This window comes from Pipistrellus hanaki (assembly GCF_964339955.1).
Source record: "Pipistrellus hanaki genome assembly, chromosome: 5".
NCBI lineage: Eukaryota > Metazoa > Chordata > Mammalia > Chiroptera > Vespertilionidae > Pipistrellus > Pipistrellus hanaki.
This window is the reverse complement of record NC_140507.1, coordinates 4045786-4185868: the sequence shown is the minus strand read 5'-3', so window position 1 is coordinate 4185868 and position 140083 is coordinate 4045786. Positions and strand designations below refer to the sequence as shown.

At 56.9% G+C, this 140083-nt stretch overlaps 2 protein-coding genes and 1 long non-coding RNA gene across 3 annotated transcripts; all 3 read left to right on the top strand.

Annotated features, from left to right (window-relative positions):
• The first annotated feature begins 3916 nt into the window (after positions 1 to 3916).
• On the top strand, positions 3917 to 11037 carry LOC311623408. Its single transcript, XR_014795142.1, has 5 exons — positions 3917 to 3947; positions 6217 to 6285; positions 7969 to 8083; positions 9439 to 9504; positions 10837 to 11037. It is a non-coding gene; the product is annotated as an uncharacterized lncRNA (long non-coding RNA).
• A 12716-nt stretch (positions 11038 to 23753) lies between these two features.
• On the top strand, positions 23754 to 98007 carry ERGIC1 (endoplasmic reticulum-golgi intermediate compartment 1). Its single transcript, XM_084886208.1, has 10 exons — positions 23754 to 23866; positions 58064 to 58125; positions 60495 to 60567; positions 70437 to 70531; positions 74266 to 74390; positions 76968 to 77072; positions 77601 to 77661; positions 82147 to 82247; positions 84951 to 85073; positions 96276 to 98007. Exons 1-10 carry the CDS (start codon positions 23847 to 23849, stop codon positions 96381 to 96383), a joined length of 873 nt encoding a protein of 290 aa, XP_084742334.1. The 5' UTR covers positions 23754 to 23846; the 3' UTR covers positions 96384 to 98007.
• An 11166-nt stretch (positions 98008 to 109173) lies between these two features.
• On the top strand, positions 109174 to 133710 carry ATP6V0E1 (ATPase H+ transporting V0 subunit e1). Its single transcript, XM_084886240.1, has 4 exons — positions 109174 to 109398; positions 114205 to 114252; positions 124632 to 124753; positions 133261 to 133710. The coding sequence occupies exons 1-3, from the start codon at positions 109295 to 109297 to the stop codon at positions 124723 to 124725; spliced, it is 246 nt and encodes an 81-aa protein (XP_084742366.1). The 5' UTR covers positions 109174 to 109294; the 3' UTR covers positions 124726 to 124753; positions 133261 to 133710.
• The last annotated feature ends 6373 nt before the right edge of the window (positions 133711 to 140083 follow it).

Below are 140083 nucleotides of genomic sequence, written 5' to 3'. Positions count from 1 at the left end.
ACTGTCACTTCATGGCCCAGAGGGCTGTCTTCTTTCCTTTTCCTTTTTAAAAAATGTTTTTATTGATTTCAGAGAGGAAGAAGGAGGGAGAAAAGGATAGAAACATCCATGATGAGAGAGAAGCATGGGTCAGCTGCCTCCTGCACGCCCCACACTGGGGATCGAGCCCACAACCCAGGCCTGTGCCCTGACCGGGAATCAACCTTGACTTCCTGGTTCATAGGTCGAGGCTCCACCACTGAGCCACACCGGCCGGGTTCCAAGGCCCCACTCTCGCCTGCTCTCAGGTGATAGGAGCTGGTCTCCCAGGAGTGGAGGAAGGTGGGCACCCACCTCCAGCCTCAGTCTGGGAGCGCAGGCCTGGCCCACACCCATCAGGGCTGTGCTGAGTCTGGAAGACTTTGTTAGTTCAACCTGGGAAAAAGTGACCAGGGGTCTGGCCTGGCAGCATTGCTCCTGAGCTACAGGAAAGATTTTTATTTTATTTTAATTTCCTATAGACATTTTCAGCTAGGAAATCTGCCCCCTGGGATCTTCCAGGACTTCATCCGATATGCACTGAGTGCTTTTGCCACCAAGCTCCGGATGTTGTAAGAATGCAGAGTTGTGTAAAGCTCTGAGCAGCGAGCAGAAGGAAGGACAGGAAGTGCTGCAGCCGCGGCTCAGCGGCTCTGGGACGGCGGCTCTTCCGTGCGCACGTCGATTGCGTACCGTGGAGAGGGAACAAGCACATCGTGGACCTTAGGGCCGGGGGTGGGGGAGGGGGGAATGGACGTCAGCACCTGCACCACAGCCGAGCCAGGCCGCCCCGTGTAAAAAGCTACCTTTCAAGACGCTCCCTGTGTCCGTATTCACATCACTGATGGTCTAAAATGTCTTTTATAACTTCTCTTAACCAGCAAATAAAACATTCAACTTTTGTGCATTAAAAAAAAAAAAAAAAGACGCCCACTCTGGAGTTCAGCCAGACCGGCTTAGCACCCCAGCTCCTTCTCGGACTTCGTGGGATCCTGAGCGAGAGGGGCCGGCGCCCGGAGGCTCGGTGTCAGTGTCTGTGAAGCGGACACAGTAACAGTAATAGCTGCTTTCCCCCTGGGTCATCCTGAGCGTTCCTGGACACACGGTGAGTGGGCGCACGGCATTCCTATCGCTATGTTGATGCTGATGGCCACAGAGCAACTCCAGATGCGTGGAGGGGGCGAGGGGGTGAGGGGAGACTCCTTCCTGGAGGGGGCGGTGTGAGGAGGGTCATTTTCAGAAGGTGGTTCCTGGGGCTGAGTCTCAAAGGAGGAGCTGGATTTTCATATATATGTATATAGACACATACAAGGAAGTGGCCCGGAGTGAATCGGCTCCGGAGTAGAAAAAGGAATGATTCAGAAGGCCATTAAAATAAAGCGAAGACTCTACACCAAATGACTGGCTTCCTTAAACACAGGCTGTGGCACGGCCGCGCTCAGAACGCATTCGTCAGGGAGGGAGGGGCTGCTGGGAAATCTCCCCGGGTCAGCAGTATTGAGAAGTTGCGGGTTCCTGGAGCCCTCGCTGGGAGTTACACAACCCCGCGGGGTCATGCTGGGTCCGGGGACTCGGCGGGAGGCGTTCGGGACGGGATCGATGCTGGAGAAAAAGAGACGGCTGGAGAGGCAGGGTGGTCCCAGAGGAAGCGGCTGCATGTGTTGGAGGGGCCTGAGGTGAGGCCACAGGCCGGCGAGCCTCTGTCCACCGCGGGGAAGGACGACAGGAGGCAGCGGGGAGGCAGGGACGGTGCACGCCCAGGGGCCGGGGCTGATCGGAAGGGCAGACAGACCTTCTCCCCACTGCCCCCCCAGCCCCCCTCACGTTTCCCCGCACGCCCACACCGCCGGGACCCCCGCCTTCTCCATCGGATGGATGGAGGGAGCAGGTGGGGCTCAGATCCCTCCTCCGCCATTTGCTTGCTGTGTGACCTCAGGCAAGACGCTTCACCTCTCTGAGCCTTCACGTTTTATTTTTTTATTTTTGGTCCCTAAAAAGGGGGTCATGATATTTACCGCATTGGATTATGGTCGGGAGTTAATGACACAGACGCCTGGCACACACAGTGCTCAGGAAAGGCTGGTTCCAGCACCTTCTCCCATCCTGTCCCTTCTTCCGACTTCTCTCTTCCCTGCTCTTCTGAGGGCTTCTTGCTGGGGGGCGGGGGGGGGTGACCGTGGATTCTTCAGGCCATGAAAGCAAACCCCTCCTGTCTGTGCGTCAGGTCAGGGACCCACGGGTATCACAGAGCTCACGTGTGTAACCGTCTATAACACGATGCGCATTGCCCTTGGAATAAAGACCGATATCGCATAAAGCCGAAGGGGTGAGGGGCGAGTGAGAGGCCAAGTGCCGCCGGGCCAAGGAGTCGAGAGGGAGAGCCTGGCGTTGACAGTGGTCCTACTGTGTGCTGGGCACGGAGGCTGACGTGCAGGCTAAGGAGGTCAGAATGGCACCGCCTGGGCCTCGGATGGGCCGCAGCTCAGGGGCAGACAAATACACGAACCCCAAGTGACAGCTGCGGGGCCGCAGAAGGCGCGGTCTCATTGTCTCAGGCACGATGGGGAAGCTTCCGGGAGGGAGAGACCGAGGAGCTGGGTGCCGAAGGGGCGTGCTCACCCAGGGGGCACTCTATGTTCTGTTTATTTTAATTTTAACAGAGTTCATTGGGGTGTCATTGGTTAATAAAATTATAGAGGGCTCAGGTATACAATTCTACAAGACGTCGCCTGTCTATTTTATCGTGTGTTCACCACCCCCAAGCCAACCAGGAAGGACATTTTATTTTTATTTTTTTAATATATATTTTATTTATTTATTTATTTATTTATTTATTTATTTATTTATTTACTGAGAGGAAGGGAGAGGGATAAAGTACATGCCCTTGACCGGAATCGAACCCGGGACCCTTCAGTCCACAGGCCGACGCTCTATTCACTGAGCCACACCGGTCAGGGCCAAGAAGGGCATTTTGAACTGAGGAACAGCCTGTGCATATACGCAGCCACGTCTACGGACAGAGGGTGGGGGACTTTGGGGGTTCCTTCTTCCAAGGGAGAGAAATAAAATGTTTTCATTTGGCCCAGGAGCTGGAACGGAGGGAGGGCTCCGTAAAAGGGCTTTATTACCGTCAGAGGGCCGGTGAACCTGACCCCCCAGCCACGAGCTGATCCTGCTCAGACTCCCCACAGAGAGCCGGATCGCCCCCCAGGATGGAGGCAGGCTCAGGGTCGGAGGTGGAGAGACGGGACCTCAGACCAGCAGAGGCTGTGGCAGGGCAGCCCGGGGCCCGTTTCCTACGCTAGGGGCCCGGGAAGTGTCCCCCTCCTGGAGCTGCACATTCCGTTCCCGTCCCCACCTGCCCCACACAGAACCCCAGCGTCTGGTCCGGGCTCTGCTGACAGGAAGGGGGCCGTGCGGGGCCCCACGTCATCTGCTGCTCCCGCTGAGCCAGGCGCCGGGGATTCCGCGGCCTCGGAGCGCGTTTAGAGAAGTGCCCCGTCATCTTCCCCGCGGCCTCTGCCCGGCGGGGCTGCGTGGGGCGGGCGGCGGGGCAGATTGCGGCACCGCGTGGGAACCGGGCGCCGGGCCCCCGGCCTGTGGGCAGGTTATGTAATGGGCGCGCTCATGCCCTCAGCGTGGGTGCCAACCATGTGCCAGGCGCTGCCCCAGGCCCTGGGGGTACTGCGGGGACAGACACAGCGGACCCTCTGGGCAGCCAAGCCCCCCATGATGTCCTCTGCGTGTACTGAGGGCGCTGAGGCCTGCACCCCTCACTCGCCAGCAAGATCTCCCTCCTCCTCCTCCCTCGCTCACGGCTCCTCATTTTTATCCTGTTTTCCAGCCCACGTTCTCCCACTCTGAGAGCCGGCCTGGAGGCCCCCGCCCCAGATCCACCGTCACTGCCTCCCCAGAGGGGGTGAGCTGAGGTGAGGTGCGAACCGTGGCACGGAGCCCGCTCTGGGCCGGTCCCGGTGACTTCACGGGGCGGGAATGAGGGGCCTGGCCGTTCTGATAGCAGCGGCCCCGCCCGCCCGCCCGCCCGGCCACTCTCCCCGAGCAGCTTTCGGATGCTTTCAGAGCCTCGTAAGCTCCCCTTTCCCACCATTCCTGAATCATCGTTACTCGGGGCTCAGGCATGCAGTGCTCATCGGTTTCTTCATTCTTTCGTGAATGGAGGATTTGTTTCACGACGGATCAGCCAAGAGCAGCCTTGGCCGAGTCCATGCTGCGGATGAGTCTCCAACACCCTCCCCCCCACCCCACACACACACCCCGGGATCGCCCTTCTGCCATCCACTCACTCTGCGCCCGAGAGGGAGCCCTGCGGGTGGGGGTGGGGGTGGGGCCGGGCAGGGGCCCGGGCAGCAGAGGCAGCAGCAGGCCTCTGGGTGGGGTGGCAGAGGGAGGCTGCTGCAGTGCACCTGTGCAGAGGCGACTGGGTGCTGGCGGCCCCTTCCCGCACCAGCCGCCACTCATGGACGTGAGACCTCCTCCACCTTCAGGAACATGCCTCCTGCCCGGCTGGTGAGCTCAGCTATTGAGCTTCAGCCTAGGAACCCAGAGGCTGCCGGTTCAGTTCCCGCTCAGGGCCCATTGCGGGCTCAGGCCCCTGTGGACTGAGGAGGTCAAAACTCAATCCTGCCATGTGTGTGTGTGTGTGTGTGTGTGTGTACGCATACACACACACTCACACACATATACACACATACACCACATGCTCACACATATGTACACATTTACACACACACATTTACACACACACACACGCATACACACTCACTCATACACACTCATACGCACACACATACACTTACACACACATATGTATCAAGCCACGGCAGAATTGCCAACATCCTTCTCCTAACTCGTGTGCTGGAACATTGCACTCCAGCCGGCCAGGAGGGTGTCTATGGGCCCCGGGTCACTGGCCACAGCTGGGGGAACCAGTGACGGCGGAGTGAGCCCGCACAGGCCGGGCGGGGGCACCAGGCGGACCTGGGACACGTCGTCTGAGCTGAGAGTCCGGGAGCAGCCCCTTAGCTGCTGAGCTTCGGTCCTTCTCTCTGTCAAACAGGCGGTAACAACCACCTTCCAGGGCTGTTGGCATGACCGAAAGGCCAGGCAGGCGCGAGGCACAGAGTTCTAAGGGCAGTTGCTATGACTGTCTGTAAAATGCTGATCGATGCCAGGAACATAGACGATCCTCCTGGGGTGGTTTCTGCAACTGTTTCCTGGTCCCACTCACTTCCTCCCTCACCCCTCTGCCATCTTCAGCCCGGACCTCCCCGCCCTCCCCGTCCCTCCCATCAGCCACCTCACTGGTTACCCTGGCCGGAGGCTCCCCACCCCCCCTCTCCCGCCCCCCCACACACACTCACACTCACACACACACACACACACACACTCTCACACTCACACACACACACTCACACACACTCTCACACTTACACACACACTCACACACTCACACACACACACTCTCACACTCACACACACACACTCTCACACACACACACTCTCACACTCACACACACACTCACACACTCACACACACACACACACACACACTCTCACACTCACACACACACTCACACACTCACACACACTCACACACACACACACTCTCACACTCACACACACACACTCACACACTCACACACACACACACACACACTCTCACACTCACACACACACTCACACACTCACACACACTCACACACACACACACACTCTCACACTCACACACACACACTCACACACTCACACACACACACTCACACACACACTCTCACACTCACACAGACACACACATATTCACACACTCTCAGGCATGCACACACTCACACAAACACATGCAAGTACACACACATACACACACACTCTAGCACATACACACGCTCACACACATACACAAGCACGCGCACACATGCATGTGTGCACACTCACATACACACTCACACACATACACATACATACGCACACACGTTCACACACAATACACACATGCACACATGCGCACATATACACGCTCACATACATGCACTTACACAGACATACACACTCACACACATACACACACAGTTCAGCCTGAGATGTAAAGGGCAGGGGACACACTTTCTCTTTCATCTTTATCTCAGCCTGTTCTTTGACCTTCGCCCTCTCCCTGACCTTCGCCCTCTCCCTGCTCTATGTCAGGCCCGTTATCACCTGTGCAGGAGGAGCTGGTTTGCATGGTGCACAGATTAAGCTGAGACTTTGGCCCTGGTGAGAAGCGGGGGTGGGAGGGGAGTGCGGGTGCGGGGGGCGGAGTGGTACCGGGGACATAAACTGCCCAGGAGCCAGAGCTTGGGTTCAGACCCTGTGTCTGTACTTCCCCGCTGTGGCTCCTGAGGAGCCATTGCCTGGGCTCAGCCTGGGGGAGAATGGTTTTTGCCCAGCAATTCTGTCCCGTCAGACACAGAACGGGAGTTTGGTCAGCGATGGCGATCGGGCGGCAAAGCAGACCCATGAGCTTGGGCTTCGTCCTGAGGGCAGGGGGGCCATGGAAGGCTCCAGGCACGGGGTGGCACTGCCAGGTGGGGAAGGTACAAAGCGGGAGGCTCGCTCAGGTGACAAGATGGGGAGAGGCTAGAGGCAGAGGAGCAGGGAGCAGCCATGAGGCCTGAGCTGAGGCAGCGGCTGGAGGACCGGGATGAGAACAGGCGCCCTCGGGGAGGAGCTGTCCTCCCTCTCCTCTCCGTCAGCTGCGGGGTCTGAGGGCCCCTGCCCGACACGGACAGCCTGGGCCAGCCCTCAGTGGGGAGCGGGGGGATGGGAACAGGATCAGTGTGAGAGGACGGAAGGTGACATGGAAATCCCGATCCTGACCCCTGTCCTTCCCCCAATCTTCCAAACACCCATTTCAACTAGAGTCACTAATACCCAACACAATGGAAAGAAAGTAAAAGCTTGTGTTAGCGGGGAAAAGAAAAGCTATTTTTCATGGTGTTCTTACCATGTCCGGCTTCGTGCCAGCACCTTGTCCTGGCCGGGTAGCTCAGCAGGCTAGACACCTCGGTTGCGAGTTTGATTCCCGGTCAGGGTACATGCAAGAATCAGCCAATAGATGCATCAATACGTGAACAGCAAATCGAAGTTTCTCTCTCTCTCTCTCTCTCTCTCTCTCTCTCTCTCTCTCTCACACACACACACACACACTCCCTACCTTTCTTAAAGCCATTGTGTTTTTTTTTCTTACTAAGAAAAAATATCTTTAAAAATAAATAAAAGAAGCACCTTGTAATTCTTAAGTGCATTATGTAGCCATAAAAAAGGAGGAAATGCTGTCATTTATGACACATGGATGGATTTTGAGGGTCTGATGCCAAGTAAAGTGAGTCAGACAGAGAAAAGCAAATGCTCATGATCTCACTGACATGCGGAATCTGAAAAGTACCGAACTCAGAGAAACAGAGAGGGGAACAGTGATTGACAGGGTTTGGGGTGGGGGTGGGGGAAATGGGATGAGGTTGGTCAAAAAGCACTAATTTCAGACAAAGCAGAATAAGTTGGGAGGATCTAATGCACAGCATAAAGACTGTATTTACAATATTGTATTCTGTACCTGAAATTTGCTAAGAGAATAGGTTTTCAATGTCCTCACCCCCCCCTCCCCCGCCACACACACACACAGTAACTCTGTGAGATAATGACTGTTCTAACTGACCTTCTTGTGTTGATTAGTTCACGATATGTACCCATATTAAATCATCGTGCGGTACACGTTAAACAATGGCATTTGTCAATTACATTTCAACAAGCCTGGTGGAAAACTCTAAGCAGAAATAGAGAATATCTTTATGATCTCAGAGAGAGACAGAGTTCTTAAGCAAAAATACAGAACGTACAACCGCAAAGAAAAAGATGGACGCATTTGATTAAATTCAAATCATTTCTGTTCGTCAGCAGAGTTGAAATGACACGCATCAAACCGGAGAAGCTACTGGCAATGTGTAATCAGGAAATGAGGAAATGATTAGAATCCAGAAGAAATAGAGAAATCCCACAAATTCATACAATAGAGGTAAGCAATCTAACTGGAAAATGGGCAAGAGACTTAGGGGCAGGTATTTTACATAAAAGGAGACAAATATGAGCAAGAAGCCTGTGACAAGATGCTTAATCTTGAAATTACTCATAAAAACGCCAAATGAAACCACAGTGAAATATCATCCCACACCCACCACACTGGTGAGAATTACAAGACTGGTAATAGTAAGTGTTACGAGGTGGAGCAACTAGAAGGACCCTCTACTCTGGATGATGACGATGTCCGTTGGTAATATTAAGACTGGAAATTAACACACACACACATAGCCTTTGACCCAGAAATTCCATTCTTAATTATATAACTAGAAAAACGCTTGCACATCAGCACCAGGATATAGGAACTAGAAAGGTCACAGCTGCTTTGTTTGTGAAAAATCTTGATGACTCCAGGATCCAATGACTTCACTTCCGGGTATATGACCCCAAAGAACTGGAAGTGGGGAGCCTAACGGACATTTACACACCCACGTTCACGGCAGCATTATGCACAAGAGCCAAACGGTATGAACAACCCGAGTGCTCAACGGCAGATGCGTGGATGATGTTAGGGAAGGAAAATGGCCGTCTCTTCTTCAAGGCCCTCCTGGCCGGCCTCATAATCCAAACGACATGAGACGGATTAGCAGGAGGAAAACAAATGGGGCTTTAATAACCCGGGAAGGGGTTCAGCTCAGGCCCCCCCAACAGGTGCCACTGTGGCGTGTGGATTACATTGAGCTGAAGGCAATTGAGTCCCAAGAATTAATTACTTACTTACTTTCTTTCTTTCTTTTTTAAAAAAATATATTTTATTGATTTTTTACAGAGAAGAAGGGAAAGAGATAGAAACATTGATGAGAGAGAAACATTGATCAGCTGCCTCCTGCACACCTCCTACTGGGGATGTGCCTGCAACCAAGGTACATGCCCTTGACTGGAATCAAACCTGGGACCTTTTTTGTCTGTAGGCCAATGCTCCATTCACTGAGCAAAACCAGTTAGGGCCTCACAAGAATTTCCTACCTCTCCCTGGAAGGATTTAAATTAAGGGCCTGGCTCATAATATGCGTTATCACCAGAGATGACATTTATAACCTCGCTCTAGGGCAGGGCACTTCTGTCCACAGAACCTCTGCTCCTCTCAGCCTCCTGCACCGGCCTCCTCCCCTCGGACACCCCGAGGTGCCTGGCCTCATCTTTAGCTCAGAATGCCACGTGCACCCATGTTCCTGTCGGTCTCTGAACCTCTCCCGTAGGAGGAGGGGGGCCTCTGGCTCACTCATGTATGTGGGGTTCCATCCACACATATGTAATTAAATTGGGTTATTTTCTCTTGTCTGTCTCCTGCAGATTTCATTATTAGGCCGCAGACAGAACCTAGAAGGGTAGAGGGGAGGTTTTCCTCCCCCACATACGGTATGTATGCCCCCTGTGTACATGGGGGAGAGGGACCCGGGAACCCTGAGTCACTGGCCAAAATGGGAGAGGCCGTCCCCTTAAATATCACCTGCAGCTACAGACCGAGATGTTGGGGCGGGGAGCCAGCTATGGGAGGTGACCGGTGAGAGCGCAGCACACAGAGGAGGGCTGCTCTGCAGACTTGGGTTCCTGCCATCGTAACCCACCTCTCCATGGAGGCCGCCCCTCTTCGCGGGACAGTGAGGGGAACCCCCTCCCAGACGGAGGTTTCCCTGGCAAAGTGAGTGCCTTTTACAAAGGGAAGCGGCTCCCTGTTTTCAGAGCTTCCCCGCGTCTCCCACTTCTTAAAATCGCCCAGCCTGAAACAGTCAAGGTCTCCAAGAGGCCTATTCTGGGGTAGCACACTCTGCCCCCTTCAATGGACCAAGTGTGGTAGATATACACCATGGACTATCATTCCGTCTTAAAAGGGAAGGAGGTTTTGCACATGCTACAACATGGATGGACACTGAGGACATTACGCTAAGTGAAATAAGCCAGTCACAAAAAAGGTAGATTCTGGCTCTGGCTGGTGAGCTCAGCTGGTTAGAGGCACCATCCCGATACACCAAGGTTGCCAGTTCAATCCCCAGCCAGGGCGCATACAAAGAGCAACCAATGAATGCTTGAATAATTAGAACAACAAATCTCTATCTCTCTCTCTCTCTCTCTCTCTCTCTCTCTCTCTCTCTCATCAATAAATAAATAAATAAATAAATAAATAAATATAAAAGATAGATACTGTATGATTCCACTTACATGAAGTACCTATGGTAGTCAAATTCACAGAGACAAAGATTAGAGAGGTGGCTGTCGGGGCTGGGGGAGGAGAGAGTGGGGGGTTTGTTTAATTGGTGCAGAGTTTCCGTTTGGGAAGCTGAAAAGAAGTTCTGAAATGACGGTGGTGATGGTTGCCCACCAATGGTAAACGAACTGTATACTTAAAAATGCTTAAAATGCTAACTTTTATGTTTACATATATATTTTTAAAAAATATATGTTTTTACTGATTTCAGAGATGAAGGGAGTGAGAGACAGAGAGAGGGAGGGAGGGACAGATCAATGATGAGAGAGAATCATTGATTGGCTGTCTCTTGCATGCCCCACACTGGGGATCAAACCTGCAACCCAGGCATATGTCCTGACCGGGAATCGAACCATGACCTTCTGGTTCATAGATTGACGCTCAACCGCTGAGCCATGCCATGGCTGGGCATGTTTACATATATTGATATTTTATCACAATAAAAACATATCCTTAATAATTGTATTTAATAAAATGTTCTAAAGATGAAGAAGATCCTGGAAGCCATCCACACGCCTGCCCATCAGGAGAAGAACGGCCAGAGGCAGGGCAGAGAGTGTGCCCACACGATGGACCGCTGTGGAGCAGAGGGAACCAGCGGCCTGTCCCTGCTCAGGCCAACACAGACAACCTCACAGGCCTAGCAAGGGAAAGGGTCACGTGGCAAAATAAAGCTCTCCAATTCTATGAAGGTCACGCACAGTGTTTGGGGGATATATAGTAAAACTATTAAGAAACAAAGGGAATGACTCACACAAAACTCAAGGTCATGGCTACCTTGGGTGGTTGGGCAGGAAGGACAATGGGAGCTTCTAAGGTACTGGTGATGGTCTATTTTTTTAAGCGAGGTGATGGGTACATGGGTACATGGGTATTCCCACCATAATTCTTTAGATTATACATATGTGTCATATACACTTTTTGGTATATATGTCATGCAATTAAAAACAAAACAAAACACCTCTACGTAGAAAAAACGCTGGAAGCACTCTAAATGAGAGTGTCTCAGGAGGAGGGTTTTTTTATTTTCTATTTTTCTGTTTGTTTTTTTTTAAACAGATCCTTTTGTACTTTTATAGCAAACAAAGTATTGCATTATATTAAGAGGGGGGAAATTTTAGAGTAAAGTATTACATTATATAAGAGGGGGAATTTTCTTATAGTAAAGTATTACATTATATTAAGAGGGGGGGAAATGAAGAGAGATTTCCCTGAAATTTGTTCAGAAAAAGGAAGTGAGAGGAAAGGGTGAAAGCGCAGGGCACCCCCTCGTTCCAGGAAGAACAGAGATGACCCTGGGACTCTGAGCGGCTCCTGAAGAGAGAACCGGTCTTCACGGCGTCCCCGAGCGGGCGCAGTTCCTCCCAGAGCGAGCTCGGCCCTCTCCTCAGGAAACCCCTGCCAGGGCCAGAGTGGGCGGCGGGTTTGATTCTCTTTTGAGACGAGGGCTGTAGCCATGGCGATGAAGCCCGGGGCTCCACCAGCCCTCGGGCGGAATGGAGTCCAGCGGAAGACGGTGGCTCGCATCTCTTTCACTAGCTGCCAGGCCCAGCGGAGAGAGAAGGGAAAGAGGAGCGTCATGAGAGAACTGGTGGAGCCAGGAGCCGGTGAGAGTAATCAGGACCCACTGGTCACCCTGCATTCGGATGGTACAGATGCCATTTGGATGTGTTAGTGCAGGGATGTTGGGTCTCTCTTCCCAGGACCGTCACGCTGTCTGTCCAGGGCCTCTCCCGCCATCACGGCAATGCCCGCTCCCGGTGGGCGCAGTGGTTCACTCTCCGGAAGACGTATTTGTTGTGTTCACAACCATGGAAGCCGCCCACCGGTGTGTGCAGGTGTGTTTGGGGCCTGGAGTCACAGGGGAAGGAGACAGCAGCCTCGCCTCCAGGAGCTCACCCTCAAAAGAAGGAGGCAGACATAATGGCAAAGAAAACGGGATGAGAGACTGGATGGTGTGGCTCAGTGGTTGAGCCTCAATCCAGGGACCAAGACGTCACGGTTCCATTCCAGTCAGGGCACATTCGGGTGGGGGGCATGCAGGAGGCGGCCAATTGATGATGTTTCTCTCTCATTGAGTTTCTCTCTCTCTAAAAATCAATAAAAACTTACTTTATTTTTTATTTTTAAATATATTTTATTGATTTTTTTTACAGAGAGGAAAGGAGAGGGATAGCGAGCTAGAAACATCGATGAGAGAGAAACATTGTTCATCTGCCTCCTGCACTCTCCCTACTGGGGATGTGCCTGCAGCCAAGGTACATGCCCTTGACTGGAATCAAACCTGGGACCCTTCAGTCCGCAGGCTGACGCTCTATCCACTGAGCCAAACCGGTTACGGCAATAGAAACTTATTTTTTTTTAAAGCAAAAATAAAATGGGACGAGAAATGCCTTGGTAAGGATACAAGTACAAGGCATCGTGGGCCAGTGGAGAGACATCTAACCCAGCCTGTGGGTGACGGGAAGGACAACCAAGAGGGGGTGGCTCATGTGTCAAGTCCTAAAGGATGATTTGCCGTTACCAAGGCAACGAGTAAGGATGAGGAGCTGTCCTCCAGGCAGGAAGGAGGCGTGGGCAGGAAGGAAGACACGGAGGAGGAAAACGGTGGCACGAAGGCAGCCATAAGTAGCTTTTTCTTCGGAAGGGTGCTACTGTGATGATTGATGACAAGAAATGTTTATATCCGGTTGTCCTCCCACTTCTGGCACAGAGCTCCTAAAACCCTTGGAATTTTCTCAGCGACGAAAGCCATGTCTTTAACGACACCTGAGTTTATGAGAAGGAGGTGACTTTTGGAAGCGGGATGGTTGCCAGGGGAACCAATCAGGCGATGAGAGAGTTGGAAGTTAGTCCCGCCCTCACCTCCAGGCGGTGGAGAGGAGCTGGAGATTGCTGTCAATCAATCACCACTGGCCAATGACTGGGTCAATCAGGCCTACGTAATGAGGTCTCCCTAAAATTCCCCAAGGGCTGGGTTTGGGGAGCTTCCTGTTGATGAACCCGAGGAGAGGTGAGGAAAGCCGCTGCCCACACCTGTGAGCTGTCCTTCACCTGGTTCTTCGCCCTTTACCACAAGCTGGTAACCATAAAGTACATGTCTCTCCGAGCTCGGAGCTCGGTGAGCTGCTCTAGCAAACTGGTTCAACCCTCGGAGACGGTCCCGGGAATTTCCCATTTAGAGCTGGTCGCTCAGAAGCGCAAGTGACAACCTGGGTTTGAGAATGTGGAGGGTGGGGTGGGGGGTGAGGCTCTCGTAGTACTGAGCCCCTAACCTGTGGATCTGATGCTCTCTCCAGGTAGTAAGTGTCAGAACTGAGTTAATTGCTTGGAAAACACACACTGGATGGAGCTTTGTCCACGATGCAGGGCCTGGCCAGAGGAGGCTGGAGAAGTGACAAGGAGCCCTGTCTGAAAGACCTTTATATAACTAGAGGCCCAGTGCATGAAATTCAGCCCAGCCTGCACCCTCTCCAATCTGGGACCCCTTGAAGGATATCCGAATGCCTGTTTAGGCCTGATCCCAGTACTCACAATCCAGGACTGTTGGCTTCCAACGGCTTGCCTGCCTGCCTTCCTGATTTCCCCTAACCACTTCTGCCTGCCAGCCTGATCACCCCCTAACCACTCCCCTGCCAGCCTGATTGATGCCTAGCTGCTCCCCTGACAGTCTGTTTGCCCCTAACTGCCCTCCCTTGCAGGCCTGGTCCCTCCCAAAGGCCTTCCCCTGCTGGCCTGATTGGTCTTCTGGCGGACCCTCCACTCTCTGGGAAGTGCCCACTCTCCTCCTCCCTCCCGGCCTGCGGGCGCCTGGCAAGAAAGATGGAGGGATGCCTGCCTCCCTTGCTCTCCCTGCCTTCCCCAGGAGAGGCTGGCTCCCCTGCCCGGCCCACCAGATGCTGGTTCTCACGAGAGAACCTTCAGCCGTGGCCGCCTGTGCTGGACGTGTGGGGGCAGGAGAGTTCCGTCTCCATTGTGGACCCGGTCCCAGTCTGAATGTCTTTTTAATGCTACATTTTATTTTATTTATTTTTATTTTTTAAAATATTTTTATTGATTTCAGAGAGGAAGAGAGAGGGAGAGAGACAGAAACTTCAACGATGAGAGAGAATCATTGATGGGCTGCCTCCCGCACGCCCCCCACTGGGGATCAAGCCTGCAACCCCAGGCATGTGCCCTTGGCCGGAATCGATCCCGGGACCCCTCAGTCCGCAGGCCGATGCTCTATCCACTGAGCCAAACCGGCCAGGACTAATGTTACATTTTAAGTTAAATAATTACTATGGCTTTCATGAAAAAGTTAGTTCATGGAAACAAGAAACTATGTTTCCCAGGAGCTAATCCTGTTTTAATGACTGACTTAGGCCGGGTGAGAGCTCTTGCTGAACGGGTGACCTGGGGGAGGGGCGGGGCAGAGAGAGCGCTGGTCTGGTGGTGACTAAACACAAGACTGGGCGGCCGCTCTGGAGGGGAGGACACCGCTGATGTCTGTCCATATCACCGAAAAGCTTCCTGGATTCTCAGTCACACAGGAAGCCGGGTCGAGGGGCTGCTGAAAATGCAGTTGTTTTGTCACGAAGGAAAACAAAAACAAAAACAGGGTGGAATGAACTCACAGAGCGAGGGTGGGCTGTGCTGACAGACTCACTCTACCAACATGACCCTCGGGCCAGAGGGCGTGGGATGTGAGGTCCGGCTGGAACTGGATCCAAAGCAGGGGGGGTCTCCCATAGGACCACGGAATGAACGCCTGGCCCTTCAACTACCCCGTGAACTGCAGACAGAAAACTGAGGCTGCCGTGTGGGGAGGGCACATCCCCAAGGCGACACAGACAGAATTCGACTGAGCATGGCTTAGGATCCCAAGCCCTGACCCCAGAGCTCTCTCTCTGATACTCTTGACCTCACTTCTTGGGCATTTCTTGGGGTTACAGTGAGCCAGGATTTCATTGGCCTTTCTCCACCTGCAGGCACCTAGGGCCACATGGATTTACCAGAGTTACCTAGAACATATTGTTAGTAGGCTTGTCTATACTTACTAGAGGCTTGATGCACTACGATTCCTGCAAGAATGGGCCTTCCTTCCCTGGCTGCGGCACTGCCTTTGCTCTGGCCAGAACCACCTTTTTGCTTCAGCCTGGAGCTACCTTTCTACCTTCCCATGCTGCCCAGAGGCCCGAAGCAGCTGGATTGGTGTAGAACGCCTGTGTCATTGCCATGGCAATGATGTAAGCATCTCACCCCACCCCTGGCCGCTGGGCACTTGTGTATGCAAATTAACCCACCATCTTTGTTGGGTTAATTTGCATACTCACTACTGATTGGCTGGTGGGCATCATGAAGGTATAGTCGACTTGCATCTTACTCTTTTATTAATGTAGATCATTATTTAGGGGGTGCTAAGTACTTGATGGGAAGGGAGTTGCTGTCTTGTTCACTGGTGTATCATCAACTTGCGAATGAATGAATGAATGAGTGAGTGAATGGCCTCTCATTCCTGCCGATGACCAATTTCCAGAGGAAGAGATTGTGGCTCAGGGAAGTGAAGGGACTTACTTTGGTGACACGGGAGTCACACCCAGTGCCACCCAGGTCTCCCTTTTCTGTTTCCTCCTAGGAGTCAAGGTGGGTGTGACACCCAGCCTGTCCCAGCTGATTCTGAGGAAGCCCAGCACAGTCATCACAGGAGGACAGGCCCACCTGCCCCTGGGTGTCAGTGCTGTCACCCCTCGGCGACACCCAGGCACCGTGACACAGGCTCAGGCCGGAGCCCCAGGAAGGCCTGCCCCCGCGCCCAGGTCCAGCCCGGGAGCAGGAGGGGAGGGAGCCAGGTCCAGCCCGGGAGCAGGAGGGGAGGGAGCCAGGTCCAGCCCAGGAGGAGGAGGGGAGGGAGCCAGGTCCAGCCCGGGAGCAGGAGGGGAGGGAGCCAGGTCCAGCCCGGGAGCAGGAGGGGAGGGAGCCAGGTCCAGCCGGGAGGAGGAGGGGAGGGAGCCAGGTCCAGCCCGGGAGCCCGAGGGGAGGGAGCCAGGTCCAGCCCGGGAGCAGGAGGGGAGGGAGCCAGGTCCAGCCGGGAGGAGGAGGGGAGGGAGCCAGGTCCAGCCCGGGAGCAGGAGGGGAGGGAGCCAGGTCCAGCCGGGAGCCGGAGGGGAGGGAGCCAGGTCCAGCCCGGGAGGAGGAGGGGAGGGAGCCAGGTCCAGCCCGGGAGCAGGAGGGGAGGGAGCCAGGTCCAGCCGGGAGCAGGAGGGGAGGGAGCCAGGTCCAGCCCGGGAGGAGGAGGGGAGGGAGCCAGGTCCAGCCCGGGAGGAGGAGGGGAGGGAGCCAGGTCCAGCCCGGGAGCCGGAGGGGAGGGAGCCAGGTCCAGCCGGGAGCAGGAGGGGAGGGAGCCAGGTCCAGCCTGGGAGCAGGAGGGGAGGGAGCCAGGTCCAGCCCGGGAGCAGGAGGGGAAGGAGCCAGGTCCAGCCCGGGAGCAGGAGGGGAGGGAGCCAGGTCCAGCTGGGAGCCGGAGGGGAGGGAGCCAGGTCCAGCCGGGAGCAGGAGGGGAGGGAGCCAGGTCCAGCCCGGGAGCCGGAGGGGAGGGAGCCAGGTCCAGCCCGGGAGCAGGAGGGGAGGGAGCCAGGTCCAGCCCGGGAGCCGGAGGGGAGGGAGCCAGGTCCAGCCCGGGAGCCGGAGGGGAGGGAGCCAGGTCCAGCCCGGGAGCAGGAGGGGAGGGAGCCAGGTCCAGCCCGGGAGCCGGAGGGGAGGGAGCCAGGTCCAGCCCGGGAGCAGGAGGGGAGGGAGCCAGGTCCAGCCCGGGAGCCGGAGAGGAGGGAGCCAGGTCCAGCCGGGAGCAGGAGGGGAGGGAGGAGCCGGTGGGGAAGGGGCTGCTGCAGGGCCCGCTCAGGAGGAACCGGGTGCAGGCCCTGCCCTGCCCCAAGCCGCACCACAGACACGGGAGGGACGGTCCGGGGAACTCCGGGTCGGAGAGAAGGTGAGCGGGAGGCACTGAGTCACCCAGCCTGGGACGCTGGCTGCTGGAGGCCGCAGCCCACACTGTCTGGGTGAGAGACCGCACCCTCAGGAGCTTCACGGCTCTCAGGAGGCGTGGCTAAGCGGCCAGACCCTCCGCAGGTGCGCCAGCGGAGACATGGCCGCCTCTCCGTGGGGGCCACATGCTGCTGCTTTGGCGTTAACCTGCCCTGGCGTTCCCCCGGACTGGGAGGGGCGGACAGACTGCCATTTAATTGAGCCGATACTATGTGCCCCATTCCACGCTGAGCTCTGGAGGTACATCAAGTCACTTCGTATGACATAGCATTAGAATCCCAGCTTAGCGGTAAGCGAACAAGGCACAGAGTGGCTCAGTAGCTTGGCCAGGGTCACACTTCCGGGAGAACGGAGGAGCCAGGATGGAAACGCATCTCCACGTGTTCACCGACCTGGCAGCTCTCCGAACCCCGTCCCTCTGAGTTTTTATGGGTTTGAAGTTTGGGGTAGTTGATAACTGAGGCACCCGCCTAACGTTTCTTACATACCGTTATATTGGCTGGGCTGCAAAAATACTTGTTGTGGGCCATATGCGGCCCGCTAGCTGCGAGTTTGACATGCTTGCTCCAGGGGCTGCTGTTCAGCCTGGGCCTGGCCAATCAGCTGGTCCCATTTCCTGGAGGCTACCATTCAGGGCTGTGACCCAAGCCAGGCCCCTGAGGGCCATCCCAGGAGCCTTTGCTGGAGGTATCAGGAAACAGTTGTCTTTAGCAGCTTGCAGCTATAGGCAGACATTTTGAGCCTGCCTGAAGAGGCAGCCAGAAGGAAGAGGAGCCTCTGATGGGGAGAGAGATCCCACACACGGCTGTGGGCTGCCTGGTTCAACTGTGCCTGCAGTCCGAGTCTACCTCCGGGCTTCTCTCTTCTTCTGCCTGAGACAGTGTGTGCCGATTTGAGATGCTTTCTGCCACCTTCAACTGAGAGAGTTCAGACTGAGTTACCCCATGGGTAGAAAGACTGAGTTACCCCATGGGTAGAATTAGGGACCGTCCCCTCCCCCCACGGCCTACAGGTGCACAAGGAATTGGGGCCCTGCCCCTGTTTTTCAATGGCATCACACTTCTGCTCACCACCTTTTTGCTTCTTGCAAACAGAATTGTCATGTTTATTTCTATATCCAGAGGACCTGTCATAAAGAGGTATTCGGTGAATAACTGAATAAATGAAGGAATGAATGAATGAATGTATGTCTTCTGGCTGGTCATGAGACTATATATATATATATATATATATATATATATGTATGTATATTGATTTCAGAGAGGAAGGGAGAGGCAGAGAGAGATAGAAACATCAATGATGAGAGAGAATCATTACCCCCTATTGGGGATCGAACCCACAATCCAGGCATGTGCCCTTGGCCAGAATCAAACCCAGGACCCTTCAGTCCGCAGGCCGACGCTCTACCCACTGAGCCACACCGGCTCGGGCTGGTCATGAGACTTCATTAGAACAAGAAAAGAGACTTGTTTGGTCAGAGGCCCAGCTTTTACGAGGCTCAAGTTACCCTCAAGACCTCTCTGAACGAACAAAGAATTATTATTTCTTAATCTCTCTCTTTATCCAGACCACAGTGCAAGCAGCCACACCCATGGAACACAAACCCGTTTCGCATTACAGAAAAACAAATCTGACCCGGCCATTCCCCTGCTGAAGAACTTCCCGTGACGCGTTTGCAGGAGGGGGTGAAGGGGCGTGAGCATATGGACCCAGGGAACCTTCTACCCGAAAGAACATCCCATTGTTCACTGACTTGACTGTTTACTGGTTGATTCGGCGACATTTCCTTAGCACCTACTACGCGCTGGGCACTCCACCTCATCTTCTCAGCAAGCTTGGAGGACCACGTGTTTGTTTCTGCCAGGCTGCGGTCACCTCGAGGCGGGACTGGGCCTGACGGGGCCGTTTCTAAGCTCATTCACAGTTGTCTGTGTGAAGAGCCTCTGGCAAGCCGGCCACATGGGCCTCTCGGGAAGGAGGGCCGCTGGCTTGCCCAGGACCACTGATCTGAGCGATAGAAAGAGTGTCCGAGACAGAAGCCACGTCTTGTCACACATCGTCTTAGCAGTGACATGCCATCACTTCCGCCGTCTTCTGTTTGTTAGAAGTGAGTCAACACGCCCAGCCTACACTCCGAGGCAGGGGATTGCAGAGGGTGTGGATGCCAAGAGGCAGACTCATTGGGGCGGCGATGTTGGAGGTGACCTGCAACAGGTGTCTTGTCCTTCCTCTCATCCTCAGACACCAGCTAGCTCAGCAGTGTGTCCCGGCCGCCCAGCTGGTTCTCCACTTCACCAGCCCGGCTGGGAGACAGGCTGTATAGACTAGCTCCCGCCCTGAAACTGAGCACCACAATTCAGCGGCTTCAGATCGACGTGCGTTATCTCTCATCGTTTATGAGCCTTGGGAACTCAGAGGCAGCTCAGCTGGGGCCCTTCTGTAAGGGTGCTTGAGGTTGGTTTTTTTTTTTTTAATATATGTTCAGAGAGGAAGGGAGAGGGAGAGAGAGAAACATCCATGATGAGAGAGAATCATGGATCGGCTGCCTCCTGCACGTACCACACGGGGAATAATCAAGCTTGCAACCCAGGCATGCCCTGACCGGGAATCCAACAGTAACCTTCTGGTTCATAGGTCGACGCTCGACCACTGAGCCACACTGGCCGGGCGCTGGAGTTCACGATGCAGAAGGAGGCTTCTTCCAGAGCAAGCGAGTCGGCAGGTGTGAGCAGAAGCCTCAATGCCCTCTGCGAGCGGCCCTCGGGGGTCCGGCACTGTCCGTTCTACAATGACCCGTCGGCTCCCCGGGCCAGCCCTCGTCACTGTGGGACATGAGAACCTCAGGAAGATGAGAACCGCACGGGGACATGAGAACCGCAGGAAGATGAGAACCGCATGGGGACATGAGAACTCAGGAAGCTGGCCAACACAGGGAGCCGCCGCTGTGATGCAGCCCCTCCCCAGCCAAAGAGATCCAGAACTTTCCATGTACTCCTTCGCTCTGTCTCCCACCGTCTTTGGGAGGAGGGGCCGTTGGGACTGGCTGAGTGCAGTCCCTACCGAGATCCTCAGGATGTGCCCCCCTCCCCGCCCTCTGCTCTACGGGAAGGCCTGCCTCCCTGGGTGCCTCCAGTCAGCCTCCCTCACCCAGCCTCACACCCCTCCACAGGCAGCCTCTCCTTGGGTGCAGGAGACGGCTGGACAGACAGACACCCATCCACCCTGCAGAGCTTCCAGCCGAGATGGAGGGGGAGGCATTAGCCAATGGCAACAGCCTACCCACACACGGGGACAAGTTCTCCCGAGGAGAACTGGAGGGTGCCAGGCGAGCATATAATGGCGCCGCGGACCTATACGGCTCACAGTATTTGAGCCGCGGCTGGGCAGGCGCTCTGGCACCTGGTTCAAGTGTAAGAGCCTCAAGCCACAGAGGAACAGTAGCTGGCCGAAACCGGTTTGGCTCAGTGGATAGAGCGTCGACTAGCGGACTGAAGGGTTCCAGGTTCCATTCCGGTCAGGGGCACGTGCCTTGGCTGCGGGCACATCCCCAGTGGAGGGGGTGCAGGAGGCAGCTGATCGATGTTTCTCTCTCATCAGTGTTTCTAACTCTCTATCCTTCTCTCTTCCTCTCTGTGAAAAATCAATTTTATATATATATATATATATATATATATATATATATATATATATAATAACAGTAGCTGAAGCAGGATGGGTGTTTACCTCTCTCTTGCTGAGAGTCTGGGTAGGTGTTGGAGGACAGGAACTGTGCCACTCCGTGGCAGGGACCCAGTCTCTTCTATCTTATAGCTGCTCTGCTCGCTGTGGCCTTCACCACAGGGTCCAGGATGGTGGCATCCGTATTTTGGGCGTCTGGATGGAGAAAGGGACACAGAGAGTGATATACACAACTACCCCAGAGGCTGCCACAAGCCACTTCCCCTGGCCTATCAATGGCCAGAACTTGGTCACATGGCCACCCTTAGCTGCAAGGGAAGCTGGGAAATGAAACTTTCATTTTGAGCATTCATTTCCCCGGCCAAAAATTGGGAGCTCCATCATCACCCCAAAATAGCAACTACAGTCAACCGTAGCTTTCATTTTGCATTCTGCCAGGCACGGACCCAAGCCCTCGACACTAACACATATCCTCCTCACAACAGCTCTATGGCAACGGTACTAGCATTGCTCCCATTTTCCAGATGAGAAGACTGAGGGAAAGAGGTAAAATGCGTTAGTGGACACGCTGGACCGTGCACCCACGTCATTTGGCTCCAGTCTGGGCTCTGCTCACGCGATGAAGAAAGGGAGAGTGGCTGGTGGGAGGCAGGGCGTCCTCTGTCCATACGGCTGAGTGGAAGAAGGAAGGAATGCGCTCCAGGTAAAAGGACCAGGAAATGCAAAAGCTCCCCCTGCACCCCACCCCCAGGAGCCAGGCCGGTCAGCACAATGCCTCTCAGACTTCAATGTGCCAAGGGATCTCTGGGAGGGAACGTGAAATGCACACTCGATCCCATAGGCCTGAGCTGGGGCCAGGAACCCGCCCCAGGATGCCCCAGCAGCTGGCACGGGGGCCACATTTTGAGGAGGGAGACTGTGGTCAAAGGCCCACCCCGCATGGCTCCCTCCTGCGCAGCCCCAACCGACAGTCCTGCTCCAGGCCCTTCACCCTTCCGGCGGCCCTCGGTGTCCCGTTCAGTCTGAGATTTCCTTCTCTCTCCCAAGAATACCAGCCCTCTGAATGAATGAATGAATGAATGAATGAGTGAAGGAATGAATGAGAATGCCAGAGGTCAGAAGGTAGGCCAAGTGTATGCTCCAGAGGGGAGAGTTTGGTTTTCGCCCCACCCTACCCCAGCCCCTCCGCACCCCACCCCTACCCCAGCCACTCCACACCCATCCCCTGCACCAGCTCCTCTGCACTCACCCCCTGCTGACACTGCATGCGGAACCCTCCCAGGGGAAGAAGTACCACCATTTCCCTCTATTTATAGACAAAGAAACCGCCCGCAGGCCCTGCTTTTAGACCTGAGCCTCCACCTCCCTCCCCCCTGGGATTTTCAAGTTCCCTGTCACCTTGTCCTTGGCCCTTGGCGGTGGGGCCAACAATAGAAACGGGGGGGGGGGGGGGGGGAGGTAGGGGGGGCGGGTAGGGGGGGTTCAGAATGAGTTTCCTCCACACGGGTCTTGTGTCACCTCAACCATCACCTACTCCAGTCCGGGGAGATGCTGACTACCTGTGGGTTTCACAGAAGGAAATGAGGCTCAGAGAGGCCTTCTGGGCCCAGGTACAGACCAGGCCGCCGTCTGCCTCCCAGGCAGCCGGCACGTCCGGAGTGCAGCTGGAGTGAACGCGGAGCCGCCACTGGGCCGGCTCAGCGGCTGCAGGCCCCAGCCCCTCCTCGGTGCCCGCACCGAACGAAGCCCGTCGCCACCCAACGTTCTCATTGAATCCCCAGGAGAAGGCCCTCCGGTGGGAGCCCACCTCCCCCGGGCAGACTGCGGGAAGGAAGGGGTGAGGCTCAGCGAGCCAAGTGCCTGCCCAAGAGAGGCACAGTGGGGAGCTGCCTCTTTGTAAAAGGTGCCCTTTGCACACCCGGGCCGCCCGGCCGCCCTGCTCAGAGCTGGACGCTGTGGGCGGCCAAACCTGGGCCAGGCCGTGGAGCCGCACGCAGGGAGTCTGTCTGACAAACCCAAAGGCAGGAGCTCAGCTACAGCGGAAGGCAGGGGAGGGGGGGTGCTGTAAGAGGTCAACCCAAGGACTTGTGTGCATGCATATAAGCATAACCAATGGATACAGACTGGGGGGTGGAGGGAGGGCATGTCCTGGGGGTAGGGGCGGCCGGGGGGAGGTCAATGCGGGGGGGTGGGGTGGGGGGAAGGAGACATATGTACTACTATTTGTAAATGTTTCAAACAATAAAAAAAAAAAGTATAGCAGAAACTGGTTTGGCTCAGTGGATAGAGTGTCCACCTGCAGACTGAAAGGTCCCGGGTTCGATTCCGCTCAAGGGCATGTACCTTGGTTGCGGGCACATCCCCAGTAGGAGGTGTGCAGGAGGCAGCTGATCGATGACTCTCTCTCATGGTTGTTTCTGACTCTCTGTCCCTCTCCCTTCTTCTCTGTAAAAAATAAATAAAATATATATTTTAAAAAATATAAAAAATAAAGAAGCTCAGAGAGGCAGCCAGGAGCCGCACAGGGAAAGGGAGCGGGGAGGAAAGCACCGTGGGGGGGGGGGTTTGCAAAGGAAGAAGGCCTCTTTGGGGGCTCCCTCCCCTTCCCAGAGCCTTCACCCCAAAAGGCCCGCCTCCCCCCCTCCCCTTCCCGGCCCGCGGCGTCCAATGGGCCGCGCGGAGCGTCACTTCCCGCGGCGGCGGCGGGGGGCGGGGCGGCGGCGGCGGCGGCAGCGGGAGGGACCCACGCGGCGCCGGGCCCGCTGGCCTCAGCTCCCACCGCGGCGGCGGCACGATGCCCTTTGACTTCAGGAGGTGAGTGCGGGAGGCCCCGGCCCCGGGAGCCCCCTCTGGGGCGCAGGGCGCGCCCCGATCCCTCCTCCTGGAGCCCCGTGCATGCCTCCGCAGGCCCTCGGACCCGGGGCCGGGCCGCCCGCCGCACACAAAGCCCGCCCGGGCCCCGGAGGGCCCCCGCGTGCAGCCCCCCCGCCTCTGTGGGCAACGCCACCCACCGCGGGCCGCCCCCTCCTGTCCTCCCCGGAGCCCGCGCCCCGGCTGCCCGCTGCCTGGCCTGTGCTCACTCTGCACAAATATGCATCCTCCTCCCCCATCTGGGACGCAGATCTGCCCCCCGCCCCCCTCCCGTGGGGAGCACGCAGCCTGCCCCTTCCTCCCTCCCTCCCAGAGCCTCCTGCGTGGACCCCACCCCGGCGGGCAGGTGCGTCCTGGCACCTTGAAGGAGCCCCCAGGAACCCTCAGGGTCTGCAGCGTATCCCGCCAGCCGGGCAGCTGGGGGGTGTAGGTTACCCCAGGCTCAGGCTGTCCCTGCTGGGCCCAGCAGGAGACCTGACCCCCAGCCAGCCCTGGCCCCGGGCGCTGGGTCCGGGGGCGCCATGTCGAGGGGCAGAGGCCCCGGCGCCTGGGGCAGTGCTGTGCAGAGGCCCCGCGCCTGTGGCCTTGGCTTCCTCCCGTCCTCACAATGGACCCTTTGTGGGTCCGGCGCCGCATGGTCCACGCTGTGCAGGGCTCGGCCTCCGGAAAGCCTGCCTGGGAAGGGGTCTCTGCCAGACGTCCCGGTGGGCCCCGGAGCCCCGGGGGAGGCCCAGGCCCGGGGCAGCCACACCGTGGGTGTCAGGCCGGGAGCACAAAGGGCTGGTGTGTGCCGAGCCGAGCTGAGCTAGAGGCCTGGCTCTGCCGGCTCCGCCGAGCACCTGGGCGCGTTCTGGAGGTCGGGGAGCAGGCTCGGGGTGCAGACCTCCCCCGGCGGCTCCGCTGGATGGCCCGGGCAAGTGTCAGCATCTGTCACCACCTGCGGTTTGGGGCCGAGCACACAGTCCCGCCTGTGAGGGCCGAGGCCTGAGAAGCTCTTACTCAGAGCCTGTACGGTTTCCAGCCCACAAGTGGGGGTTGAGCCCATTTTCTGTCCACAAAAGAGGGGTTCCGTTGCCCACCTCCCCAGGAGGGAGCCCTCCCTCCCGGACAGCCCCATCCCTCCCTCCAGGTGTGAACGAGGCCAGGGCTAAGAGACAGCCCTCTCTGGAAGACAGACCCTGGCGGTGACCCCATGGCCGGTGGCACCGTGGGGGCTCGGCCTGGAGAGGTGGTTGGCCCTGGACCTCTCGCACTGGCTGACGTGGTACCCAGCCTGTCCTGGGCACCGATGCCATCTTGCAAGCATCTGCCAGCCGCCTGGCCTTCCCTGCAGCCCCGAGGCTGGCACTAGGGTCTCAGACAAAGGCTGGCGGACACAGGGCCGTTGGAACAAGGAAAACCTCGCTGATGGAACCAGGGTCACCCTCGTGCTGACACTGAACCGGGCTGTGAGATCTGGAATTGGCACGTGGGTTCCTGGCACCACGGAGCCCCCCCTTACCCAGGCTGATCCTTCCTGCCTCTCCTCCGTCCCCCTGTGACTCCGAGATGTTTGACCTTGGCAGAATCACTGCGATAGATCATCGAATCCCTTCTCGCTGTGCCTACTCGCCCATCCGCAGATGGGAAAGTTGCGGTTCCAGGGCTGAGGGTCTTGCTCTGCCCCTCAGGGTGCCAGACTGAGAGGTGGGGTCCCAGGCCGCACACGGCTCCCGACCTGGCTGGCCCTTGAGGTGCACTGTTCGGGGCCAAGGGCAGGGGTCCCAGCTGAATGCAGAGCTGCAGTTGATTCCTTGAGGCCGTGGGCTCACCACCCAACGGGGAAAGTGGACTCCACACTTGACATTCCCGCCTCACAGGTCTGTGCGCAACCGCTGAGCTGTCTGGGCCCAGGAACCCGCAGGTTTTAAGGTCCGTTACCTCCAGGGCTCGGTTCTGAAGGTCCCAGCATCCCAGACACTTCCTCCTCTTCGTGTTGATTCATCCCCTGTGTACCGTGCTCAGCCCTCTGCCCCAGGCCCGCGTGCGGGGCCTGGAGACACCTGGCCCTGCCTCTCCGCACGGGAGGGGAGAGGGGAGGTGGGCGTGGGACATTCACCCGGGAGTGGGGGTGTGTATGGGGCGGGCATTGCTGTCCAGGCGCTTGACACCTGTTCCTTTGTCATCTGCGAGAGGGACTTGTAATCTCACTCTGAATCCGAGAGAGGAGAGACCATTTGCCCAGGGCGAGCTGGCGGGGCTGGGATGTGAACTCGGACGGTTAGCCCCGAAGCCTTAGTTCTGGGAGAGGAGGGAGGGTGTGAGGGTCCCTGTCACATCTTTTAAGAGCCGTGGGGAGGGGAGAGGGGCTCCCTCTGATGGGATCTCACCCCCACATCGCGGCTTCCTGCTCCGTGTGACCAGGCGGAGTCACCCCCCTCTACCTCTGCTCCCTGTCTCATCTGTGGGGTCGTGTGCGACTTCCCTCCCGCGGCTCCATCCGGGCAGTGGGGCCGGGAGCCGTGGGGAGGATGGAATGAGATGGTGCATGTTCAGCGTTTCTGCCCCGAGGAAGCTTCCAGTGCACTGTGGCCGCTGTTCTCATTATTTGTGTTAGCAAAGCACCTGTTTCCGAACGCCATACAATCCACTTGGTTATTGTGCTCACTCTCTCCCTCCCTCCCAGTAAAACGTGAGCTTCCTGGAGCAGAGATTTGTATCTGTTCTATTTATTGGCGGTTCCTAGAGCCGTGCCGAGGCCACGCTGGCTCTCGTAAATGTCTCACCAGGAAGCCACAGGCATGGAGCCGGTCGGTAGCCAGCTCCCCCTCCACCGGGCGGGTTTTCAGCTCCGGGCGATTTTCCCTTCTCTCCTCGAATTTGGTTGAAATGGTTGGGGTGGGGGAGGGGGCGGGTGCAGAGGGAGGCTCCGGGGCCTGCAGAGATTACTTGTGTTTGCTTTGCTCTGTTGCGTTGTTTCCGTCATCGCTGACCTGCTGCCGCCGGCGTGGACCTGGGCTGGTGACCCAGATCCGGGGCGTTGGCCCCGACCGGACCCAGTTCCTGCTGGCGGGGCGGGTGCACCTGCTGCCTCCCCCTCGGCCGGGGCGGGCGATGGGGCGGTTCCTGAGCGCTGCTCCCGGGGAGGCATGTGCCCTGTTGGCGAGTCGAGCGGTGACCTCCTGGCTCACAGGTCGGTGCTTAACCACTGAGCAACACTGGCCGGGCATCCTTTCTCCCCCCCCCCCCCCCGCTAACCTCATGGGGTCTGACACCTCATTCTGAAATGGCCTTGAAGGACCCCACTGCAGTCCCACGCCAGCATGGGGCACGTCACTCCGGACGGTCCAGGCTTCCCTGCTTCGGCCACTGGGACCTCAGAGCGGAGAGCGTGTGTGTCCCTGCTCACCTGGACACAGAGTGAGATGGAGACGCCCCTCCCCGGGCAGTGTGAGGCCTGGCCGTGGGGCCATCCTATCCTGAGACGGGGCTTTGGCCAGCAGTGCCTGTCCCCACCTGGTAACCCTCTCAGACTTCATTTCGGAGTGGCGGTAGCAGTTTTCCTCGGGCACTGATTGGCCAGGCAGGCAGGCAGGCAGAGAGGAGGGCATCGGGGGTCAGGCCTCCCCGCCGTCCGCATCCCTGAACCTCGACTCGGGCTGTACGGGAGCCCCCGGAGGGGCTGTCAAAGCCCCCCAAACTCCGGCTGCACCTCAGACCCCGCGGTCAGGGCCCGAGGGAGGGCCCAGGCGTCCGTTTTCATAAGCTCGTCGTTGGAGTCAGTGCACAGCCGAGTCTGAGAAGACGGTCCTGGACCCAGAGAACAGAGCAAGCCGGGCCTTGGAGTCTGGGCCCAGCTGGCACTCCGCGGCGGCTGCTGGGAGCCAGTTCCTATTCTGAGGCTCTTCTCACCAGCCAAGTGGTCAGTGAGGCGTCTTATCTCGCCACCGAGACCCTCGTCTTGGAAGTGTGGTCCCCAGACCAGCAGCTGCCGTGTGGCCGAGCTTCTGAGAAGGGCAGTCGCCGGACCCCTCCCCACCCCCGAGCCTGCACCCCGTCCGTGCTTCTCCGTAGCGTGCCCCCCCCCCCCCCCCCGAGAGAGCCACGGCGTGTGCTGACGTGCCCCAGCCTCTGAGAAGGCCTGCGCGGAAGGACCCGGAGTCACTGGTCCAGCCCCGTCTTGCCAGCCGTACCGTCTCAGTCACCCGGTGGTTCACAGGCGCCGGGTGCCATTTCTCAGCCCTAATTGATCCTTTCGGGAAGCGGTGATTAGCCTAATTGTCTGTTGTCCACGTCCCACATTCAGGTCTGTGGGTTTAATTACAATGGCTGCACATGCAGAAGAGGTGCAGGACGGGACGGAACCTCCAACACGACTGTGTATTCGATTTAAAAAAAAATCCCGACCTCAGGGGGAGTCAGGAAGGACTCGGGGCTGTACCGCCGACAGTGAGGGCATACGCAGGGTGCTTTCCGAACGCCGGGCCTGCCGGGCGAACATCCCTCTCGCGGTTTTAAGCGCAGGGAAATAGCGCCTCGGAGGAGCTGGGTCACCCCTCGGGCACATCATAGGGCCCTGGGGACCTGCGTCCACTGACAGGGTCCTTCACCCCCTCGGACCTGGCGAGAGGCGCAACGTCCGTTGGAAACGGACTGACTGTTCTCTTAGACCCCACTGGAGACGAGAGGCCTGGCTGTCAGTACGCTTCAGTCTGTCAGGTCCCTGACACGCGGGGGACTGTGGTGTGACCCCCTGCAGGAGGGTAGCTGTCTCTCCCGTGCTGACCTGGGGCTTCCGTCTCGGGGGGAAGGAGGCTCGATGACATCATTCTTTCGCTCGGTGGTCGGCAAACGCATTCGTCAGCAGAGCCAAATGTCAACAGCAGGACGATTGACATTTCTTTTGAGAGCCGAAAACCGGCTTCTGCGCATGGGCCACGAAGTTTCAATCGTGCACGCCCGCACTGTTTTGTGGAGTTTTGTGGAAGAGCCACGCTCAAGGGGCCAAAGAGTCATATGTGGCTCACGAAACGCGGTTTGCCAACCACTGGGCTAGCCTGACAGTCCCCCTGCTCCGGACGTGCTGAGCACTGGCAGGCTTGTCATTGGGCTTAAAAGCCACCCTGCCAGGTCCGAGAGGTAGATGTGATTATTAGGAAACTTATTTTTTAAAATCGCCCTACAGTAGATGTGACCTTTTTTGGGGATGGACTCATCTGTGAAATTTAAGACATTATATCATGTAACCATTCCCCTGAGCTAGATACAGGACAGTTTCAGCAGCCCAAGAAACATGATAGTCACACTATTTTATTTTTAAAAAGTATGTTATTTGTATTGATTTCAGAGAGGAAGGGAGAGGGAGAGAGAGAGAAACATCAATGATGAGAGAGAATCATTGATTGGCTGCCTCCTGCCTCCCCCACCCTGAGGACCCAGCCCACAACCGGCCTACCTGGCTTGACCGGGAATCGAACCTCAACCTCCTGGTTCATAGGTGGATGCCCAACCACTGAGCTGTGCCAGCTGGGCTGCTGTCACACTGTTGCTTCAGTTTTAAAAAAAATCATAGTAAGAACGTGAAGGTCAGCCTCTGTGCCAGCGTGCGCGTGCACAGCGGTGTGGCTCACCGGGGCAGGGCTGGCGAGCAGGTCTCTACGCCGACATGTCCTGTGTAACCGGAACCTCTCAGCCGTCTGCGCAACCTCCCTCTTCCCCCGCCCGACACCCTCCCTTCTACCGTGTTTCCCCGAAAATAAGACATCCTCCGAAAATAAGACCTAGCGTATGGAAAGATAAGACATCCCCTGAAAATAAGACCTAGTGCAACTTTGGGAGAAAAAATTAATATAAGACACTGTCTTATTTTCGGGGACACAGAGTAATTTCTGTCTCTAAGCTTGACTGTCTCGGAGGTGTCCTGTCAGTGCCGTCGTGAATGTCGGTCCCTCCGTCACCTAGCGTGACGCCGCCAGGTTGACCCATGTTGTATGTGGAGGGTTTCCTTTGTCTGCAGGCCGCGTGGGACCCCCTGTGTGTGCATGTCCCAGCTTCTTTATCCGGCACTCGCGGCTCGGCGGGCCCACGCTGTTGTGGATGATGCTGCAGTGAGCGCGGGCTGCCTCGCCTCTCCGTCCTCAGGGTCCTGATGTCAGTCCTTCGGGATAAAAGCCCGGCCAGGGGGCTCCGGGGTCAGAGGGCAGTTCTGTTTTCAGTTCGCGAGGGGCCTGCAGGCTGGTCTGCATTCCCACCCGCAGCGCACGGGGCTCCCTTCCCTCCCGCCCTCGCCAGCACCTGTCTTCCTGTTCAGGGTGACCGCAGCTGTCCTGGCAGGTGCGAGGGGCCAGCTCGCTGTGGTTTTGTTTGCGTTTCCCTGGTGGTTGGTGACGTGGAGCGTCTTTTCACATCCATGTTGGTCATGTGTGTGTCTTCTCTGGAGAAATGCCTGTTCAAATCCCTTGCCCAGTTTTTCTTTTGCTTTTTTAAATATATTTATTATTATTATTATTATTATTATTATTATTATTATTATTATTTACAGAGAGTAAGGGAGAGGGATAGAGTTTGAAACATCGATGAGAGAGAAACAGCTGCCTCCTGCACACCCCGCACTGGGGATGTGCCCACAACCAAGGTCCATGCCCTTGATCGGAATTGAACCCGGGACCCTTGATTCCACAGGCTGACGCTCTAGCCACTGAGCCAAACTGGTCAGGGCCCTTTGCCCAGTTTTCCATTGTTGTTCTTCATTTTTGTGGGTTTTTTGTTGTTGTTTTGTCTGTCTGTTTTTGCGCGATTCAGTTGAAGGAGCTTCCTATAGATTTTGGATGGCAGCCCCGCTTCAGATACACGGGTTCCCTAAAGAACAGTTTCTCACTCTGTCCATTGTTTCCTTTATTAATTCCGCTAAAGGAGGGAGCCACGGCTGGGGAGTGACTGGCGCAGGGCCGGCCGTGGGGAGGTCAGGCCTGGGCTGGACCGCGGGGACTCCTGAGCCGGCCCTTCAGCAGGTACGGTCCTGCCTGCTGATGCCTGCCTTGCGGGTGCCTCGCCATTGCTGATTGTGATGGTCCCCCCAGGCCTCCCCTCCCTGCCGCCAGCCGCTGGCATACAGAATTCACCAAAACGTCCCCTGAGAGCTGTGTGGGCCATGTGACCTGGGGGCTGTGGGTCCGAGCGTACATTCCTCGCGTGGGAACGTGTCTCCAGGTCTCCGGGGAGCGTGCTCCGTGGTGGGCTGACCCTGGCCGCGCCGAACGGACCCTCCCGCTGTGCTTGGTCAGCCAGTCTGTCTGTGTTCGGATCCGTCCCTTGTTTACCTGCCATGGGACCTGGACGGGACCCTGCCTCTGTGCGCCTCCGTTTCCCTCATCTGCACATGGGGTGCTCCTCCTCCCCTCGCCTGGCTCCTGCGAGGGCGCAGGCGCCGACAGGTGTGCCTAGAAAATGGGCTTGTGTTTGGCTCCGTGGACAGAGCATCGGCCTGTGGACCGAAGGGTCCTGGGTTCGATTCAGTCAAGGGCACGTCCCTCGGTTGCAGGCTCCTCCCTGGATGGGGCACCTGCAGGAGACAACCCATGGATGTGTTTCTCTCACATCCATGTTTCCCTCTGCCTTTCCCCTCTCTCTCCCACGCTCTGAAAAGGTCAATGGAAAAATATCCTCGGGTGAGGATGAACAAAAAAATAAAAATATTTAAAAAAGGAAAAGAAAACGGGGTGTGCTTGCCGCCTCCTGGCCTTGCCCGCAGCATGTGCCTGAGCGCCTCCCTGGGGGCCTCAGCGGAGCCTCGGGCACGTGGGCACGCTGAGGCCAGGGCCTCTGGGCTGTGCAGGCCCGATGGCAGGCTCACGTGTGGACCCCCGGAGGTTAGACCTGGAGTCAGGCCCCCTCTCTGAGGGGCACCTGCCTGGTGACTCCGGACAGCAGCCCAGATGCCCCAGGGAGGGGCGGCGGCGGGCAGGGAGGGGCGGCGGCGGGCAGGGAGGGGCAGGGAGGGGCTGCTGCGGCCCAGCTCTGTGGCCGGTTGCCCGCCCTGCAGAGTCCCCAGCGTTTCAGGAAAAGGGACTGATTGGCAGCCGCTTCCGGTTTTGTTTCTGTCGAACATCACGTTGGGCCAAGCCAGACCCTGCCGAGGGCTGACCGTGACCTGCGGCGGGCGGTGTGCGGCCGGCGTGCCCCAGAGGCTGGCTGGTGCACAGGTCGGGGCGGCCCTGTGGACGCTTGGGACGGGGCTGTGGCCATGGACTTGGAGCCGGGGGCAGAGGAGTGAGGGGCTCTTGGGGGGCAGCGGCAGCCTGGGGCTCCCCTCCTCCCGATGGTGCTGGGGTGGCACCGCCAGCTCTGCCCCTGGCCCTGACGTGCCTCTTCGGGCAGAGCCCACGCGGAGTGACCCCCGCGCTCCAGGCCCTCTTACACCATCAGCCCCCGGGCGTCTCCTCCAGGGGCTTCCCGGGGCCTGCCCACCCCCAGTGCCCACCTGCCCAGTGCCAGGCTGAGGTCCTCTGGGTCCCCTCCGTCCATCCTCGCATCAGGGAGGACCCCGGCATTATCCCCATTAGCGTGACGAGAGCGCAGGGCACAGGGAGGGGACGGGACGCGGCCACGGTCACCCAAACCGCGGTGACATCATCGAGGTCCAGGCGCTCGCCAGTGATGCCAGAGGCTTTCTCGCTCACCCCATGTTCGTGCCCCGGAGCCTTATCGCCCTGGTTTTCCTGGGCCCCTCCGCAGACACCAGCTGCCACCCGCGGAGCTGCGTTTGTAGTCTGCTGGCCGTATCCTGTGCCGTGTGCGTCTCTGTGGGCAGCGCTTCCTGCCAGGTGCCCGCCGGGGGGCGGGCAGCGGGGAGCAGCTCTTCCTGTGGGGGGCGGGCGGGGCCTCCGTCCTGCCCATCTCTGCCCGGCTCCGGAGCCCCCGTCAGCAGGCCGGGCGCTGGCAGCACTCCCGGGGTCCTCCGTTCCTGGAACATATTTACTGCGGGCCTACTGTGTGCCAGGCATGTTCTAGAAGCTGGGGATGTAACATTGAGCCAACAGGCAGCTCCTGCCCCCAGCCTCGTGGAACTTCTGTTTTAGTTGCAGTATTTTGCCTCTCTTTCACTCTCTCTCTTTCCCTCTCTCTCTCTCTCTCTCCCTCTCTCTCTCTCTCTCTCCCTCTCTCTCTCTCTCTCTCTCTCTCTCTCTCACTCTCTCTCCTCTCTCCCCCGCTTGTGCAGTTTTAATTTTGGGAAAACTTAGATTTGCAGAAAAGTTGTAAAGATAGTCCCGATACCACACCCTGTTTCCCCCGGGATTCACAGCATACGCCCCCGTATCTGCCCCAACTGAGAAACGGATGCTGGTACATTATTATTATTAATATTTTAAAATATATTTTATTGATTTTTCACAGAGAGGAAGGGAGAGGGATAGAGAGTTAGAAACATCAACGAGAGAGAAACATCGATCAACTGCCTCCCGTACACTCCCTACCGGGGATGTGCCCGCAACAAAGGTACATGCCCCTGACCGGAATCGAACCTGGGACCCTTCAGTCCGCAGGCCGACGCTCTGTCCACTGCGCCAACCGGTTATGGCATATTGTTGTTGTTGTTATTATTATTATTATTATTATTATTATTAACTGGACTCCGGCTTGATTTGGAGTTCACCCGTTTCAGACCAGATCCAGCCCAGCAGCCCCACTGTGCTCGTTGGCCGCGTCTCCCCGGCTCCTCGGGTCCGGTCGGGTCTGGTTGGGTCCGGTCGGGTCGGGTCAGGAGAGTCTGGCTCCTCCCGGCCTCGGCATCTCGGGGAGCACTGCCCAGGGATCCTGCAGAATGTGCCCGGGTCTGGGTCTGTCCGGTGTTTCCTGACAGTCAGGCTGGGTTGTGGGTGGAGTGCCCTTCTCGGCGCATCCCGACGCCCACGTGACCTCCTTGGTGGCCTTGACCGTCAGCACCGGCTCAGGCAGCCTGGCCAGGCGGCCCCTGTTTCGGTGCTCTCTGCCCACCGGTGCGCTGGCCGCCTCCGGAGAAGGCACCGCGGGCTCGTAGGCCCTGCCCGGCGTCACTGACTTCGCTGCGTTCTGCTCCGCGTTTCACTGCTGAGCAGGTGAGGTCTGACTCCTCCCGCCCCCTTCCCCCATTGCACCCCGGGCTGGGAAAGCAGCGCAGCCCCTCCTGGGAGGAGGCTGGCAGGGCCGCGGCGTTTCCCCCGGCGCGGGTGAGCGTTTTAACGGGTGTTCGCGAGACCTGTCCCAGCGTCTCTGAGCCCCTTAGGGGGACAGGGCGGGGGGACTGTCCGTGGATCCAGGAGGTGCCTGTTGGCTCTGGGTGAGCCAGCATCTCCCCACCTTCTCCTGGAGCGAAAACTCTCCTGCTCTGGCCAGCCACAAGTACCTCCTCCTCCGAGAAGCCCTCCCTGCTCTGTCTGAGGGGCGATGCTCCCCCAGCTGTACCACGCTTTCCTGGCGCCCTCCGACCATGCTGCTTCTCCTGGCTCTGTGCATGCACCCCCGTGCCCCCTTCCCGTCTCACTCCCTGGGCTCCAGGCAGGCCACGAGGTCACAACCCAGCCAGGGCCTGGCACACAGCCGGGGCGCGGCAATCCCCGGGTGGGGAGCTCAGCGGAGGCTGCATGGCCCTGAGGCAGAGCGAGGGCTGTGAGGGTGTCCAGGGCCTGGCTTCCAGCGTCAGTCACTCTTCCCGGCTGCGGTGCCGGTTGCCTCAATGAAAGTCCAGCCGCACAGCACACAGAGCCTGGCTCCCAGGCCTGTTGTGAGGACGCACTGAGCTCCTCACTCAGAGCCCTGAGGGCTGTGCCTGGCGGCCGGCAGGCGCTTTGGAATGATTGGTTACAGATAAAGCCCCAGAAAGCACAGGAGGTTTCCGATTGGCCGGAAATGGGCCTCGATATGCCTCCCTAAATTAGCCTACGTCAGCGAATCCCCATCACCCTGAAAACCTCAGGGTTTAAGGCAACAGAAGTTCACGTCTGGCTCACGTACAGGTCCAACAGGGCAGGGATGCTCTGTCTGTCACCTGTACCCAGGGGCCAGGTTCTGTTTGTCTTGTGGCTCCAAGGGTGTGGGCATGGGCTGGCAGAGGGTAGGGGGAATGGAGGGGAGAAGGGAGACAGAGGGGTGGGTGCAGGGTTAGAATGTGGCGCCAGCGTGTCTGTCGTTGAGCTGGGGCCTGGCCTCACCCTGTGCCAGGAGTGGGCAGGACACGGGGTCCAGGAGGAAGGGAAAAGGTGGGCTCGATGCGTGGGTCCCATTCTCTGAATCCATGTTCAGCCTCCCGGGACCGTCTTCAGACTTTCGGGGCACGTTCCCAAACAGAGCGCGCCGTTTACCTAGTCCCTTTTCTTTGAATGATTCCGTTTTTCGAAGTTAGCATTTTTGCTTAGAAAACATCACTTTACATACCATCTTTGAAGATGAAAGAGTAGTGCCACCTGCTGCAAACAGACACAGGTCATGGCGAGGCCGCTCAGTGGCCGCTGGCTGGTGCCCGCTGGCTCCGCCGGGCCTGTTCCTGGAGGGACACCGGCCAGTGGAGAGCCGAGCGGCGAGGACCGGGCCGCACAGACACTGCCCCCAGCCTCTCTCTCGGACGTCCTCGGAGTTCTCCGGTGAGAACCCAGCAGGGACGGCCTCCTCGCGTGACGTCTGATGTCATTTAACCACCGGGTGCCCGTCCTGCCCTGAAATCCCCCACATCCTCCCAGCGGGCGGCGTGGGCGCCCGTGTGCCCTGGGCAATGCTGGCTCAGGGAGCGCCCAGCACGCAGGGTGGGCACAGACAGAGCCAGATCCTGTGCAGCCGGGGAAGGGGGTGAAAGGCGCCCTCTCCCCTCGGCGCCCTCGTCCCTGCCGTTTGTGCCGTGACCGGCGAGGGAGGGACGGAGGGTGTCTGTCACTTGCCCGGAGGGGAGAGCAAGGCCCAGAGGAGGGCATGCTCTGCCCCCTCACCCCAAGGCGGGTGCACCGCAGACCTGGGCGTTCTTCCCGCGGCCCTGGCTGCTGCCCGGTCTGGCAGGCTTCTCGCCAGAGGTGCGGCCACACTGGACGCCATCCTGTGTCTTCACGCCGCCCCTCCCCTCTCTCTGACCCCGTTCCCATCACCTGCCGGCACCCAGGATCGCCAGCCTCCCGGGTCTGCTCCCAGGACGACAGGAAGTCAGAGGGCGGGCCTGGGCGTGCTTGGGAACTTGCTGCCTATTTGCTGGCCCCCGTGGGTGCCACGAGCCTGTGTGGTGACGGCATCCGTGGGACTGCGTGGCGCGCGCCGTCGGAGGGAGGGCTCCCCAGGTGTCGGGCTTGTCTTCCTGGCATTGTTTCGTGCTTCTGACTCTGGGTGGAGGCCACCGGTGATCTGTTCTCCTCTCCCGCACGTCCCTGCCCCGATGTCCCACCCACCCACCCCAGGGTGCACCCGCACCGAGCCCCACCCACTGAGAACACGCAGGAGGCCTCGGCTCTGAAGGTATTGCCGTTCCTGCTGTGGGGACAGAGAGGCCGAGGCTCAGGGAAACGGGAGTTTGTGTGTGTGTTCATTCACTCATTCATTCATTTAAAGATTTATTGGGGAGGTTTTCAGGGAAACGAGGAAGGAAGAGGCAGGAAGGGAGGGGGCCAGTCAAGTCGGAATCAGATCTGGAGTCTGTGGGTGTGGGGCTCCTGCCCCCCCCTTCCAGCTCCAAAAAAAACAGTTTGGAAACCCAGGTGAGATGAGGCTCCCCTCGTGATCGGCGGGAGGTGCAGCTCCACCAGATTGGGGCTTAGGCTTCTCCTGAGGGTGAGGAGAGGAGGTGTGTCTTCAGCAGGGGGAGTGGGACATGTCCCCGGGGCGGTCCTCGGACCCTGACCGCGGGAGCCTGTCCTACGGGAGTGGCCAGGTCCCCCCATCCCCGCCGGCTCCACTCGCTGGGAGCGGCCCGTAGGCCCCGGAATCGGAGGAAGAGGATGGGGAGAAGACACCTGACGTCGCACCCCCAGCCCAGCCTGGGGTTCACGCCTGATTGTTCTCATTTAGAGGAAACAGAGGCCCAGAGAGGTGGAGGGCCTGGCCCAGCGTCACACAGCTGGCAGAGGAACAGAGCCCAGGCCTTAGGCTCGGCTCCAATGGGTTGCCCTTCCCTGGCATTCCGGGCGTGCCCCTTTCTCCGCTTTAGCCGAGCAGGTGTCGTTTCTAGAACCAGCAGGTTTATTTCCTTCTTACCTGGGCCCGGGGCTGCCCCACCCCCTCCCGCAGCCCGTCCTGGGGCCGAGGTGGGCCTGGGGATCCCCGAGGACGTGTCCTCAGTGAACGGGAGGATCAGGCGGGTGGGGGAGTGGAGCAGGGGCACCCCATGTGACCAGGTGTGACTCTGGGCCCAGCACACAGATCTCCAGGCACTCAGTGAGCTGCACGGACGTGTCCTGTGGAGCTTGAGTCAGGAAGCGCTGGGAGGACACCTGTGTGGGGGTGCCGGCTGTCTGCCGATGAGCAGACCGGGGCTCCGGGGGTCCCGCAGCTGGAGGGGCGGCAGGAACGCAGCCCCGCACCTGAGCCCCGCACTCCTTCCTGGCTCTCTGCAGGGCCCACTGGCGGCCTGGTGAGCGCCAGGTCCTCAGAGCCCTCCGGGCACTGACAGGCGCGGTTTGGGCCCTCTGTCCCGGAGGCGGGAACCGGCCTGCCCCGGGCTCCGCGCTCGGTGCTTCCGGAAGGAGGGACGTGGAAGCCGCAGGTGCCGGCCGCCGGTGCTGATGGTGGGTGTCAGGCTCAGGGCTGCCCCATGTAGGGCCACCCTCAGCTCTCACCCGCCACGGGACGGGCTCGCTGCCTGTTCGTAGAGGGAGAGCGAGGGGGGCGTTCCTCTAGCGCCGGCGGGTTAGGGTTCGGGCCGGTGAGAATCAGCCCGTGTGGAGCCGGGAGGGCCTCGAGGCGGACGAAGCTGGCCCCTTCCTCTCGGAGCAGGGGACCCGCCGCTCCCCGAGCTGAGCCCACCCCCCCTCCCAGCCCGGTGGCAGCCGACCTCTCCCGGCCCGTTTCGGCTGGCTGAGTGGGAAACTGGGTCAGCTGGAAGCCTGGTGGTTTGTCAGCGCTGAGTTCACCCTGAGTCAAGGAGGTATGAGAAGGTTCACCCACCGCCCCCTCCCCGCCCCGCCCCGGATCAGTCCCTCGGAGTGGGGCCACCGGCGCGTCACCCACCCGGACCTCCGCCTGCCTCACCCTCCCCCTCCCCCTCCCCCTCCCCCTCCCCGAGGGCGACGAGTCAGCCGCCCGGCTCCCCGTTTCGGGGCTGCCGTCCTGGGGCCGGGCCCGCGGCCTGGCCCCCGGGGGCCGGCGTTCCGCCCGGGCTGTGTGTGCCGGCAGCCGGCTTCCCCCCTCTGAAGGGGGGGCCTCCGTCAGCGCCTGGCTCCTCGGCCCGTCCAGGGTCACGGCCCTCCACGGCCCTGGCCTCCTGGGCGCAGCCTCGGACAGGCTTGGTCCAAAGCGGAGACTGGACTCTGGCAGCATGGGCATTGAGTTCTGCCCAGTCACAGATGTGATCGTCGGGTCCTCACGCTCAAACACGTTTTCCTTTTAAATACGTTTTCATTGATTTGAGAGAGAGGGAGAGGGGGAGAGGGACAGATGGAGACACGGAGGGGAGAGACGTCGGTCAGCGGCCTCCTGCACGCCCCGCACTGGGGAGTGAACCAGGAACTCTCGGTTCAACCACGGAGCCCCATTAGCTAAACACATTTTTTATTTAAAAAAAATATATTTTATTGATTTCTACAGAGAGGAAGGGAGAGGGATAGAGAGCTAGAATCATTGATGAGAGAGAATCATGGATCATCCGCCTCCTGCACACCCCCCACAAGGGATGTGCCTGAAACCAAGGTACATGCCCTTGACCGGAATCGAACCCGGGACCCTTGAGTCTTCAGGCCAACACTCTATCCACTGAGCCAAACTGGTTTTGGCTAATCACATTTTTTTAAAAAAATATATGTATTTTATTTCAGAGAGGAAGGGAGAGGGAGAGAAACATCCACGATGAGAGAGAACCGTTGACTGGCTGCCTCCTGCCCGCCCCCCCTGGGACCCAAAGGGTTAGGGTTAGGGTTAGGGTTAGGGTGAGCTCATAGGTTGACGCTCACCACTGAGCCACGCCGGCCGGGCAGGCGGCCTCTCTTGGGAAGGAGCCCCGGCCTTTGGGAGACAGAGGGATCAGGGTGAGAGCGAGGTGGGGTCCCCCAGGCTGCCCTGCCCGGCTGTCCGGTCCCTCAGCTGCCCTGGGCCAGGACAGTGCCGCACACTGGGAAGCTGTCGGGAGCGCCAGCAGAGGGTCCCGGGTGCGAGCGGCAGCGCTGCTCCCACAGGCCTCTGCTTCGCTGGCACCTTGTCCGCGCCGTGAGCGGGGTGGTGAGGTGCCTTCTGCCCAGGGGGCAGTATGGATCCAGTGAGGTGGTGCGGGTCAGCGGTCAGCGTGGCACTGCCAGGGGAAGTGGCGGCTCCAGGGGTCCGTGACGGCCGCTGAGTTTTCACTGGTATTTCTGTGTTGGACCCCTGATGCGGACTCCCCCGTGGGACCGTGGCCCGGCAGGTGACAGGTGACAGCTGCCACTTTGCATCTACCTGAGCACGCTGGTGGTGCCAGCCTCGGGGAGAGAGGGCACGCAGGGGGAGGGCCTCCAGGGAGCCACACCTGTTTGCCCAGGGAGCGCCGGTGTACTGACGCGTGTGCAGGTGTGCGTGTGCACAGGTGTGGAACGGCGTGTGCACAGGTGTGGACAGGCGTGTGCACAGGTGTGGACAGGCATGTGGACAGGTGTGGACAGGCATGTGCACAGGTGTGGAACGGCGTGTGGACAGGCGTGTGCACCAGTGTGGAACGGCGTGTGCACAGGCGTGGACAGGCATGTGCACAGGTGTGGAACGGCGTGTGCACAGGCGTGGACAGGCGTGTGCACAGGTGTGGAACAGCGTGTTTGTGCCGCTGCCGAGGGCCCACGGGTGGCTGTCGGTGCCCCAGCGGGTGCCACGCCGCGGGGCCCCCTCGTGCGGGGAGGTGGGGTGTGGAGCCGGTGTCCGCCCCACACCAGCCGGGCTGGTTTGCCGTGTGTGGCTCTCGCCCGGAAAGGCGTGGCACAGGAGGTGCCACGTGGAGGAATGTGCCCTGCACCCCGCCCCCGGGCTCCTGGGCTGCTCCCGCTCTGCCCCCGCCTCCCGCTGTTTCTAGAACACACACCCAGCCCGCCCTCGCTCGATCTTTGTGAGAAGCTCGCGTGGGCTGGATGGGGGAGCAGGGAGCATGGGAGCCGAGCGGGGGTGCCTGTGTGCGGCACATACCGGCTCCTTCTCCAGCCGGGCCGGGAGAGGCTCAGAGCTCGCACTCAGCGAGACCACAATCCTGTGCTTCCACAGAAGCGCGTCCGGCACCAGGACTGTGGCTGGGAGCTTGGGGGCGGGGCGGAGAGGCCCTGTCTGGATGGCAGCGATCATGTGGCCGCGATTATCGTCCAGGACAGCAGCCCTACTGTGCGCCCCGCAGATCCAAGTTCATAACCTGGGGTGGGAGGGGCGCCCTGTTTTCCAAAGAAAGAGCAGCACTGGGCGCCGGGGAGCCTCCTGCCTGCCAGGCGTTTGGGGCCAAAGTCCGGCCTCCCTGCCCTGAGGGAGCACCTGCAGGTCAGCACGTCCCTCCCTGCTGCAAGGCCCGGGGACGGGTCACCTCAGGCCGGCTGCCCGGAGCCCACGGGGCCTGGGGCCGCGGAAGCAGCTCCGAGGACGTGACTTCGGAGGCTGTGACGCCATCTTCCTGCACTTAGTCCGGCTCCTCACCCGGCTTCCCGGGAACCCACCCCCTCGGGCCTGGGGGCCGGGTGGCCTTCCCGGGAGGTCAGCTCCCGGCACGTCTCCATGTCCCCACCCCTCCCCCAGTCCATCCTCAGGCCTCGGTCCGGCAGGGCCGTTCCTGTGAATACCAGCTCCCTGACATATGCATTTTTCCTCTATGATCTTTCCTGTTTTGATGAAACACTGCGCTTGGCTGTGAAGGTTCCCAAGAGGGGCCCGCGGCCCTGGCCCCGCCAGCCAGCCGGTCCTTCGTGAACTCTGCTCCCAGGCCCAGCCCCACCCCCTGCCGAACCCCAGGGCCACAGCCTCCTGCTCCCCTGAATGGGGCTTGCTGTCCCCCACCCTCACCCCCACCCCAGCTCCCAGGGGTCCCAGCTCACCTCCTTATCGCTTCCCCCAGCTGGCTGGGAAAGGCTGCATTCCAGCCCGCCCCCCTCCTTTCTGTTTCCTTCCCGGCTGGGGACGGGAGGGTTTGCTCAAGTTCATGGGCGCGCCTGCCTGGGTCTGAGCCCACCGCGTGGCCCCTGTGACGGGGAAAGGTCAGGGATTAAGTACGATAGCCCGTCCATTTGCTCTTTTGTTCATTCATTCATTCATTCATTCATTCAGCAAATGCCCGGAGCACCTGCTATGTGCCGGGCGTTGCTCTAGGCACCGGGTGTGCGGCAGAACCGAGGCAGAGCAGCCGGGCTGAGCGCAGGCCGGGGTCCGGCAGGGAGAGGGCCCCGGTGGGCGCTGTGGCGGGTCTTGTGAGCGATCTCCTCGGAGGAAGCTCCTCAGGGCATTGCCGCGCAAGCTCCTGCGAGCACACAAACATCTTCCCCCGCCAGGCCCGCTCCGCGGGGCTTGGAGTCCTGCCTGAGGCCGGGCCGGTGCCGCGGAAGGGGAGGCCTGGCTGGGGCGGACGCGGGCTGGGTCAGCCTCGGCCTGAGCCCGGCTGCCACTGCCACGGCGGGGTCACTCTGGGTGATCGGGGCCGCCCTCCTGGACGCTCCGCGCAGAGGACAATGCAGAGCCCTTGCCCCAGCCAGCAGAGCCCTGCGGGTCTGTCCGTCCTCCCATCCGGCTGACCTCATCCCGGGCCCTCTCCCTCCTCTCTCCCTCCCTCCCAGGGCTCTGGCCACTCAGCCACGCTGCGCCCCCCGCAGGCCGGCCTCACTGGAACCATTGCTGGGCGCTGGCTGTTCCCTCCGTTGGCATGCCCTTCCCTGCCTGCAGCCCCAGCGTCCCCATCACTCTTAGCACTCTCGGCTCTCGGCATGCTTAGAGCAGTCACACCTCCGCTTTGTCGGTGAAGGCGTGTATTATCTGTCCCTCCGTGAGAACCTCCATCCCTCCATCCGTGGGCCTCGCCCTTCCCCAGCTCCGTCCCTGGCGCCTGGCACGGGCGGGCACGGCCCGCTGGGCACTGGATGTCCTGGGCAGACGAGGAAAGGTGTGGTGAGGTCATGTATCGGAGGAGCCGCAGCCGGAGGCGGTGCAGGGCCCCGGGCCGGGTCCGAGGCCAGAGCAGGATGTGGGTGTTAGGGGCTGGGGACACCCTGGTGCAGCTGTGGTCCCCAGGTCATGTTGCACCCAGGTTAATGTCTTCGTTTCCAGAACCTTCTGTGACTCTGTCAGATGGCACCCTAGGAAGCTGGGCGAAGGGGGTTGGGGGGCTTCTGTCTCTTTCCTCTCCCGTCAGACTCAGGACCCCGCTGAGGCGGGGGCGGGAGAGGGAGGGGACAGATAGCGGGCAGAGAGGAGGCGGCGAGGGGAGACTGGGCTGTGACATGGAGGCCGCCCAGGGGAGCGTGTGTCTGTAGGAAGGCTGCTGAGGGTGAGGAGACACCTCTGGGTTATAAACCCCGTTTCTGCGAAGAATTGTGAGCACCTGGTTGGCCCGCTGGCCCGAGGCGGCTCTTCCCAAGGAGACGTGGTCCTCGCCCCCTGAGCCTGCCCCTGGGGGTGTCCTTCTGGGACCCCCGATGCCGGGCTGCGCAGAGCTGCCTGGAGCCCCCGGCCCGGCGGCCTGGGCAGCGTTTACAAATGTCAACACTCTCCTCCCCGCTCTCATACGCCCCCTGCCACGCTCACACTCTGCCATATTCACCTCTGCCCACACTGTCTCAAACTTCCTGTTTCATTTACATGGGCCCGCTTTTGCCGAAACCGGTTTGGCTCAGTGGTAGAGCATCGGTCTGCGGACTGAAGGGTCCTGGGTTTGATTCCGGTCAAGGGCATGTACCTTGGTTGCAGGCATATCCCCGGTAGGGGGTGTGCAGGAGGCAGCTGGTCGATGTTTCTCTGCCATCGATGTTTCTAGCTCACTATCCCTCTCCTTTCCTCTCTGTAAAAAAAAAAAAAATCAATAAAATATATTTTAAAATAAAAATAATAAATAAATAAATAAATAAATAAATAAAGGGCCCGCTTTTAGAAACTTGAGTAGATGAGTTTGAAAACGGTGGCCATGTTGCCTCATCCGTCCCTAGAACTGGAAAGCCAGTGTCACCTGCCAGGAATTCCCGGTATCCGTGAACTTCGGAGCCGGAGCATGCTCTCTAGCTCGGGGCTGAGCCCGGAGCCTGCTCTTCCCTTTACTCAAAAGTGAGATCGGCCGGCGATAAACCGCCTGCCAGCACCTCAGGCCACTCGGTCCCGAGCTCGTTCTCGAGAATCCTGGAGGTGGGGCAGCGGATCTCCCTCCCTGCCTGCCCTCTGCCGTTTGTTCCACCTAAACCCGTGGTCGGCAAACCGCGGCTCGAGGGCCACAGGGGGCTCTTTGGCCCCTTGAGTGTGGCTCTTCCACAAAACACCACGGCCTGGGCCAGTCCATGTTGAAGAAGTGGCGTTAGAAGACGTTTACGTTTAAAAAACGTGGCTCTGCAAAGAGATGTCAGTCGCTGTCCTGTTGATGTTTGGCTCTGCTGACTAATGAGTTTGCCCACCACTGCCTACATCCTTGTGCCCAAGGCCACTGCAGAGCCCCCGGCCCTCCCGGGGGACAGGAGGCGAGGGCTGTATGCTTTCTCAATGGACCCTTACTTGGAGTGAGTGTGTGTGTGTGTGTGTGTGTGTGTGTATGTATTACTGAGCCCAGATTTTTTTTAAAAAAAGTTTTTTTGTAATGTTCCAAGGCTTTCTGGAATTCAGAACCTCAGCTCTGAGCTATTGAGGTCAAGAGAGTTGGAACGGAATCCAGAAGGAAAGGCCAGGCGGGCGAGGCAGGAAGAGAGCTGAGCGGGGGTGGAGGCCGGGGAGCGGGGGTGAGGGCCGGGGCTGGAGGGGGGGTGATCAGAGGAGATGATCCCGGATGAGAGGACTGTGTGAAGCAGCTGGAACCCGGGGTCCCTGAGGCCCCTGAAGCATCTTGGCTTACAGGGAGCTCAGGGTGCCCCTCATTCTGACCCAGGTTCCTGGCTCCGCTGGTGCCACCTCTGCCCAGCCAGCCTCAGAGGGATGTGGGGAGGACACATGTGTGGCCCCTGGACCTTGCTCCCTGCAGCCTCGTAGTAACAGCCGGATGGTGAGGGCTCACCCCCGGGGCCCCGCGCTGTGCTAAACCCACGGTCGGCAAACCGCGGCTCGCAAGCCACAGTTGGCTCTTTGGCCCCTTGAGTGTGGCTCTCCCACAAAACACCACGGCCTGGGCCAGTCTGTGTTGAAGAAGTGGCGTTAGAAGAAGTTTACGTTTAAAAAATGTGGCTCTCCGAAGAAATGTCCATCGTTGTCCTGTTGATATTTGGCTCTGATGGCTCATGAGTTTGCCGACCACTGGGCTACACAAACACTTTCCCTGTAGTCACACCTGGACCCCGCAGAGCAGCCCGGCCGGGACGCTGCGGCGTGGGCCAGCGAAGTGAATCCCCTGAGGCCACACACAGCTAGCCAGTGAGGAGCCGGGACTCACACCCAGAAGGCCAGCTCCGGGCCTGGGACCCACACCCTCGCCAGCCTCCGTTGTGACAGAGGGCAGGCGCCGTGCCTTTGCTTCCTGTCGCCCCTTTCCTGCGATGACCACACGTGTGTAGCCGTGTCCTTGATTCCAGCTTCAGACAGGCAGGGGCTGCCTTGGTCTGGCTTACACTGTGTCTCGGGGGCCCAGTCCAGCGTCCAGAACAGAGGAGGTGCTGGTTATGTCGGTGGGATCTGTGCGTAGTGAATGAATGAATGAATGAATGAATGAGTGGGCAACAATGCGGAGGCAGAGCCGTGGGAAGCGGTCAGGGAGTGGCGTCTCTGCAGGCCCTACGCTTGGCTCAGGGGATGGGGAATCTGAGAGCCAAGGATAGGAGGCCCGGCTTCCATGCTCCCTGGCAGTGACCTTGAACTTCCTCCTCCGGAAACCGGGGACCAGGATAGTCCCTCCCTCCCGGGGTCACTGCACAGTGAGCATGTGACACTACCAGACCTTTCGGGGTTCAGGTGGGCCTCCCGGAGGGTGGACCCCGAAGACCAAGGTTGTTGTCCTGGAGAGCGCGGGCGTCAGGGCGAGGCCCAGCAGGTCCACGGACGGCCTTGCTGGTGGCCTCCCCGAGTGCCCTGACATTTCCTATGTCCCTGCCGCTCACCTTGGAGGCCCCGGGAACAGTGCTGACTGGCCTTGGCCGCTGCCTCCGCCTCCCAGCCCCGCTGTCATTTGACACCAGGACCACGGCGGGCCAGGCCTGGCCGGCTGCAGAGGTGTCACAGTCCCCGTCCTCTGCCGTGTCCTGGCCGTGTCCTGGCCGGCAGGACGGCCCTCGCCTGTCCCCGCACTCACTCTGCTTGGAAGCCACCCTCCTTGCTGGCGCAGCCACAGGCCGCCCCCCTCCCCCCACACACCCCGCTGGCCCCTGCATCCTCCACGTAGAAGGGCTGGTGGCGGAGTCCCACCACCAGCCAGTGATCGCATTTGTTTCTCAGAATCACGCCAGGAGGGACATGTCATTCCGCCCACCCCCATTTTACAGATGAGTAAACTGAGGCTCCAGGGAGGTCTAGCCAGGTGCCTCCGCATGGTCAGGATCTGAAGCCCAGCCCGTGTGAGCCCAGGGCCTGGCGTGTCTCCGCTTCCCTCCGTGCTGCTTTGCGGAGAGAAGGCAGAGCCATCCGTGTAACGGCAGCCGCCGACCCGGTGACAGACGGTGACTGCAGCCCCGTCTGCCGCCCGCCGGCTCCGTGCGGAGAGCTGTAACCAACGCCTTCCATGTGCTTCGCGTGTAACCCTCCCTCCCCGGAGGCCAGCGGTCCTTTCATCCCCGCTTCACACGTGAGAGACACGGAGGCTCGGGGGAGAGCCCGGCCCCAGGAGGCAGCGAGGCGGGGGAGGCAGAGCCTGCGGTCCACACGGGGGCGGCGGCGGGGCGCCAGGCGCTGTGGGCCAGCCGGAGGCTGGAATGTTCTCGGTGCTCACAGGCAGTGATGGCCCCAGGCCCTGGGCAGACCCGGGGGAAATTCACATGCATCTCACCGAGCGAAGGAAGCGGTCTGAGAGGGCCCCATCCCACGTGGTGTCTGTGCACGGCATTCTGGGAAAGGCAGAACCGTGGCGACAGCGAGGGGGCTCGGTGAGGGCTGGCAGGCGCGGGGGCCGCGCACAGGGATGTGGAGGGGGTGGAACGGCTCCGTGTGGTTCTGTGAGGGCGGGCGCCTGTCACTGCACCTCTGCCCGAACCCCGAGAACGTGCAGCTCCCGGCGTGAGCCCAAGGCCAGCTGTGGGCTCCGGTGACAGCGATGCCACTCTGGGGTCACCCGCGGGAGCAGATGGCCCGTCTGGTGGGGGAGGCTCGGCCTGTGGGGAAGATCTGTGTACCTTCCACTTCATTTTGCTGTGACTCTAAACGGCGCCCATCAAAAACCTGTTTTTAAAAAAGCCAGGCAGGTACACAGTGTACGGGGCGCCTGGGCCCCCACCGGCCTGACCCCCTGGGCCGTGCTGCTCCCACAACCCCAGCAATGTGAAGGGGCGTCATCTGCAGACTAGGGGGCTTCCCGGCGGGGTTTCTGGGGCCCCTCTTGTCCGGCTGGCAGGCGCGGTTTGACGTCCCATCCGTCCAGGACTGGGCTCGGTGGGGGCGTCGGGGGCGGCAGTGGCTGCAGTGAGGTGGCCAGGGGAGGCCGAGGGGGTGGGTGGCCGGCACACCCACCGGGGGCTCTGCCAGGGGGAGGAGCAGGAAGGAGGCGGAGAGGGAGGCGATAACCACATTCTTTGGTGCCCCCCCCCCCCCTCGGGACAGCGTGTGCTCAGGCCGGCCCGGCCGCTGCCAGAGCATTGCACCACCAGGCCCCGCTGGAATCTATGTGCTTTGGAAAATTACATTTTGCTCGGGAGCCAAGAAAAACTGAAGACTCTGCAGCCGGCGCGCTGAGGCCCAGAGCCAGGCGTGACTCACGGAGTGGGAGGGAGGAGGGAGGAGGGAGGAGGGAGGAGGGCGGGCCCAGGCTCCATCGGGTGCCAGGCCCCTCGGCCAATGCCAGGCCCTCTCCGGGGCAGGGGTGCGCCCTGGACAGCACCCCCAGAGGGCCCCCCGGGGCTCAGACCCCTTGATGCTATTCCTGAGGGGCTGTGGGTAAAAGGCACTGCCCTGTAGACCCGTGTCTCGGTGACCTGCATGCCTGGCTCCGGGCTGGCTCTCAGCTCCCAGAGCCCCATGTCAGGGCACCTGGGTGCCACGGGGAGGGCCCAGCTGGCCCTCGGATAGCTTTCTCTCTCGATGCTAGGAAATCTGGTGCGGCTTCCTGGACCTCAGTTTTTCTGCCGAAAAAATGGGCCCGGACTGAAGCAGCCTTGAGAACGCCCGGGAAGCCCCCCTCTTCCCGCCCCCGTTCCCATTGCTGCTCCGTCCCCACGCGCACACACACTGAGCCCGGGGTCAGCCTTCCGGGCGGGATCTGGGCCCCAGAAGTGTTTTCTTTGATTTGCATATGGTTTTATTTAAACAAAAACTAGCTGCTATCATTTTTAAGGCGGTGATTTCCCAGAAGACCCCAGGCTTCTGGTTTTCACGGATCCGGCCACCTGAGGGCTCCTTGTCCCAGCCGTGGTCATCGGGGGGGCTTTCACCCCCATTAGGTGGGCTCCGGACCCTCCAGATTGCCACAGGCTGCCCCTGGCCCAGGGCCGTCATTTCCGGCCTCGCCCGGTGTCTCCCATTGGGTGAGAGCGCAGGTGGTCAGGGCCCGGGCGCCCTCGGTTATTCGGGATGCCCGGTGCTTTCTGGAATCTTTGAGTGATGACTCCCTGGTGAATTGGCTTTATATTTTCATCTTTCCGTGTGCGCGTTTCTTCTTCTTTTTTTAAAATATATATTTTTATTGATTTCAGAGAGGAAGGGAGAGGAAGAGATAGGAATATCAGTGATGAGTGGCGGCGGGAATGTGCCTGCAACCAAGGTACATGCCCTTGACCGGAATCGAACCTGGGACCCTTCCGTCCACAGGCCGACGCTCTAACCACTGAGCTGAATCGGCCAGGGCCCTCACTTTCTGAAGCGCACACACAGCTGGCCCCAGCGCAGCCTGGCAGCTCCCTGCTCGGCCCGGAGGGAGCACACCGCCGCCCTGCCACGTGCCGACCGCGTGACCTTGAGCGCGGGAGCCGTGACCCTGAGCAGGGGCGGTCACTGTGCCCCCGACACCGCCCGCCCTCTGCCCAGCCTCGCTGCTGCTTGTCTTTCTAGACTCGGCGTCTCAGCCTGGGCCTCAGGGTCCCGTCTCCCGCAGGCTCCTCGCCCCGGTGTCTCTTCCTGCAGAAACGAGGGTGATCATGGTGTCTGTGCCGGGTGGCCGAGGGGATGGTGACACCGCAGGGGCAGAGCTGGCTCAGTAACTGTCCCCTTCCCCTCCTCACCGGGCCCTCCCCAGCTTCCCTCCATCGCACTGGCCTTGCCCTGCCCGCTCCCACACCCAGGCCCCGCCTTGGCCCCCACCCCGGCCCTCGCCAAGACTCCGCCTTCACTCTGCAGGGCGGCGAGACTGTTGTCCAGAGGGTGGTCTCACTGCCGAGTGGACTTGAACCCCGTGGGCAGTGGTGGGTGGAGGCCAAGGGATCTGTGCGCGCCCCCAAAAGGCAGCTCCTTCCCCAGCTGTAGGGGCATGCCTACCACCCCACCCCCACCCCCCGCTCTCCTCCTGGACTTAAAACGCCCACCCCCGTAGCTCCTGCCTTTCAGGTCTGTCCAAGGCCGTGCCCTGGCGGGGAGCCACGGGCATGAGGAGCCAGTCCCCGAATAGCTCCTGCCGCTCAGCATTTAAATGACGTCTGTATTTTTATCCGGTGATGGGTCCCTGCTGACCCCCCCACTCCCTCCCCGCCCGCCATCATCTGCCCCTCTAAGAATACATTTCCATTTATAGCGTCCGCGCGGATGTTGTGTCCGCTGCGGGGCCGCGGCCGTGGCCCGGGGCCAGCGATTTGGAAACACGGTGGGGCCCTCGCCGTCCTGCAGCCGTGCTCCCCGCGGCCGTGACGAGAAGCCTGATGCCCCGCCAAGCCCGGCACCACGGACAGCTTTCCATTCTCAGGACGGAGGGCTCGTCATTGGTGTGGAGGTGGCTGCGGGGGAGGGGGCGCTGTCCAGCTGCCCTCTGCCAGGGCCTGGGGGGCACCCACCGCAGGGGGGACCCTCCCTCCTCTCGCTCACCGGGTGCCCACGCGGCCGCACCAGGCCCTACGCGGGCACAGGAGGGCAGCTGGGAGCAGGGACAGTCAAGGCCCCCAGGGCCCAGCGTGGAGCTGGGGGGCGGCTGCAGAGGGTCAGCATGGAGGTTGGCCTCCAGGTGAGGCTGACCAGTGTTCCAACGCTGATTCTGCCTCTCGCCGGCTGTGAGCTCGGGCACGTGGTCCAGCCTCTCCGAGTCCGGTTTCCTCCTTTGTAGCCGGCACCTGATGGCCGGCAGGGCGGAGGCAGAGGGGGCAGTCCAGGGTGGAGGTGGTGCTTGGCCCAGCGGGTAGGAGCCCAGGGGATGCCAGTCCCCTCCCTGCCCCTCTGTGAACTCAGGCAGGCACTCGTTGAACGTGTGGGGAAATCCGTTATTTGAAGTTGGAAGGAAACGCAGGGCCTCTGCCTTAGCGGTTCCGGCAGCTGCAGCAGCATCTCCTCGGCCGTGCTTTCCTGCCTTCCCACCCCCACTCCGGTCCGGCTTACTCTGCATTGGGCCCTGGGGCCTGCGAACCGCACCGGTTTCCGCCTGGACTCTGACGGGCTCTCTGAGGAGGTGGCATCGGAACGTAGACCCCAGGGAGGGGAGGCAGCCGGCACACAGATACCCGGGGAAATAGCGTTCCAGGCAGACCGGCGAGGGCAGGGGCCACGGTGGGAGCAGGGGGCGGGAGGCACTGGGGTGGAGGGCTGGAGGTCAGTGGATGTGCGGTGTTCAGCAATGGCTCTCAATTACATCCCCCCCAACAGTTCACCGAGGACCAACTGACATAACATGAACTGCACGCCCGTAAGGTGTCCGCTTGGAGAAACCTGACAGGCGTGTGCACCCCTGAGACCGCCATCGCAGCCAATGAGAGCGACCGTGTCCTCTCCCTCACCTCCCGGGCTTTCCTCCTGCCCCTCCCTCCCTCCCTCCGTCTCCAGGCAACCGGGGGGCTGCTGTCGCTCTAGTTAGTTTGTGCTTTGAGGATGTTCTAGAGGTGGAATCATACCGAAGATGCCCACGTTTGTCTCCCCTTCAGCATTCCTATTTTGAGAATCGCCCACAATGTGGCTCCTGCCAGCACCCACTGCTTTGGGTGGCTGAGCAGCGGTCCATCGTGGGGCTGCGCTGTCATCGGCCGTCCCTTCGCCCGTGGGTGGACATTTGGGTTCTTTCCATGAATATTCACGTGTGTGTGTGTGTGTGTGTGTGTGCGCGCACGCATTTATTTATTTTAATCTTCATCTGGATACTTTTCTTTCTTTTTTTTTTTTTAAGTATTTTTATTGGTTTTAAAGAGGAAGGGAGAGGGAGAGAAAGATAGAAACATCAATGATGAGAAAGAATCGTTGATCTGCTGCCTCCTGCAAGCCCCCTACTGGGGATCAAGCCCATAACCCAGGCATGTGCCCTTGAGTGGAATCGAACCTGGGACCCTTCAGTCCGCAGGCCGATGCTCTATCCACCGAGCTAAAGCAGCTAGGGCTGATGATACTTTTCCGTTGATTTTTAGAGAGAGGGGATAAGAGAGGGAAGGACAGAGAGAAACATCCATGTGAGAGAAACACACCGATTGGGTGCCTCCTGCAGGAGCTCCCACCAGGGCCCAGACTGGGGAGGACCCTGCAACTGGGGAGGTATCTGCCCCTGAAGGGAATTGAACCCGGGACCCTTCCGTGTGCAGGCTGATGCTCTGTCCGCTGAGCCACACCGGCTAGGGCCGCGTGCAGTTCTCCGGGGCGGAGTGGCGGATTGTACCCTGGGCACAGGGTTCACTCCCTCCCCCTAGTGGTCAGGCAGCTTTCCTCTCCCGCCAGCGATGTCCGAGCGCGCCCGCGGCTCCTCCCCCACCAGCACTGGGTGCGCCCACTCTGTGCGGCCAGCCGTTCTGCTGAGTCCGGAGCAGGGATGCCCACCCCCTCCCTCCCCTGGCACACACACTAATTACTGCACTGCCGCAGCACACCGGAAAACACGTGTTCTTGTCCATCCGACAAAACAGTAGGCATCTTTTCGATCCATGCACGCCGCACGGCTGTTGTTGTTCTGGCTGTGGTCGTTTGTTTGACAGTCTAGGGAAAGGAGGCCGGTGCCCGCCTAAAGAGTCAGGTATGGCAAGTTTTAAACGTTATTGAGGCACGCCAGGCCTGGCACACCGTTTGGGAATCGCTGGCGCAGAGTGGTACCTCCTTGCGGTTTTAATTGGCATTTCCCCGATGACCCTGATGTTATTAGCACCACGTCATGGGGTTATTTGCCATCGATAAATCTTCAGTGAAATGTAAGGTGACCAGACGTCCCGCTTTTCAACAATTTGTCCCGCGTCCTGCGGCGTTTTACAAAAGTCCCGAATTTTGGGAAAGGTTGGGGGAGGACCTGTCCCCCATCCCGGGCGGGCCAGTGCGCAGAGGTTAGACAGGGGCGCCCTGGAGCAGGAGCCTGAACCCTAATCCTGCATCTCGGGGAGGGAAAGGCGAGGATGGTGGCTGTTGTCACTAACGTGGCTCCCCCAGAGCTCCCTCATCCAGGCTGGAGACGAGACACGTTTGTGCCCTTCCTTCTAACGGGGAGGAGAAGGGTGAGCTCATGTCAGCTGTTTGAACGTCAAGGCCAGGGTGCGGAATGGCGTGAGAGCGATTCTAGGGCTCACGAGAACCGGTGCCTTGTCCTAGCAGGTTTGGCTCAGTGCATAGAGCGTTGCCTCACAGGCTGAAGGGTCCCAGGTTTGATTCCAGCCAAGGGCACATGCCTGGGTTTCGGGCTTGATCCCCAGTAGGGATGTGCTAGAGGCAGCCGATGAATGATTCTCTCTCATCATTGATGTTTCGCCCTCTCTCTCTCCCTCTCCTTTCCTCTCTGAAATCAATAAGAAATATTAAAAAAAAAGAAACGGTGCCCACAGGGCTCAGCTCCGGGGCGTTCAATGACTTCTGTGGGCACTCTGGCATGCACACATGCACACACGTGTACACACACATGCACACCAGTGGTTCTCAGGAAGGTGGAGGAAGCGAAGGAGTGAACCAACAAGCACGCTTTTCACCTAACCCCCCTGGCACAGGGCTTCGAGGGCCGACCCGGCCCACGTGCCAACGAAAACCCTCGCTGGCTATTTTTGGGCCGAATGACCCACCCCTTCCAGTGACTTGCTCCTGAATGGCGTCTCATGTCACGAAGGCCTGGAAACGGTGACATCACACGCGGCCTGGCCGCCGCCCACACACGGCGAGCCACAGAGGGGGCCGGGAGTGGTGTGCGGAGTGGAGGGAGCGGGCCGCAGCAGGAGTTAAAATAGCAGAGCTGAGGCGTTCTGCTATGAAAAGCGATGACAGAGGCCGTTAGTCAGACGTTCCCGCTCCCGTAGTGGGTCCCTCTGCCTGTTTGCTTAGGGAGGCCCGGCTGCCTCCTCGCCCTGCAGGGGCCTGCGGTCCGGGGCGCAGGCCTCTGAAGTCTGCCTGTGTGCTCTCTGCCTCCCGGGGCGGATGTGCGTTTTATCCTAAAGAACAACAGCGTTAGAGGCGCTGGTTCAGCATCTTGTAAAGATAAATACCGTGTTTCCCCGAAAATAAGACATCCTCCGAAAATAAGACCTAGCGCAACTTCTGGAGAAAAAATTAATATAAGACACTGTCTTATTTTCGGGGAAACAGGGTAGATGTAATTTTAATCGGTTCCAGAGAGGAAGGGAGAGAACGATAGAAGCATCAGTGATGAGAAAGAATGATTGATTGGCTGTCTCCCGCACGCTCCCTGCTGGGGGGGCCAAGGTTTGATCAGGAATCGAACTGGGACCCCCTGGTCCGTAGGTTGATGTGCTCAAGCACCAAGCCACACGTGGCTGGGCTCAGCACCCTTTTTAAAAAAATGTATTTTATTGATTTTTTTACAGAGAGGAAGGGAGAGGGATAGAGAGTTAGAAACATCGATGAGAGAGAAACATCGACCAGCTGCCTCCTGCACACCCGTACCAGGGATGTACCCACAACCAATGTACATACCCCTGACCGGAATCGAACCCGGGACCTTTCAGTCCGTAGGCCGCCGCTCTGTCCACTGAGCCACACCGGTTTCGGCTGGGCTCAACACCCTTTAGATTAAACCAGCCACCCCTGGACCCGCTGGACCCCCGGAGCGCGTCACAAATGCAGATCAACTTCGCTCCCCCTGCTGGGACCTTGGCCGGGTTCTTCCCAGTGGGTTCTGCCCGCTCAGCACCGAGCCAAAGGGAGAGAAGCGGACGGCTTCCTCCCGGCTCTCAGCTCCCTGGGGGCAGTGAAGGCCGGAGCCCCGGCTTAGGCAGGAGCACAGGCTCCGCGGGCCACGCGCTTCCCGCACAGAAAGGTCTGCACTGCAGGCGAAAGGGCCTCCCGCCATAGTGGGACACTTCACGCCCCTCATCCTTTGTGGTGGGAGCTGTCCTGTGTGCTGAGGGGCGGTTCTGAGCACCCCTGCCCTCCTGCTGGGTACCAGTAGCTCCCCCCAGCGTGACCCCCAAAACGTCTCCGGACGTTGCCACGCGTTGCCTTGGGGACAACCTCGTGCCGGCGTGTGGCCTTGGGAGCGTGAGAGAGGCCCCGTGTGTCCGTCCCTAGCTTTTTGCTGGCTGGTTTTCGTTTTATTTTATTTTTTATTATTATTATTTTTTTTTATATTTTATTGATTTTTTTACAGAGAGGAAGAGAGAGGGATAGAGAGTTAGAAACATCGATGAGAGAGAATCATTGATCAGCTGCCTCTTGCATACCCCCCACTGGGGATGTGCCCACAACCAAGGTACATGCCCTTGACCAGAATCGAACCCGGGACCTTTCAGTCCGCAGACCGACGCTCTATCCACTGAGCCAAACCGGTTTTGGCTGATTTTCATTTGAAATACTCTGAGTTGAATTACACCTTGACCTGGACAGTCACTCACCCCCCTCCTTGGGGCTCCGGCTTTCTCATCTGGAAAATGAATGGGTGTGGCCACCGTGGCCTCAGCCTTCTAGGCCTGGCGGCGGAGGGCGTGGAAGGCGGGAGGCCCCTGTGACACTTTACAGCTGAGCCACCAGCCCCTCTGGGCCTAACCTGTGAAATGGGTTAACGGCCCCTCACTGGTAGATTGGCCGAGATCATTGGATGAGAAGGAGCTGGTCAGGGGCCTAGCGCAGTGGTTGGCAAACTGCGGCTCGAGAGCCACGTGCGGCTCTTTGGCCCCTTGAGGGTGGCTCTCCCACAAAACACCACGTGCGGGCGCACACGTACAAGCGATTGAAACTTCGTGGCCCATGCGCAGAATTCGGTTTTCGGCTCTCGAAAGAAATGCCAGTCGTTGTCCTGTCGATGTTTGGCTCTGCTGGCTAATGAGTTTGCCGACCGCTGGCCCTGTGTGAGCCGGGCACACCCTAGCTGTGCAGTCAGCACCCTTTCCCCTCCCCCACTCTCCCTGCCCTTTCTTCCACATTCTCTGACCGCGAGTGGCCACCGCTCTCTCATCGCTGCCTCACCGCCGTGAGGGGCTGACTAATGCGGGCCAGAGGGACGGCCGCTCACTTCCCCGTTGGTCACATGCCTGGGTTCTCACCGTCTCCCCTGTGGCCCGTTTTCTCAGTGGCCTTTACTGCTGACTCACTTGGCTTGTGGTCAGCTCTGAACCCAGGGTCTTTTTCAGCTCTCCCTCTGCCCCGCCCCCTCTCCCCAGCGCGGATGTTGTAGCGTGGGAAGGGGAGCGTTAATTCGAGAGCATTCTGTCCAGGTGGCCCACGCCACTGGTAGACGGGCAGCTTCACGGGGGCAGGGGCCGTGGCCACCTGGCCCTCTTTGGTTTTCCCACGCCAGCGGGTACTCCGTGAAGATCTGTTGAGTGAACTCATGTATTTTGAACTGGCTGCTGCCTGCCCGGGGGCTCCCACTTGCTCCGAGGCAGCATCTGTGGAAAAGCAAGTACACGAAGCCTGAAGGCTTCAGTTTACCAGCAGGTGAGCTCTCAGCGGATCCCCACAGGCTCAGGGGAGTGGAAGGACCGTGGTCTCTGGGCTTGGGCTTGGGTTTGAATCCTGCCTTTGCTAGCCGTGGGCTTGGGGACTTGGAGCAAGTTGCTGCCAGGGTTACTGTGAACATTCAAGTCAAATACAGTGAATTTGTGAAAGAGCCTGGTGCCAGAGCCGCCCCCCTCGCTCTGTCCGGAGCACACCCCTTTGCTCTTGCCTCCGGGAGTTTGGTCCAAGGCTAACCTCCTCTCCTTGACCTTTGTTCACCCAGCCTCCCTCCCCTCCCACTTCCAACAAAGACATACCCTACCGGACACCAAGGACACTCCGCAGACATTTGCCAAGCCAGCCGAAATCGGTTTGGCTCAGTGGATAGAGCGTCGGCCTGCGGACTGAAGGGTCCCGGGTTCGACTCCGGTCAAGGGCATGTACCTTGGTTGTGGGCACATCCCCAGTGGGTGTGTGCAGGAGGCAGCTGGTCAGTGTTTCTCTCTCATCGATGTTTCTAGCTCTCTATAAAAAAAAATAATAAAATATATTTAAAAAACAAAAACAAAACGTTTGCCAAGCCAGCTCTTCAGGTTCAGATGCCTCTAGTTTCTAATTCAGATCCCACCCGACGCCCCTTTCCCCATTCGGGACACGGCCCCCGTGACTGGGCCGTCCCGTCCCTTCCGCCTCCTCCCGTCTCGGAGGGCGCCTTTGTCTCCGCTTGCCTTCGTGGCCTCGCTGTGTGGACACGTGCTGGCCCGGCTTTGCCACCTGCCCCTCCGTGGGGATGTGCTGGTGTTTCCCCACGGTTCTCGCGAGGTGGTGCGCTGGGAGCAAGCTCTCCGCCGGCGTGATGGTGTGGGGGCTGTGACGTGTCCCCTGCTGGTGACGCCCGGTCACGTGGCGGCTGTGATGTCTGCCAAGGCTCTCCGCCGCCGAGTTCCCCTTTCTCCTCTGGTAGCTCAGGAGGATTCGTGGGGGGGGACTTGGGAGGGGCGTCCATGTCCCTGTCGTCCGTGCCCCGCTCCTCCTCAGACTTCTGATGGACTCATTGCTTGGTATCCATGTAGGATTGTTCCCCCATTTCACAGATGGCGGGACTGAGGCACAGGGAGGTTAAGTCAGGGACGTGGCCCGTGTCACCCAGCAGCCAAGTCACGTTGGCACCCCGGCAGGCAGACTCTGCAGCGCCTGCTCTTACCTCTCACGTGCCTCTCACGGGAAAGGGGCGGACCTTGTCAGAGTAAGGGAGGTGGGCAGGTGTGGGTGGCTGAGTCACAGGGTCCCCACCCCTCCCACACACTCCCAGCCCCGGTTTCTGGTGCCCCCAGGGGCCCTGGCACCGGCTGAGCAGGGAGGGAGGAAAGTGGAGCCTTTTAACTTGGCGGCCGGCAGGAACTGTTTCTCCTTCGAGGTCTTAGGACGCCGGGTTCACGTGCTGTTCGAGCGAGCACGCAGGAGGCGAGGATCAGATCTTACGCAAGGCTTGTAAGCCATGGCGGATGCTCGGTGTCAGATCTGCCAGGCACGGGTGTCCCTCCCCTGGCGGGTGTGGTCATAGGAGCCCCATTGTTACAGACGAGGAAGCGGAGGCTCAGAGAGAGGAAGTTACTTGGCTGAAGTCACACAGCGAGGAAGAAGACCAGCCGGGATTTGAACCCGGGGCAGGCTGACGCAGGGCCTTCTGTCTTCCACAGCTGGCCAGATCTAAACCCAAGACGCCTGTCTGAGGCCCAAACCCCAGACCCTTCCGCCCACAACCCCTGTCCACGCTGATGGGATCCCCGAGAAAGAAACCCAGGAAACAGCCAACGCCGAGCTGAGGCCAGGCCGGGTCCCGGGCAGGGTTTATGTTTATGTCGGGCTGAAGAAGAATTCCTAAGGTCCTAGCCGGTGTGGCTCAGTGGATAGAGCATTGACCCTGAGTCTGATCAAGGGCATGTACCTCTGTTGCAGGCTCGATCCCTGGCCCTGGTTGGGGCGTATGTGGGAGGCAACCAATCGATGTGTCTCTCTCACATTGATGTCTCTCTGTCTCTCTTTGTCCCCTGCCCTTCCATGCTCTCTAAAAATCAGAGGAAAAATACCCTCGGGTGAGGAGTAACAACGAAGAAGCATCTATAAGGAGCGGGCACAGGGCCATGGAAGCCGGGGGTGGGAACTGGAGGGTGAGGGGGAGAGGTGACGCCATAGCATCCTGCTCCCTAACGGCGGAGAAGCCCTCGGGCTCAGCTCACTCCTGTTGCGTGCCTACTCTGCGCCAGGCCCCTGCCCTCAGGAGGCGACATTCTGATGGGGAAACACAGCCGGCCCGGCCAGCGTGGCTCGGTGGCTGAGCGTTAACCCCTGTCACCTGGAAGGTCCTGGTTCGATTCCCGGTCACGGCACATGCCCGGGTGGCCGGCTCAACCCCCAGTCTGGGGTCCTGCAGGAGGCAGCCAGTCAGTGATTCTCTCCCATCATGGATGTTTCTATCTCTCTCCCTCTCTCTTCCTCTCTGAAATCAATTAAAATATATATATATATATATATATATTTTAAAAAGAAACATAGCCAAATGTGGGTCGAGGTCCTCTCAGCAGGCGTCCTGAGGAAGTGAGACGGGTAAGGGCAGTGTGGGGGCCCGGGCCCATCCAAGGGGTGTCCCGCAGGCTCTGGGGGAGCTGTCCTGGGAGGGCCGAGGTTAGCCGAGCTATGGGGCACGCCAGCCACACCACGGCCCCTGCCGCCCCAGCCAGCCCTCCGTGCCCGTCTCACCGTCCCCTTTGCTCTCCGCAGGTTTGACATCTACAGGAAGGTGCCCAAGGACCTCACGCAGCCGACGTACACCGGGGCCATCAGTGAGTACACTTCCCCTCCCCCTCCCTCTCCCCCTCCCCCATCCCACTCTGTGCCCACGCCCCGCGCAGAACCGCTGGGCCAGAGCTACGCAGAGGTGAGGTGGGAAGCAGTGACGGGCGTCTCGCCAGTCCCTTCCTGTTGTTCCTCGTCTCAGCTCTGTCCTCAGCCTCGCCCCGGAGGGAGGCGGCCTCGGCTCCCGGGGAGGGACACCAGAAATCACTCCTAGTCACTGCCCCAGGCAGCTGATCCATGATTCTCTCTCTTCCTCTCTGAAATCAATAAAAATACATTTCAAAAAGTGAGAGAGAGAGAGCCAAAACCGGTTTGGCTCAGTGGATAGAGCGTCGGCCTGCAGACTGAAAGGTCCCAGGTGTGATTCCGGTCAAGGGCATGTACCTTGGTTGCGGGCACATCCCCAGTAGGGGGTGTGCAGGAGGCAGCTGGTCGATGATTCTCTCTCATCAATGTTTCTAACTATCCCTCCACCTTCCTCTCTGTAAAAAAATCAATTAAAAAAAAAAAATATATATATATATATGTTTTATTTATTTATTTTTTTAAATGAGAGAGGCACGGCTGAGGGTGGCCATGACAGTGGGGAGGGTGCTAAGTCCTCGGTGCACAGATGACACCCTCCGCTGGTCACCTTCCTCCTGGAGCCCGCAGCCTGTGCGGGTATGTGACCGCTGGAGCCGGGACGTGTGTGCCTGGTCCCCGCGGAGGGGATGCTCGGGGCCGTGAGAGGAGAGGGGGTCAGTGCCTTCTCTCTGCTCAGCTGCTTTACCGACCCGGGCCAGCAACGCCCTCCCTGCCCCCAGCGGACAGCTCCACCCTCTTCTCCGGCTCTCCCGGGTCAGTAGGGTTACCAGCGGCGTGGATCCTTCTAGAATGTTTTGAAAGCACAGCGAGGCGTGGCTATGCACAGGTCTGGGTTTTCAGCACAGGCAGGTGCACACCATGCACACCATCTCCCCGCCTTTCCCCCACTGCTTTGCCCCGGACGCCTCCATCCCAGCACACAGTAGGCCGCCACGCTCCTCCCTCCAGCCGTGTCCTCCTGAGCGAGCTGGGCGGCCCGCCGTGTGTGTGACCGGCCTGCGGCGGGCGGACATGGCTGGTGCCGGGACATTGCTGTCATGGCCGCCCTCGGCCATGCCTCTCCGTGTCCTGGCACGGTCACTTCCGTAAAGTAACTTTCCCAGAAGGGGAACGCCGGGGTCAGAGGGCGCAGGATTTAGAAGGCGCGGCCACATGGCCCCCGAGATGCGGTCTCTCTGCCGCCCTTGTCACCGCGCGCAGGGTGGCCAGCCCTCAGCGGCCGCTCCGTGAACAGATATTTATGAACGGGCCCTGGGGCCAGGCCGGGCCATGCCAAGACCGGGGCCACGCCGGTGAATGGGCTCGGGCTTCGTCCTGGAGGTGCGCAGGCCGAGCGGGCTGCCGACGCAGAGACATCTCCCGCCATCGTGATCCACGCTGTGAATCACGGGGAGACCGGCCGGGTGTGGGGGCCTCGGGGGTCGGGCCCGAGTCGCCTCCTCCCTCCCCTTCAGCAGCCGTGGGGCCTTGGACGGTTCTGGTCCAGTGTCCCCCCGCTGGCCGGCATTCTCCTGGGACCACATTCCTCCCGTCCAGTCCCTGAGTCAGGCTCCGAAGAAGCTCGAGCGTCTTGCCCAAACATGGATTGAAAAGCCCTCGTCCAGCCTTCGCGCTTTCCACTCACTCACTCATTCATTCATTCATTCATTCATTCAACAGAGACGTGTTTTGTTATCGCCTCAGAGGCAGGCCCCGTGCTGGACCCCGTGGCCGCCTGTGCTTCCGCCTGGCCTCCGCGGGAGAAAGCTGGGCCTGCCCCTCGGAGGGGCTGCCGTGAGGGGGTCGGTCCACCCCGGAGGGGCAGCTCCGTACCAGAGCCGTAGACTTGGCATCTGCCGTATCGGTCCACCTTTTGGGGAGCGGGGCTGCTTCCTATGGAGATTAAGAGCAGGAAGGGGCCCCTGGCTGGCGTGGCTTCGTGGCTGAGCATCGACCTGGGGACCAGGAGGTCAGGGTTCGATTCCCGGTCAGGGCACAGGCCCGGGTTGCCGTCTCGATCTCCAGTGTGGGGCGTGTAGGAGGCAGCTGATCGGTGATGCTCTCTCATCATTGATGTTTCCCTCTCTCCCCCCCTCTTCCTCTCTAAAAGAAAAAATATTTTTATGTAAAAAAAAAAAAGAGTAGGAAGGGGCTGAGGGTTTGCAGGGGGGTCTCTCCCGCTCCCTCTGAGCAGCTCTTTGGAGCAGGGGAAGGAGGGGCGGGGGGAGGGGTGCGGCCTCCGACCTGTGTGCCCTCCGCCCTCACGGTGCGTCTCTGTGGTTTCTTGCAGTCTCCGTCTGCTGCTGCCTCTTCATCCTCTTCCTCTTCCTCTCGGAGCTCACCGGATTCATAACCACAGAAGTGTAAGTTACCCCCTGGAGGAGGCTCAGAGGGCGGGGCTCTGACCCGAGAGAAACCTCGGGGCCTCCCAGACCTCTCCCAGCCCGGACACGGCCGCTCCTCTGTCTTCTGGGGAGTCGAAGTGTGAGCAGAAGGCAACGCTGCTGCGTTCCAGCAGGAAAGGGAATCCCGGCCCGTCCTGGGGGGCCTCCCGGGTCCCCCGGTGGACAGAGCTCTGTGGCCCTTCTTTCTGTCCCTCTGGTTGGCCGGGGGGCTTCTTCTCCTCTGACCCATCTGGGGCCATTCGATGCCAGTGCTGGGAGGGGTCAGAGAAAGGGTGCCGCTTCCCTCGGGGTGTGTGTGTGTGTGTGTGGCTGCTGCTGACCTCGGAGCCGGCCCCTCCGCGGGCCCCCGCCCCGCCCCCGGGCCCCCCGCCCCGCGCCCGGGCCCCCCGCCCCGCGCCCGGGCCTCCCGCCCGGCTCCCAGGCCCCCTACCCCGCCCCCAGCCCCCTACCCCGCCCCCGGGCCCCAGCCCCCGGGCCCGGGCCCCAGCCCCCGGGCCCCCGCCCCGCTCCCGGGCCCCAGCCCCGCCCCCGGGGCCCCCTGCCCCGCTCCCAGGCCCAGGCCCACACTCGCGGAGGCGTCGGCGCGGGTTTCCCGGCAGCGGCTGACGCACCGCGGGTCCGGCCCCGGTTCCCGGGAACGGCTCGGGCCACGTGCAGCACAGATGCCGAAGGAAGGGCTTAGTCACGGCCTCGGCCTCCGGGACGCCCCTCGGAGCGGGAATGCGCCCCGGGATCTTCCTGGCCTGGCCAGGGCCTCGAGGCGTCCAGGCCTCTGTTTCCGCGTTTACAGCCTAGAAAGACAGCGTGGGGCTTAGGCCCTGGCCACTCCTCCTCCGTCCAGCGCTGGAACTTTCTTTGTTGCTCATGGATGTCTCGGTTTCCTCTGCCTCCCGCTCCGCCACCGTGGGGAGCTGGACACAGCTGCTCGGGCCCCGAAGGGCCTTGTCGCTGTTTGAGCCTGAGCTCCTCTCAGCCGCACGCAGCCCCCGGGCGGGGAGACTGAGGCTCAGGCAGGCGGGGCTGGCCCACAGGCCCGCTGGCCTCGCCTCCCCTTGTTTCTGGGTGTAGCTTCCTGCCCTCCACGCCCCTCCCCCATCCCCCTCGTCCTTTCTGTAGCCCGGGGTCCTCACTGAGCGCTGGAAAAGGCACAGGACAAAGCCAGGCGGGCGTGGCTCCGTGGTTGAGCCTGGACCCATGAGCCGGGAGGCCACAGTTAGATTCCCGGTCAGGGCACCTGCCTGAGTTGCCGCTCCGTCCCCAGTTAGGAAGGCGTGCAGGAGGCAGCCGATCAGCAATTCTCTCACCGCCGATGTTTCTCTCGCACCAAACACACACAGCGCCCGTGAAGCCCCGTATGTGGAGCTTTGACTGTATTTCCCTGAAAGGACGGGAGCCCAGCTGCATCTGAGTGTGACGTGAGCAGTGAAGACTGTTGGGTGCAGGTGCCCCCGGAATGCACTTTGCTGTGTGTCTCCGGCATTCACGCCCAGCTGGCCCGGCTGTGTGTTCCGGGGCCCCGTGTCCCCCGGGGCCCCTCGTCCGGTGGAGACCAGCCCCCAAGGGCGTCTCCTCCCGGGTTCTGAGCTGCACAGACCCCGATCTCCGTGCACCTCCTCCTTCCGTTCCCCCGGGTGACATCACGCGCTGTCAGGCGCTCGGCACCTGGCACACCAGTGCCCCGTGAAGGCATTTCCTTTTCCCTCCCTTCCGTTCAGAACCGCCCCCTCGCCTCCCTCGCCTCCGGCTGACATCTGAGGGCGGCTCACGAGGTGGCTGCGGGGAGGGAGGCGGGGGTCCCGGCAGGTGAGCGCTGACGTCAGAGCTCGCGTCCGGAGCAGGCGGGCCGGGCTGCTGGGGGAAGGCGGCTCCAGCAAGCCCGGACGGCTCTGTGTACCCAGGGCGGGCTCTCTCTCCTTCCCAGAGCGCACTGTTCCCACCGCCCTGCCCCCTCCCCCCGACCTGCTCTGACTTCCTCTTCCTGGCTCCTGGGGGCACCCCGGATGCACCGGTCCCACCAGGTCCTGGAGAGGAATCCAAACCAGAGGCCATTCATCGAGTGTGCGCCCGCGTCCGGCCCTGGGTCCAAGCCCGTCTCCACGCGCCGTGTGAGCGGCCGGAAGGGGAGGGAGGGGAGTGGGGACAAGCAGAGAGGCCTCTGGGCCCAAAGCTCCACTCAGGACGGTGCCGGGACGCTAAGGCCCCTCGCTCCCTGCTGCCGGGTAACCGAGCACAGAGGTGCCCTCAGGGAGTCTGAGGGGTGCGGGCCGAGGAGCCACAGGGAAGAGGTTCTCCCGTGGGGTCTCCCCTCCCTCGGAGGCTCCCTGGCCCCGGGGCGTCCTGCCGATCCGGGAGAACGGAGGGTCTCAGGGCTTCTCCCTTTCGGAGCGGCCGGCCCGCCCTGGCAGCTGTGTGCCCACCGTGGGTCAGCCCCCTCCCTCGCCGCCCCCCCCCTCCCCCCGAAATGAGGTCACGGCGGGCTGGACCACACCGCTCCGAGCCGGGCCTGTGGTTATCCGTGACATCAGGCGCTATTCTGGCCCGGCCGGGGGAGAGCAGAGGCCTGTGTGTGTGGGTGGGAGGGTGGACTCCGGCCCGGCCCCTGGACGGGCGTTGGTTATGCTGGGAAAGGGCCCCCCGGGGTGCTCGGAGGCCCACTTTCCAGGGCAGCAGGCATCCCCCGCCCCAGCCCCTCTGCCTCGGAGAATGTGGCCACGGAACATTCCAGCCTTTGACGGCCCGGGCTCTGGCTGCTCTTAGTTATTAACCTGACGAGGATTTATAAATAAGAGACTAGCAGCTGGACCTCTCCGTTGACAATTTGTAGCATCATACGACGCCTCGTCATTTCCAGCTCTGAACGTATATCGTAGGCCAGTGGTCGGCAAACTCATTCGTCAACAGAGCGGCAAACCGCGGCTCTCGAGCCGCATGTGCCTCTCGAGCCACAGTTTGCCGACCACTGTCGTCGGCGACGCGCTGCCAGCCACCCAGGTCAGTGATTTACGATGATCAGCTGCTCATTCCGTCTCACAAAATCCCTTGAGGTGGGCACTGCTGTTCGCGCCAGCCCCACTTTCCCGCTGGGGAAACCGAGGCACCGGGAGGCTGAAACTCAGTGAGTTAGGGCGTGGTGGACTTGCCTGTCTCCCACCCTTCCCCGCCCCGAGCATGTGGCCCCCCGGGCGCCTGCAGCCGCTGCTTCTCGGTGGGAACAGTGGGCTGGGACATGGGTGCTCCCTCCAGGTGCGGGGGCCGAGCACTGGAGCTCCAGGAGGCCACGCCACCCGTGGGACGTGGCAGGTTCCCGTGACCGTGTCCCCGCAGCTCCCCGGGCGGGCCCCGCGCGAGGAGGCCCGCAGCTCAGCGGGAGGAGGAGCTGACTTCTCGGAGCCCGGAGACCCGCCTGGGAGCCGGGCCGGTGGAGAGCCACAGGGAGGGAGGCTGCGGGCCTCTCAGCACAGCGCAGGGTCAGGTTCATGCCTCTAAGCTCACCCCAGGGCCGGGGCCAGGGGAGGAGGCTGGCGATGACGGGGCAGAGGGGCCGAGGGGCCCAGCACAGCGGCCGTGGAGAAGGCGTGGGGCAGGACTGGGTGTCTGCCATGGGCTGGTTTTGGGGGCCTCACAGCACCGGGGATGGTCAGGGCATCAAACTTCGCGTGCTCGCTTGCGTAACCTGCGTGTGTGTGTGTGTGTGTGTGTGTGTGTGTCCCTCCCCCCGCCCCCCCCCAGCCCGTGCTCGGGGCCTCACTGCCCGGTAAGTTTCCATTAAACCCACTTGGAAGCGCGGCGGTCAGGGACTTGGGGCAGGAATCCGAACTATTCAAGTGCTGCTTTCAAAGCAAATAAAATTGTTTTCCGTGGATGTCATCGGGCTCACGCCTCAGCCGAGAATCTCAAGGCCCCTCCGTTTCACTCCGCCTACGCTCCCCCCCGCCCCCCCACACACACACCCCTCGCCAGCGCCTCTCTCCTCTCCCTACATGGCCAGGGCTCACCCCCGTCGCCCCCCACGCCGTCCGTCGCAGACTCCCTGACGCGGTCCGGTGTCCCCCACATGGAATGTGCCCCCCGCGCCCCCCGCGTCCCCTCCGCCGCCGGGCGCCTGCCCCGGGCGTCCCGTCGGCGAACCCCGGCTCTGAGTGCTGGCGGCTCAGCCCTGGTCTCGCCTCGTGGGGGAGTCGGCCGCTGCGCGCGTGGGGAGCGGTGGGGGCCGGCAGAGGGGGGCTGTGGGGCACAAAGGGAGTGGAATCCCTGAGCAGCTCCACACCCTGTGGCTATTGGGGCCATGGGTGGGGGTGAGCACCTGACGGTTATCAGGGAGATGGTGACACCTTTCGCCTCCTTTTTCACTGGTTGCTGTCCCACCCGGTGTCATTCAATGGAAAGGACATGGCCCTGGGCTCCCTGGGCTCTGGGTTCAGATCCCGCCTCTCCCTCTTCCCGACCGGGTGACCTTGGCCAAGCTGTCTGGGTTCATCCTGTGGAAAGAAAGAAGTAACCCCTTTCGAACCCGGGCTGGTCCTGCGGGTGACATGAGGCCCGGCCTGGGGAAGCGTGGCACCATGGAGAGCCCAGGATGGGGCCGTCGCCTCTGTTCGTTATAAGAGAGGCCGGCATTGACCGGGCCTGGAACGTACCAGGGCAGTGCTCGGTGCCCTACACCCATGAGCACACTTCTTTATGTATTTGTTACTTTAAATATTTTTTTTACCCATTTCGGAGAGGAAGGGGAAGGGGGAGAGAGAGAGAGAAACACCCATGATGTGAGAGAATCATGGATTGGCTGCCTAACTGCACGCCCCCCTCTGGGGATCAAGCTGGAAACTTGGGCACGTGCCCTTGACCGGGAATCAAACCATGACCTTCTGGTTCATTGTTCGGCACTCAACCACTGAGCCACGCCAGCCGGGCCACGCGTGAGCACATTTAATCCCCACCACAGGGCCCTGGGTGCTATACCTGTTGTTACCAACTCAGTCGACGTTGGTATTATAACAGCAGTGAACGCAGTGGACACTCAGGGAGCACGTGCTGTTTACTGAGGTCGTCCACGTCTGTGGCTGCCCCCGTGGTACATCTGGGGAAACCGAGGCTGGTGGAGGCAGAGCCCGGGGCCAAGGTCAGTCAGCCAGGAGGTGGCAGAGGCAGGATTTGACCCCAAGAGCCTGGACTCCCACCATGATGCCCTCCACCGGAGCGAAGTGAGTGACAGACCCCCTTCCCCGGGCAGCCTGCCGCCGTATGGCCAGTCCTCACCCAGGCTGGAACTAGCCGGAATCCATGGCCCATTTTTGTCTGTCTCACCTGCATCCACGTCACCATCTCCCCGACCAGACAGCACATTTCCATGAGCTGGGAGGTTCCCTTTCCCCCCTTGCACACCTCCCCCACCACCACCACCACTATTCTGACTTCTTTTACCATCGATTAATTCTGCCTGTCTTTATGGGTTTTGTTTTTTTAAAAATATTTTTTATTGATTTATTTATTTTTTTTTTTACAAAGAGGAAGGGAGAGGGATAGAGAGTTAGAAACATCGATGAGAGAGAATCATCAATCAGCTGTCTCTTGCACCCCCCCCTCCCCCCCCCACTGGGGATGTGCCCGCAACCAAGGTACATGCCCTTGACCGGAATCGAACCTGGGACCTTTGAGTCCACAGGCTGATGCTCTATCCACTGAGCCAACCCGGTTTCAGTTTTATGTGTTTATATATATACACACACACACACACACATACACACACACACACACACACACACACACACATATATATATATATATATATATATATATATGTTTTTATTGATTTCAGAGAGGAAGAGGGAGGGAGAGAGTTAGAAACATCCATGATGAGAGAGAAGCACTCACCGGCTGCCCCCTGCACACCCCACACTGGGGATTGAACCACAACCAGGGCCTGTGACCTCCTGGTTCCCAGGTCAATGCTCTGCCACGCCGGCCGGGCTGACGAGGCCTGTGTTCACACTTCACAGAAGGTTCTACCTGTTTTACCGGCTCAGAGAGGTGGAGCGGCTTGTCCCCGGCCCCCCAGCCTCTCAGGGGCAGAGCCGGGGCTGAGCCCACATCCGCCTGTCGCTGCCCGGGGTCTTCTCATCGCCCCCCAGGGACAGGAAGAACCGGGCCCACCAGAGTCCCCAGACGTCGGTGAATCCATAAAAAGTTCATTTTCGCCCCAAACGGGCTTTAAAGTCACCTGTGAAAACCAGTTTGGCCCGGGCAGCGAGGGGAGCCTGCCAGGCAGGCCCGGGGTGACACCGCTGCTGGGCGGCGGGCAGCCAGCAGCCGGGGCGATGCCGGGACCCGCTCGGAGGCGGCCGCACTGACCTCACCGGCCGCACAGGTGGCTGCCGTCCACCCCACAGCCCAGGCCCTCCGGGAGCACCGGGAGCAGCCAGCGGCAGCCTCCCTAACCAGACTGGCCGAGCTCGGCAGGGAGTGGTCTCCCAGCCTCCCCAGCCCCCCAGCCCTCAGCCCCTGGGCTGGGAGCGCCTCCCGCAGGGGCCTCGGGGTGTGCTCACCTGGCGCCACACCCGGCTCACCTGGCCCTGGGAGCTGAGGTCACCTCCGAGGATTGCCAACGGGTGACATCATCCCACAATGCCTCAGTGCTGCGGGCCCGCCTCCCAGGTGGGAGAGGTGAGCAGCTTCAAGGAAGAGCCTCCCTGTGCTGGGAAGGGAGGCTGGGCTCTCCCTCGGTGACCCGGTGACCGTTCTGTGAATCACCCCAAAGTCTCATTAGCCAACAACCCTCCTGAGCTGCGGCGTGGGGCTGGGGTGCCCCGAGACGCCCATCCTCCAGCATCACCCCCTGTGATCCTGTCTGCTCCCATCCCCCACTCCACCCCCACCCCCACCCCACCCCCTGCACATTGGTCCTTCCTGTTTTTGGATGCGGGCCAGCCAGGCCTTTGTCTCCCCAGAGGACCCCCCCGTTTTTCCGGTGACCGTGGATGCTGAGGACCAGCCCCCCCCCCCGTTTCCCCGGTGACCGTGGATGCTGAGGAGCAGGGCCCCCCCGTTTCCCCGGTGACCGTGGATGCTGAGGACCAGGGTCCCCCCGTTTCCCTGGTGACCGTGGATGCTGAGGACCAGGAGGAGGAGGCCAAAGGCAGCCGGGAGCTCGGGCAGAAGGCAGACCTGGCCGGGTGGGGTTGCAGCTTGGCCATTTCCTGCTGTGTGGCCTCGGGATGGGACCTGCCCTCTCCGAGCCTCGGTTTCCTGCCTGCAGAAGGGGGATCCGGACGTCCCGCAGGGGCAGGCGGGACCCCGTGAATGCCCACAGACGCGCCTGGGCCGTTCCGGCTCGATGGGCTGGAGGCCCAGCTGTCGGAAGGCTGAGCTGGGCAGGCCTCGCTCCCATTTCTGGGAACACTCTGGCCCCGGGTGTGTGTGCTGTGAGGGAGCCCCCGTTCTTATTGACTGCGTGCCCACCATTTCACACTCAGGGCTGGGCACGGGCAGGATCTTCGTAAAAACAGACGCCCTGGCCCTGGCCTGACTGACTCTTTCCCCAAGAAGCGGCCACCGACGAGGCTCTCGGAGGAGGGGCTGGTTAGAGCTGCCGTCCTTCACGTACGGCCAGGGCCCAGGGGCCGCCTGGCGCTGCCCGTAGCTGCTCACGAGGCCTGTAGATCCAGCTCCCTCCTGTGGAGGGCGCTCTCCGGGAACCAGGCATCCGGCACGGCTCCCCAGGGCTGCCTCCCAAGGCCGGGGTGTGAAGGAAGGGAGAGAGTTAGAGACATCCGTGATGAGAGAGAAGCACTCACCAGCTGCCTCGTGTACGCCCCACACTGGGGACTGAACCACAACCAGGGCCTGTGCCCTGACCGGGAATCGAACCGTGACCTCCTGGTTCCCAGGTCAATGCTCTGCCACGCCGGCCGGGCTGACGAGGCCTGTGTTCACACTTCACAGAAGGTTCTACCCGTTTTACCGGCTCAGAGGTGGAGCGACTTGTCCCTGGTCGTTTTGCAGGTTCGCTGGCCTCGAGCTCAGCAGCCACACAGAACCCGGTGCCTCCCTCCCACCGCCGCTTCTCTTCCTGGGAATGGTTCCGGGCGATGCCACGCCCTGTCCACCAGCGAGCCGCCCACTCTGGCCCCCCTCCCCTCTCCCCTTCCCCTTCTCCATCCCCTCTCCCCGGCCGCAGCCCCCGCCGCCCGGACTCAGAGGCATGGCGGCCCCCGGTCAGCCTTCCTACGGCAGCAGAGGGAGGCCATCACTCGAGCCTGACCCTGGTGCTGGGCTCGGGTTCAAGTGCGAAGCCTCCGCGTGGCCTCGGAGCCCGCCAGACCTGCCCCCGCCCATCCTCTGGCCCCCTGCTTCCCTCTGCTCCACATGCAGCCAGCGACCTCCATGGGTCCCCAAGGAGCCGTGCCCCCCCCCCAGGCCTCTGCCCGCTGTCCCTGGAGACCCCTCCCTCCTCGTCAGGACAGCCCTCCCCCCCAGACCTCCGCAGTGCCTCCTCCGGGCAGTCTCCCAGCCCCTGTCCCGAGGGCAGCCATGCCGCTGGCCCTCTGGGGGTTCGGGGGGGGGGGAGGGGCGGCGCATGTCTTTCCGTCAAGGCAGTCACCTGGTTGGCTGCTTACCCAGGAGGCAGGGGTGTCCGAGCCCGTGAGGGCCGAGGCCACGGGCCTGGGTCCTCTCTCTCCAGGGCCGGACAGGCCGGGGCTCGGACTACAGGTTGAATGGATATGTGTTGCTCACGGATCCCAGTGTGGCTATTATTTCTGACAACAAGGTGTCACGTCTCCCCTATACCGCCCCCCCCCCCCCAAGAGTGTGTCACCCCCCACTCTGAAGCTGGTGACTGTTACCTCGTGCGGCAAAGGGACCTTACAGTGTGATTACTCGTATGTTGAGGGTTTGAGATGGGAGGTGACCCTGGGTTGTGCATGGGGGCCGGGTGAAACCACGGAGGGCTTCTCGGAGGAAGGGGGCGGTGAGAGGGGCGGAAGAGCCACCGGCTGGCTGGGAAGAGAGGAAGGGGCTGCGCGCCGAGCGGCCTCCGGACGCCGAGAAAGGCAGGGAAGTGCCTTCTTCCCTGCAGAGCGTGTCTGGACTTACGACCTCGGGGAGCGTCGTCACCTTCTCGGTCACTGACTCTCTGGCAGTGGCTGCAGCAGCCACGAGACACGCCACAGCGCTCCCGCGTCCGCAGACCTGGTCCCCCCCGGGGTTTGTGACCGTCGGGGTGGGAGGGGCGCTCAAGAGAAGGGGAAGGGCCCGGCCAGTGTGGCTCAGTGGTTAAGCATCAGCCTACGAACCAGGCAGTCACGGTTTGATTCCTGGTCAGGGCACATGCCCGAGTTTTGGGCTCGATCCCCAACAAGGGGCATGCAGGAGGCTGCTGATCTCTCTCCATCTCCCTTCCTCTATGAAATCCATAAAAATATATCAATAATAATAATAATAAAGACAGAGGGGGCAGGAAGGTGTCGTGTGCCTGGGGGTGCAGGCTTTGGTCCCTGGGAAGGCCTGGGGTTCTCAGTGGTGTGTTCACACCGCTCCATTCACACCCCATGTAACAGCCGTGTTCACAGAGGTGACAGCCGCTGAGCTCCCACAGGGAGAGGCAGGGCCGGGACTGGAGCTTGAATCCGACTCCACTTGCTCTTGCCTCCAGGTGCTAGGCCAGCCTTTGGAGGGAGCCTGCCATGGGACGGTGACCCCGCTGGCCTGTACCTGAGCGGGCGCAGGCCCCCCGCCCCGGAGGGAGTGCAGGCTCCGGAGCCGGAGTCCCCCCTCCTGGCGGTCCCGGTGGCCCTGCCCCCCCTCAACCAGGCTCTGCGCTGTCTCCTCAGGGTGAACGAGCTGTACGTCGATGACCCGGACAAGGACAGCGGGGGCAAGATCGACGTCAGCCTGAACATCAGCTTACCCAACTTGCACTGCGACCGTGAGTATTCCCCGCAGCCCTCCCCCCGGCATGACCCCCTCCCCGCCCCCCACCCCTTCCCGTGTAGGCAGAGCTTGGTACACAATTGTGAGACAGCCGGGGCCAGCTAAGCACACAGCGCAAGCTGCCAGCCACAGGTAGCATGTGATCCCATGTGATGCACTTGGTGCTTTCTGGGATAAAAAGCAAGAAATTGCTAACGGGGGTTACCTCTGGAGAGTGGCCGTGTGTGCGTGCATGTGTGTGCGTGTGTGTGTGTGTGTGTGTGTGTGTGTGTGTGTGTATGTGTGTGTGGATGGGAAGAGGTGTCAGAGAAGCAGGTCAGAGAAGCAGAGTTAGGTTCCCTGCAAATGGTCGATTGAGGGAGGGCTCTCAGAAGGAACCTGTAGGGTGTCAGGGAGGCGAGAGGACACGCAGAGATGTGTAGTGTGTCAGTGACACCGTGGTTTGTCCCTCCTGGTAGCAAGGGGCCTCCAGCCAGCCCGGAGGGTCCCCTGGGAAGGCAGGCAGCTCGGAGCTGCCAGCAGCCACGGAAGCTTCCTTTTCTACTTCACACTCTGTTTTGTGGGTTTCATTTGTTTCAACGAAGAGGATGAGTTATTTGTATAAACACAACTCCTTGGAAGAGCGGCATGTGGACCAGATTCTGGCTCTTTTGGTCAGTAACACTGGCTCAGGCAACCTCTCCCTCCTCGGTTTCCTCATCTGTAAAATGGGCTTGGTGCTCTCTGTTGTCCGAAGCCGTTGAGAGGATGTGGTAAGCTGGTTCCTAGGCTGGTGGGCGAGTGGCCTGGTGTCCCCTCTGGGACTGGGCTTCTAGCAGCTCCTCTGCCCCAGCCTGGCACAGAACTCCCTGCCTTCCTATGAGGGCAGGACACTGGACGGGCCTGCGGGCAGAGACGGGGACCGGCCCCGTTCCTGCTGTGCTGAGAATTGCATCACAGCCCTGACGCCACAGTGGGCCCCGCGCCAGGGAGCCTGTTGAAATAGGTCGGCTGTATTTTTATTTTAATCCCCTTTCTCTTAGAAAAATAACTCCTCTGGCAGCTTCTCCTTCAGGAACTGGTCATGTCTCTGGAACAAGGAAATGCTTCGGCCAGAGGCCTGGGACCCGAGGGACAGGGGGAGGGGAGAGGAGAGGTGTGGCTCTAGGCTCCGTCCCAGCTCCGGGCAGCGGCCCAAGAGGGGCGGGCGGGCGGCCTCCAGCGGCGGCCGCGCGGGCTCCCGGGGTCCTTCCTGCCCCTCTGCGGGGCCCACGCCCTGGAATTTTTCAAAGAGAACGGCGAGTTTACGTTACAGGGAAACCAGTGTGTGCTCATCGTTGTACCCGGGAAAACCCAGAGCCGTGCGGAGAGGAGGAATCGCCCACCTTCACCCCCGATGGCCTCGCTGCCGGACGGTCAGGCCGTCCTGTCCCGCCGGCTCTCCTCCCCGTACATTTCCAAACCGCTGAGCTCATGCTGCTGTGCAGGCCCATGTCCTCTTCTCACTCGACGGGCTTTTTCGGTTACACAACGAATCCAGGAATACTTTATCTTTTAAAATTCCTCAATAAGGTACATGTCCAAAATACAGAAATAGGCCAAGAAAAAAGGAAAAAAAAGACACGTTCCCCAGGGTGCCACCCGCCCCAGAGGAGGCCTCTGCCAGCAGTGGGCCCCCTGCCCCCACCCCTGTGTCCGTCCGTCCGTCTGTCTGCCGACCTGCCTGTCAGCATTCTTTCTTTTCTCTGTCCATCCTTGAGAAAACGGGATGGGACCTTTCGGGGCTCCGTTCTCCAGCTCATATCTCGGAGCTGTTCTTCCATTCCTCATCCCTCGTAGGATTAGCAGCGAAACGGTAACCACAGCCAGCACCGGCGCGGCTCCAGGCCGGGCCAGGCCCTGTCACGCACGCGTTAGCTGGGTCAAGGTGAAAGGCGTGAGGGCCCGTGGGGTCCCACCCGAGCTTCGTTGTTGCTTAGCTGTGAGGTCGCAGGCCCGTTCCTTAGCCTCTCTGTGCCTCCGTGTCCCCCCCTCCCCCCCCAGGGATGTGCCTGGCCATGCGACCTGCCCCGCAGGGATGTCCAGAGGGAGCATTGGGGCCTAAAGGGCACCCCGAAGAGTGTCTAGTGCCTAGTGGGTGCTGTTTTACCTCTCTCTCCTCCTCAGACACGTGGGCTGGAGGAGGCCCCGGAGCTCAGGGAGGTTAGGTCACTTGTCCGAGGGGCTGCACCTGCCCTCGCAGCCTCTCCCCACCCCTGGGGCCCGGCATCCTGAGGAGGCCGGTCCACGGACCGGGCACCGGCGATGGGCAGCTGGCTGGCTGCTTCCAGCTGTCACAGTTCCACATAAGGCTGCCCGGAGCGCCTCCCGCACACCCCCGCTCTCTGTGCATCGGGGGCCAGGCTCCTGGGACGGAACTGCCGCCTCACGCGGGGACCCGCTGTGCGAGCCTCACGCCCGGGTCCTGCAGGCCCGCGAGCATCCTCGTCAAAGGCTGCCTCTCGTCCTCTCCTCTGGGTGGGCCCTGGTCCACGGCCCGTCTCCACGGAGGAACCGGGCTGTTCCCTGTTAAGATGAGCTCACTTAAATTTTTTAATTTATATTTTATTGATTTTGTACAGAGAGGAAGGGAGATAGAGAGTTAGAAACATCGATGAGAGAGAGTCTTCGATCAGCTGCCTCTTGCACACCCCCTACTGGGGATATGCCCGCAACCAAGGTACATGCTCTTGACCGGAATCGAACCCGGGACCCTTCAGTCCCCCAAGCCGACGCTCTATCCATTGAGCCAAACCGGTTTTGGCTAAGATGAGCTCACTTAAAACACTGCTTCCGGCTGCCCTGTCTCTCCCCGGCAACCTCCATCCTGGAATTCTCCTCAGGGACATTTCTGAGTGTCTGTCGTTTACGAGGACCCCCCTACCCCCACCCCCAACACCTCCTTGCCACGTGGACCCTCTCAGGACAAGCTGTTGGCGTGCGCCTGCCCATTTTCCAGGCTGGGAAGCCGAGGCACAGAGGTGCTGGAGTCCCACTGGAGTCCCCAGGTTTCCCATCTAGTGACTGAGCAACCCCAGAGAGTGCCTGAGCTCCTGCAGGGCGGCCTGCAGTAAAGGGAGGTGTGAATGAGTGAATGAAGGAAGAATGAGGAATGAATGAATGAATGAATGAATGAGCCGGTTTAACCAGGGACCCAGAGGCTGGCAGAGGCCCGTGAAGCGCTGAGGTCCATTAAGCCCTTGCCACTCCTGGGCGTTGGACGCTGTTGTAAGCGTGTTGTGTCCATCTGAACCGTCTGAGCCTCGTGACTCCCCAAGGAAGGAAGGCTTAATTGTCATCACCCCGTTTCCCAGGAAAGAAACGGAGGCCCAGAGCGATGCAGAGCCTCTGCCAGGGCTGGTAAAGGCTGCCAGGGCCGGGCCTCAGGCCTCCTCCTAACCCTGACCCTCTGCCGCCTGCCCACAGCCTCCACCCCGCAGCCTCCACCCCACACCCCAGTCCTCCATCGCTATCCCCATTTCTTCCCCTCGTCCTTTCCAGCCGCAGACGGGGGGCGGGGGGGAGGGGGGGAGGAGGGGGCTGGCGCGGACAGCTGGCTCCCTCTTAGTCCAGGGTCACTTTCTCCTCTCCCGATGGCTGACACCCCCTCTGTGACTCTTGGGCCCAGCGCCGCCTGCCCATGAGTGGAGGGAGGAGGGGCTGGTCCTCCCCCGTTTCTGGCTGACTGGCCCTCCCTCCTCGGCCTCGCAGTGGTCGGGCTGGACATCCAGGATGAGATGGGCAGGCACGAAGTGGGCCACATCGACAACTCCATGAAGATCCCGCTGAGCAACGGGGCCGGCTGCCGCTTCGAGGGCCAGTTCAGCATCAACAAGGTACAGAGGCCCGGGCCGCCCCTCGGTGCTCGGCCTCCCTGGAAACCGAGGCCCAGCTGTGCACCCCTCGCCTCCCCCGGGCATTCCCGAGAGGGGGGTCAACACCCCGGGGTCTGGCAGTGCCTGCCGAGGTCTGTGTGGGGGGTCCAGGCTCCTGGGCTTCGGAGCCCCTGCTGGCTGGAGCAGGTGGCTGGGGGTGGGGAGTAGGGGGGCAGGGAGTAGAGGGGGCAGGGAGTAGAGGTGGGAAGACGGCAGCATTGGCAGCCCTGAGCCCTGCTTTTGCGTCCCAGCTCCATCCCCTCTTGGCCAAGCAACTGCCTCCCAGTCACTCACCCATCTGAGCCTCCGCTGTCTTTATTGGATTTTTTCCCCAAAAAATTTATTTTTTATTGATTTCAAAGAGTAAGGGGGGAGAGAGAGAGAGAGAGAGAGAGAGAGAGAGAGAGAGAGAGAGAGAGAGATCAGTGATGAGAGAGAACCACTGATCAGCTGCCTCTTGCATGCCCCACACCAAGGGTCAAGCTTGTAACCCGGGCACGTGCCGTGACTCAGAATCCAACTGTGACCTCCTGGTTCATAGGTCGACACTCAACCCTCGAGCCATCCCGGTCCCGCTCAGCCTTGGTTTTCACAGCTTTCACTGGCTCACAGGTGACGTGACCGGCGTGTCTGTTCACTGCAGAGCACAGCTCGGGCCAGCCCCTGCCCCCACCCGGGACAGGTGACCGGTTCATGCCTTTGAGGGGCTCACTGTCGAGGGGTGATGGGCGGGTGAGGTTCGCAGCCGACCCCACCCTGTATCTCCGGCGTCAGGCTTACGCTGGCCGCGTGGCCCCTTATCTCCCCATCAGGAAGCTGGCCAGCAGCCAGGTGTCAGAGGCCACATGTTCCCGGCTGCACCGGCAGACCAGACTCCCGCTTACTCACCCGGCGCCCCAGGGGCTGGCGGGCTCGGCGGGGCTGGGGGCCTGGCCTCCGCTCTGTATTTTTAAAACCATCCGAGGCACTGACGCAGGTTCCTCAGTCACGGGCTCTGAGAGCGTCGACGTCTTTCTCCGGCCCAGCGTGTGCCGGCATGAGTCGGCCCCGGGCCACTGAGTCACAGCCGAGGGGTGGCAGCGGGTGGCAGCTGCTCAGGGGCTGGCCTCCTGGGCTCACGTAGCTCTGGGGCATGAGGCCCTGGCCCCACACATGGTTCTGAGCTCTGCCCACGTCCACGGGGCCCACGTCAGCGTGTGGAGGGGCCCTGAAGGCCATGCCAGACACCATGGGTGTCCTATTTTTAGAGGTGAATAGTGATGGGGATGGTAGTTCTACTACATAATGTGAGTTTTTTATAATGCGGATGTATCCAGGTATTATTACAGAAGTAAAAGTGATTTTTAAAATAGGTTTTATATATATATATATATATATATATATATATATATATATACATACATACACACACACACACACACACACACATATATTTTATTGATTTCAGAAAGAGGAATGGAGAGGGAGAGATAAAAACATCAGTGATGAGAGAGAATCATTCACCGGCTGCCTCTGGCATGCCCCCCCCCCCACTCCCTCATTGGGGATCGAGCCCTTGACTGAGAATCAACCCTGACCTCCTGGTTCATAGGTCGATGCTCAACCACTGAGCCATGCCAGCCGGGCACGTTTATACGTCTAAGCGCCGTGGCTCTTGCCAGGCCCTGGCTGTGTACATGCGGGACCCCCTTCAGGAGGGTCCCCTCGGCTCTGACGACAAACACGTCCTTCGGCCTGCACATGTCACCTCATCGCCTCCTCCCAGAGACCCTCGTGGTCATCACCCCCATTGTGCTGACGGGGAAACTGAGACACAGAGCAGCTGCTGGCCATGCCCAAGGCCCCCGGCCAGGAAGGGGGCCAGCCTGGCCCGGGGGTGGCGCTCAGCTGCTGCTCTGTCACGGGCCTCGGGCCCCTGGAGCGGGCGCTGTGTCCCTCCCGGGAGATCTGACCGAGCTGCCATTCCCACTCGCCCCTGGCTGCCTCCACCTGCTCCCCCAGCTCCCTGGGCCCAGGCCCAGGCTCCATGCTGGCCACTCCACTGTGGCTCGCCGCGGCCGGGCCACGTCCTGTCGCCCAGGTTCCTCCCGTGTCCGCCCACAGCCCAGGCCCGGCGAAGACGGGGCTGCTCCTGAGAGAGAGCCTCAGTGTTTGAAACGAGCGTGATCGCAAAGGACGCGTCACTTCCTCCTCTGGGGCCGGCGGTGCTGCTTCGGAGTTTGAGGAAGTCTGAAGGTCGTCCCTTCGCCCACTGTGGCGCCCACAGCCAGGGAGGGGGTGCTGATGGGAGCCGCGGCCTTGTGCCCGGTGCCTAACGGGCACGCTCCCCCAGCCCCCAGCAGCCCCTCGGCAGCTGTCACTGCCGCCCTCTGCAGACGAGGAGCCTGGGGCTCAGAGGGGGCGCTGTGGCTCCTCAGAGTCTCGTGGCCTGACCGACCCGAGTCCAAATCCAAACGTGTCCGACTCTGGGGGGAAGCCCTGTGCCCCCCCCCCCCCGGGACAGCCCACCGACCTCCGGGCACTCGCCTCTCTCCCCAGGTCCCCGGCAACTTCCACGTGTCCACACACAGTGCCTCGGCCCAGCCCCAGAACCCGGACATGACCCACGTCATCCACAAGCTGTCCTTCGGGGACACGCTGCAGGTGAGCAGCCCCACCACAGGGGCCGTCTGCCCTCTGGGCACACGCCCGCTGTGACCCTCTGCTCCATCCGCAGCCTGTCCGGTTCGTTTCTCCTGAGCACAGCTGCCACAGCGCGCTGGCCTCGGACCCGGGTTCGGACCCGGGGCCTGGGGAAAGGGCCATGAGCGAGTGCCAGGCGCTGGCGCGTTCTCTCTGTCCGGGCAGCCTTAGGAGGCGGGAGGGGGGCCCACATTTTACAGACACGGCGCCAGGGCCAGGGAAGCCACTTGTCCAGGGTCTCCCGGCAGATCCGTCTGGCTCCACGGACCAGCCCGCCCCTCCTCTCCACGGCCCCCTCGGCCTGCCTGCCCAGGCCCACGCCGTCGGATAGGGCGAGCGTGGTGAGTCCTGGCTGCTGATCCAGAGGCCCCTCCAGCAGGCCCGGCCCCGCCCCATGGCAGCACACAGAGACCAGAGGGCCCTGCACCCGGGGGCATGGCCGTCCCTCACAGCCAGGCCTCCTGAGCCTCTCGCTGTGCCTCTCCGCAGGTGCAGAACGTCCACGGAGCCTTCAACGCGCTGGGAGGCGCGGACAGACTGGCCTCCAACCGTATGTATCCGCCTCCAGCCCCGGGCCCCGAGCAGCCGGGAGGGAGTGGGGCTCGGGCTGCTGGGCTTCTCCCCACGGCTGGCATCCCCCACCCCCCGGGGCAGGGAGAGTGGCCACTTCCCGGGAAAGTGTGGCCGCCCCAGGCGCACAGGGAGAGTCCGTGAATACCAGCCGCCCTGCCGTCACCGCCGTCGGACAGCCTGTAATTAGCTGTCCGCATTGAGCTGTCACCTGAGTCCACAGGGAGTGACGGCAGGGCCAGAGCTCATCCCAGGCCACGTGGCACCGTGGGAACAGGTCCGTGGGCGGCCCAGTCAGGTCTGGCCACCCGGGCCGCCTCCCCCACCCCCTCTTCCTGCTTGAACCCCTCCCGCCCACAGATGTCCGCACCCCGAGCCCTCTCCCGCCTCAGCTCCTGGCCCTTCGGCCCTGACTGAGGAGCGCACCGCGGCCTCGCACACCTCCACGCAGGGGCGCCCTGCAACCCGGGGCAGGTGCCTTGACAGGGAATCCAACCGTGACCTCTTGGTTCATAGGTCATCGCTCAACCACTAAGCCATCCCGGCCGGGCTTCTTACAGTTTTTTAAAATACATTCTGGTCTTTTTTTTTTTTTTTTTTTTTTTTAATATATTTTATTGACTTTTTACAGAGAGGAAGGGAGAGGGATAGAGAGTTAGAAACATCGATGAGAGAGAAACATCGATCAGCTGCCTCCTGCACACCCCATACTGGGGATGTGCCCGCAACCAAGGTACATGCCCTTGACCGGAATCGAACCTGGGACCCTTCAGTCTGCAGGCTGACGCTCTATCCACTGAGCCACACCAGTTAGGGCACATTCTGCCTTCTAATTGTCAGAAATCTAAGCAAGAGAAGCCCCCCTCCCACCCACCCCCGAGCTGCCCCCGGGACCTGCCCTGTGGGTGCTCTGTGCCCGTGAGTTCTTGTCCGTCCACACACAGAAGCCATTCCCCGGAGCGCCATGTGCTCTGCCTGTTGCGTCCCCGCGTGTGGAGCAGCGTCCCCTGGGGACGGGGACGGGGACGGCGACGGAGGCTGCGGGCTGGTTGCCGGCGGCCGGCTCGGCCAGGCTGAATCCAGGCGTTGTCTTCTCTCGGTTCTCACCCCGGCCTGCCGGATGGCCGCCGCTGTCTGTGGCGTGTGCGCTGCGTTACACGGTGGCTCCCAGCGCTCCGGGCCCGGGCGCTGCCTCCGGCGCCTCCGAGCAGACACTGGCCCCCTGTGCTCAGGGAGGGTGACGGGTGGTGGGGAGTTGTACCGGGTCTGTGCAAGGGCAGCGTGTAGTCTCAAGGTGGCCCCAGGGGTGCGAGCCAGTCGGGGGTGTGGGCAGGAAGCCTGGCAGCTAAGGAAAGCTACGCTCATGGCAGGAGAAATGCTTAGGTCGGGCAGCAGACGCTGGATTTTGTTTCCTCGAACTCGGTCCCCTTGCTGGGCCTTTGCCTTTGAGGGTCCCCGGGCCCCGGTGCCCTCGGGTCTCCCCACGGGGGCTGCTTGTTGTCATTCAGGTTCAGCACAAACGCCGCCACCTCCAGGCGGCCCTCCCTGGTTGCCTTATCTACAGCAAACCCCACTCCTCCTCAGGAACGAGCCTGTTCTCCTTCTCCGCTCTGCCCCCTCTCTCTGCAGATGCTGGTTGTTGGTATTGGAGCTATCTGGTGGCATGGTGGTGGTGGTGGTGGTGGTGGTGGCGGCTGTTTGTTTTTTTTTTCCAAGGAGCTCTCATTTGTGGGTGCCTCGGTGTGATGTCTGGGGTGAACGCCAACCTGGAGCGGGGCGGCAGAGCCGTGGGGGAGAGACGAGCGACACTGGCCGCTGGTCGCCGCTGGCGCTGGGGAATGAGGGCGGGGGCGTTGGTTACGCGGTCCCCGGTCCTTTCTGTGCCGGCGCTTCTCCGTGACGAGGCGTGTGAGGGTCAGGAGGGGCGGGGGCCCGCCGAGAGGGAGTCCGGGGGAGGGGAGGGGCTGTCGTGGACACGGGGCAGCTGTGTCAGAGGCCCGCAGACACGGGCGCTGCACCTGCGTCCTCCGTTGTGCACACGGGAGAGGGAGGGAGGGAGGGAGGAAGGAGCCCAGGGGATAGCTGAGAGTGTCCGGGGCTCGGGAAACCGTGTCCATTAGGTCATTGTTTACAGGAGGGAGAGGAGAGCGGGGGGCGTGGCTGAGGACATGGTACGTGGGCTCTCCGTGGGGTGCGGGCCCCCCGACCCTGACCGCGGTGTGTCAGAGCCTACGGCATCCAGGTAGCGGACTTCCAGGGACCACCGACTGCGTGCCAGGCGCGGCGCCAGGGGCTATGACAGGGACAGGTCCTGCGCTCCGGCGTCTGCGGTGTCCAGTGCTCAGACAGAGGCACAGCATGATTCTGTGTCAGGAAAACACACACAAACCACGTGTCAGTCCCGGCTTCTGCACTGGAACGCGAGCCCACAGTGCCCTGAGCCTGGTGGCTCTGTGGGTGGCTCCCGTGTCTTCTCCGTGTGACCCTCTGTTTGAACAGAGCTGTTTGCACCGTGTGTGCGCCTTGCGTGTGAACACGGGTTCGTGGCTTTACAGGAGATGTCAGGCCTCTGGCTTTGTGGGCCAGCGTCTGTGGGCTCCATGGACGGCTCACCCCCCACCTCCCTTCCTTCCATCACCTTATACCGGCCCCTTCGCCCTCTCCCTCCTCCCGCACCCCCCATTCCCGCTGACCTCCCTTCCTTTCCATGGCGCCATGCAGGGGCGATGCCCAGGCCTTCGGGGTTTTAACCCAGGCGGTGGGCATCGGGGCACTGCATTGCAAGTGTGGGCTCCTGTTTAAAATGCAGACAGGTTCTGAGCCCCACCCCGGCCCACTGGGCAGGAACCTCCGATGGGGTGGGGGCAGGCAGTGACGAGCCAGGTGTCTGCCTTCCTGGGTGACTCTGGTGCTTTGCTGTCTGAGGACCCCTCAGGGTTTAGCCGAGGACTATGGGGTCTCGTGCGCTTAGCCTGAGGCTGCAGAGCGTTTCCCAGGCTGGCAGAGGTGTCAGCTCTGAAGATAGTCCAGGCAGCCTGTCCCTTCCTCCTTCCTTCCTTCCTCCCTTCCTCCCTTTCTCCCTTTCTCCCTTCCTTCCTTCCTTCCTTCTTCCCTTCCTTCCTCCCTTTCTTTCTTCCTTCTTTCCTCCCTTCCTTCCTCCCTCCCTTTCTTCCTCCCTCCCTTCCTTTCTTCCTCCCTTCCTCCCTTCCTCCCTTCCTCCCTTCCTCCCTTCCTGAGACTTGGAGTTAGCAGAAAGAGGCCGTGCACAGCATCTGCACCCCGCCCCCGCCCCCTCCCCTCACAGAGATGAGTGCCAGGCTCAGGGCTGCCTCAGCCAGGAGGCCGGGGTTAGAACCGGCGGGTCCGCACTTCCGTGTGGTACCCGCTCCAGGGGCCCTGCCTGGAGGTCCCGAAGGCAGTCACGGCCGGACGGGTCCTCATGCTGCTCCCCTCAGCGTCCCCGAAGGCCCCGGGGGCTCGTGCTCCCCGGTGGGACTTGGCCGCTGCGGGCAGCACTCTGTGAGGCTCCTGTCGGGATCTGGTTGCCTCACGCTTATCAGAAGCTGATTCACCCGCGCTCCCATTCATGCCTCCGGCCAGTCATCCCTCCACCCGTTCATTCACTCAATAAGCATTCGCTGCTGCCCGCTCCAGGCCAGGCCCCGGCGGGTGCTGGGGACGCAGGGATGAGTCAGGCTGGTTCCTGCCCCCTGCGGCCTCCCGTCCAGCAGGTGTGTGTGTGTGTGTGTGTGTGTGTGTGTGTGTGACAGTTCCCGTGAGGTCTATGGCAGGGCCTGGGGAGGGGGCCTGGATCTCCGGTTCCCTGAGAATGGGGGCAAGAAATGGATTCTCCGTCCCTGACGTTTCTCCAGGTTGTGGGGCTCTTTCCTTTTAACACCTCCACCCGGTCTGTTTGAAAAGGAACAATATTCAAACAGGCCCGAGGGTGCTGCGGGGAAGCGTAATCCTTATCACATCCTGCCTCCTGCCCCGGAGGCGAAGGCTGCTGAGCGCTCCTCGGTATCTTTCCAGAAAGCGCTCCTCTGTGTTTTTGCATGTGGAGAGCATGAGCCTGCCCTCCCCGCCCCCAACCCCACCCCCTGCACGGAAACACGTCATTCGCCCGGTTATGTAACGTGGTTCTCTTACGTAACAGTTCCTCTTGGCGAACGGCCTGGCCCAGCACCCACCCCATGGCCGCCCTGGGAAGGGGCACTGCGTGGTTCCCCGGGTTGTAATATTAAATACGGAGTGACGGTCCTGGCAGGTGGAGTCTCCCAATCCCTGGCGTCAGAGGGAGGAGATGCAGCGGGGTCTCCCGTTCGGGGCGGAGCATGTGGAGGCTGAGCCCCCACCCAGCCACCAGCCATCGCCGGGCTGGCTGAAGGTTGAAATGACCCAGAGCTGCTGCCCCCAGGCAGGGCCTGCCCCCCGCTTCACTCGCTCTGCCGTCTCCTTCCCGCAGCCCTCGCCTCCCACGACTACATCCTGAAGATCGTGCCCACGGTGTACGAAGACAAGAGCGGCAAGCAGCGCTACTCTTACCAGTACACGGTGGCCAACAAGGTACGGGCGGCGGCGAGCAACAGCGCCCTCTGCTGGCCCAGAGCGGAGGCTGCACGTGTCCGGGCACAATTTGAGAGAAGCTGGCAGGTGGCCTCCCACAGAGGTCCGAGGGTTACAGCCGGCTCCACGGCCCGCACCTGGTCCCTGGTTGGTCAGCACATGACAGGCGCTTTGGCTGTTGAATCACCCTGATGGCCATGGGTTAACGGGAATGTCCCAGGACCCCAACACTCAAAGACACGGAGAAGCGGGCAGGCCTTGGGCAGGCAGGGCATGGTCAGAGCCAGAGGGGTGGGGTGACCAGCAGTGGTTTCCGGGCTGCCCGGGGGAGGACCTGCCTGCCAGGGGGACGTGAATGCCTGAAGCTCATTTCTGAGGTTTCCCCTCGAGACCCCTTTACCGCCAGGAGTCTCCTTTGTCATCCGGTCCAGGGCTACCCGAACCCCTTGTGAGCAATATAGTGTTCCGCTCAATTAGTAATAATAATAACAGAGCAGTCGCTCTCATTTATTGAGCACCTATAAGGGGACACGATGCTAAGCTCTCTACCTCCACCATCGTGTTCAGTCATCATGACGGCTCTGACGTCGGGACGATGACTGTCCCTATTTCACATATTCGGCCACTGAGACACAGCAAGCTAGTCCAGCTACGAAGTAGCCAAGTGGGGGTTAGAACCGGCTTCTCCTCAGGCTCCAGAGCCTGGCCTCCTGGCCCCATCGCCGTCCCTTCTGAGCAAGGGGCAGGGGCCTGCCTGGCCGGGCGTCCCTCCCTCTGTGGGCACCCCACCCCTCTGCTCTGGCCCGCCCACCCGGGCTGATGTTTCCTCCATCTCTGCCTCTTGGAGGGCCTGCCTTTGTCACCCTCAGGGGCTGGCGGCAGCTGGCAGCTGGGAGAACGTGGGGGCAGGCTGAGCAGACGTCGTGAGCTGTGGAGGTAGCCTTCCCCGACCTGGCTCCGTCCCTAGGTCACATGACCCCCTGGTGCCTCAGTTTACTCGTTTGTGAGATGATGCCTACCTCCTCAGACCTCTGTCAGATGAGGCGCTGCCTCTAAAGCCGGGCATTGGAGAAGGCTGTGGATGCATGTGCTGTGTTTTCATTATCTCTCTCTGACCCTCCGCCCCAGGCTGTGACCCAGACAGTCACCCTGCCCCGTCCGCCCGCCCGCCCGCCGCTCCCCGGGAGAAAGCTGATCTCGTTTTGCCCACGGCTCCTTCCCCGGAGGCGTTGGCCGGGGCCCAGCGCCCAGAACAGCTTGCTCAGCTCCCTCTGTGGCCTTGGCCCCAGCGTGTCCCGGAGCGCGCAGGGCTGTGCCCATCGGGGACGGCGAACAGAGGCAGGGCTCCGGCTCCTCCCCAGGAGAAGCCTCGGATCCGGCCCAGCCTATGGGGTTGGGGTGGCCTGGGGTTCAGCGTGGTCTCCAGATGTTGGGGAGGAATGAGGGGAGCCCGGAGGTGTTCGGCGTCCCACGGCACCCAGACCGGAGGGCCCAGGGCACCCAGACCGGAGGGCCCAGGGCACCCAGGCCGGAGGGCCCAGGGCACCCAGGCCGGAGGGCCCAGGGCACCCAGGCCGGAGGGCCCAGGGCACCCAGGCCGGAGGGCCCACGGCACCCAGGCCGGAGGGCCCAGGTAACCCAGACCGGAGGGCCCACGGCCCACTGGGGCCCTTAGCATCCTTTCGGCCCCTGTGGTGCCTTCCTGGGAGGCAAGCTGTGGGCTGAGCCCTCTGGCTTTCCAGTTCCTTGTGTGCCTTCTTCCCTCGTGGTCTCTGGATCACACGCATACACACACTCCTCAGGATGTCACGTGTGGCATGGAATGTCCCCTCCTCACTGAGCCTTCCAGACGCCCCGGGGAGACTTGGTCACTTGGCCGGTGGCTCCTGTAGGACTCCGTGTCCCTCGATCACAGCGTGCATGGTGTCGCAGTATTGCACGTATTTATTTACATATAAATATATATATTTATTTCTGTATTGATTTCAGGGAGGAAGGAAGAGGGAGGGAGAGATAGAAACATCAATGATGAGAGAGAATCATTGATGGGCTGCCTCCTGCACCATCCCCACCGGGGATGGAGCCTGCAACCCAGGCATGTGCCCTTGGCTGGAATCGAACCGGGGACCCTTCAGTCCACAGGCCTACACTCTATCCACTGAGCCAAACTGGCCAGGGCTGCACATATTGTTACATCTGCCTTCCCCAGACCGTGACCCCCTCTGCTCCCTTGGGGTCCCCAGCTGCCAGCATGGCGCCAGCAAACGGGAGAGGGCGTAGGCAGGAAGCTTGCTGACTGAATGAATGAACGGGTTTCGCGTGGCCCAGGAAGCAGGAGGGAGACCTTTATTCAGAATGAGCCCAGACCGCACTTGTCCTTTTCCCTTTGTGCTCTCCGGTCCTTATTTTTATTCGTGCGCTGCCTCTGGGATCCACATAGGGACGGTTTCCAGGCAGCCAAGGTCAAATGCCCCCGGCAACGATGCCCGTCCAGACCGCCGGCGGCGGCAAAGGCTCTGGGGCGGGGGTGAGGGAGGGGCCGGTGCGTCTGGCTCCCTGGAGAGAGAGGGGGGAAGGCCCATTCGCGGGGGTGGCAGGGGGAACCCCGGTTCCACCCCCCACCCACGGTGAGATGCGGCTTGTGCACCTGAACCCATGCCCTCCGCACCTGCCCCCCTCACCCCCGTCTCTTCTCCCCCCCAGGAGTACGTCGCCTACAGCCACACCGGCCGCATCATCCCTGCCATCTGGTTCCGCTACGACCTCAGCCCCATCACGGTCAAGTACACAGAGAGACGGCAGCCCCTGTACAGGTTCATCACCACGGTGAGTGGGCGGGCGCCTCCCCTGGCTCTTAAAGAAACAGGGCACGGCCCTCGGGACTGGGGGCGGGGCTGTCCCACAGGGGGCTTTCACACACACACACACACACACACACACACACTCACACACACACACACACGCACACACACTCACATACGCACACACACTCACACACGCACACACGCACACACTCACACACACACTCACACACACACGCACACACACTCACACACACACACACACGCACACACTCACACACACACTCACGCACACACACACACACACACACGCACACACACTAACACACACACACTCACACACACACACACACCCGTGTGCAGAGCTGTCGTCAGCACACGTCAGTGTCGGCGGTGGTGCGCCAGGAAAATGCTTCCAGCGGGGAGTGCTCCCTTCTGAAGCAGGCCTGTGTGTGGCTCCATTCAGTGTTCATGGTTGCCCCCAGTTTTTTCCATTTTGTGGGTATCCGTGCCAGCAGGGTTTCTTGTTTCTCCTCTGCCGTGCGAATTCTGCAGCGAAGACTTAGGTCACCCGCTTTCTTCCCCGGGTCTGTTTTCCAGCCAGAGCCGCTGATCTCACAGGGTTTCTCTTTCTTTCCTTCCTGCCTGTCCCCTCCTCCGCCATTGTCTCTGCCAACGGAGGGAGACAGCTTCGGGCTGATGTCATTCTTCTCTGGGCTCGTTACCGTGTGTCCGGTTTCCTGGGCTCATTCACAAGGTCCTGGGGGACTGCGGCAGGGTCACGGCGCCCTGCTCCGGCCTGGAGGTGTCTGGTGTCAGCCAGAGCCGGCGGCAGTGCACAGAGGGGTGGGTACCCCCCCCTCCCAGATTGGGAAACTGAGGCCTGAAGGCCCTCTTCCCCCTTTGGATCAGGAGTCGGGGTCCAGGGGTCCAGTCCTGGCACTTGGTTTTCTGGCGCTGACTCAGTTGCAGAAGAGACGGGACCCCACAGGGAGCTGGGCTGAGGGGTCGGCAGGCCTCGGCGTGGCTGGGTCCAGGCATAAGCATGGTCTGCCATAGGCCTTCCTGCAGCCCCTGTCCTCTGCACCGGCTTCGTTTACAAACAGAATTTACCGGCAGGAAGGGCCTCTTTCTCAGCGACTCCACCTGCGTCCCGGGTGGGACAGTGCTGTCCTTGGCCTGGCTCAGGCCCACGCCATCCCTGTGGCCTGGACAGTGAATGAGTCTCCAGCTGGCCAGCTCCACCGGGACCCCAGGGACAAAGACTGCAAGGGGAGGAGCTGGGGCCTGTCCCGGGAGGGGGGGAGTGGTGCCGGGAGGCAAAGCGGCCCTCCTGTCCCAACTACAACATGGGAACAGCCACCCACCTCCCCCAGGGCCGCGTGGGGATCACTCTTCGCAGGTCTGGAAAGCCTGTGGGTTTGAGCCTCGGGACAGCCCTCCTGTTCCCTGACTCCATAGAAAACCCGAACTTCTGGTCAGCACAGGGCACCTGCCGTCCTTAAACCACCAGGCCCGGGCAGGGGAAGGTACTGACCGCACCTCCGAGGACGGAATGTGCTTAGGAATTTACACGTAAAGAACCCCTGCAGAGCACTAAGGACATGTTACATGATCGGAAGGAAAAGGGCCGAGGGCGGCGTTCACAGAGGAGACCGCACGGGCAGTGGGAGGCCCACGTTCGCTGGGAGTGGGAGGGCCGGGATTCGAAGCAGCAAGTCCGGTCCGGTCCGGCAGACTGGCGGGTGGGAAAGACGGGCCGCCATGGCGGTGGGGAGGCTGTGCGGGAGGGGGAGGTCTGCGCACTCCGCCTGGTGCACGGGCCTCGGGCCAGCCACTCGGGAGGGAGGTACGCAAACCCTTTGACCCGAAAGTCAGGATGTGTGAACAGGTCATTCTACTCCCCGGAGGGTCCGCTGGTTCCGAATAAGATACAGACGAGGGTACCAGGAGGTGCCCCTGCCGGTGTCGCCTGCGGCCCTGACATGGGAAAGGGACACCCCGTGCCCACAGCCAGCGGACGGGCCCAAAAGGCTCTCCGTCCCCCTTCCCGTCTGTGCCTGCGCTGCCAGGCTGCGGAGGCTCAGGGCCGCAGCCCTCGGCGAGCGGCTGAGCAGGGAGGCCCCTGCGTTTGTTCGCTGAACATTTGCTGGAATTTTCCACGTGCCAGGCAGCCGGATAGGCGACTGAGACGTCACCTCGGCCTCGGGCTGCTCCCGGCTGGTGGGCCCAGGGGGGTGGGGGCAGAGGTGGGCCAGGCGCCCTGGTTGGGAAGGTGCTGAGACGGGAGCCGGGGGTGGGCCTGAGGGGTGAGGAGTTCTAGGCTGAGGGAAGGAGAAGGGCTTTCACAGAGCCCGTGCACAGGGGCCCCCACAGCACGTCCTGGGGGGCCAGGTGGCCTGCTTCAATGGGGGGGGCGTCCCCAGAGGGCGCAGGGGAGGGCCTGAACTGTATTACCCAGAGCCCGCCGCCTCCAGCCCCTCCTCCACCCCCGTGTGAGCCGTGCTGCAGGGAACCTCCTGACATCATTAGGCTGGTCGGTCTTTGTGAGGTTTTTTTTTTTGCTGAAGGCCCCCCTGGCACCATCTCGGTTGCCATGGCAACCAGGGTCCGCCCTGAGCCAGCTGGCAGTCCCTGGCAGATGGCGTCATTGTGCAGCACGGGTCACGCTTGTCACGGGATGGGATGGGATGGGGACAGCAGATGTGGGGATGACGTTTCCCTGCAGGCACAGGGCACAAAGGGTGGGGCGGGCACCTGCCGTGCCTTCTCTTTCTCTCTTTTTAAAAACCAAACACTTGCGTGCAAAGCCCCGGCCTCCAAGTGGGGGGCTCTGCAAATAGCTCCCCGAGAGGCTGCTGAGGAGGGCGGGGGCCAGGGTGTCGTCATGTGGCGGCTGCAGAGCAGCTGTGGGTGGGCTGGAATGAGGGGTGGGTCCAGCAGGGGGGTGGAAGGGGGGGCTGAGGGTGTGGAGGGGAGGGGCCAGGGGCCTCCCCAGTGCAGTTCTCAGTATGGAGACCCTGGTTGTTCGGAGTTGCCCCCCCAGGGTCTTGTGGTCAGGTGGGTCTGAACCCACCGGACTGCCCCACGCTCCCCTCTCCGGCCACCCAGGCCCCCTTGCTCAGATGTCTGCTCTGTGCTATTCCGGAAAATTCCACTCCGGGGATAAACAGCTGGTGTTCAACAGCGTGCAAGTGTGAAGTGGCCCCTCCCGCCCGCCCACCCACGCACATGTGTCCCCCGCCACTTGCCGACGCCCCTTTTCGAGATGGCCTTCAAGTGGGTGGTGGTGACAGATCGGAGGGCTCAGGGGCCGCGCTGCTTTCCCCGTGCGTTACATTCTATTTGGGGGCGGCAGCCAGGAGTCACAGAGTGCCGGGGCCGGGAGTGTCTGCCCACCAGAAAGCCGGGCCGGCCCTGCCAGGCCCCCAATGGGCGGCAGGCGAGGCTCGATTAGACACGATCCCTGCCAGGGCCCGGCTGGCACGAAGGAGCTCCGATACAGTGGGACAGCTACCCTTCTTATATAATCCGTGTGTGCCGGGAATTTTATAGTCACCTCCGCTAGCCCTCCTAGGGGCCCTCCGAGGTAGATGATGTCATTCTGTTTTATATAAGAGGCCCAGAGAGGTACAGACACCTGTCCGAGGTCACACAGCCAGGAAACGACAAGGCTGGAACGTGACCCCAAAGCCCACTTCCCTCTTTTATTTTATTTTTAAAAAATATATATATATTATATTGATTTTTTTTTTTACAGAGAGGAAGGGAGAGGGATAGAGAGCCAGAAACATCAATCAGCTGCCTCCTGCACAACCCCTACTGGGCATGTGCCCGCAACCAAGGTACATGCCCTTGACCGGAATCGAGCCCGGGACCTTTCAGTCCACAGGCCCACGCTCTATCCATTGAGTGAAACCGGTTTCGGCCACCTCCCTCTTTTAAAACAACAGCTCTCAGGGATGTTCCGGCCACGGAGACCCATGAGGCGGGCCACGGAGCCCTGGGGAGGACACCAGGACCCTTTGATACAGTGACTTCTGTCCTGGGAAACCAGGGGGAAATACAGCAGGAAGCACGTCTGATAAAAATCACAGCCGCGTGCACGCAGTCGGTGAAAAACGCTGACTGCCGAGCGTGTGGTGTGCACGCTTCCTCCTCCTTATCTGCTCGCCTTCCGCTCACCGGCGTGGGCACCGGAGGCGTCTGCCGGAGACCGCAGGCAGCAGGGGCCGGGTGCGGGCAGGAGGGAGGAAGGGCCGGGAGGAGACAAGTCTGAGATGGTGAGTGCGGGGAGACCAGCTTGTGGCTGGCCTGGCACTGCAGCCTTTTCAGAGCCTGGATTCTCTCCTTCTCCCCCGTCCCTCCGTGCGTCTCCCTTCCCAGGACCATGAGCCCCGGGACAGGCTGCATCTTTTTTTTTATTATTATTGATTACAGAGAGGAAGGGAGAGAGAGAAATATCAGTGATGAGAATCATTGGATCAGCTGCCTCCTGCACGGCCCCTACTGGGGACTGAGCCCACACCCCCAAGGCCATGTGTCCTTGACCGGAATCGAACCCGGGACCCTTCAGTCCGCAGGCTGACACTCTGTCCACTGAGCCACACCAGCTAGGACAAGGCTTGCATCTTGGCGGGGGATACCCAGGTGTCAGGGCCGGAGGGAGGACTGTCCACCTTGGTCCTCCCCCAAGGCCGTTTCTGAGGAACAGAACGAACCCAGAGCAGCAGCTCAGTGACTCAGTGGGCCTGGACATGTGCAAACCGCTTCAGTCCGGATCCTTCCGGACGGCTGAGCGGAGCCGGAAGGGCCAGTAGAATGGGGCGGGCTCCCTTTTGCTCACTCAGCCTCACGGCTTCCTGCTTCATAAACGTGGCCGAGGGCCGACCACCCCTCCCTTCAGGACATTGGACGACAGAATTGAGAAAACAAAAGATAAAGAAACCACCTGAGCATGAAGACGGGGACCGAGGGGACTGCAGGGTGGGGTGACACGGGGGGGCGGGGGGATTCACTGGGAAAAGTGGGTCCTTGCAGCCAGCCTCCCAGACCCAGCTTCCTGTCGCCCTCCCGGCGGCTGTGTGACCTCGGATAAGTCGGTCGCTCCCTGCGCCTGTTTGTCCATCTGTGGAACGGGCCTCCCCCATTCCCCTCGCACTTGCCAGGACTGAGTGAGAAGGCAGGAGACGGTGCCGGCTCAGACCTGGCACATAGCAGGTGCTCAGTGAAGTGGCTTTTTCCTGAGTGGGGGACCCCTTGTGAACAGGGCAAGGGAGGGCTCCTGTCCCCCGGGCTCCTGCTCTGGAGGGTGTGCATGGGCCCTCTGACACCCTGGGTGGGGGCACCACCCCCGCTCCTCCACCCCCGGCTCCTTCCCGGGGCCCAGTCATCGGCTTCCCTCGAGACAGCCCCCACCTCCGCCTCGCGGGCTCCGGCTCCGTGTTCTCATCCTCGGCTCCAGCCTGTCTGCCGCCGCCAGCCCTGATGGCACCGGCTTCATTATTTATTTCCTCCGCCTGTGCTTTTCCACAAGCTGCTCGCGCCGCTGCCGGGAGGGGAGCGGATGGCTCCCGGCACTGAGTGCAGCGGGCGGCTGGAACAGGGTGAGGGGGCGGGGGTGGACTCGGGCCTCACGGTGGGCCCCATTTTACAGATGGGAGAAACTGAGGCTCAGAGAGGCCAGCGGGTCTCCCCGGCCAGAGCCGCAGAGCTGGGATCTGACCCTGGGAGTGTGTCCTCGGGAGCCCCCCAGCTCCCCCACCCCACGTGGGTGTCTGTCTCACTGGCTCGGTGCTCGCTGCAGAGAAGTCAATGGGGGTGGGGGGGTGCCCACAGATGGGGAGGGGGTGCTGGTGGGACAACAGGGGGATTCAGCCCCAGCCAGGCCGGTGAAATAGCACACGGAATTAGGAGCCCCAATTAACACGGAAGGGAAACACACGCACCCACACCCCTTCTTTTCAGGTAGCCAGGCTGACTTCATTCTGGCCCGAGGAGCCGGGAAGCTGGCAGCCGGGGGAGGGGGCCCCTGCGGGAACACAGGGGTGTTACCGAGGACTCCTGCCAGGAGCTGAGCGAAGCGCTGGCCTCAGACTCTCTGGGGCCTGGCGATCGAGGGGTCCTGAGCTGGGGCTGCTGGCCAAGGAGTTTGCAGGTGCTGGCCGCAGCGGCCCTCCCTGACTCAGTGGCCCTGCTTTTCACCCCCGTCCCCCGCGTCCCCCGTGCCACCCTCCCCTCCCCCGCCACAGACACACACACACACACACACACACACACACACACACACACCGACCACTGTCCTGGGCCTGGTCGGGGGGGTACAAAGCCTGGCAGCAGTGAGGGACCAAGGGAACAGGCATTGGAGGCTGGCACGGACACTCAGTCCCACTGCAGCCCTGACCAGCGAGGATTAGCCTCCTCGTGTGTAAAAGCAGGGAAACTGAGGCCCGGGGAGCTTGGGTGATGCAAGAGCACGCAGTGGGAGGGGACGCGGCCATCCTGTGAGAGTCACCTTTGCCCCCTGGGGGTCCTGCTCTGTTTCTGAGCAAGTCACTCATTCGTTTGTTCCTTCGTCCATGTACCCTCCCACTCCGTCACTGCTGGACCCACTTGCTAAGCACCTACTGTGCGTCAGGCGCTGTGCTGTCGCCCACCCCGCGGGCTTTCAGGAAGTGAGAGCGGGAGCAGGGGGTTGGGGTGGGCCGAAGAACGGAAGCTCCCTGAGGCCTCGGTGCTTTGCCCCGAACCAGCACATGCCCTTCTTGGCGCTTACCTGAGGACACGCCATGTCTGCGCCTCAGCTCCCCCGTCTGCAGAACTGTCCTCGCAGGGCCCGGGGTCCAGGCAGCTGCAGAGAATCTGCCTGTCGTTCCATGAACTGACATGCTCCTTTAAAGAGCCAGGAAGGAAGTGGAATGGAGGCCTGACCTGGGGGTACGCCATGCCTGACCCGTTGTTCTTCGGGAGGTTTAGAAAATCTCAGGTCTAGCGACCAGGTTGGTCAACCAGAAGGGGGATTTTTACTGAGCACCTACTGGGTGCTCGGAGCTCCCGCGGCATTCCCTGCGGCGCAGCAGCTGGCGAGGCAGGAACGGATGGTCTCCCCATTTTGTAGAGGGAAAGGCTGAGGCCCAGTGACAGCCAGAGTGAGTGACAGCCGGCACTCTGCTTCCGGAAGCCGCCGGCTCTCTCTGCTGTCACAGGGGGATGGCCCCGGGGACTTCCCAGCCCTCACCTCACCCACCTGCCCCGTCCACCTCACGGCCAGCGCGGAGGGCCTCGCCTCCCGGCCTCTGCCTCGGAGGCCCCGTTCTCCTTGCTCTTCTGCGTGCAGAGCGGCGGGCTGTGGCAACCGAGTGTCGCGACTGTGATTCGCTGTGTTTTCCCTTGTGTTCACCCTGGGCCTGTCCCCACCGGTCAGGGAGATGCCCTGTCTCCCGCCCCCTGTCACCTACCCTTTTTCTTTCTTTTTTTAAAATTTTTATATTTTATTGATTTTTCACAAAGAGGAAGGGAGAGTAACAGAGAGTTAGAAAACATCAATGAGAGAAATATCCATCAGCTGCCTCCTCCTGCACACTCCCTGCTAGGTATGTGCCTACAACCAAGGTACATGCCCTTGACCGGAATCGAACCTGGGACCCTTCAGTCCACAGGCCGATGCTCTATCCACTGAGCCACACCGGTCAGGGCACCTGCCCCTTCCTCAGTGTCTTCTTGAGATACGCGTCGGCCTCCTCACGTCTGCGGCTGGTCACCCCCCATCAGCCACGGAATCGCAGAGGAAGCCCGCAATCTTGCCACCACCCGTTGCACATGTGTCAAACACAAGGCCCGCGGGCCAAATCCAGCCCGCCAGGCCTTGCAATGTGGCCCGCACCGCGCTGTCATCACTGCACTCCGCTGTCAGTTTATGACATTGTCAGTTGATGACTGTTCAGTAAACCATTCAGCCCGCAATTTAGGCTGGATTTTAGATTTTGGCCCCTTCTCTGATTGAGTTTGACACCCCTACGTTAGGGCCTGCGCCCGAGGGCAGGCCGCCATCCGTGCAGCCTCCTGGCTCCTTGTACGTCCCCGTGACCTTCCCAGGACGAGGGCTGGCGTGGCTGATGCCTCCCTGGGCGGGTCCAGCTGTGCTAGCCTGGCGCTGGGTGCTGGGACCAGGCTCATGGCAGCATCCCGGGCCCTCCCGGCCCTCCCACCAGTCATCGCCGCTGGGTGAGCCAGTCGGGGGCTGTGGCAGCATCGGGGGGTGTGGTGGGAAGATTTCTTTCAGCTTTTGAGCCCCCTCTTCCCCCCCTCAAAAAAAGTGTCCAAATTTCCCCTCCTCAGTTGGCCAGTGACCGGCGCCTTCGGCAGACGGAGGGTCTCGGGGGACAGGCTGCTGAGCTGGGGGCATCCTTGGGTTCCCGCGGGCCCCCGGCAGGGCCTCCCAGGTCCCAGGGCCTCAGTTTCCCCACAGCCGTGTGTTTCCCCGTGCACCTCAATGCGTGCGTTGTCTGCGGGCCTGCCCGGTGACGGGAGCCTTCAGCCTGTGAATCACGGACCCGCTCGGGGTCCGGAGTGTGTCCATGAATATAGACGTGTGTGTGTGTGTGTGTGTGTGTGTGTGTGTGTGTATGTGTGTGTGTGGTTATTTTTCATTTTTTCATTATTTGCTCCGTTGCACTTAAGTCACATTTTCCTACTCTCCAGGCCAAGCTCTAAAAGCACTTTGTGGTGTAAAACTCCATCATCTGACCTGCTCCCCCCAAATTAGCCCCGCCCTGCCGTCATCGGCCTCGGGAAGTGCCTGCCGTCATGCTGGGGGGCCGTGCCCGCTGCCCCGCTCCACGGTGACCCCCCCCCCCCCGGCCCGGCCCGCGCCCCCTGGGGCCGCTCCGGTTTCAGGCTGTTATTACTGGAATGCCAGCTGCCCCGAGCCCAGCCCAGCCCACAGACCCGCTCTGTCTGCCCCGGCCTCGGGCCTCCGCTGAGCTCATCTCGTAGAAATATCGTTTTAAAAATAAATGCTGGTTCCATCCGTCTTCCCTCTGGCCTCCGCCGTGTCTCCTGGCCGCCTCCACTGGCACTGGAGGGTCCGTGAAGGCTGCCCTCTCCCAGAGTCCTCCAGGGGCCGAGGGGCCTGCTGGCCGGCCACCCAGGGGTGCCTCCAGGCAGGCTCAGGGGCTCTCTGGGGCTGCCCAGCATGTGGGGGCGTGAGAGAGCTCTGCAGGCAGATGGACTCGGCCCTGCCACGCACTTGCTGTGTGGCCTCGGACGAGTTATCGCCCTCTCTGGGCCACGAGGGTACATGAGAGAAGAGGTACCCCCCCCCCCCCCCCGGTGGAGGGTGGAGGGTGCATTGGTTCCTATGGACAGCATGAGGTTTGTTCCTAAGAGGGAAATGCATTGAAGCTCTCTCGCAAACCTGCTGTGCGCTGCTCTTTCTCCTCGTGCACACTCGATGGATTCTCTTTGGGCACCAGAGGCAGCTCACCGGTGGGTCAGAAAATGCTGAGGCCACAGTGCCGGCAGCCTCACAGCCGCGTGAGGAACGCAGGGGCGGGCACATTCCGTGCCTGAGAGGCAGCCGCGTGGGGTCCGGAGACAGACCCCCCGGAGTTCTGTGTCCCCGTGCGGCCACGAGTCACTGTGGCTCAGACAGTGGCCTGGCGTCTCTGTGCCTCCGTTTCCTTGGCTCGGGAATGCTGCTCAGCTCGTCAGGCTGCCCGGGGGCTCCGTGATGAGAGGCATGAACACACACACACACACACACCCCACAAACCCCCAGACCGTGCCCGGCACAGAGAAGGCGCTGTCAGCGCTGTGTGTTTTGTGTGGCCGTCATGTGGCAGGAAGTTCCGGAGTACAGACATCCAGGTGACACTCATGAGCATCCCCTACTGTAGCGGTTCTTAATCGGGAGCAGTTTTGAGCTCCAGGGACAGGTGACAATTTCTGGGGACATTTTGGTCGTCACAACAGGGAGACGTTACTCCCGGCACCCTGTGGCGGAGGCCGGGGAAGGGGCCACATTCATGGACAGCCCCACAGCGACATCCTGTCCCAAAGCACAGGGCCCTGAGCCCCTCGCCCTCAGTGGAGCTTTCTGGTCGCAGCGCGGGCCCTTCTCCTCTGCTGCCCTTGGCCTTGGCGGAATGTTGCATTTATTGGTATGATCATCTGATGGCTGCCCATCCCACGGGTAGCATGCACGCTTGTGAGAGAGCGATCAGGGCACTGCTGCCTCTGCAGCCCACCCCAGCTCTGTCACAGGCAGCGCTGCGCCTGGACCTGTCAGATGCAGGTTCAAGTCCCAGGGTTGCCACTTGCTGGCTGTGTGACCTTGGGCCAGTGGTGCCACTTTTTTGAACCTCCTTTCCTTCCTCTGCAAATGGGATTGTAAATCGCTGATAAATTAGAGAAGACCACCGGTTCCAGGGTCCAACCATACCAGGGTTCAAGTCTCAGCGCAGTTACCTCACTAAGCCTCAGTTTCCTCAACTGTGAAATGGGTCCACTGATCCCCTTCCTCAGAAGGTTAATATGAGAATTGAAGGAGCTGCTGCTGATTACTTTTATTATTATTACTAGAGGCCCAGTGCATGAAATTCATGCAAGGGGGTGGGGGTGTCCCTCAGCCCAGCCTAAACACTCTCCAATCTGGAATCCCTCTCACAATCCAGGACTGCTGGTTCCTAACCGCTCGCCTGCCTACCTGCCTGCCTTCCTTATTGCCCCTAACCACTTCTGCCTGCCAGCCTGATCACCCCTTAACCACTCCCCTGCCAGTCTGATTGGTGCCTAACTGCTTCCCTTCCAGCCTGATCATCCCTAACTGCCCTCCCCTGCAGGCCTGGTCCCTCCCAACTGCCCTCCTTGCAGGCCAGGTTGCCCCCAACTGCCCTCCCCTGCCAGCCATCTTGTGGCAGCCATCTTGTGGTGGTCATCTTATGTCCACATGGGGGCGGCCATCTTTGACCACATGGGGGTGGCCATCTTGTGTGCTGGAGTGATGGTCAGTTTGCACATTACCTCTTTATTATATAGGACTATTAACCTCATCACCCAGTGAGTGGGCTTTTTGAGCCCTGAGTGTGCTCCAGGCCCCACTGACTGCCGTGGGGTGAGCGTAATGGGGCAGAGCGCCTGTGCTGGCTGAGCTCATTGTCTCGTGATGTGGGCGGGGACTGGCCCGGCACTCCCCGCAGCGCTGACCTCTGGCCTCCCCCGCTTTCAGATCTGTGCCATCATCGGCGGGACCTTCACAGTAGCTGGCATTCTGGACTCGTGTATCTTCACCGCCTCGGAGGCCTGGAAGAAGATCCAGCTGGGCAAGATGCACTGACCACCTGCCCGCCCGGCCGGCGAGGACCCTGGGCAGTGCCAGCCCGCCTCCAGCGCCCCGTCTCCCCTGCCCGCTGTCTGGCCCAGGATCTGGCTGCATCCCAAAGTGGGGGTGGGGAGGGGGGAGGTAGCAGGTGGCTCATGGCTCTGAAGCTACCTCTCTTCCCCATGTTCAATGTTAGATGAATTACGCTAATGTCCCTTCCCCCGGGGACCCACTAGACCAGAGTCAGGCGAGGGGTGCTCGGGGTGTTGGGGACCACTCCTGGGCGGGCTGCGCTCCCTTCTCTCTTGTGGGACCAGCCCAGATTCCTTGCGGACCAGCTCTCCGCCAGGCTTTGACAATCTCTCAGCCCCACCTCTTGGACGCACGAATCCCTCGGGTTCCCCCACGGGCAGCCACCCGCAGGCCCGGCCTCGGCTCTGGGCCAGGCTGCCCAAAGGTACCCTACCTGGAGCCTTCAACGAAGGATGGTACTTCCCAGGCCGCCCCTGGGCTGTGGCGCTGGAGGGGGCACCCTCGCTTCAGCCACACCCTCTGCTGCCTGGCCCAGAGGCCTCACCCCACATCTCTCTCTCCTCCCGAGTCACTGGGCGGTGGCGGGTTCCCCTTCCTCCACACACCCCACTCCTCCGGACCCCCACCGACGTGCCTCAGCCCCCCGCTGCGTGACAGCAGCGTCTCTGGGCGGAGGGGCTGGCTGTGACTGGAATCACCCTTTGAGAACAGACAGGGTTTGTGCACCGGGTCAGGCGGGGCGCCCCTTTCTCTGCGCCCTAAAACAATCATGTCGCGGCCTCTCCCCGCGGCGGCCATCCGTCCCAAGGCCTTAGGAGGGGGAAGCAAAGCTGACCCTCCCCTCCCCCGTCTGGACGTCCACCTCCCGGCTGTGGAGGGACCCATGCCCGTGGCCCTCTCTGCAGCCTCAGGGTAGGCCTCTGGCCACTGAGCTTCCCAGGGGCTGGCCACACACCACGTTCCTGGTCCCTGGGGCGGTTCCATGGTCCCCCCACTTGCTCCTGAGGTGGGTCCCTTCCCCCTCCTCCCCCCTCATCCTTCCCCTTCAGTCCTAAAAGGGAGGGAGGTCCAGGCGCCCTCCCCTGGGAATTTCAGGTATGCCCTGTCCCCGGGAGAGGCAGCCGGCTTTCCATTTAGACCAAGATGGTTCGCATACTTCTGTGATGAAGGGGCGTGGGGGCCAGGAGCTGGAACTATCTGTGGAGAGAGCTCGCGTCTCTGCTGTTTGTAATCCTTGGCTCTGAATTCCAGGAGGACAGCTTCCCCGCTTGCGTATGTGTTGACTGATGTGTGTTCGGTTATTTCTGGTATCTCTGGCCACTTAGATGGATTTTTAATTTTTTTTTTTTTACATTCTGTTCCCCAGCGACAAAGAGGAGTCCCTGTAGAGGGTGGGCGGGGAGGGCGGGACGTGTGTGGGGTGCACAGGCGTCGAAATTCCACTTGGATGATGCATTTAAAGAGACAAGACCCTTGAGGACGCAGGCGATGTCGGTTTCCTGTGGAGGACACACCTCAGAGCCGTGATTACAGACAAACATCTCAAGGGGCAAAATGTGTCCCCGCTCCTCGGGTTTGAATAGATTAAAGGGCTGATTTTCAGAAACGTTGCTGTGTGTTTCGTTCTACTCGATTGGGGCCGGCAGCCCGGGGGCTCGGTCCCAGGAGGGCACTGAGATCCCCAGGACAGGAGCGGGGAAATGCGGAAAGGACCTGTGAGGAGGGTCAGAAGTCACCCTGGGGACCCAGCGCTTCCTTTGTGGAGTCCCTCCAGGCCGTTCCCGGAACCTGCCCTTTGCTAGCCACGTAGCCCCTGCCAGTGCCTCAGTTTCCCCAGTTGGAAATGAGGCTAAGAGGACCACAATCTTGTAAGAATATGGCAGAAATTAAATCTACAATACGTGCAAGTCAGTTATCCCGGGTCAGAACGAGCTCATGTATTCGGGCACGGGGTACCTGGTGGCTTTTCAAAAACGGTATTAGATCCGTATCAGCTTTCCCAAGGGATGTGATGTCCTACGAGCAGGGCTGACATTGTCCCGTGGCTTCCAGCCGAGGGCGGCATAAAAGCAGGCATTTCATACAGTCTCCATTCCCAAGGACCTGGCATTCCCAGTTCATCCTCCAGCTCAGCAAAGGGAGACGGACCCTCATCAGCCCTGACAGAGGGACTTACCGGCTGTGCCTTCCGGCTGGCCAGCCCCGCAGGGTCTCCACTGGGACAGCACGAACGTGGACAGACACATCAGGGAGCCTATGGGAGCCGGCCGTCTGCAGGAAGGTCATCTTTGATGTTCCATCTCTCTTTTCCTGCTTGTCTGTGACTTGAATGGTAATGACACTCACAGCCAGTCTGGGGTGTGCAGGAGGCAACCGATAGATGATTCTCGTCATTGATGTTTCTCTTTCTCTCCCTTCCTCTCTGAAACATACACTGAGTGGCCAGATGATGATGATCTTTGAATGCATAATAATCTGGCCACTCAGTGTATATCCTATATAATGAAAGGCTAATATGCAAATTGTCCCCTTGACCAGGAATTTGACCAGCAGGCAGGCCGGCCAACTGCCCATGTCCCCTCCCCCTGGCCAGGCTGGCCAGACCCTACCCATGCATGAATTCATGCACCAGGCCTCTAATACACACACACACACACACACACTGAGTGGCCAGATTATTATGGGTTCAGAGATCACAATAAGCTGGCCACTCAGTGTAATGTGCAGCACTTTTCCCAGGTGACAACCTTAATGAGTGTATATGCTGGGTCATGTTCACCCATCATTCCTATCTCATTCAGAACCTGCTTTCTCACCTGTCAAAGGGACAACTCAGAAGCCTGTTTACAGATTAAATAAGGTAATGTCTGTAAAGCTGTTAGCACAACACCTGACAGTAAATAAAATTAGCTCAGCCTAATAAAATTAGCCTACACTGGTCATTCATTGAATAAACAGTAATTTCCATCAGTATTAAGTGCTTACTTTGTGTCAAGCATTGTGCTAAGGGTTTGTTTAATCCCGACACCTAACCCCTGAGGTAAATGCCACCAATATTCCCACTCCTCAGATGGGGAAAGCGAGTGGCCTTTCTGGAGGCGTTTGCGGAGGTTATAAAACAAACAACAACAAAAACAGAGACCACAACCCGAGCTCCCCCGGTTGGGTGCATCCCCTGTGTTCACATCAAACACAGAAAACTTGCGGTTTGTGTCATCTAGAGTTAATGGGGAGAGTCTGAATGCTAGGACAGTGAGTGCGAGGCCCGGTTTAGGACTTCCTGGGAGATTAGGAACATCGATGACTGTAATTGAGCGCTGTGTGCCAGACACTGCTCTACACACTGTAAACAAATCAACTCATTTAGCCCTCGTAATAACTCCATGAGGCACTTACTAAGATCATTCCCATTTCACAGATGAGCAAACTGAGGCTCAGAAACACGGAGGCGGCTCCCCAAGGGCCAGCAACATGAAGAGGCACTTGGGTCAAGGTCTGACTTTACAACCCCAGCTTTCAAACAGGGCTAAAACATTGGGGTGTGTATGTGGTGGTGTGTGGTGGGGGGAGTTTTGCAAAGCCAGGTGGTTGGTTATTCACGATCTTCAAACATCTGATGGGGGGAGTGCTTGCTTTAAATTCAGATTTCCTGGCCCCAACTTACCCCAGTCTGGGTTTGCTGGACTGTGGCGGAGCATGAAAACCTGCGCTTTGAACAGGCTTCTCGATGATTTTAAGAAGCAAGTCAGCAGATTGCATGTGAAGCATCATGACGTTAAAGGCACCCCAGCAATATGCCTAGACAACTTCTGCCAAGGAAGAGTTTGGGGTCAGAAAAAGGCTATCGATGGTGTACCTGTTAAAAGAACATCAAGCCCCACTGGCATGCCTCTGTGGTTGAGCTTCAGCCTATGAACCAATAAAAAATATAGTTAAACAGAAATAGAAGGACATCAATGAGCCTATATTGCAGGTCCTGCAAAAAAAAAAAAAAAAAAAGGCTCCTTCTCCCCAGAGGTGCCGGTTCTTCGCGGTTCTCTGCAGGATCTATCCAGGGGGCCCTGGAAACGCGGTCCTGCGGTTCCGCCCCAATCCGCATGGGGCGCCATTCGGCTTCATTTAGAAGGAATGGGCACCGCTTTTTTTTTTCTGCGCATGCGCGGCCTGGAAGCTCACTTCCTGCCGGGCGAGCGCACCCTCTGAGCACTTCCGGCGCCAGGGAGGTGAGTGGAGGGATGGTTCTTACTCGCGGACTGTGACCCCCGCCGCATAGGACCCTCCCCCAACGCTCCATCACTGAGCCAAACCGGTCAGGGCGGAATGCAAGTGTTTTTTAATGCATTTGCCAGCCAATGGAGGATCGGCAGGTCATGTAACTTTTCCCAACCCGAATGAAATTTTCTTTCACTAACCTATCTAAATGGTGTCCTAGTCTCAGGAATCCGAGGGGTAGGCGGTTGGGTGGCAGAAAGAACCTAAGCTGCTGTTGTTGAGGGGACCTCTGCTGTACACACTGATCGAGGTTATAAATCCTTCACACTTAAAAAAACAAAGGTTTGGCCAAAACCGGTGTGGCTCAGTGGTAGAGCGTCGGTCTGCGGACTGAAAGGTCTCAGGTTCGATTCCGGTCAGGGGCATGTACATTGGTTGCGGGCACATCCCCGATGGGGGGTGTGCAGGAGGCAGATGGTCGATGTTTGTCTCTCATGGACGTTTCTAGCTCTCTATCTCTCTCCCTTCCTTTCTGTAAAAAATCAATAAAATATATTTTAAAAATAAAAATTAAAAAACAAAGGTTTGTTTTCTCACTCCTGAAAGGTGGTTATCACCAGGCCAAAACGACAAAGATCGGGAAAAAATTCTTGAACGCAAAGCTAAATCTCAGCAAGTTAGAAAAGAGAAAGGCAAATATAGGGAAGAACTTACTGAAAAAATGCAGGAATAAATGTCACCTGTTGTAAAACCAATGTCTAGCTGTAAGTTTTTAGCCTGGTGTGTATTCCTTTAAAATTGTTCAAGCCCTAACCGGTGTGGCTCAGTGAATAGAGCGTCAGCCTGCGGACTCATGTGTCCCAGGTTCGATTCTGATCAAGAGCATGTACCTTGGTTGCTGGTACGTCCCCAGGAGGCAGCTGATCGATGTTTCTAACTCTCTATCCCTCTCCTTTCCTCTCTGTAAAAAAATAAAAATATATTTTAAAAATAAAAATTAAAAATAATAAAGTCGTTCAAGCTGTCTCTGGAATATATTGTTTCCTGCCTGGTTTGTTATTGGTATGTGGCTCTGTATATTCATTGTTGCTGTTTGGGTTAATTTTATGAATAAAATTTGGAAATGTTTCTTAATTCAAGTAGACTTGGCATTGTTTTCTACCATAGATAAAGTCCGTCTCACTAGCAATCCTGGTTGCCATCTTTTCGTATGTGGAGCAGCAGAACAGCTGGTGGGATGGCCTGCTCCTGCTGGACCCTCACACTGACAGGTGTGGGGTGGGCAGGAGGGCTGTGGCGTGATGCAGGGCTTCGTTCCACTCCGTGGCCATCATGATGTGAACTGAAATGCAGGCCCCAGTGAGCACTGGTGGCGTTTTGCACACCCACGTCCACGGCCTGACGGATTGCCCTGCAGCTCCTCTCCCTCGTGCTCCCACCGAACCAAATGGCCTGCAGCTGCCCTGCCCTCCGTCTTGACTTTGCAAGTGCCATGTCTACGTTACTAAAATGTCCCTCCTCTCTCCTAGCGCTAACTCGGAAAAGAGATGGTCTATAGGGAAAGATCAGTGCACAAATAGATTTTGTTTGTCCTGTTGCTTTTCACGATTTTTAAAAATTAATTTCCACCGAAACCGGTTTGGCTAGTGGATAGAGTGTCAGCCTATGGACTGAAGGGTCCCAGGTTTGATTCCGGTCAAGGGCATGTACCTGGGTTGCAGGCTCATCCCCAGTAGGAGGTGTGCAAGAAGCAGCTGATCTGATCGATGTTTCTCTCTCATCGATGTTTCTAACTCTCTATCCCTCTCCCTTCCTCTCTGTAAAAAATCAATAAAATATATTTTTAAAAAATGAATTTCCAACATTTAAAACGTAAGAGATCCACAGAGAAACCTAGGTCTGGTGCCTCCTCCGGCTGCACTGGCCCTGGCGCTGCACAGCATCAGCCGTGGAGCCAGGGGCTGGCTGCTCCCTCTCCAGCTCACTCCGTTCATGTCCCTGAGTGCCTGGCCCCCACCGGCATCTGAGTTTCAGATTCCACATCTGACTTAAAATTACTCTTCAAGATTTAGCTCCAGGGCCACGTCTGAAATCCTGCCTTTCCCCTGTGATAAATGATTTGTTTATTAAAATGCATCAGGTAAGACTGGGGAATTGTGGATTAGAATATCCATAATTTACACAGCATATGAACTAGAGAACGTGCCCCACACAGCAGCTATGTTACTAGCATGCTGAGCTATCTGTCTAGTCAGTATAATGAGTAGGTCAACCAGTAAGGTCTGTAGTTTGTAGTATTTAAGATTTGTCTTTATTCTCTTTTTTAAAATTAATATTTTTAATATTTTTTATTGATTTTAGAGAAGAATGGAGAGATAGAAACATCAATGATGTGAATTATTGATTGGCTGCCTCCTGCACGCCCCCACATGGGAGTGAGCCCACAATCCAGGCATGTGCCCTACATGGGAATTGAACTGTGACCTCCTGGTTCATTGGACGATGCTCAACCACTGAGCCACACCAGCCGGGCTGTCTTTATTCTCAACCAACATGTTGTAGAACCCCCAAAACTGCATGAAAATCAGATTTCATACTGGATTAAGGATGACATTCTTTTTCTTTTTAAAATTTATTTTAGAGAGAGAAACATTGATGTTCTACTTATTTGTGCATTCACTGGTTGATTCTTGTATGTGCCCTGACTAGGGATTGATTGAGCTCATAACCTTGGCATACCGGAGTGATGCTCTTACCAGCTCTGAGCTACCCGGCTGGGCACAACATATTCTGATGCCTGGTCTGAGCCCTAGGCTCCCGCCAATACTGATAAAATTATATTTTCTAGTAGTCAGACTTGGCTTGCTTTCAGCAACTTGTTCAATACAAGTGATATAGATAAGAGCGTGAGAGCTTATTGAGATACTGCATGTAAAGCACAGAATTGAGCAAACTTGAGCTATTGTCTCTCAAAGGGAATGGAGGTGGGTTGGTTTGCAGGCGCAGAGGGAGAAGTTTTTCTCAGGGAAGTTCAGACAAATGCTGGTTCTGAGGGAAGGGGCGGGTGTGAGGGTGGCAGCATTGTGTTTTGGCAGCAGGAAACGGGGCTGGAGAGTGCCAGCTGGTGGGCCTGCCCGTCAAGGCTCAGGCCCTGGGCTGTTAGCGTGTTTTCTGGAATGACTGAATTAAGCGGTTTCCTACTGACCTTTTCATCACATTTGCACATGTCCGTTCCCCTGAGTGAGTCCCCTTGTGCTATTTTGGGGAGACTCCAAACTGTGCAACTTCAGACAGACGCTCCTGAATGCCTCTTTCATACGCACTCTGGCACGGGGTACTCCGCCACAGAGCTGCCCAAGTGGGCAGGGAGGCCCGACTGAATCCTCTGACGACCAGACAGAGCTACTGACCGAGAGAGCCGTTCCCATCTGGTGCTAGCGGGGGTCGTTGGTCATTGTTCCTTTAAATTAGCAATTTTTTAAAGAATACTTACATATGACCCAACATCAAAAGGTACAGAAGGCCGAAACCGGTTTGGCTCAGTGGTAGAGCGTCGGTCTGCGGACAAAAAGGTCCCAGGTTCGATTCCGGTCAAGGGCATGTACCTTGGTTGCGGGCACATCCCCAGTAGGGGGTGTGGAAGAGGCAGCTGGTCGATGTTTCTCTCTCATCGACGTTTCTAGCTCTCTATCCCTCTCCCTCTCTGTAAAAAATCAATAAAATATGTTTAAAAAAAAAAAAAAGGTACAGAAGGCATACGGTGAGAAGCAAGCTTCCTTGTCACTCTGACTCTCAGGCACTCCCGTCTCCCCAGGAGGAGCCAGTTTCCAGTGCCTTGTGCATCCTCCAGAAGTAGCCTGTGCTTTTAGTAAACACAGTTGGGTGTTGACTAAAAGTTTGATCTGGGAAGAAGTCTGATGAGAAGAAGTCTGAGCTAGGCCATCCAGATTGAAGCAGCGGGGTGAGGTTGATTTATTGCCTGAACACCTTAATTAAAATGGAAACAAGCAGCCTGGCCAGTGTGGCTCAGTTGGTTGAAGCATCATCCTGTTCGCCAAAAGGTGGCGGTTTGGATCCCTGGTCGGGACACATGCAGCTTTGATCCCTGGTCCAGGAGCATGTGCAGGGGTGGCGGGTAGGGGCAGCCAATCTGTGTTCTCAAATCAATTCACATCGATGTTTCTCTCTTCCTCTCACTACACACACACACACACACACACACACACACACACACACTCTGAGTGGCCAGAGTATTATGACCGCTCCGTCAGTACTTGGGCCATTTTTTGCCTTCAATACTACGGCGATTCTTCTTGGCATTGACTCCACGAGATGCTAAAAGGTGATACAAGGAATCTGACACCATGCCTGATGGATAGCACTGTCCAGTCTGTGAGATTGGATGGTTGTGGAACCAGCTGCCTGATGGCTCTTTTAACTTGGTCCCACAAATGCTCAACTGGATTGAGATCTGGTGATTGTGGGGCCGCCTAAGCAAGGGAAAGTCTCCCTCATGTTCTGGAAACCACTCCCGCATAATACGAGCCCCGGGGTCTGGCACATGGTCTTGTTGGAAGAAGCCATCTCCATTGGGATACACCATCAACATGACAGGATGGACTTGATCAGCAACGATACTTAGGTATGTTGTGCTATTCAGACGTTGTTCCACATGAATTAAAGGGGCCAAATCATGCCAGGAAAAAATGCCCCAAACCATAACACTGTCCCCACCAGCTTGAAGGGTTCTCATGCATGCTTTCATGCTGTTTCCACGAAATTGTCACTGCCATCTGCATGATGCAACTGGAAACATGATTCATTGGACCACATGACTTTTTTCCAATGCTCGATTGTCCAATCCTTGTGTTCCTGTGCGAATTGGAGACGTTTTATCTTGGTAACTGCAGACAGCAAAGGTGTTCGAACAGGCCTTCGGCTTCCATATCCCATACGATGCAGTGTGCGGCTCATTTACCTATGAACGCCAGGTGGTCGGGATAATCTGGCCACTGTGTGTGTGTGTGTGTGTGTGTGTGTGTGTGTGTATACACACACAAATATTCTTTGTCCATTGGAAATAATAGAATGAAGCACATTCTAAATCTGGAACAGGGTTCAGAGGTCTCATGCAGTAAAGGTCTCTATCTTGCTAAGAAGTGTGTGCTTTAGGGGTTTTTGCTGATTTTCTCTTTGAAGTAGGAGGGGCAGCATGGCTTAGTGGGAAGAACAGGAGCTATGAAGGTTCACATTCAGATCTCAGTCTGCCATTTAAAACAGCCACCCTGCCCTAACCGGTTTGGCTCAGTGGATAGAGCATCAGCCTGTGGACTCCAAGGTCCCAGGTTCAATTCAGGTCAAGGGCATGTACCTTGGTTGCTGGTACGTCCCCAGTATGGGGTGTGCAGGAGGCAGCTGATTGATGTTTCTCTCTCATCGATGTTTCTAACTCTATCCCTCTCCCGTCCTCTCTATAAAACATCAATAAAATGTATTTTTTAAAAATTAAAAGCAAAATGAAAAAACAGCCAACCTTTGGGTGAGTTACAAATATGAGTCTCTTTCCCTATTATGTAAAATGGACTTCATAATCTCTATGTTATGTGTTGTGAGCACTGAGTGAGGCAGGTAATTCAAAGCACCTCGTTCAATGGCACATGAGTGTCACTCACATGGTAGATGCTGTACATATGTGCTGAGCAAATGAGAAGTGAGGCATACTCTGTACATATGTGCTGAGCAAATGAGAAGTGAGGCATGCTGGGCCTTCAGCTTCTCCCGTAACTTCTGGCCTTCCAGGTCAGCTTAGGAGGAGCCTTGTGACTCCGTGGCTAAATCCTGGCTGGCTTTCCCTTTGGACAGTGTGATACAGTGTTTTTGACAGATTCGCTGGTAGAGGGAGCTATTGGCCAATGCTAGATCACAAATATGATGCCAAGATTAAGAATTTTTCTCATTTCACAGAGGATAAAGTGGACAGAACTGGTATCTGACTGTCACTTACTTCCCTGTGTTCCTTGACATCTCAAAAAGGCTGCCAAAAAAGGAAGACACAGTTAGGCTTAAGGAGATCAACTTAAAAATATATATATTTGCATCAACTTAAGAAACAGGAAAAAAAATTAACAATAGTCAAAAAGTGAAAGCAACCCAAACATCCATTGACAGGTGAGTGGAGAAACCAAGTATGGTCCAGACACAGCAGTGGAATGTTATTCAGTGCTGTGACCTGGGCTGCACACGGATGAAACGTCAGGACCTTACGCTAAGTGTCTTATGCCAGATGTGTGTTAAGACAAATGCAGTATGATTCCACTTAATCAGGCGTCTAGAGGAGTCACACTTACAGAAGTGAAAATTAGGATAGCGGTTGCCAGGGCTCAGGGAGGGGAATGGGGAACGGGAGCTGTTAAATGGGTGTGAAAACTTCTGGAGCTTGTGAGCACAAGGTGAATAGACTGAACATCCACTGAACTGTACACTTCAAACTAAGACAGTCAGTTTTACGTTACATACATTTCACCACAATTAAAAATAAATCTAGAGATTTGACTTGGAGTGGTGAATACACGTTATACAGTTGATGTGTTATAGAATTGTACAAGAACTGTATACCTAAAACTATGTAATTTTATTAGCCAATGCCACCCCAATAAATTCAATTAGAAATAAATGAATAAATAATTGAGTAAGTTTTCAGGAAGGAAATGGGAAGTAGCCTGGCTTTTTCTCTAATTTAATTTTGGCTGATCTCACCCCTTCTTCACTATTCAATTCAGTTGTACTTAAGCTCATTCTATGTATAAAGTGTCCCTAAAGGGCATAGATCCGTTAAACAGTGCCTGCTCTCAGGAGTTTGCCCTCTCTTAGAGTGTTGGTTAAGTTACACACATAGCTGTAGCTGGTTTGGCTCAGTGGGTAGGTTGCCAGCCTATGGACCAAAGGGTGCTGGGTTCGACTCCAGTCAAGGTCACATGCCTGGGTTGTGGGTTTGATCCCCAGTAAGGGGGAGGAGAGCGTGCAGGAGGTGGACCACTGATGTGTCTATCTCTCTTCCTCTCTGAAATCAATACAAATGTATTTTTAATTAAAAAAAGACACACACAAACAAGTACAATGCCACAGAAGGTGCACGAACAGAATGAAACAGGCGTTGGAGAAGGAGTTGCTCGGACTGGAACTAAGGACAATAGAATGTCTCCCGAGGCTGAGTTTTCGGGGAGAAGATAAAGGCTTGGCATCATGGCTGAAGAGTTGGTACAGAGTTAAAGACTGTCCGTCCAACTTCCCATTTAACTCAAGAATCCATTCTAGTTGATGAAGAAAGAAATCAGGAAGTGAGGTGAGGGGCGGAAGTGTGACTTGCAGGGAAAGGGCTTTGTTTATAGACCTGCTTTCCTCCTTGCCTCTGCCCATGAGCTTTATAAAGCTCCGTAACCTCTCTGAGAATTGGCTTACTCCTTGTGCCAAGGTTGTGGCATGCTGTAACGAACACGTGAGAATCTGTGGCAAGCATTAGAAACTCCAGATTCATCTTCTCGTTATCCTGGCTAATCCGTACTCCTCTTGTAAGGCTCAGCTCGGGACTGGCTGGGGTGGGAAGTCCAGCACTGCTGTCCACTGTACCTTCCACTGCCATTGCGTGGCCCTTGGCATGTCCATCTCCTCACCAGCCTGTGAACTCCCGGAGGGGGTTCTGGTTGAACCCCAGAACCTTACACGGTGCACAAGACGTACGATAGTACAGTGTAAGAGCATTGGCTTTGCCCTGGCCGGTGGCTCAGTTGGTTGGAGCCTTGTCCTGTACAATAAAAGGTTGTGGGTTTGATCCCTGATCCTGGCACATATAGGTGGATGTTTCTCTCCCTCTCTCTCTCTCTCTCTCTCTCTCAAATCAATGAACATATCCTCAAATGAGGATTTTTAAGAAAAAAGCACTGACTTTGAATATCACACCATGAGAAGTTGAATCCTGGCTCAGCCTCTTATCAGCTTTGTGGCTTTGAGCAAGATCCTGAACCTCTTCCCTGAGCCTTAGTTTCCCCACTGCAAAGTGGGGATAACTGAAACTCCCTCATGGGCTCTAGTGAGGTGTTTACAACGAGTTTCGTGATGTTTCCAAGTTACAGCTCAGACAGGAATTTATGGGCTTTAACGATAACTTACAATTGTTGAAGTTTGTTATATAAGAAGAAGATAAAGCCTGGCCTGGGTGGCTCAGTAGTTGAGTGTCAACCTGTGAACCAGGAGGTCACGGATGGATTCCTGGGAGCTGTGGGGGGCGTGCAGGAGGCAACCCATCAATGATTCTCTCTCATCAATGATGTTTCTCTCTCTCTCCCTCTCTCTGAAATCAATAAAAACATATTAATACTAAAAGAAGATAAAGCTGTCAATATGCAACCTCACTCTTTTCCTAAAAGGGCCGCGTTCTTAAGGAGAACTACCTTGCCGAGCTCCTAGTGACTTGACCCTCCGGTGAGTGACATCCCTCCGCCAGGTGGGGGTGGAGCCTATCTCTCCAGACCCCCGAGGGGCGGAGCCGGCGCGCGGGTCACGTGAGGACGCGGGGGGCGGGCCCTGCGCGCGCTGGTCACGCGGCCGGGTGTTGACACTTCCGGGTGGGACCCGAGCGCGGCGGCGGCGGCGGCGGGGCAGGGGCTGGCGGCGCGGCGGCCACCATGGCGTACAGCGGCCTCACGGTGCCGCTGATCGTGATGAGCGTGTTCTGGAGCGTCGTGGGCCTCCTGGTGCCCTGGTTCATCCCCAAGGGTCCCAACCGGGGGTGAGTGCGTGCGCCGGGCCCGCAGGCGGAGGGGCCGCGCGGCCGGAGCGGCGGCGGGAGGGGGAGGGGGAGGGGGAGGGGAGGGCGGCCCGCCCCGGAGACCTCGCCGGCGGCCCCGACCCCGGGCTGGCCCCGCCGAGCCGGCCGCAGCCGCGTCGGGGACTCCCGGCCGCATCGCCGGAGGGTGACCTCCGGTGGGCCATTCGTGGGGGTGAGTTCCAGGGGGATTTTTTTCTCGCGTCCCCGTCCTGGGTGGGTGTCGGAAACGGGTTCATACCGACCCAGGAAGGAGTTGGGGCTCGGTCTGCCGCTCTCCGCCCAGACGAGGCCTCGTTTGCCTCCGGGAAGGGGTCAGGCCAGGGAAGCAGACGTCGCCCTTGCACTTCGCACGCCGCCGTCGCAGTCGCGCAGGGCGGGCTGTGCAGCGACGTGCAGCCCAGGCCTCGCCTCCCGCGGGCGCCGGAGGGAGCCGGGCCCGGGCCACGGCGAGGCCCCGCCGGAGGGCAGGAGGCTTTCTGGTGCAGAAACCCTGCGTCATGCCTTCTGCAGGGCGCTCCCCGCGACCTTGCGTGTGAGAAACAAGTTCTTAGGGTGATCGGTTAAGAAATACACTCCCCATGTCCAATAGAGCTTAACCTATGTGGTAAGTAAACTTTTATTGTATGAAATAGAGGCTTATCTTCAAAGGAGCCTTAGCACACTTTTTTTTTCCTTTTGCCTTTTTGTTCCTCTTTTGCTTCTGAGTCATTTTTTCTCGGCAAGATCATGTGGGGTGAAACTTAGACTGAAGTCACCGTTTGTCAGGAACACCATTTTCCTCTGAAATTAGCTGGTGGCTTCACAGTGCTTTGCCCGCAGAGCAAGCGTTCAGTAAGCGTTCCTTGAGTGGATCATTCCATGGCCTTTGTAAAGGGAAAGAAAAGAATGTTCTGTGGCCTGAACCCTTCCTTGCTCTCTTAAATAAACGTGTGTTATTAGACCTGTTACTTCCAGTAGTTTAAAAGTAAGACATGCAAGGAGGAGAATGGTACATGAGATTCCACCAGGTCCCCTTACCTTCCTCCCTCTCATCTTCCCACGCAGTAATAGATGAAATAGAGAATGTCAGAATTCAGGGGTTATGAAGGCCGTTTATAGTAACCAAATGTAAGTTCTTAGACTTGTTTCTCCTCCTGGAGTTAGTGTTTCTGTCTTCAACTATGAATTACACCAGCCATTGTCAACCGTTGTGCCACAAGCATTTTAAAAACATGAATAGCTGACTATTTCGTCCGGGGCACTGACCTCTTTCCCTGGGATTGCCAAATAAAAAAATGACAACGGCCAACACAACCATAGCCGTCAGGTGAGAATGCCCTGTGATGAACCCTAAATATAGGTCATATAATCCAGTTGCATCTTATTGGTCGGGTTGGATAAGGTTACATCTGATTGGCTCATTCTTGATACCAAAAATCCTTAGACAAGCACCTGATTTTTTTTTTTAAGTCATTTTGGAGCAAAAGGGGTAGGTAATTACTGGTACTACTATTTATTTTTATTTTTTGGAACTAAAAATTACACCTATATTTTTGTCAGATCGGAAAATATATATATACATATATATATATATATATATATATATATATATTGGTGTGCCACAGAATTTTAGTCACTAGCCGAAACCGGTTTGGCTCAGTGGATAGAGCGTTGGCCTGCGGACTGAAGGGTCCCAGGTTCGATTCCGGTCAAGGGCATGTACCTTGGTTGCGGGCACATCCCCAGTGGGCGGTGTGCAAGAGGCAGCTGATGGATGCTTCTCTCTCATCGATGTTTCTAACTCTCTATCCCCCTCTCTTCCTCTCTGTAAAAAAATCAATAAAATATGTTTTTTTAAAAAAGCATTTTAGTAACTAGTTTACATGTGTTATGACATGCAAAAGGTTGAAAATCGCTGCTTTACACTACTGTCTGCCTTTGCAGCCTTCATACGCAGAAAAGCATTTGTTAATGTGTTGGTAGCACTGACCACTCCTTTCTTAAAGACCTCCATGGGGGTCCCACCCGTTTCCCCCAGCCTCGGACTCCATGCCCATGCTGTTACCAGGGTAATGAAATGCCACCTCGTGTGCATTTCTGGCCCTAGTGTCACGATTCAGGTTTGACCTGCTAGTGACACGTTATCCGGGTCTAAGCCCAATCCTTATATTTCCTGCTCTTGGCAGGATTGAGCTGGTCTTAAAACACAGAGCCTCCTCGGAGTTACTGTATTCCATTTGGAGAAGCACTGTCCCTGCTGGGCGATCCCTGTGACCTTGAGCAATTTACCTAACTTTTCCACATTCCCATTTCCTCATTGTCAAGTGGAAATGTTAGTACGGAATTAGTACTGGTTTTCCTTTACCTCCTGAAAAGATTGCAAATTAATTTTTAAAAATACATGAAGGAGATGAATTGCTTCAAGGACTATGGTGAATTTTTAAAACAGGAGAGCCTTTTTTAAATATATATTTTTGTATTTCAGAGAGGAAGGAAGAGCGAGAGAGAGATAGAAACATCAATGATGAGAGAGAATCATTGATCGGCTGCCTCCTGCATGCCCCCTCTGGGGATTAAGCCTGCAACCCAGGCATGTGTCCTTGACCGGAATCAAACTTGGGACCCTTCAGTCCACAGGCCAATGCTCTATCCACTGAGCCAAACCAGCCAGGGCCAGGAGAGCCTTTTTGATTTGAAGCATTAAGACAACTTCATTAAGGAGATAGTGAAGTAAAGCACCTCCATTCGTAAAGGTGCCCTGTGTGAGGAGAGGAAGGAAGCCTTGGATGTTACATCCTTTCCTGCGAGACCCCTGCACATCCGAAGACAGCAGATTGGGTGGTGAGTTTTCCAGGACCTGGGAGGCAGGGAGAAAAAAAGGCAGAAGGGAGAACTTGTGAATCTACATGTACCTAAAGCGCCTTCCTCATTCTCTTCTGTGACTGACAAGTGTAGGATAAAAGGGCGAAATCGGGTCTGTGCCTGAATCAGCTCTCCGGCCATTCCCGTTGTCAGGGTTCCCCTCGTTTCTCTTCAGCCAGCCGCATGTCTGTGTGAGGCTCAGGTGTGTCACGGCGGCTCCCTTGGCAGTAGGTTGGGGGAGGGAATGGGGAGGAGACACAGGAATCGATGTGCCAAGAGTTACAGCGCATTTTTTTTCAAACATGCAGGGCTTTTTCAGACATACAGAAAAGTAGGAAGAGTAGTATGACTACTGTATGCCACCAGGTAGATCCAGTAATTGTTATGTGTTCACATTTGCTTTATCTCTGAATGAGTGTGTGTGTGTGAGCGCGCACACACACACAATTCATAGCACTTTTATCTCAGACTCCCCTGTACACCTTTATCCTCCTTTCTTGCTTTGTTTTTCTCCATCTGCATTTCTGACCTCTGGTAGGTAGATAGGTAGATCAATCAATCGCTCGATCTTGTTTGCTTATTGTTCCACTTGTTTGTTGTCTGTCTCCCCCACGATCATGTAGACTTCATCAGGGCAGGGGTTTCTCCTGTTTCCTTCACTCCTGTCTGCCCAGAGCTTGTACATACCAGGCACTCAATGAAAATCTGTTGAATGAATGAATGGATGTGCCAGTATAATAACCATAGAGAACACACACCCACAGCACTTCTAAAGCATGAGATAAAAATATCAATAGGAGTTCTGATCTTTGCTTCCCGCCTTCTAGGAGACAGTCCTTCTTACTCTGTGTGTGTGTGGGGGGGGTGGGGAGGGGAGACCTTTCTCTGGACACGACTCTTGGGGATGGTGGTGGCACTGAGAGATGTGAAGCCGCAGGGTGATGCAATGAAAAGAATACTTTAGAACAATGAATCCAAGGTGATTGCCGGTAGAATGAGAGGAAAGGAAGACAGTTGGACTGTGCCACCCGTTAGCTAGACGAACTTGATAAATCTCCGTGCTAAGGTGGGAACGGGAAGGAAGAAGCGCACTAGGGAAGGATGCTTTAGAACACATGTGTCAAACACACGGCCCGCGGGCCAAATCCAGCCCGCCAGGCCTTGCAATGTGGCCCGCACCGCGCTGTCATCACTGCACTCCGCTGTCAGTTTATGACATTGTCAGTTTATGACTGTTCAGTAAACCATTCGGCCCGCGATTTAGGCTGGATTTTAGATTTTGGCCCCTTCTCAGATTGAGTTCGACACCCCTACTTTAGAAGGACTAGCCCACAGCAGTTGGTGACTCTGAGGGTGCAGAGGAGGCATGAGCAAAGAGATGACAGCTCTGAGGGTGGGGTGGTGGGTGGAATGGCAGAGCTGCTTCTGGGGAGCAGGAGATTCAGAGGGGAGCCTTTGGGAGGCGAAATGGGAAGAGATTGCATGGAGCCAGTTTTAGAAGTGTTGACATTCACCAGATTTAACTTTTTCAGAGAGGAATGGAGACGGGGAGAGGTCAACACTAGAGAGTCACATTTTTAGAAGTACAGTGTCATTTTGTGGTGGAAGGGCCCAGTGGGGTAGTTCCTTGGATGTCAAATGAATTGTCACTGCAGCCTTTGCGTTCAGTTTTAGGTGGGTTTGGATTAGACATCTAAGCATGGCATCAGGGCATATCCCTTTAAATACAAATAAAGTTTAATTATTTACTCTAACTTCTACCAAATGCACCCCAGGTGCAGTGCAGTGTGGGCGCTGGGACAGATGCAGGTGCATTTTCTGGGTGCACAGTCCCTGCTTTTTGATCACTCGGGAAGGGACTTGAACCATCCTTCAGTGTCTGCTTAGTTTGCAAGGTCCTAATTGTTGTTTGTTGTTGTTTTTCAGAGTCATCATCACCATGTTGGTGACCTGTTCAGTTTGCTGCTATCTCTTGTAAGTAACTTTTTCCTAAAGTAATAAGCATTATTCGTGGCATTTATGATGTATGTGATGGGAAATGAAATAAGTGGAGCATGGTTGTTGTGAAACTTGACAGCTTTGTTTCATTGAAGATTGTCCTCATGTCTGAAGAATAAAATAATGTCTGAAGAATAAAAGTAGCACACTTTAAAAAAAAATTTAAAAACCCCACAAAATTTAAAAAAAGAAAAATTAGCACACATTTTCTATGTTCAGTATTTATATTTACATAATTTTATAATTATACCATTACTTACATAATCTATACTAATAAAAGGGTAATATGCTAATTATACCTAGAGACCAGACATCTTACTACCTTCCTTCCAGATAAAACCACAGTGGTGGGGGCCGAGGCAGAGGTGGTTAGGGGCAATCAGGCCAGCATGGGAGGGCAGTTGGGGGCCATGAGGCCGGCAGGGGAGGGCAGTTGGGGGCCATGAGGCTGGCAGGGGAGGGCAGTTGGGGGCCATGAGGCTGGCAGAGGAGGGCAGTTGGGAGCCACAAGACTGGCAGGGGAGGGCAGTTGGGGGCCATCAGGCCAGCAGGGGAGTGGTTAGATGGCGATCAAGCTGGTAGGCAGGCAAGTGGTTAGGAGTCAGCAGTCCTGGATTGCGAGAGGGATGTCTGACTGCCAGTCTAGGCCTAAACCGGCTGTGGGACATCCCCCGAGGGATCCCGGATTGGAGAGGGACTCCCCCGTCTCTGCATGAATTTCGTGCACCGGGCCTCTAGTTATATATAAGTATATTTACATAAGAACTGGACAGATACTCTCTCCCTCTGCCAACCCAGGTACAGTTTATGCCCATCAGAAATTGTCATTGTAGTGCTTTGTAGTTCACTATTGTAAAATATTTAGGCCTCATTTCACTTAAATATCTCACCATCTCAATTAAAGCCATTCTTTTTTGTTTGTTTGTGTCCATGGACTATGCATATATGTTCTTTGGTTAATCCCCTGTCCCCGTAAAAGTCATTCTTTTTTCTGACTGTTCATCTACCGAACTGAAGTTGAGCTAAAATTGTAATCAAGTAGAGTAAGAACAATTTTTTAAATAAAAATTTTTTAAAATAAATTTATTTTTGTGAATCCTCACCAGAAGATATTTTTTCCATTGATTTCTTTAGAGAGGGTAGAAGGAGTGAGGAGGAAGAGGAGGAGGAGGAGAGAGAAAACACATTGATGTGAGAGAGAGAGAGACATCGATTGGTTGCCTCCTACACTCACCCTGACTGGGGCTGAAGATTGAACCTGCAACCCAGGTAAGTGCCCTTGACCAGGAATTGAACCCATGACAGGCCAGTGCTTCAACCACTTAGCAATCCAGGCTAGGCCAAACATTTTTAAATTTAAAAGTGTAATAATTAGCATCTATTTGTATAGATTATATTCATTTATATAAACTGCTGAGTAAATACTATTTTAGGGTATGTAAGATAATCCTCAACATATATGTTTGGGATACTGTTATTTAGCCTCATGAGTGGCAGAACTGCAGTTTAACTGTTTGAAAGACGTTTCCAGCTCTTGTCCACCTTCTCCCCTTCAATGGGGAGTGGCACCAGGCAGGCCCCGGGAAAAATCTGAGTATTACTCGGTTCATGGAGAAAGCTTCAGAGTATTCAAAGGCGAGCTCTCGCCTCTCGCTGTCTAGATTTTAGACCATTTTCCCCTTCGCACCACCGTGTTGTGCCAGCCGTGTTGACTGGGTTCATGCTGTCTTCGGTGTATTCACAGAGCTAGTGCACAGATTTCCAAAATTATTTCTTTCTTTTCCTTGATTATATGTCCTACTTATTAGCAAGTTATCTGTCTAAACATTGGGTGTAACTTAAACGCTAAATATTTTGCATACCTGCTTCCACAGAGGGGTGGGATTCTGCAGTAAATCAGAAAGTCAAAGAAAGCCTGCTGTTTGGTGCTAGCAGGTACCGGTTATTTCTTGAAAGAGCCTCTCATGAAGGAGGACACACCCAAAGGAACTGGATTTTCTAGGCAAGGTCATGTTTTGAAATACATTCATGGACTTTTTAATTGCCTTCTGTTTGTGGCAATATTTTCCTCTTCCCAGTTTGTTCTAGTTGAAGGTTAGATTCTGTGGGGCGTGACGTGTCTGAACTTGGAATAAGCCAGGATCTCTGCCACTGCGACCAGTTTGTGTTCATAGTTCAGCAGAGGAAAGCCAATTTCAAAACAGAAATCCAACTGGGGCCCGGCCATCCTGGCTCAGTGGTTGAGTGTCGACCTATGAACCATGAGGTCACAGTTCAATGCCCAGGTTGTGGGCTCCATCCTCAGTGTGGGGCATGCAGGAGGCAGCCGATCAATGATTCTCATCATAGATGTTTTTATCTTTCTCCCTCTCCCTTCCTTTCTGAAATCAATAAAAATATTTTTAAAAAAGAAAAAAGAAATCCAACTGGGGACAGGCTGATTGCTGGTGAAACTTCTGAGAGATGTCAGATGGGAAGCTGGATCTGAGGAGAGATGGTTGAGGGCCCGAGACTGTAATGTCCTCAGGCAGTGGCTGTCTACGGGGCCGCTGCTGGCATCCTGTGGGCAGAGGCCAGGGCTGCCGCTGTCCTTCCTACAGTGGGCAGGACAGCCCCTCCTCTCAGCAAAGAACTGTCAGCCCCCGATGCCAGTGCTGCTGCCACTGAGAAACAGGCCTAAGAGAGAGGCCAGGGCCCGAGCTCAGGAATGCCAGCTTGTAGGTGCTTTGATGAGGAAGGACCAGAAAACAGCACCCTTGAGCCTCCCCTTTGAGATAGGGGGTGTGGCCAGAATGATGAAGAAAGCAGAGGGTAGTACACTCAGCAGGCATGCTCCCCAAGGTGGAAGTCGGTGTTCCCTAAGAGTGGGAGAGAACTCTCTGGAGGCCGCATGGCAGGGAGGTGGGGAGGACCAAAGAAGTTCGTACTCCCATCGCCAAGCCTGAGCCATCTGGTGTCAGCCTTTCTGAGTGAGAGAGCCCCCAGGGAGCCAGGTGTCAGGGCAGCTGGAGGCAGCCTGCGTGTGAGACTAGGAGGAGGTGTGTGAGTGAGTGGCAGCTCTTGGAGCAAATGACAGAGACCCAGGGGGAGCGGGTGGGGAGGGGAAGGGCGGGATGTAGCAGAGCAGTCTGGGAAGGAATTTGGATCGTGGTAGATGGTCCTGGGAGGTTTGGGGAAAATATTTTTTCTGGCAAAAATTGAGATAAGAGAAGAGATCTGTTGAGCTTAGCTCTTCCAGTTCCTGTTGGTGGGCCAGGCTGCACCTGAGGCTTTCCGTTGGGGGCAGTCGGGAGGCCTGGGGGTTGGGCACTCTGCTTGCCAGTCCCGGCACTGGGAAGTTGGGTCGGGCTTGGTTTTGTTCCCAGTACAACTGCACCATTGATTGAACAATTTCCTTTCTCCATTCAGTTGCTTTGGCATCTTTATTCAAAATGACTTGACCACATACGTGTGAGTCTATTTCCAAACTATCTGTTCTGTTCAGTGACCTCTTTGTCAAGGCTTATGACATACCATACTGTCTTGGGTATTGTAGCTTTGTATTGAATTCAGAGTCCTCCGTGTGTGTTCTGCAAGGTTTTACAATAACCACCTATGTTTCAGAATCACTTTGTCAGTTTCTCCAAAAAGGCCTGTTCACTATTTCTTCTTTCGTCTCCAGTCTGTTAGTGGGCCCACCAAAGATTTTTTTTTCTTTTCAGTTTGTGTATTATACCTTTTAGTTCTAAAATTTCCACTGGGTTCTTCTTTTTATTGTTTTAATTTATTTTCTGAGATTCCCTATCTCTAGTACCATCCAATAGTTGTTTGTTTGTTTTTGTTTTTTTTAAATATATTTTATTGATTTTTTTACAGAGAGGAAGAGAGAGAGATAGAGAGCTAGAAACGTCCATGAGAGAGAAACATCAACCAGCCGCCTCCTGCACACCCCCTACCGGGGATGTGCCCATAACCAATGTACATGCCCCTGACCGGAATCGAACCCAGGACCTCTCAGTCCGCAGACCTACGCTCTACCAATGAGCCAAACCGGTTTCGGCCAATAGTTGTTTTTTACATTTTGTTATTAGAGTTTATTAATATACTGTCTATGGGATGAGTTTGATACTCTGCTATTACTGGAACCAGAACCTCGCCTATTGACATTTTTATTTTCCGGTAGTTTAGTTGTTATTTCTATAGAAGTTCTTTTGCTTCTTTTATAGTTTTGCTTCCCTCTCCCTTTTTCCTTTTCTTCCTCCTTGCCTCCCTCTCCCTCTTCCTTCTTTCTCCCTGCACATATTTTAAGCTTATCTTATTTCTTAAGACATAGTTTATTTATCATCTGTATCTGATCATTCCAGTATCTAAAGCCCTTCCATTTCTGTGTCTGCTCTTTGCTGCCTTCTACTTCCATATGTGTTCAGTTATGGTTGACTGCAAGCTGTTAATTTTCCCTGTAATTTTACATGTATCCCTTCTTCGGGGTCTGGTATGAAGGCGAGCCCCTCCCAGAAAGGAGTCACATGCTTCTGTTAGATGCCTGAGGCCATCACCAGTGTGGCTTAATTAAGTAAATTCTGGATATGTGTTTATTTTTTAGAAACCAGAGAATGAATTTGAGCTGTAAACCATCATGATAACCAGTTCTTAGTGGTGACCAGTTCTTCTTTCTTGGCACTTGTATTTAAGACAGGTGGTTTTCCTAGCGTTTCTCTTGAGGGGGTTCTGTTTGGTTTGTCTTCACCTTGGGGTCTCGGCTTTTGCGGGGACGTATGTGAACATTGTATTAGATTCTTTGCCTTGTCTGGGCCCGGGCTTCACCTGCTGGTCCCCATCGGAGTCAGTCCATCTGCTTTAGTGTACGGTCTCAGCACGAAAGCTCTCCTCAGTCACTTCCTTCCCTCTCCGGGTACTTGCCTGCACTCAGCCTTTTGCTCTGAGAATTACGTACACTTCTCTTATGGGTACATTGAAAATATTTGGCTGTCTTGACTATAGTGGAAGGGAAATCTGCTAGATGAAAAAGTTTATTTTTCTTATTCTGACTGTATAATTTTTCCCCTTTATGATTTGGCGGGTAAGAGTATTGTTACAGACTTTGAACTGGAAGGCCTGGTATAGAGTATGGAGAAAAGAAAGGAGAGGTATTTTAAGAGCTGGCAAAAGCAGAGCATACCTCTGCTGTGTGAAAGGATCGAGATAGGGTTGGCATCGATTAATGAAAAACCATTTTGTGCCTTCTCATCCGGAGCTTGGGGTCCTCTTCTCAGCTCCCATGGCTGTGGCAGAATTAAGTTCCTTGTGGTTGTAGGACTGTTCATTTCGGGTCATTCTCAGCTCCGAGAGACCACCCACATTCCTTGTGGAGCAGCCATTCCAACTTGAAAGCCAGGAATAGAGTCTCCTTGTGTAAAATCCTTCTCATCCTGTAGCAGTCTGAGTCTAATAAGGAGATAAAAACCACACAGTAGGTTAGGCAGAGGAAGGGTAACAACATTATGATAAGCTCTGACAGAAGAGTGTAAGATATAAGGAAACTCAATATGGTCCTCGGGCTGAGGGAGACCCAAGGAAAGACAGCCTTGGAAAGGATTCGGACCTCGTTGGAGAAGGTGTGGCCAGGCTGGAGTTGCTGGGTAAACAGGATGCCACCTCCTGATACAGGCGAGAGCAGGTGGCCAGGGCCTGGGTGTGGAGCCAAGTTCCTGTGCCAGTGCAGCCGGCCTCCAGAGACTACGGGCCATGCAGGGGCTCTGGTGTTGGGGTCAGAGGGCTGCCGGGAACTAATTTCCAGGCTGAGGCTACCAGACCAAAGAGCAACCATGTCTGGGCCCAAGCCTGCTGTCCCTGATGTCCTCGTACCCACCCCGCAGACTCCCTGTCCCCGCCTGCAACTTCCCTCCAGCTCCCTCTACCGAGACAGCTTACCACTGTGCGCTTTAAGGAGAGAAAAAGGAGGTCAGTTGTTTGAGTGCACACTAAAGGAGATGTTCCGAGCTAATCACTCGAAAGTGACACACACGCTCCACACGCCTTCGTCAGGGAGAGCCTGTCCCTTTTAGGAACGCTCCCAAGTGGGTCACGTCCACCCAGGACGACTTCCCTTTCCTCGGCAGCTGTCTGTCAGAGCCTGATCACAGGAGTGGCCATCGTCCCGTTCAGGGCCTCGGGATTAGACGGGGCGTGCGTGCCAGGGGCTGGGTATCTTGGGGGACATCCAGGAATTCCGCCTGCCGCAGAGGGAGGGGCGGAGAAGAGGATGGCTCAGCGCTGCGTGAGGGACTCCTCCGTGCGGTGCACCGGTTGTGTTTCATTCCGGGCCTCAGTGCATCGCTGTCTCACGGGAAAGAGAAGGAGTGACTAGTATTTGTTAAACGTCTGTTTGTCAACCACTCCACAGAGCATTTCATATACTCGTATTCTCTCGTTATTTCTTAACATCTGGAGGCAGGGATTATTATCTTCATTTTACAAAAGGGGGAACTGAGGCTTGGGGTTGTAAGGCCACTTGCCTGGACTGGAGACAGTCGGCTAATATTCATGACTAGTGACCCAGTGCACAGATTTGTGCACATTGAAAGGAAATTAATTAGAAGGGGCCGGTGGGGCGGGACTGGGTGAGATGGGCCAGACACGCCCTGGAGCCAACCTCTCATCGTCCCTGGTCCCTCCCTGGTGTCAGTGGGGATCCCTCTGGCAGGCGGGGTCCCTTGGCCTGCCTGGCCTGCGGGGATCTGGCCGAAACCGGCTCTCTGACATTCCCCTAGGGTCCCCAAGTGCGAGAGGGCACTCTGCAAAGTTGTTGTTGTACAGAGTGTGGAACGCAAACGCAATAGTGCAGTAAACCAGATTCGGGGCTGACGGTGTCCCAGCAACATGATGCATGGCCCTGTGAGGAATCAGCTCCCTCCTCGATGGTTTTGGGGTGCGTCATCCGAGAACCACCGCTGCCAAGTCACTGCAGCTCAGCAGCTCCTGTGTTGAGTGTCAGCCCTCTGGTGGTCAGTGCACGTCATAGGGACTGGTCAGACAGTCAGACACTTAGCATATTAGCCTTTCATATGTAGGTAGATAGCTGGAATTAAAGCCCTGCCCAGTACTGAATCCATATTTTCTAATAGCATCCAATAATACGTGCCTTTGAAAAGGGGTTTGTGTCAGTGGATTGGGATGGGGGCAGATAATAGATCATCTCGGTGGAGATAGTGCAAGTCGCTCTTCTGTGTCTCTGCTGTCTCTTAAGGTCACTCGTGTCATCACCCTGGCAGGAGGGACAGTGGATCAGAAGAGAGGTCCTTGCCAACAGGGAAGCTAGGCATTTATCCGCTTGATCTGTGCGTCACCAGGAAGTAGCCATGCCTCTCTGTTCCTTGTTCTCATATCAGAATGTGAAACAAAAGAACAAAGCCAGACCTGAGAGAGCTGGGAGTAGCTCTATCTGGGGGGAGGATCCTAACCAGACCTGAGAGAGCTGGGAGTAGCCCTGTCTGTGGGGGAGGACACGCTGGCTGGCTGGAGAATCCTAATCATCCAGAGCCGAGCTCATGGCCAGGGGCCTGGGAGTGTGTGGAATGAACCCTCCCAGAGCACAGCCCGCTGCTCCGGCTTCTCTCTCACCAGCTGGGCCCCCCCGCAGGGCTTGGTCCCTCTGCTCATTCCTCTTTGCAGCCCCATAGCTGACCTGGAGCCTGGCATTGGTAACGATTGTGGGATAAACCGGGACCTTTGTGTCAGCTGGTACCGTGGGACTCTAGGGCGTAGTGTCCTGTCTTTGGAATAAAGAGCATGGACTTGACTTCGGGCCCATGCCAGCTCTGCAGATGATGTCACTGCACCATTGCTGCCCCGGGCATTTGAATAATCTCAGAGGGTTGGTTAGGAGGCAGGACTTGGGTATGGGGACACGTGGAACAGCTTGGCAGATTTGAAGGGTACATTTCGTTCTCTCTTCCTGGACACATGAAATAATAGGATCATTGGAATATGACCTCTTCCTCCACCCACTTCCATCAATTCAGACTGGGTTTTCCCCTCCCAGCTCTCCGCCGTGTTTGTGGGAGTTCCAAGTCGGGTCGGAGTCGGAAGGGCAGGCACAGAGCTCAGCTGGCCAGAGGGGCACAGTTCCCCCATGACATTCCAGAGGAAAGGCCTGGGCCGTTCCCCAGGGAACTTTTGGAACTGTGGTTTGTTGGGGTTTTTAAGTGAGATGTTTCACTTGAATCAAAACATTAAAAGCAGTATGGAAAATTAAATTCAAAAAAGTTTCTTGTCAAAACGGGTTTGGCTCAGTGGTAGAGTGTTGGTCTGCGGACTGAAAGGTCCCAGGTTCGATTCCGGTCAAGCGCATGTACCTTGGTTTCGGACACATCCCCGGAAGGGGGTGTGCAGGAGGCAGCTGGTTGATGTTTCTCTCTCATCAACATTTCTAGCTATTTCTCTCCTTTCCTCCTCTCTGTAAAATATCAATAAAAATTAAAAAAAAAGTTTCTCAATGTGACCTGAGCAAGCAAAGTAGATTTTGTTCTCGCTTCTAGATATTTCTTCCTTACCTCAGGTACCGAAGGCCTGTCCTGGACTTAATCAATAATCAGCAGATGGCTTCTTTGTTCCTTATCCCCCGATCAGTTTAGGTTTTGCTGAATGGATGCCTTCGAAGTGCCTTTTGTGGTGGGGACGTTCGTCCGACTGGTTTCCGGTGCAGGAGCTGCCGCCACCAGTTAGTATTGTGAGCACAGGCCAGTCACTTAGCCTCTGCCTGCCTCAGTTTCCCTAACTGCATTCCGGGAGGCTGGAAGGAAAGGTCCCGGTGAAGCAGAGCGTCCATAATGTCACAGGCTCTCTGGTCATTGCAGTGTGCAGCCAGGAGGGAGGGCCCTGCACAGCGTCACAGGAAGCTCTGGGAGCCGGTGTGGCATTCAGTACTCGGTGTTTTTGGTGAAGAAGGGGGACAGGCTAGTTTAGGGTCTAACATGCTTTTTATTCAGGTGTCCGAGCATTGGCCAGTTACTTCTGTCTCTGACGGGAGGCCGGGCGGCTGCTTTACAGCCAGCGTCTCTGCCTGCTGGGTTGGGGAAGTCCTGGGCCTGTGGAATTTTCCATGACTGAGCTCTGCCCCGTGAGCGAGTCCTCGCTGCAGTCACAGAGCGTTCCAGTGTGTCTGCCTGTGCGGCCCTCCCCTCCTCTGTTCCAGTGTCAGAGCTGTTACACCCCGACTACACGGTATTCTGTTTGTGTTTAATACTCTGGTTCTCAGGACGGATCAGAGGATCTCATCTGAATTAGCTTTTTGTTTATGAAGTGAGTCAGCCTGCGGTATCTGCTCCGGCCCCATCTTCTCAGGTGTCGTGTTACCTGTCACAAACCACCTTTTGTGGGGCGGGCGGGGCGGGCAGGTGCACTGTTCTGTAGGCGCAGGCTTCTGTGTGGGGCTGGGCATAGGTGAGCAGACCCGGCCTGTGGGTCCTTAGATGGAAGAATTCTGAACATGACAGTAAAAGGAAGAATAGGGACCCAGCCAGACAATGGCCTGGTTGGCTAGGCCAGTTCCCCTCTTATAGGGGGAGTCAGGGTCCTAACACTCTTTGCTTTGGTTCCGGCTCCGTGGTTCTCCTATGGCACTGGGTGTGTGAATAGTTCCACCAGACAGAATACCACTGTGGGCAGTGCGAGAAAGCGTTAGAGACGCTGTGTGCTGCTGTTCACGTCCTACCCGGGCTCTCTGTAACACCCATTGTACTTCCTGCAGAAGCGGGCCTGATCCAGAGCCGCTCCTTGTCACTGACAGTTGTTAAGCCAGCCGCTCGGTTCCGCTCTCCTGGGGCTCAGCCTCGTGGTGATGGTGGTTAGAGAAGGGGCACTCGGGGTACAGCCTGAGTGGGAGATGGTGGGCCGAAATTTAACCCGGCTGTCCCGGCACAAATGGGTGTGGCATCTGGGCTGCAGTTCTTAGCAGCTGTAGAATGGATAAGGAGCACTCGTTCCTCCTGAGCTTAAAGTTAGGTAAAAACTCTGAGGGGACGGCAGGGGTGGGCTGGAGGGAGCCGATGGAGGACTATGTAATATTTTCAAGAATAAAGAATAAAAACAACACTCTGAGGTAAAGACGTGTGAATTCAGGAAATCTTAGACACTTAGAGTAGGAATCGAGAAACTGAGAAAAGACAGCTGCCTAAGGCAGGTGTGTCCTGTGATCCAGCTTGTGGTAAACTGTCAGCCTGGCTCCCTCATTCAGCACGATGGGCTAGGAACTTGTATTGAAGGTTGGTCTGAACAGAGCCGACTTAGGTTTGATAAACCCATCCCGATTGAAAATGGTCCTGTTCCCGCATGATTTCACCACTCTCGTTGTCATTCCTCCCCCATTATGCTTTCAGCTGGCTGATTGCAATTCTGGCCCAGCTCAACCCTCTCTTCGGACCGCAGCTGAAAAATGAAACCATCTGGTATCTCAAGTATCACTGGCCTTGAAGAGGAAGACCCGCACCCAGCCATCGAGGTGACTATGCCCTTGACCTTCCTCATCGGTGTTGTCAGTCACCCTGCTAGAGTTTGCCCTGACTTTTCCTCAGAGTTCTGTGGCCACTTTACTACTTGGCAAGGGCTGGCACTGAGAGCAAGCATGATCTCACGAAGAGACGTAAATTTGGGACGTAGGTCATGTGCTTTACCAAAGGGTTTATCCCCAGATTCTCTTAAATTCTGTTTGAAACCCAGTGTGATGGACAGGATCGACCTGGCATGCCGGCTGTTGGACACGGTTCGGGAAAGTGACCACTGGTCGTTGCTGTTACGAGACCCAGCAGCTTCGAGAAGTGGCCGGCAGATTTGACATTGGCATTGCTGAGTGCTCTGGGTAGAGAGAGACGGGTGCTTTTTGAAAATGGGTCTTCACACTGCAGCTTCTATTCGGTTCTGAGTATTGGAGGTCAGGAGCGGTAGCGCGGAAAGATTGAAACACCAGCTGAGAGGCAGGCAGCTGCTGTGTGGTTTGTTCCTGTCTCCACCGTTTTGATAAAGGGGAGTTAGCGCTCAGTGTTCGGGTTCTGGCGCGGCTCTGGGCAAGGGCGCCTCTTTGGTGGCACTGTGCCAGCCAGGAGACATGGTGTCTGGCTCCTGGCTTCAGTGATGCTGAGGGGGTTCAGGTAACGGCAGCCTGGGCCTCCCGTTGTGAGGTTCTCTGTCGGCCTTCCACCAGTGACGTCATCCATCAATGAGTGGGGTCTGAATTGAGTGTTACCGGAGAAATTGCACAATGGTGAGTTTCTAGTTCTACATTTGATTCGATGACTCTAAAAGAGCTTCCCTTCATCAATGAGGATTATTGAGTAACCTTGAATTATAGATAATACAGGAAAAGCAGGATACATATTTAATTTAAATTTTTAAATATTTCAGACTACAAGTTGTTGGTGCTCAAGTTTCTTTGAGGGTATCCAGTGAGGTTTCTCTTTCCCCCTTTTTAATTGTAATCACTTACATTTATTATCTTTTTTATGTTCACCTAGAGGCCCGATGCACGAAATTCGTGCAAGGGGCTCCTCCCTTGCAGCCCTGGCTTCGTCCAGAAGGTTGTTCGGCTGTCCGGTCTAATTAGCATATGAACCCTTTTATTATTATTATTATTATTTTTAATATATTTTATTGATTTTGTACAGAGAGGAAGGGAGAGAGAGTTAGAAACATCGATGAGAGAGAGAGTCATCGATCAGCTGCCTCTTGCACACCCCCTACTGGGGATATGCTGGTAACCAAGGTACATACCCCTGACCGGAATCGAACCTGGGACCTTTCAGTCCCCAAGCCGACGCTCTATCCATTGAGCCAAACCGGCCTTGGCTGAACCCTTTTATTATTATAGAGTGTTCTTTCTTTGGCCTATGGGAGCCTGTCTAAATGGGCTTCTGTGTCCTTTTGATACTACTCTTGTTCGTCTCCTTACTTTCTGGCAACATCAAGATGTCCCAGACCCTTCTGGTGTGTGTCCTGGCCCAGGCTTCCAACCAACTGCTCCTCCAGTTGCTTTCTGAATTTCCCACAGAAAGGATCCTGGCTCACTGGTCAGTCCTCCAGCCCCGCTGGCCCTGGTTCCTTTCAGTGGTGATGGTATTCACAAGTCAGGATCTGATTGCGAGTGCGCCTGTTTCTGCCAGCGTGCTGTTGCTTCTGAGTCTTTACAATGGGCAGAGCCAGAGGTGTGTACTTTTAAGAAGAAAAAGGATCACCAGTTCATGTTAGCATTTCTAATTCAAATTTGACATTACAAGTTTTTTACTTCTTTGGTTTTATACTTGAGTATCATTCGTATATACTATAAATCTTAGCTCCTAAAGACAGTAACTTAATTATTTACTTTCCTTATCCTACAGTACATATAAAATAGTTTCAAACACCATTATAACTACCAACTATAACTTTATTGAGTACAGTTTAGGATATCTTTTCTGCTTTATTTTCCTTAGAACAAATAAAGAACAGAATGCTGTATTCTGAAATCCTTGAAATAATTCTTTTTTCTGGGGGTTATCAATTTGATAGGTAGTTAGATTAAGTTTGATTTTGTGTTCAATTCATGGTAATTTTTTTATTTGCTGCTATTTTGAATATTTCCAAAGTCAATATTTGGAAAACATATTTCCAAAGTCAAAATTATAAGCAAGATATATTCAGAGAAGTCTGTCCTTTGGGTGTTTCATTTTGCTTAGGATAAGCAAATACATATGTGTGTGTGTGTGTGTGTGTGTGTGTGTTTTATCTCCCCCTCACACACACAGCTATTATGGAAAACATATCTGTACTATTCTATAGCTTGCTTTTTCCCTGAACACTGAAGCCTAGAGCTTGCTCCTATCAGGGTATAGAGATCTTCCTCAAGTCTTTTCATAGCCATTGATGTCCTTCTGGGTCTTTCTAGTCTTTTGCTATTGTTAATAAAGCCACAATAATATCCTGTGCATATGACATTGTATTTTTTTTTTAATCATCACCCAAGCACATGTTCATTGATTGTTTTTTTTTTTCTTTTTGAGAGAAGGGGAGGAGAGAAGGGAAGAGGGAAAAAAAACAAACACATTGATGTGAGAGAGAAACATCAATAGGTTGCCTCCCATACACACCTAACCGGGGGTCGAAACTGCAGCCTAGGTCCTGACTGGGAATTGAACCCACACCTTGCAATGTATGGGACCGTGTCCCAATCAACTGAGCCACACTGGCCAGTGAGACAGCATATATTTTTGCTAGTGATCTTTGAGTTAGATTCCCTGAAAATGAAATCTCTGGGTTAAAGGTAAAAATACTTTTTTTAGATATTACACACTCCCTTCTCTAGGGATTGTGCTGTTTTTGCATTCCCACCAACAGTATAACCTGTTCCTAAGCTGGATTTGTGCCAATCTGATAGGTAAATAGTCATTTTTTCCCCTCTTTGCCCAAAGGCGTTTTGATTTCCCTCTTACATGGATTTTTTTTTTTTTTTTTAAAGATCGGATTCATAACACTTTTACCCGCTTTTCTCTCCCCCCCTCCCCCCTGGTTCTCCAGTTTTCTAACCTTTTTAACTATGGTGACTGTTAGGTAAGGAGCCGATGGGGCTTTAAAGCTGAGAACTTCCAGCACTGCCTGCGTGACCTCTCCGCTCCTCACCTCCTTCCCTTAGGATCATGCTGTCTGGCCCTGAATACGCTGGTGTGTGGTCTGCAGGTTTCATTGGCCGTCCTTTCCCTCTCCTGTGTGTGTGTGTGTGTGTGTGTGTGTGTGTGTGTCCTAACTGATGAATTCCTAACGTTTGCACTCTGGTCCACAGCACCAACTGGGGCTGCTGCTTGAAACCCTTATGTTGAGAGGTGGTTCCTTTAAAAGCAAAGTGCCAGGAAGCAGAAGGGCACAGCCAGGCGAACCCTATACGTCCATTCCACGTTTGTGGTGTGATTATGGCAGCACCAGGACTCTAGGCCTCTGGCGGGACCACATCAAGAGATCTGATGTGTGTGTAGCATTGGAGCAAGCAGAACTCTTAAGACGTAAACTCAAAAGATTGAGCTCATTTTGAACTTGGAACTTTTATGGTGAAGTGGGATGATGAAGAGGCGCAGAAGCCAGACGTAGGCCTTCTTCATCTGGTGAGGAACGGTGTTTGATCTCGTGCGTGGTTTGTTTGAGAGCCCAGGCTTGGAAATGAGCAGGTGTGAGTTAGACAGGTATTCAGCAAGAGGAAGATGAGAAGCAGTTGTGAAAGCTTTGGGAGAATTTTATACTGGGGCAGTCCGCTCGGTCTGAACAATACGGTTGAACACCTCGTCCACCTTTTGCTACTTTCATCACTTTCCCTGCCGGGATTTTCTCCCGGGTATCCATAGGCTGAGTGCCCGCATGTTACAGTCATTGGCTGCAAGTTTTGCCCGAACTGGTCAAAACAGTGCTCTCTCCGTCTTCCCCTGCCAGCCTGTCCCCCTCACCGTGGCACTGTCAAGCAAGGCTGCTGTTTATGGCGAGGTCCCGTTCCCCACAGCCTTGGGGTGTCATGCTAGTGTCATGTGTCTCCTTGGAGTGGATTTGGCTACAGCCCCAGTGTCCTGGGGTTGGCTGGTTTGCCACGTCATGGTACCATGTTAGAGGAGTTAATACAGTGTGCCATGGCCCTACAGGGCAGCCATTCTGTTTTAGTCCAAAGTCTAGACCGGGGGCGGGGGGAGGGGGGTGGACAAGAAAGGGTTTGGGTAATTAGGCCCCTGCTCCGGGCAGGGGGCGGGGGGGGGCTGTTTTTCTGTGCATTCCAAACATATCTGAGTGCTCATGAGGCAAAAGCACTGAGTGGGCATTTCAGGGAGCCTGTGGAACAAAGCCGTGCCTGTGGCAGCAAAGCGGTGCGAGCTGCTGTGGGTGCCGCGTGTCTTTGATCTGATCTCTGCATATTCTGCGGCCACTTCAAGCTCAGCCACGTCTCCATTTCCCTTCCTGATGCCACAGCTTCCTCTGTCACTTAGCATCAGAACCCATCGATCCCTTCTTCCTCCTCTTCCTCGAATCCAGTTGACCCTGTTGACGTCTCTGTCTGTTCCTCGGACACCCTAATTTCTGACCCAGTCACTCAGCTCCGGGTTACTGCAGTGGCTCCTCACCCGGTCTCCCTGTTCCTACAGGCCGTGTAACCACAGCCTCGCCCCGTGTGTCTTCCTGGTAGAGCACTTCCGGAGACAGCTCACGGCCCGGCCGGACCCTCATCGTTCTCCGTGGCTGGAGCAGGTCTTTAAGCTGAGGCCCCTGGGTGCAGCGGGTACAGGCCCCTTGAAATGCTGTGTACCTTGTAAGCTCAGCTTTGTCAGAGTCACCAAAGGTCCCTGAGCCACAGAAGATCAGAAGGACTGGTCTGCAGGCCTGTCCACTTTCTAACGTGGCGGTCCGGGCCTCCCGTCTGCCCTCTGACCACCTTGGCAGCCTTTGCTCCGCTTCCCTCTGTGACCTGTGGTTCCTGCCCACTGCTTTCCTGTTCTTGGCCTACTTAGCTTTCCTCACCCTTTCCTGCCGCCCGCTGCCTGCAATGTTCATTAATCTATAATAGATAGCAGTTAGTAAACACCATTTTTCATTCTTCGGTCTTATTCTGCTCCCCCGTCCCCTTGCGGTTCTTCCTGGTGCTTCTTGGTGAGTGTCCAGCCTGCAAGGCCTTGCCCTTCTTCCCTGGCCACTTGGTTTCAGAGGAATGTCTTCCCCCTAAATGTGTTCAGCTCCCGGCTTTTGCCATTCATTTGACTTGCCAAATACCAGTACACACCTTAGTTTGCTTGAATACTTCTTGTTGTCCATCTCCTGCAGTAAGTACATACATTACACATAACAATAGACAAGGAATTATTTTGTGAATTTGTGATATCTATTTGTGAATAAAGATATATGCAGCCCTAGCCGGATTGTCTCAGTGGCTATAGCATCGGCCCTCCAATGAAGGGCTGTGAATTTGATTCCGGACAAGTGCCGTACCTCAATAGCAGGCTCGATTCTCTGGTCCTGGTCGGGGTGCGTGCAGGAGGCTACCAATAGATGTGTCTCTCACATAGATGTTTTTCTCTATCTCTTCCTTTCCCTTCCACTCTCTAAAGCACAATGGAAAAATATCCTTGTGTAAGGAATATATACATACATACATATATTCACTCATCCTTCCCCGAACCGATTTTCTGGTCTGCCTTAGTGTTTTGATGTTGTCTTCATTCTCAGTTTTCTCTGAAAGGAGCTTTAGTGATCTCCTTACCAGGTGTACCAGTTAATAATGCGGATTTTATAATCAAAACACATAATTTCAAGAGAAACATCAAAAATGCTTTATTCAAAGTAATGTCCATCGCTAGCTACACATTTCCCCATCTTTCAGGTAATTTGTGGATACCATCCCAATAGAACTTTTCTTGTTTTGAGGCAAACCATTCAGAAACCCAATTTTCCACTTCTTCGTATGTTTTGAAGTGCTGCTCAGAAAGTGCGTGTGCCATCAATCGGAACACGTCATCTGAAGGAGCAAGGCCTGGTGAATATGGCGGGTGGGTTAATACTTCCCAGGCAAGATCTTCTAACGTGTCTTTAACTGGTTTTGAAGTGCATGTTGGTGCGTCATCATGAAGCAAAATTACTTTGCTGTGTCTTCTGGATCATTCTGGTCCTTTCACGATCAAAGTGTGTTCAGATTGATTATTTGTTGTCCGTAGCCATCAGTATTAACGGTTTCACATGGTTTTAATAGCTCACAATACACCACACCTTCCTGGTCCCACCAAACGCAGACCATTGTCTTCTTTCCGAAGCAGTTTGGCCTTGCAGTTGATGTTGATGGTTGACCTGGATCAGCCCATGATTTTGTGCGTTTGGGATTCTCAAAATAAATCCACTTTTCATTGCCAGTCACAATTTGATGCAAAAAAGACCTTTTGTGCCGTTGAAGCAACATTTTATTGATGACTCTGGTTTTCCATTTGTCTTTCGTTCAGTTGATGTGGCACCTGTTTTCCTTCCTTTACAATCTTTCCCATTGCTTGTAAACGATCGGAAATTGTTTGCTGAGCAGAATTTAATCTTTCTGCAAGTTGTTTTTGAGTTTGACACCCGTCTTCATCCAGTAATGCTTGAAAGTTGGTCTTCAAACTTTTTCAGTTGACCTGGACATTCTTTGCCTTTCACATCAAAATCATCACTTTTAAAGCATTTAAACGAGCATTCACAAGTATCTTGAGATGGAGCATGCTCACCATAAGCTTCCTGAAATATATAATGAAAAGCAGCACTTTTCCTCAAAATAAAGCAATGAATTAAAACTTCCAGCAGAAGTCTTTTTTGGCACTAAATTCAACATTTTTAAATATCTGTGATGTTAAAATATCTATGATGTTAACACCTTCATAAAATTTGACATGAAGTGTTCAAGCTTGTTGTCAATACAACAAAATAGCATACATATCAAATCGCTTATATATTAACATATGTGGAACTCCATCTATTGAAAAAATCTGTATTATTAACCGGTATACCTGGTATTTTATAAAACGAGGGTGTGGGCTCTTGGTCAAGTTCCATTCCCCCATCCCATTCTAATCAGAGAGATAATTAGAATACGGGCTTCTTTAATTCACTCCAAAAGCAACCATAGTGTATGCCATTAACATAACGCTCACTCACATGCATCTTAAATTGGCTGTCATTGAGCTTGAGTGGAAATTATTCCCGGTTTCTCCGCGGCTTTTCAAAATTGAAGACCTACTTTTTCATTTCGTGATTATTTTATTTGTCCAAAAAAGCCTAAACCATGAGGAGTCTAACGAGTACATTCCTAGAAAATGACCAGACAGAACATCTGTACCTGCTCTTCAGCATCCTCAAGTAAATTCCTGCCGGGCCGGAGCTCAGGCCTGTGCAGAGGAGCCGTGCTCTGCTGGGGGAGGAGAGAACGCTCCTTGGATGGGGAGGATGTTTGTGAAGCTGAGGGGGGACGGGGGTGGTGGCCTACGACAGCCACCGGCTCTGGAACTGGCCCTCTGCGCCTGCTGCGGCTCTTTCCTGCTCCTTTGTGAGACTGGTCCTCCGATTCCATCTCGGGCTGAATGTACCTGCCGCAGGGCGTCCTGGCAGCCTGTGCTTGCCACCCCCAGGGCGGTGGCGCTGCCCAGCTTGCACCAGTCTCTGCTTCTGGGCGCCTGGAGCCCGGGCTTGGGAGCCTTTTGCCCCGCCGCACTGTGGACTCTCCTGGCTCTGTCCACTGCCTTGCAAAGCCTCAAGGGCCCATCTTGACCTCTCTGCGCACTGTTTGACCTTCAGTCTTGTCAGACCTGCCTGCCACAACCGTGTCTCATCCAAATGTAACAAGCCCCTCCACATTCTGGAAAACTGTGGTCATACCAGCTCGTTCCCTCGCCGCCAGCTCAGCCGTGTGCGGAAATTGCCTTGGAAGGACGTTTTCTTCTACTTGCTTATTTAACTTCAGAAGTAGCATATGTGGCTGTATTTATACAGTTACAAAACATGCTTTATATAAAGTGTTTCCGCGACCGACCGCGTTAGCAGTTGGATGTGTGAAGATGCCTGGCTGTGTACTGGCTCTGCGAAGGTGGGGCTGCAGCTTGAAGCTTCTAGCCACTTGCGGTGGCGGGAACAGGGAGCTCGCTGGGAGCAACTTCAAGCTCCAAGGACAGGGAATCTGCTCCTGGGAGTCTGACAGAACGGCTTGCGGGAGCCTGGCTGCCTTGCTGTGAGAGGAAGGGAAAGAGACTCTTGAAGCCGAAGTGAACTCATTAGGTTCCAGTATGATCGGTCTTAGTCATTCGCTCTTCCTCTTTCTGTGACACCGTCAAACCTGCTTGTGGTTCTCAGTGTAGCAGTGCCCTTGGCGATGGGACCCTTGTCACAGCCTGCAGCGCCTCCCCGTCTGCAGGTTAACGGAGCACCTCCGTGTCGTGTTTGATGGACGGGGTTGATGTCAGCGGGCGGGGTGGGGCCAGTGACCAGCCCGGCTTTGTTTTGCAGGTCATGGCGAGAATTCCTCTAGATGTGCAGTCACCTCCACTCCGGGCGCCTTCCCGGGCTCGCCTGCTCTGGCCCTCCTGCCTTAAGCACCCACAGCAGAGTTGACCTCACTCCAGTGCAGTGCTTCTCCTGTTAGCCTTACACTCTGACGAACGATGTGCCTCCTTACTCTAACGGTGCCGATGCCATCACATGTCTGTGCGCTCCTCTGAGACAGAAGGCGCTCTGGGACTGTGGACCGGAAGATGGCTCCTGCCTGCTCATGACACGGGGACCAGTGACGTGTGCAAACGCTGTCACGGGACAATAAGACGCCAGTGCAGCAGCCGTAGGAGAGCATGTTCAAGGGGAGATCTGTCCCGACAGAATTACACCAAAGTCTATTTTCAGGATGAATTTCTTACTTCTGCCATCTTTTGGAATAAATTATTTTCCTGCTTTCTATGGAAACCTGGTGTTTGTGTTTGTTAAGCTCATTTTTTACAAGCCTCTGTGTCTCTAAATAATGCCTTTAAAAAGGCCTTGCAGTTGGAACTCAGGTTGGATGGATAGCAGTGGCCATGTAGTTTGAGGTGCCTGAAGAGACTGGTAAGTACTTTTCTTAATTGTTCAGTAAGCATTTGAGGGCCTCCCCTAGCCAAGGCACTGGAGGAGTCAAAGATGTAGAATTTGCGGTTTGTGCAAGTTCAAGAGCTGTTCTGCTATTTGGAGAGGAAGATCAGTCTGCGTAGGGCCATGGTGCATAAAAAAGTGGTTACGATGGTGAGCAGGTAGCAGGTCGGTGCCAGCCACAGGGACAACTTGGTTCATTGGCCAGTGGTTCATTGGACCGCCACACCCTCAGACCCAGGACTGAAGAAGCCCAGAGTGAGTAAAAAGCCTGGCACGGGGCAGTAGTTCTTAACAGCAAGCATCTCAGTAATGCACTGTTTGGGGGGCTGTATTCGTTTTAAGACATTAAGATGGATCTAAGTTTTCACCAGCTCATGGCTTTTTGACAGCCAGCCAAGAATGGATTTCCTGTTTTGCAATTTGTACTTTTCTATTCCTCCCAAACTCTGAACTCATTGCTTTGCTAGTCTCACAGCCAAAGAGAGTTTCAGGTTGAAAAGACACTTCTGCTTTCATTTTCTTTCTTCCCATTCTTTTCTTTCCTCTTGAACATGAAGTTCTCATGGGCATTAGGCAATACCAATCCTTTACATTTCCAGCCAAGGAGCCTGTTTAGCTAAGTTCATGGAATCCATAAAACTGACGATTTGATGCCAAAGGGACCATCGTGGTATATGCCCATTGTTTTATATTATAGGTAAGGGGTCTGAGCCCAGACCCGGAGAATCATTCGCTCAATTCAGCTGATTAGACGCAGATGGAGAGGGGGAAGGATAGGGGTCGGGGTAGGCTTAAGGCATTTCCCACTTGCCACCCTGCCTCACAGTTGTGACCAGGAGCCAGCTCTGGGTCTCAGTCCCATCAGAGCAACTTACTGACCCTCAGTCAGTCTTTGTAACCGAAGAAAGCAGAGCTGTGGTTACTGTGGCCACATAGGATGCCGCAGTCTCTGAGCCCTGACCTCGGAGGGAAGTGTGGCCAGCACAGCCATGCGCCTGCCTTCTCAAATCAGTGCCTTGTCGCTGGATCAGTCTGAAACCTTCCCAGCTCCCACCGTGCTTTTGGCTCTGAGCCTCATGCTGTCCCTAACGTAGGGCACTTCCCTTGAGTGCTGCTTTTGCCTCTGTTCATTTAGCATCGGCGGGAGCTGCTGGGGAGCCCGCAGGTGTGGAGGGCTGCTCGGGGCCTCTTCGCAGTCATGATCATGGTTCCTGCCTTTGCCTCATTCTGTACTGATCGTTTTTCTGCCTTCATTTGCTCTAAGCTAAATAGTAGGAAGTGAACTAGATTACATTGCTTTTTGCATTCGGGCTTGCTTGCCGTTTGGTGGAATCCGGTTCCTGTGAGTGTGCTGACACGGGGACGGGAGCACTGAGGGCCTGGTGTTGTGCCAGGGCGGTTTGATCATTGGGACATCGGGCTCAGTGAGCTTTCTAGGGAGGGGAAGGCCCTAATAAGGCAGCAGTTCAGGCCCAAACCCTACTGGGACTCAACAGTGTCCTAATGGTCTCAGCGTAAAGCCTGTGAAGAAGAGCTCATTTTCTAGCCAAATTGGAGATCAAAGCCCTTCCAGGAAGATCGGTTGCAAGTTCCTAGAGGCCAGGTACTGAGTCTGTCACCGCCTCGCTACATTGCTATTATTGATGTGAGGGAATGATGAAATCAACTCAGATTTTGTGTGGGAAATGCAATAAGATTTTCACCCCCTCTTCCCCCAGGGTCATTTAACCCTTGAGCCTGTTTCCTTATTTAGAGAATTCTTGAGAATATTTAATGCTCTTAATAGGTAAATTCAGATGTATATTTTCTCCTCACCCAATCCCTCATAACTGACCCATTAACTATAATATGGCCCAGCCTCTGAGGAGGCTGCTCGGGAATTGTGTCTTTGACAGTTCCCTCCTCCCGGGCTGGTCCGGCTGAGGGAGAAGCTCCATGGCCCTCTGAAAGGGTTCTGAGAGGTCCCTCCCTGCAGAGCCTGTCCCGCTGGGCCTGGCAGGCCTCTGGGTGATCGTTAGACTAGGAGAAGCCCTAGCTTTGCAGTCTTACTCCATCACTCGCTACCTATGTAACTTGGGGCAAATAATTTCATTATTGAGTCTTAAGTTTTTTCATCTATAAATGGGATAACACCTGCCCTTTCTGCTTTATGAGGGTGTTACCAAATGAGATGCTGATGGCGAAGATGATTTGTAAATTATAATTATACTCAACGGGTATTTTCCAAAGAAATGACAAAATCTCTGGGACCTACTGACAGTCCTTTTCTTTCTTTTTTAAATTTATTTTTGTGCTTTTCTACAAAAATATGCCCCAGAGGGGCAGCTGGCTGATTTTCCCCCTCTTCTTCTGGTTTCCCTTTTGTTTCCGGTTACAGAAAAAGTAAAGGCATGTGCCGGGCGCCAGGCCTGAGCTCTGACAGGGAGATGGATCTCTTAGAAACAATCAGAGATCCAGTGTCGGGACCATGTCCTCCCAGCTTCCTCCAGTTCCTGAACGAGAACGGGAGGGTTCCTGGCATGCTTTGTGAAGATGTAGCTTGCAGGGTCATTGTTTTTGTTGTTTTCGTTAAACATCTAACGATGTCTACGCCCTTATCACTGACCTGATGGTTATTTTCATGCTGCATCCAGATGGAGGAGTATTGTGGTGCATTAATTAATTCCCCCCTCCCCTCCCAGATTACGTGCCTAGAAAAGAGATTGAAAAGACAACAAAATTATTTACGCTGCTTCTGGGTGGTAATTGCTGATGATTTTAATATTTTTTCATCATTTTCTCCAGTGAAAATGTAACATTTCAGTAAAAAGAAGAAACAATAAAAGTTAGTAATGAAAGATAATAGAACATTATGTTAAGAGAGATGCCGAAACTGGTTTGGCTCAGTGGTAGAGCGTCGGTCTGCGGACTGAAAGGTCCCAGGTTCGATTCCGGTCAAGGGCATGTACATTGGTTGCGGGCACATCCCCAGTAGGGGGTATGCAAGAGACAGCTGGTCGATGTTTCTCTCTCATCGACGTTTCTAGCGCTCTCTCTCCCTTTTCTCTGTAAAAATCAATAAAATATATTATAAAAAGAGAGAGAGAGAGAGAGAGGGGGGGGGGAGGGAGAAACGAGCTTTTAAAGTTTTGTACACAGCATAAATCTGGCAGGAAATGGACCAAAATGTTGATAATAATTATTTCTTTTACAACTTTGTGTTTTTTCCAAATTTTCCACAGAGAGTATGTGTTAGTATTATAATCGGGGTGGGGGGAGGTGTTTTTTTTTGGGGGGGGGCAGGAAGCAATAATAGTGTTAGTACTTCCTTCAACTGTATAATACATACCCCCTTTCCTTAAAAAGAGTAACCAGGGTCAGGGGAAGTGAAGTCAGATTTATTCCAACACTGAGGCTATTCTCAATCGATGAGAATCAGCGCGTTCACACACAGCAGCTCTGATGAACCGTGCCCATTGTGGGGGGCAGAGCGCAGAGCACTCGCTTATGAAACTGACCTCCTGTTGTGTAGGTGCTCATAACGACAGCAGCGGGAAATGAAAGGGAACATTAATTTGGATCCTACCCACATAGACGAGTGGGAGCCGGGTATTCACGTGCTGGGGTGCTGCCTGGGTTAGAAAAGCCCGCTGCTCCTCCATTCCAGCTGCTCCGGTGAAAGCCGCCTGTGTAATGTGTTCCCCAGCTCCTCCTCCCGCTCCCAGCCGCTCCCAGCAGGATGTGCTATGGCTGAGGATGCTCTGCAGGCTGTGGCCCTGGGGTTCCCACATCGTCCTTGGCTTTTTCTGCCATCGCTGCTGTGTAATTTACAGGTGTGTCCCCCTGAGATTGCAGACACCTTTGCCGACAGGATCTCTGGCTTATTCAGCTGTGTGATCCCGGCAGGCTTGCACGAAGTAGGGAAGTAGGGAAGTTTGTATTGAGTGCGGTGGGGGCAGCCTTCCTGGGGCGCTGACTGGGCGGGGGCAGCGGGAAGGAGCTGCAGCCCGCTCACAGGACCCCCGCAGCCAGCACCCTCCTGGCTGAGCCTGTGACACGACCCAGGTTGGCAGGTAGCAGGTGCCCTCGGTGTGTGTGGAAAGGCAGGCAGCCCAGCGGGACCGCAGGTGGGCACTGAGTCGTGGGGGGCCCCGGTACGCCCCTCCCACCAGGACAGCATTCGCAGTCGGCGTGCGGGTTTGTTAATGTGCTTTATGCTCACCAGGCCCGGAGTGTGCATGCAGGTACAGCCTGTCACACCCACATACCCGTCCCGCTCCTGGCCGGGCTGGGCTTGGTGAACACGGGGCGACACCTCAGAACCGTGGGCACCATCCCTGGTTTTGCTGCAGCGTGAGGGAAATTTATGACCTTGTGAATTTCTGGGGGGAACGCCTTAGATATAAAGGACCCTCCAACGTCACCCCCGTTCTGCGAATGTTTTACTTCGTCACTCCGGCCCTCTGTCTGAACGGTTTCCTTCCGTAATGGAAACCCAGCCTCACAGTTTGGCCCAGCTCGGGTCCTCAGTGTGTGTGTATCCAGTTGTAGTTCAACAAACTGTTATCACGGCTCCAGGTCTTGGTTCCTGCTTCTTATCAGTCTGTTCCTCCACTTTCTGCTTCATCGTCCTACTTCTGGCCAAACCGGCCAGAATGTCTCATTGTACCGGTCCTTCGGGAGGGAGTCTTTCCTACAACAAACTCTGCTTTGTTCTCGCTCCCGTGGTTTCCGGCTTTGCTATCAGTTAGAGTTGCTGATCCCTCCTGTACAGTAAGCTCAGCGCTGACCAGACACCGGACCAAACCAAAGAACCACCCCCCACAGAAACCACCAGCTGTCCTAGAAGTTTGCAGAACAGTTTGGACAGGAATGCTGAGGACACTGAACCCTAAACAGTCTGAGGGCTTGCCACCTGCTCCGGCCAGGTGCTTTCCCGGCTGTGCTGCTGCTCTTCTCAGAAGCTTCAGGTGCATCCCCCGGGGAGCCAGAGAAGGGAGGTGGGACGCTTTCTGTTGAGCACCCATTATGCAGCAGCACCTGCATTTCATCCTCAGAGGCCGGTTATGACAGGAATCAGGGAAAAGCCAGGGTAGTCACTTACCCAGATACGTTGGGAAGAAAAGGGCCCTGAAATTCACGTCCCGTTCTTGACAACTGCCAGAGCCGCCCCTCTCAGGATCGCTCTTGTATTGTCGGCTTTCCATGCCAGTCTGCCTCGAGAAGTTCTGGGTCCCTCCAGGGCCAGGACTGTGTCCTCCAATACCACCAGACACCCAAGAATGTCTGTTTCCTTATTTCATTCACTTCCCTTCTGTTCATCACTTAATATGGGCTTGCACATGCTGTCTAATGATGCACCTCGAATTCCCCATAATCCAAGGATATATTAGTGTTTAGGCAACTTGATTTAATTGAGGAAATAATATCAACATACACGATGTGGATATTAAAAGCAATGAGTACATTCAGGGCTCAATCAGAAGAAAGATTAATGAGAGCAGAAATAGATGTATAGTAGCAATAGATTTTGGGAAGGATGTGGGATCTGGAGTCATGGAGGGTGAATAGGATTAGGATGTTAATCTGTGCATTCTGACCACAAGCTGTGGCAGGCCTAGTTCTGGAGAGTGAAGAATCAGGTTAAATAAGCACATGATAGACTAGGGAAGGGCGTTTGGCCTGAACATGGTGCTTCCTGGGAGGAGTAAGAACCTGAAGCTCAGAGCTGTCACTTAAAGAACCCTGTTTCCTCTTGGGACATTAAGGCAACGGGCAGATGTGATCTTTCTCCTTCCTCAACGAGTATCTTCTAGGAGAGATGGGTGAGGGATGGGTGCCAACAGTGAGGTATCAGTCAGTATGTCTGTCAGACTCACCCTCAGCAAAACCCCAGTCTGCTCAGCAAAGAAAGCCGTTTTTACAGGTGTCAGAAGGCCACGGCTTTTCCTGGGAATCTCCCGGCTTTGATTTAATTAATCTCAGTTCTGAAGCTGTGAGATCTTAAGGTATCACACCGGCCCAGCGGGGTCTGGAAAGAAGACACTGAGGTTCAAATGGGTAGCACTCATTAAGAAGACATGCACAGGTAGGGCTTACTCTGGGTACCGATGAAGATGACACAGACTCTAGGTCACAGAAAAGTTAGGACCTGTGGCAGCTATTTTAATTTTTTTCAGGAGAGCTCAGTGTTCGAGTTCGAAGGATTGGAGAGAACATTCAGTTCTCGTCC

What these genes read in the sequence shown, in the direction of transcription:
- ERGIC1 (XM_084886208.1), top strand. Translation starts at nt 23,847, where the DNA reads ATGCCCTTTGACTTCAGGAG. An exon ending in GGATTCATAACCACAGAAGT is followed by an intron (nt 60,568 to 70,436) that starts GTAAGTTACCCC and finishes CTGTCTCCTCAG; the next exon opens with GGTGAACGAGCTGTACGTCG. An exon ending in TGTACAGGTTCATCACCACG is followed by an intron (nt 85,074 to 96,275) that starts GTGAGTGGGCGG and finishes CCCCGCTTTCAG; the next exon opens with ATCTGTGCCATCATCGGCGG.
- ATP6V0E1 (XM_084886240.1), top strand. Translation starts at nt 109,295, where the DNA reads ATGGCGTACAGCGGCCTCACGGTGCCGCTGATCGTGATGAGCGTGTTC. An exon ending in CCCAAGGGTCCCAACCGGGG is followed by an intron (nt 109,399 to 114,204) that starts GTGAGTGCGTGC and finishes GTTGTTTTTCAG; the next exon opens with AGTCATCATCACCATGTTGG. An exon ending in TCAGTTTGCTGCTATCTCTT is followed by an intron (nt 114,253 to 124,631) that starts GTAAGTAACTTT and finishes TTATGCTTTCAG; the next exon opens with CTGGCTGATTGCAATTCTGG.